The sequence below is a fragment of the Lactuca serriola genome, chromosome 6 (assembly GCF_051521515.1).
Source record: "Lactuca serriola cultivar US96UC23 chromosome 6, Lser_US96UC23_V15, whole genome shotgun sequence".
NCBI classification, from domain to species: Eukaryota; Viridiplantae; Streptophyta; class Magnoliopsida; order Asterales; family Asteraceae; genus Lactuca; species Lactuca serriola.
Genome location: NC_136413.1, coordinates 146,192,007 through 146,336,185, shown reverse-complemented (window position 1 = coordinate 146,336,185; position 144,179 = coordinate 146,192,007). Strand labels below are relative to the sequence as shown.

The window sequence follows — 144,179 nt, the reverse complement described above, 5'->3', positions numbered from 1 at the left end:
AAACGGGTACCCTCGCCGTACACCGAAAGAACTCCCCCACTAGGGTCTCGTATAGTCACCAGCTGACGCTCACAGTCGATGACGGCGCCGAATCGGCTCAACCAGTCCATGCCCACAATGACACAGACATCACCCATCGCAATCGGAATCAGATCAATCGGAAACTTGACCCCGAAAATCTCTAACACACATCCCCAGAGAACTTCCGTGGCACAAATCACTCTCTCGTCAGCTATAGAAACTCTCAGAGGCCGACTCAACGACTCACGACTAATGCGGATATGCTAACTAAAAGCCAAAGATACAAAGGACCGACTCGCACCCGAGTCAAATAATACTAGAGCAGGCACAGAGTTCACAAGGAAAGTACATACGCATATCCTAACATAAGCATAACATCTCGACATCAAAATAAATACATGAAATAAAGCATACCTACCACAACATCGGGCGCAGCGCGGACCTCCTCCGCAGTCAGCTGAAAGGCTCTCCCACGAGCCCTCGGGGCCTCGGCCTTCACCAGTCGAGTCTCAGTAGCCCTGGCAGTAGGTGCAGATCCCTGAAGAAGCTGAGGGCACTCGGCCTTCCGATGGCCTGTCTGGTTGCAATGAAAGCAAACCGTAAACCCCTTGGGGCATTCCCTACCAATGTGACCCTCCTTGCCACACTTGTAGCAAGCACCAGATCGACATGCCCCATCATGACCCTTGCCGCACTTTCCGCAAGTGCGGCCCTTCGGACCTCCCGTCCTCGAATCGGCGGACTTAGTCCGCTTGGCTGCCGGCTGAGACTGAGCCGGCCGTCGGTCCATCCGCTGAGACTCGGCCTCCTCCCTGGCCTGGGTCTCCAACTCAATCTCGCGCTTCCTGGCATTCGCCTGAAGCTCAGCAAAGGTATGATAGGTGGAGTTTGACACAAACTCCCGGATATCCCTCCTCAAAACACCCAAGTACCGGCTCATCCGAGCCTGCTCTGTGGACACCAGCTCGGGGCAGAACATCGACCTCTCATGAAACTTCCGTGTGATCACCGCAACCGAATCAATACCATGCTTGAGGGTCAAGAACTCCTGAACCAATCGTTCCCTCTCCACCGGGGGAACGTACTCGTCTCTGAACATAGAGGTAAACCCCTCCCATGTCACTGCCGAAATCTCTGCCAAAGTGAAGTTCGCCGTCACGAACTTCCACCAATCCTTTGCTCCCAGACGGAGCTGGTTCAAAGCGAACCGTACCCTCAGATGCTCCGAACATGAACAAGTGTAGAAGCACCCCTCAATATCAGCGATCCACCTCATCGCAGCAATCGGATCCTGCGTCCCATCAAACTCAGGTGGCTTCGTGTTGCTGAACTCCCGAAACAGCAACGAGTCACCCCCTTGTGGCCTGGCAGCGGCCACAGCGGCGGTAGCTGCAACGGCTGCAGCCTCAGTCAATGCGGCGTACCGCTCCTCAAAAGTCTCCATCAAGGTGGTCTTAATAGACACAAACATCTCCGGAATCTCAGCCCGGATCGCTGCAGCCACCTCCTCATGAATCATCTGACGAATCTCCTCGTCACTCACACCGCTCGAACTCGCTCCGTGGCGTGGTCTAACCATGATGTCTCTGAAATACAACATAAAACTATCAGAGACTCCATCGAGTATAATCGCACTCGATAACGCAACCCTACTCAGTCTCCGATATCCAGGGATTCTTACTTGGGTTTTCCACTGACCCGATGTCTTCGGTAGTACGGGCCCAATACTACCGACCACACCGCATCAGCATTCATCCCAAATCTTCCTCCCCAAACCCCGGATAGTGAGTACTCTACTTTTGATATGCACTATCTACCTGCACGCTATCAAGCATCTCATATCGGCAAACTTCCCTAGACTAAGTCATCACAAATCAGGCCACTCTAGTCCTATCATGAATACCTAGTCTTCTAGCATGCATAACAGTTCATATCATAACTTATCTCATAACATAACATTGTAAGGTATTTTGGGGATTTTTACCGTTCGGGCGCTGACTGATCGTACACACTGCTTCTTTCTTGTTTACCACAAAATCATTTATAAAAGTTTATGCCTTTATTTTTAAAAGTTTTCCTCAAATCCTCGGTTTGAGTTCAGTTACGCCCGAAGGTGCACCCGAGTCCCTCAAACCAAGGCTCTGATACCAATTTGTAACACCAAAAATTTTCAAACAAATTTTTCATTTCAAATAAGTTATTTTCATTCAAACAAAGCATAAACATTTCAAGTGTCATATCAAAATACAAGTCATCTAAATCCCAAGATCACAAAACATCCTTCAGTGTGTACAGATCACGCCGGTGTCTTCCCACGGTCCTCGCTAATACCTGAAACACATACATAACAACTGTAAGCATAAATGCTTAGTGAGTTCCCCAATATACAACTTACGCACATACGTAACAACTGTAAGCATAAATGCTTAGTGAGTTCCCCAATATACAACTTACGCACATACGCCTTTCCAGGCCCTGACCTTCCGGTCCACGTGTCTCAGGGGACTTCCGTCCCTGCTGGGTAAACCTTCCGGTCCTACCCACGCCGACCTTCCGGTCCACAACACAACGCCTTCCGGCCCATAACATAATTGCCTTCCGGCCCATAACATATTGCCATCCGGCCCACATAACATACATAGCACGCATAACAATTAACTTATTACATATAGCACGTATATCACATATCATATCCGACCTTCCGGTCACACAGTCAAACCCTTTCGGGTACAGTATAGTGAGAAGACTCACCTTGTGAATGTCGAAAGCTAACAAATCCCGAAGTCACTCGTACTCGATCCGCCGAGCTACAATCTCCCTATAACATCATACACCTCTTATTAACACTTCTATCTTCTAAATTAGACTATCCCTAAGAGGTCAAACATAGGTCAACTCTGGTCAACAGTCAACGGTCAACTTGACCTGACTCGGCGAGTGCTAGGGCGACTCGGCGAGTCTAGACGTCCTCACCAATTCTCTAAGATCCCCTTTCTACTCGTCGAGTACCCTCCTTGACTCGACGAGTTTCTCCAGGAAGAATCGCGGGGCCACCCCGACTCAACTCGCCGAGTCTGAAGAACAACTCGAAGAGTCCCAGTTAATCTTCAAGCTACTCGCCGAGTCTGTTCATCGGACTCGGCGAGTCCATGCCATGCAACCGCTCAAACTGCTTTCCAAGGTCAGAACTGCTCCGACCATTCATAGGTCTGGCCTTCCTAGACTGATTCATCACGTAAGGTCCTCATTTCGGTGCTCATAATACACCCCATGACTCGTAATTTACATTTTGACCTAAGGCATAAGGATTCCAATCCAAAACCTCCATTGATTCCCGAAATGCTCAGGCATGGGACATCCTGGACTTCTAAGGATCCCAATACAGGGTTCCAATCGTTTGGGGGACTAAGGTAACACTCAACCTAGCCACAAAAGGGTTTAATAAACCCTAAATCCATATACACATCAACATAGAAGGATGCAACTCGAAATCTTACCTGAATAACGTGCTCTCTGTGTCCCCAATCCTCAGAACGTGGCTCCGCTTGTTGTTCCCTTAACCAAGCCTTCTCTTCCTTGCAAAACAACACTTCCAAAATCAACAATGGTCTTCAACCTTGCTCCAGATGCTCACAATCGAAATAGGGTTTCTCTCAGAGGACTAAGGTGAACAATGACGGCCAAAAAGTCCCTTATATACGTCCCAAACCTGAACGGTTAGGGTTTTCGCTAAACAGCGCAGACTCGCCGAGTCCATATCCGGACTCGTCGAGTCCAGTCGCGAACCCGCGACCAGTTCCGCGATCCTACTCGGCGAGTCTAGGCTCCAACTCGCCGAGTCCCCTCTTAAACACCCAAAATCGTAAATATAACAATACCTGGAATTCCGGGCTGTTACATCCATCTTAGTATCCTCAAAATCTTGTGTAGTAAACACTTTTTTAGTATGAAGTAGTGTTAAAGATGGACCCCAACTATGAACTCTGGTCGAGGTTTCCCCTTGAAACAATTAGGTACAAAGATCGGGGCAAGGTAGGGGTGTATTTCTCAAATTATCTACATACATGTTCAACTGTTTGGAAATTTAATAAAGATTATCAAACAATAAAGAAGTAATCCAATTGAAAAAATGTATATATATATATATATATGTATATATATATATATGTGTGTGTGTGTGTATATATATATATATATACCATGGCCTCCACTACCTATTCTTCATCAGCCATTATGAAAGAGTTCATTAAAGGATTATAAAGATTTTCGGTTTTATTTTTCAGTTTAACCACACAGAATACTTTGCTTTTATGTAGTCCTATCGGTTTTTCATTTGTTTTCTTTCGAAAACAAAATTATGCTCATTTTACAATTTCTCCATGACTACAATCCATAAGCTTCCTTTTAGGCCACTACCCTCCCAGCCATTAGTGATTAGTTCATGTATACATGCTTCCAAAAGAGTTTTGTCCACACTCTCCAACTTCCAACTAATTCTAGTTATTTTATCTGTCATGTCTATTATAGAAGAAAAGATAAATTAACACACATCTACAACATAAATCAAGCATGACTCTAAATTCATCATTTTTTAACATGTAAAATATAAATTTTGATTTCATACGAATAAAATCTGATTTCATACCTAGATCATAAAATATTTCAACAAATTAAAATTTCATACCAATTCTTACAACAAAAATCAAGATCATATAACTTCAGGTTTTAAATTTCATACAACAAAATCAGATTTCAACTAATTTCATATTTCATACAACATAAATCAAGCATAAAATATCATAATAACCAAGGACAACTACCAAACCCGAGTCTGTTATGAACAATACTTCCATAACCAACAATTAAGGGTACCCATACCTAGAAACCAAAATGTACAATGTATAGATTTTGATGATAGGTTGACGCATCCATTGAAATTCAACTGATAAAGCTTGAAATTTTGAAGAACCTCAGCTATTGACAATGAATGAAATGACCAACGATCTAGAATGCATTGACAACTAATCCAATGACCCAATACACTAATGAACAAACCCCATATGAAACTAAACTTACCAAAATCTGAATGTAACATCCCAAAAATCAAGGTAAAATTTTCACTTTTTCCAAAACCATAAACAATTAGAAACCATAGTTTCCAAAATGTCAAATTCACAAATCAGAGTATCCCAGGAGCAAATCTCATAAATCTTAAGGATGTGCATGATCAACCCTTCGCCTTGTCCCGATCATCAGAAGTACCTGAAACATAACACATAAGTATAAGCCAAAGCTGAGTGAGTCTCCCCAAAATACTCCACGTAACATATCAAATACAAACATGCATGTTGGGTCCATAGTCATCAGACTGGATTACCCTCAGGTCCATAGCTATTGAGCTGGATTACTGTAACGTCCCAAAATTTACAACCAATAATTTTGTTTTCATATTAAATAACTCATCAACCAAACATGTTTGAAAAAACCATAAAGTATTTAGAGAGTATCAATAAACATCCCAAAAGTACATCACACTCCATAAAGCGGTAAATCATGATGCGTGTAATGTGATCATCCCGATCGCTTCCCTTTTGAACCAGAAGTACCTAAAACATAAACTAAAAACTTTAAGCACAAAGCTTAGTGAGTTCCCTAAAATATCGCATACCATACGTATATGACAGCTCAAGGCCTTACCGGGTCTATTTCACCCCAATCCAATTTCAACTCATATGTCAGCCCATGACTGTACCGGGTCTATATCACCCCCGGTCTATTTCAACTCATATGTCAGCATAAGGCTGTACCGGGTCTATTTCACCCCCAGTTCTATTTCACCTTATATATATATATATATATATATATATATATATATATATATAATAGAAACACAAGAATACAGCACATACAGCAGGAGTCATAAAGACTACAAGCATATACAATCCCCAGTGTTGTAACGCCCGTGTTTCTGGGCTTGCCGTTTTTAGCAATGTAATAGTCTAGGTTAACGTTTGTAACCCAGTTAAAATAATAAGAATGTATTATTTGAGTATTATGTGTTTTGTGCTTAATTGTGTGTCTTAATTGAATTAAGAATAAAAATAAACGTCAAAATAAAATGTTAGATAAAGTCGATATCAATGGATAATGTTGTAGTAGTTGAAACGAGGTTTCCGAATATATAAAGAATGTTGAAATCTGAGTTATAACAAAGAAGTTATGACCTGTCGAAGTTTCGCGACAAAACCGGTGTGGCACAGCGTGACGTAAATAGTGAATTTATGAAGGAGTGATATTTAGCCTTAGCGATCTAAACGAAAGTTGTAGAGTTCGTTAAACCGAGAGTGTGCATAAAAAGATCGTCCAAATCTGACTTCGTATGAGGAAGTTATGATTTTTCAATTCAGCTTAGTTGTAGACAGCCCAAAAGTTCGAATTGAGATCGAGCGAGTTTTAGCCAAAACAATCTAAACGAGAATCGAAGATCTCGTTGATAGTAGTGCGTTGGTGAAAAGACAGATGAAAACGGACGTCGGACGAAGAAGTTATGAATTTCTAACGAAGTTTTTCTGTCCCGGCCTACTAAAAATAAATAGTAAAAATAAAAGTCAAAATTAGCCGACGGAGTATAAATGAAAGTTGTAGAGTATGTTCTGACCTACGCGTGGATATAAAGAACGTCGAAAATGGAGCTCGTATGCGAAATTTACGCAATTTAGAAGTTTGACGAGTCAAATTACGCCGAGCGTAAATAGAGTACGCCCAGTGTACTCAGAGGAGTGCAAGTTGTCTGACCAATACTCGAGTGCCACCAAATGACGCATACAGTGACGTCGAAGTACACCCAGCGTAACCAAATTACGCCCAGCGTAATTCCAAACCCAGCAGCCTATAAATAGAACTCGAGATCAGCCATTTTCCTTGCGATTTTTCTTCCTCTCTCTCTAGTTTTTGCCTTGATTTGAGTGTCAATTATATCCCGAAGCCCCGGTATCATTCCCGAGTCCTGAAGCAAGTTCCGAAGTCCTGAAGATCCCGAGAAGTGAGATTCCCGAGCTGAAGCCCTGCCCACGAGGAGCCCGGTTTTTGTGAAGATCTTCCAGATCTACCGAAGAATACTACTTCTACAAGTTGTAGTGTTGTCCGATCATCTTCTGATCAAGTGAGTGTGTAGTTACCTTCTTCTAACGCATAATTATGAAGTATTTTATACAAATTACGTGTTATGTGTATATTATGTTGTTATATGTGTGAATGTATATTCACTTTCTTTTATCTCATAGATATGCATTATTATCTATGAAATACGTGTTATGCGTAAGTGTCTCATCTGTTGTTTGGAATATGTATTGAATGAGAATGCTATACAGGTTTTAAACTATGTATAAAAAAATATATTTTTTTATCTACTAATATGTTGGGTAGAACGTGGGTAGATAGATGATGTGTGATAAACAGATGAGAGGCCTCGATGTTGTTGTTGTTGATCTAGTTATTCAGCAGAGTATGGATAACGACCACGGACTCCTTCTTGACAGTCATGTGGAACGCTAGCAGGCTCATAACATGTAGGTGTTGTGAACGATGTGTTCACCGGTGTACTCTATCCCCCACATGGTTGCCTTTAGGACACTTATTGCTAAGGAAGCCCCTCTGCAGTAATGTCCATCCCGATGAAAATCCTAGATTAAGTCCCTTGAGATAGATATTATTTTAGGGATGTAAAGTGAGGATAACGGGAACGGGTAATCGGGTTATTGTTGGTTGGTAAAATTAAATATAATTATTTATTGCAGGTTAAAAACCCTATATGGTCACCAAGCTCCCAAGCCTGACCCACTCAGTTTATTTGTATCACAGGTAGTGGCGCGAGGGCATAAGATGGACGCATCATCAAGTTGTTTTATTTACAAGTCTGTATATGTATATGTTTTTTGAATGGCTTGTAATGTTATCGTTTATGCTTTATGGTCTGTATCGGAACATGACATCCTGAGTTTTGATTATATAATGAAAATGCATCTCTTGATGAAATGTTGTGATAAATATTATTTTATCATATTTTGTTTTTGGGAACAAATTCCGCAACTCTTTTAAATCAAAAGAATTTACTCTGAAAATGTTTAAAAAGCATAAATGAAACCAGTCTTTTCTGGCCGAGATTTTGGGGATGCCATTGTTGGTATCAGAGCATTAGTTTAAGTGAACTAGGAATTTGTAGGAATTCTAGACTTAAACTTAGAATGCTAAGTAAAGATTGTAAGATGTGTGTTTGTGGTATTTTAGACACGAGCACTAGTTTATTTTAGGAAGTTGCCTAAAATGCTTTTATGTGCTAAATGTTATATGTTGCCATATATGATAATATTTGTTCGGATCTATGGTCTGTTGCCGACCGGATCTGGAAACCTTATGTGTGTAGGATTCTAAGCGTATGGTTACGATATTAGAACTAACATGTAAACGTTTCGGAGTGATAAGGATGATTTGAATATCTATCGTGAATGAGGATCTAATTTCGCCTTATTCGATGTATAGATCAAAAATGGTGAGAACGAGGAGTGGAGTGGGAAATGCTGATGAAAACAGGAATCAACCACTAGTGATCGAGCAAGTATCTGTTGTAGTTGCTGCACCTGAGCCGATAACAATGGTCGGTGTACAAATGATGATTCAAACGATGTTGGATCTTCAGATGGAAGAAACAAGACGTCTGCTTAGGCAGAATCATGAAGAACCGTCAATTCAAGTGGAAGAGCCCGAGGAGAATGGAGGGCAGTCTGAAGGAGGAAACTTTAGTGGGATCATTGGTCAAGACGACCCACCGGTGGTTAGAAGCAACAACCAGTATGGAGGAAATGATGGGCGTGGGTGCAAGTACAAGGATTTCATGGCATCCAAACCACCATGTCTATCCGGAAGCCCAACGCCGGCACAAGTTATGGACTGGATCTCCGAAATGGAGACAACGTTTGAAAGTTGCGAGCGCAGCAACAGGCAGAAGACCGCTCTTGCGATCCCTCTGCTAAAATCTGGCGTGTTGAGTTGGTGGAAGTTGTTAGCTAACTCTATGCCCAAGGGAAAAGTGAGCAAAATATCTTAGGAAGACTTTGTGGAACAACTAAAACTGCAATACTGCTCCGAGCAGGACCTTCTGGAAATCAGTAATGAGATTCAGAATTTGAAGAAGGGGAAATTGAGCATTACTGAATACGCTGCTAGTTTCACAGAAAAGATGAATTTTATCCCATATTTGGTACCAACAGAACTCTCTAAGGTCAACAAGTTTGCCCACGGACTACCAGCGGACTATGGTCCAATGCTTAAGCAAGCAACCACATTGAAAGCTGCCATCTGGGCTGCAAGAAATGTTGAGACCCAGATCAGGGAAAAAGGTCTAGAAAGGTCAGAGGTTGGTGAAAAGAGGAAAATCGATGGATCTTCAGGGTCCAGCAAAAAGGGTAAATTCTCGAGGTCTAGTTTGAGAAGAGGTGGAGGAGGTGAAGAGAAATGTGTCACACCCCAAAACCGATAACGGCGGAATACGTTTCGGGGTGGAGGACGTCATGTACAGTATCATCACAATTGCATAATAGTAAAAACAAGAAACATATAACCATTGCATTGCATAGAGTTTAATTACAAGTGTGTTTTGTAATATTCAACAAACATCAAAAGTAAATCAAAAATAAGAGATGGATCTTGTAAGCTCCACCTTTTCCAAAAAGTTGCACCTGCAATTGTCTATCTTTGACCTGAGGATACAAGTTATTTTGAAAACGGATATCAGCATAAAGCTGGTGAGTTCATAAGAGTTTAGTATGAGATTTTTGTATAAAAAGCATTAGAACCGATAGTATGAAAAGCTGCATTGTACATACTTAAGTAGTAGAAAAACCTAGAAAATCCTATATTTTCCAGAAGTACATTGTGAATGAAAAACTTTAAGAAACATGAAACTTTCATCCTTAAAATCCATTTATTGTAAAAGTATAATATTAAATCTCCAATAAGTAATGCAATATGATAGTTTATGCCCGAAGTCAATAATAGTGGTGCAAACTTCCTTTAGTGTTAGATTCTTGATTACTTCGGGATATTAACTTAACTTTTAGTTAGTATTTTAGTGTGGTTATAGTGCATTTCTTGTATGTTACCAGTAGTGTGAGAAGTAGAGGACCCCATGACCTTCCCGGTCATGCACAGTGTAGTGAAGTAGTGACATCCCTGCACCTGTGCGGTTTGGAATGAAGTTAACAGTCGGGATGTAATAGCGTCTGCCCCGTATAGATCTATACATATAGCGTCGTCTTCATGTCAGAAGACTCTGGGCGTAGTGCGTAGCGAATAGAGTATCTCGTAGTGGATTAGTGTGTTATCTCATGATTAGTGTTGTCTCTTATATTATAGTGTAGTAGTCTTTTGTATAACTCGTATTATGTTCTCTTATTAGTGTACAGTACCATAATAGAGAGTATTATAGTGTGTAGAGTAGTAGCTATAGCGAGTAATAGTGGCCTTAACTATACCTATTATAGTTAACTTAGTGCGTATGATTCTTGTCAGTTTAGTAGTTTAAACATCGAATGAAACGAAAATACTCGTATTCAACACTAATATATATGATATATAACTAAGAAATCCACGACAGTCGGACGGATAACAACTACCCTAAGCCCACAATCAAACAAGAACAGGAAATAAGGCGAGCTATCGGTCCTAAGTCCTTCAAGTCTTACCTATATAAATATATTGGTGTGGTTACATTTTATAGAGAATTTATTTAATGAAAATCTTGTCAAAAGGGAACATTTAGAAAATTGTTCTTTTATCCAAAATAGTTTTGAAAATGAAAATCTTTTTTATAAAACATAGTGGTAAATCACATGTGATTTGAACTACGGATAGTGAATCACATGTGATTAATTTCTGTAACATGAATAATATACTTGTATAAATTTCTATACACATGTATAATTGACTTGTATCCCCCCCCCCTAAAACTTGTAAAACATTTGAAAGGTTCATAAAAGGGGTATGAACTCACCTGAAATCGCATAAATCGGGGGAATCGGGTAATTCGGGTAAAAGTGTCGATTGAGCGTTTTGTACCAAATAACGACTTGTGCACCTTTTAGGACCCTAATGTCATATGAAATATGTATTTTATAATAAATTAATCATTTTATGCTTTTCATTAAAGTATTTAGGCATTCTAGCATTGATTCGGGGTTTTAGGGCCTAGAAGGGGTTCCCGGGAGTGGTACAAGGCCAAGAGGGGTTTGCGGGGGAGTCCATGAGTTCACTCCCTTGGAGTTTACTGCCCAAAGGCCACTCCTTGGGAGTTTACAGCCGTAAAGCTCCTAGGCTTGGCCGTAAACTCATGTATTCCTCCAAAATTGCAAGTTAAGGCCTTATTTCACTTCCCTAATTTTCTAGCAAGTGTCTTGGACTAATTTGGAGGGTTAAAACCCTCATTTTGTGACATTTTGGGGAGTTTACGGTCCAAACTTGTGCTTGGGCCGTAAAATCCATTTAGTCCCTCAAAATGGATGTTTAAATGGTCCAAATCATTTCCTTAAGTCTTAGTTAAATTCTAGAAGGCCTTAGGTGGGTTTTTGGGACATTTTGGCATAGAAATTGGGGGTTTTATGGCCCAAGTATAGCCTTGGCCGTAAACTCTTCTTTTGGCTTCAAAATGAGATGCTTAATGGCCTTAAACATTTCCTAGGGTCATAGCTAAATTCCTACATGCCCTAGATGAGTTTTTGGGACTTTTATCAAGGGTTTTTGGGTGTTTACGGCCTAAGCATAAGCTTGGGTCGTAAACTCCTTTTTAGGCTTCAAAATCTTAAGTTTTCATGTCCAAACTCACCTAGGTAAATCCTTTAATTAGTAAACAAGCTTAAAGGAAGGAAAAATGGGGTTTTTGGCAAGGTTTTAGGTGTTTACGGCCTAAGGGGCTTCCTAGGCCGTAAACTCCCTTTAATCCCCTAAATCCTATGATTTTTGGCCTCTAAATGCTATGGACTATGATTAGAACAAGATAGGGAAGAAACCCTTACGTTTGGAAGCCGGAATTCGCGGTTTTGGAGTCGGGTTCGGGTCTAGAGAGAGAAAGTAGTGAGAGAGAGAGTGAATGAGTGGTAAAAGGGCTTAAAAGTGGTGTTCATTTGCTTATATATGTCTCGGGTATTGCACCCGGTACACGGCTACCCGATGCTAAAGTTTAACGGGGTCAAAACTTTTTACCCGGGTGAAGTGGTTGAAAAGTAATATAACTCTATTTAGTTAAACGGGGTTAACACTTACGAGTTATAATTACTTATGATAATATCAGGACATATAAATAACTAGATATTTGTTTATTGACGACTCCAAACATTATAGAAAAATAACATATATCGACGCATTCCGTTAGTGAAGATGGGATTTGTAACGGCAATAGATTTGGGGTTGTCACATCATCCCCCCGTTAGGGGAATTTCGTCCCGAAATTTAGAATTCATACAGATAAGAATTACAATACTACTAAGCGAAGAGATGGGGATATTTGAGTTTCATTTGGTCTTCACGCTCCCAAGTGAATTCCGGTCCCCGCTTGGCATTCCACCGAACTTTCACAATTGGGATGCGGCTTTGTTTCGTTCGTTTTACTTCCCGATCCATAATCTCTGCAGGCTCTTCCACAAAGTTGAGGCTCTGATTGACCTCGATTTCATCAAGGGGGATCACGAGAGTCATGTCAGACAGACATTTCTTCAAGTTTGAGACGTGGAAGGTAGGATGTATGTTACTTAGCTCGTGGGGTAAGTTGAGTTTATAAGCTACGGGGCCGATTCTGGCGAGAATCTCGAAAGGCCCTATGTACCTTGGGTTTAGCTTTCCACTCTTTCCGAAGCGTATCGTGCCCTTCCAGGGCGAGACCTTCAAAAGGACTCGGTCTCCCACCTGGAATTCCAAGGGTTTTCTTCGTTTGTCGGCGTAGCTTTTCTGTCGATCCCTAGCGGCTTTTAGTCGTTCACGTATCTGTACAATCTTCTCGGTCATCTCTTGAATGATCTCCGGACCAGTGAGGGCGCTATCAGGAACTCATCCTTTAGCTAACTGAGTGTCACCCACCTCAGCCCAGCATAGTGGGGATCTACACTTTCGGCCGTAGAGGGCTTCGAATGGAGCTGCCTTGATGCTCGTATGATAACTATTGTTGTATGAAAACTCCACAAGAGGCAAGTGTGTATCCCACGATTTCCCGAAGTCGATCACACAAGCTCGCAGCATATCTTCTAAGGTTTGGATCGTCCTCGCACTTTGTCCGTCGGTCTGCGGATGGTAGGTTGTACTCATGTCCAGCCTCGTCCCTAGTGCCTTTTGCAATGATTGCCAAAACCTAGAGGTGAATCTACTATCTCTGTCTGAGATAATAGATATAGGGACGCCATGCAGTCGTACTATTTCTTTTATGTATTTTCTTGTGAGTTTCTCCATCTTGTCCGTTTCTTTGATGGGTAGGAAGTGTGCGGACTTGGTCAACCTGTCAACGATGACCCAAATGGTATCTAATCCACCTGCTGTCTTGGGCAGTTTGGTTATAAAGACCATTGTGATCCGCTCCCACTTCCATTCCGGTATCTCAGGTTGTTGGAGGAGTCCTGATGGCTTTTGATATTCGACCTTGACCTTCGCACAAGTAAGGCACTTACTCACAAAGGTAGCGATCTCCGCTTTCATGTTCGGCCACCAGTATAGCTTTTTGAGATCCAGATACATCTTATCTGAACCCGGGTGGACGGAGTAGCGAGTGTTGTGTGCTTCCCTCATGACCAAGTCTCTGAAACCTCCATGGCTTGGAATCCAGATTCGGTCCATGAAGTAGTAGGCTCCGTCACCCTTAACCTCCAAATTTTTATCCATTCCGCGCAGGGATTCTCCCGTCACGTTCTCAGGCTTTAAGGCTTCCACCTGGGCCTCTTTGATCTGTGTGGATAGATGTGAATGGATAGTCATTGTCAACGACTTGGTCCTTCAACCAGAATACTCCTTCCTACTCAGGGCGTCTGCTACTACGTTGGCTTTCCCCGAGTGATATCTAATTTCACAGTCGTAATCGTTAAGTACCTCGACCCATCGACGCTGCCTCATGTTGAGTTCTTTTTGGTTCAGTATGTGTTGGAGGCTTTTATGATCAGTGTACACCACGCTCTTCGTCCCATACAAGTAGTGTCTCCAGATTTTTAGTGCGAAGACGACCGCTCCTAACGCGAGGTCGTGAGTAGTGTAGTTCACTTCATGGGTCTTTAGCTGCCTCGAGGCATAGGCGATAACCTTGCCTCGTTGCATCAAGACACAACCGAGCCCCTGATTGGATGCATCACAATACACAACAAAGTCCTCTGTCCCTTCGGGAAGGGATAATACTGGTGCGGTGCATAGGGCTCGCTTCAGGGTCTGGAATGTCTTCTCCTGTTTCTCTTCCCAGTTGAATGATACACCCTCCTGTGTTAGCATAGTGAGAGGCTTCGCAATCCGAGAGAAGTTTTGGATGAATCTGCGGTAGTAGCCAGCGAGGCCTAGAAATTGACGAATTTCTGTAGGCGTCTTCGGTGCTGACCAGTTCTCAATAGCTTTAATTTTGGAGGGATCCACGTGGATTCCTTCTTCACTAACCACGTGACCCAAGAATTCAACTCTTCGGATCCAAAACTCGCACTTAGAGAACTTCGCATATAACTTTTCAGATCGCAACGTTTCCAGGACTCGTCGTAAATGATCCCTGTGTTCTTCCTCGCTCCGAGAGTAGACGAGTATATCGTCAATGAAGACGATGACAAACTGATCCAGGTATGGACGACACACCCTATTCATCAAGTCCATGAATACTGCAGGGGCGTTAGTCAGTCCAAAGGGCATCACTACGAAATCAAAATGCCCGTAGCGGGTTCGGAAGGCTGTCTTCGGAACATCTTCCTCAAGTACCCGTAACTAATGATACCCGGATCTAAGATCAATCTTGAAGAAATAACTTGCTCCTTGTAGTTGGTCGAATAGGTCGTCGATACGAGGGAGAGGGTAGCGATTTTTGACCGTAATTTTATTGAGTTCCCTATAATCGATGCACATCCGAAACGAACCATCCTTCTTCTTTACGAACAAGACCGGTGCTCCCCAAGGTGAGAAGCTCGGTCTTATAAAACCCTTGCTGAGCAGCTCGTTGAGTTGACCGGATAGTTCTTTCATTTCGGCGGGCGTTAGACGATAGGGCGACTTAGATACAGGAGTAGCTCCTAGGTCTAGATCGATTCTGAACTCAACCTGACGTTTGGGAGGTAGGCCTGGAAGATCCTTCGGGAAAACATCAGGAAAATCGCATACTACGAGAATGTCTTTTGGATCTTTCGATTTCTGGCTTGTGTCGACGACGTGAGCAAGAAAGGCGCGACATTCCTTACGTAAGTATTTTTGAGCCTGTATACTGGAGATGACACGAAAACTCGTACTTGGTTTATCTCCATATATCAATAGGGTTTCGTGATTCAGAAGGTGCAGGCAAATGGCTTTGTCGGAGCATAGGAGATCGGCGCGATGAATACTCAACCAGTCCATACCAACAATGACATCGAAATTTTTGATTGAGACTGGTATAAGGTCGATTGGAAATGAATGATCTTCTAACGTAAGAGTACAACCTGGGTAGATTTCATTAGAGCTTTCGGTCTTCCCATTAGCCATTTCTACGACGAATGTTTCTTTTAGTGGTTGAGGGATTTGTTTGAGTAAGTGTTTAATGTTTTGGCTTATGAAGCTTCTTTCTGCACCACTATCGAATAAGACACATGTATAAGAGTTGTTGGGAAGAAACGTACCCGTGACTACTGTGGGATCCGCTACCGCTTCATTGTGACCGATAGCGAGTAACCTTCCAGTTCCCCCAGCATTTGTAGCCTTCGGACAATTCTTCTTGAAATGCCTAGCTTCGCTGCAGCCATAACACGTCGGGGTCACTCCCGAACCCGGAACTTGAGAAATAGGTTTGGGAGGAGCCTTGCAGAATCGCACCGTATGGCCCTTCCGTCCGCAGTTGGAACACTGCAATTCACAGCAGGGGCCGTTCTGGTGGAAAGGGCACTTGGGACACTTGGGGCAGATTCTCGCTATAAGCTTTTGGCGGGGCTGGTGCGGCTGAAGTCGCTGGGGTGGTGGCAGCATGGACCGCCACGATTTGCTGGTCCTTGGAGGAGGTTTGAGTTTTCTTGCCTTTCTTCTTATCCCATCGCTTCCTCTTTCTATCAGATGAATCGGGTGGTGCAGTGGTAGTGGGGGTTGTTGTTGTTGGTGTGGAAAAGACTTCATGGTTGATCAAACTCTGGGCCAATTCCTTGGCGCTGTTAAAAGTCGTAGGGCATGAGGCCAGAACATTTCCTCGATACGGGGGCACTAAACCCCAGATGTATCGTTCAATCTTCTTGCTTTCGGATGGGATCATATTGGGACACATAGTTGCCAACTCGCAAAACCTAGCCGTGTAAGCCGTTATGTCAGTCCCTTTCATCTTGAGGTTCCAGAGTTCTTCCTCAACTTTCTGAACTTCGCCCCTAGGGCAGTACTCCCCTCTCATGAGATCTTTTAGAGTGTCCCAGCCCATGGCATTGGCTGTGACCAAGGAGAGTGCACTGACATGGCCGTTCCACCATGTCAAGGCCCTGTTAGTAAGGGTAGCAGTAGCGAACTTGATTTTGCTCTCTTCGGGGCAAGAGCACATCTCAAATACAGCTTCGGTTCTTTCGAACCATTGGGACAATGCCAGAATTCCTCAGGTACCATCGAAGAAGGTAGGTTTACAGTTCATGAAATCCTTATAAGTGCATCCCTGCACTCGTTGGTGGACTTCACCAAATCTAGAATTTCCACCGCTCGCATCACCCGAGTTCATTTGGGCCATGGCTGCTGTCACAGCCGCGGTCACAGCTGTTTGGAACAACACCGGATCGAACTGCGGAGGAGGAGGTGGTGGAGGAGGTGTTTGAGTTGCTGGTCTTCCTCTGCTTGGACGCTTTCGTGGAGGCATCCTTCACTGGAAGATCATAGAAATGATAGCAATAGTAAGAGCCTATTGCGAATATGAATAGAGTGTCTCATGGATTGAATCACATAATTCAAGATCAGTATGAGAGTCATAGCAATAGAGTAGTTAACTACCAATATACTGATATTAATGATGCAACACAAGTTCATGAAAATTGACCTAACAGTAGGTCTTACATCATACCATAGAGAAAATGTTGACAGTTTAGAGGTTTAACTAGAGTACTTTTAAGCTAGGAATGTTTACAGACAAGAGGTCTATGGAACATAGAGAGAAAAAGGCTAGTCCTTTAAACAAAAGAGTGAGGTAACTAGACGTCTTCTACTGGCGACGGTTACTTGTTGGGCGAATCCTCAGATCCGCTAGCTGACGCATAACTTCTTGAAGGTGTCGATCATGAGTCCTTTGGCATGCTTGGAGTTCCCTAACTTCAGCTCGGGATGCAGCCAGCTGATGCTACAGAGCCTCGTTGGTCCTCCTTGTCCTGTCCATGGCTTCTTTGAGTTGGCGGATGCGAACCGTGTTGAGATTCGAGTTGGCATCCACTTCTACAACTCGTCCTATAGCAGCTTGACCCTGCTCGCCATTCCTGGCGATCCTTCTGATCATGATGGGCAGAACCCGATCCGCCGATCCTCCTTCGCTTATGTTGTAGAAGCTTCGGTCTCCATTGTAAGGCAAGGGCTGACCCTGTTCCTCACTCCATCGGTGCAAGGATATGGCCCACATAGGAGTGGGACCCTGAAATGCCGGACGGGGGTTAGGGTTCGGGGCTTCAGGAGGTTGGTTGTTAACTTCTGGTTCGGAGCTCGAGCTATCCGAGAAGCCTTCAGCATGATGATCATCCAAAGGGATCGGGTGATCATCGTCTGACTCCTCGTCGAGCCATCCTCCATTGCCCTAGTTCGGATAGTACGGATCACCGGGATGGTGGAAGCCAGCCATGTTATCTACGCAAGAAAGGGGAAAGGAAAGGTTAATAGACGTACTATTCTAAGATACTTATAGGATGAATCGTTATAAGTCGACCCAATACTTGCGTAGTGCATACCGATTACATGTAACCGAAACAAGATAGTCCTTCGAATAAGCAACCCTAACTTCAGACCCCCAATCAAACAAGAATAGGGAATGAAGCAAAGGCTTCAGATTCTGAGTCTATAGCGCCCTAGTCACACGTAACTGTGGTGTAACCACTTAGCAACTATTGTCCTACTAGTAACGACCCTTTTTGTTATCACGTATGTATGTTTTAGAGATACAGAATACTCCTATAGTATTCTTATGGTAACGTTATTGTGGTAGTGTTGGTAAGTTTTAGACTTGTTGCAACGCAACAACTAAACTTAGGCACATGCTAGTCACTCTCAGGAAAACGTAGTTGATCATGCTACATCAACCCGAATGTGACTATATGTCTCTAAGCCCAATTGCACTGCCCAACAATCTTAATACTTTTGTTCTATTCTAGTGTGATACTGATTTCTGTGTTTTATAGTGATGTGTGTATATATATACTTAGTTAGATCTCATAGATACTTAACAGTATATATTCTTGTTCAGAGTGTTTTAGTCCCGAAGTGTTTATAGTTCGTATATCTTTTATAGGTTGATATACTTGATTCACTATAAACAATGCTCTGATACCAATCTGTCACACCCCAAAACCGATAACGGCGGAATACGTTTCGGGGTGGAGGATGTCATGTACAGTATCATCACAATTGCATAATAGTAAAAACAAGAAACATACAACCATTGCATTGCATAGAGTTTAATTACAAGTGTGTTTTGTAATATTCAACAAACATCAAAAGTAAATCAAAAATAAGAGATGGATCTTGTAAGCTCCACCTTCTCCAAAAAGCTGCACATGCAATTGTCTATCTTTGACCTGAGGATACAAGTTATTTTGAAAACGGATATTAGCATAAAGCTGGTGATTTCATAAGAGTTTAGTATGAGATTTTTGTATCAAAAGCATTAGAACCGATAGTATGAAAAGTTGCATTGTACATACTTAAGTAGTAGAAAAACCTAGAGAATCCTATATTTTCCAGAAGTACATTGTGAATGAAAACCTTTAAGAAACATGAAACTTTCATCCTAGAAATCCATTTATTGTAAAAGTATAATATTAAATCTCCAATAAGTAATGCAATATGATAGTTTATGCCCGAAGTCAATAATAGTGGTGCAAACTTCCTTTAGTGTTAGATTCTTGATTACTTCGGGATATTAACTTAACTTTTGATAGTATTTTAGTGTGGTTATAGTGCATTTCTTGTATGTTACCAGTAGTGTGAGAAGTAGAGGACCCCATGACCTTCCCGGTCATGCACAGTGTAGTGAAGTAGTGACATCCCTGGACCTGTGCGGTTTGGACTAAAGTTAACAGTCGGGATGTAATAGCGTCTGCCCCATATAGATCTATACATATAGCGTCGTCTTCATGTCAGAAAACTTTGGGCGTAGTGCGTAGCGAATAGAGTATCTCGTAGTGGATTAGTGTGTTATCTCATGATTAGTGCTGTCTCTTGTATTATAGTGTTGTAGTCTTTTGTATAACTCGTATTATGTTCTCTTATTAGTGTACAGTACCATAATAGAGAGTATTATAGTGTGTAGAGTAGTAGCTATAGCGAGTAATAGTGGCCTTAACTATACCTATTATAGTTAACTTAGTGCGTATGATTCTTGTCAGTTTAGTAGTTTAAACATCGAATGAAACGAAAATACTCGTATTCAACACTAATATATATGATATATAACTAAGAAATCCACGACAGTCGGACGGATAACAACTACCCTAAGCCCACAATCAAACAAGAACAGGAAATAAGGCGAGCTATCAGTCCTAAGTCCTTCAAGTCTTACCTATATAAATATATTGGTGTGGTTACATTTTATAGAGAATTTATTTAATGAAAATCTTGTCAAAAGGGAACATTTAGAAAATTGTTCTTTTATCCAAAATAGTTTTGAAAATGAAAATCCTTTTTATAAAACATAGTGGTAAATCACATGTGATTTGAACTACGGATAGTGAATCACATGTGATTAATTTCTGTAACATGAATAATATACTTGTATAAATTTCTATACACATGTATAATTGACTTGTATCCCCCCCCCCCTAAAACTTGTAAAACATTTGAAAGGTTCATAAAAGGGGTATGAACTCACCTGAAATCGCATAAATCGGGGGAATCGGGTAATTCGGGTAAAAGTGTCGATTGAGCGTTTTGTACCAAATAACGACTTGTGCACCTTTTAGGACCCTAATGTCATATGAAATATGTATTTTATAATAAATTAATCATTTTATGCTTTTCATTAAAGTATTTAGGCATTCTAGCATTGATTCGGGGTTTTAGGGCCTAGAAGGGGTTCCCGGGAGTGGTACAAGGCCAAGAGGGGTTTGCGGGGGAGTCCATGAGTTCACTCCCTTGGAGTTTACTGCCCAAAGGCCACTCCTTGGGAGTTTACAGCCGTAAAGCTCCTAGGCTTGGCCGTAAACTCATGTATTCCTCCAAAATTGCAAGTTAAGGCCTTATTTCACTTCCCTAATTTTCTAGCAAGTGTCTTGGACTAATTTGGAGGGTTAAAACCCTCATTTTGTGACATTTTGGGGAGTTTACGGTCCAAACTTGTGCTTGGGCCGTAAAATCCATTTAGTCCCTCAAAATGGATGTTTAAATGGTCCAAATCATTTCCTTAAGTCTTAGTTAAATTCTAGAAGGCCTTAGGTGGGTTTTTGGGACATTTTGGCATAGAAATTGGGGGTTTTATGGCCCAAGTATAGCCTTGGCCGTAAACTCTTCTTTTGGCTTCAAAATGAGATGCTTAATGGCCTTAAACATTTCCTAGGGTCATAGCTAAATTCCTACATGCCCTAGATGAGTCTTTGGGACTTTTATCAAGGGTTTTTGGGTGTTTACGGCCTAAGCATAAGCTTGGGTCATAAACTCCTTTTTAGGCTTCAAAATCTTAAGTTTTCATGTCCAAACTCACCTAGGTAAATCCTTTAATTAGTAAACAAGCTTAAAGGAAGGAAAAATGGGGTTTTTGGCAAGGTTTTAGGTGTTTACGGCCTAAGGGGCTTCCTAGGCCGTAAACTCCCTTTAATCCCCTAAATCCTATGATTTTTGGCCTCTAAATGCTATGGACTATGATTAGAACAAGATAGGGAAGAAACCCTTACGTTTGGAAGCCAGAATTCGCGGTTTTGGAGTCGGGTTCGGGTCTAGAGAGAGAAAGTAGTGAGAGAGAGTGAATGAGTAGTAAAAGGGCTTAAAAGTGGTGTTCATTTGCTTATATATGTCTCGGGTATTGCACCTGGTACACGGCTACCCGATGCTAAAGTTTAACGGGGTCAAAACTTTTTACCCGGGTGAAGTGGTTGAAAAGTAATATAACTCTATTTAGTTAAACGGGGTTAATACTTACGAGTTATAATTACTTATGATAATATCAGGACATATAAATAACTAGATATTTGTTTATTAACGACTCCAAACATTACGGAAAAATAACATATATCGACGCATTCCGTTAGTGAAGATGGGATTTGTAACGGCAATAGATTTGGGGTTGTCACAAAATGGTGCGACAAATGCAAGAAGAAGCATCATGGGAAGTGCGGTGGGGAACCCACATGCTTCAAATGTGGAAAGCCATGGTATTATGCCAACGAATGCACCCTCACCAAGAATGTTTGCTATGGTTGCGGCGAGGAAGGGCACATCTCGAGGGATTGTCCGAAGAAGAAGGAGGCAGCAAAACCCAACATTCTGCCAAAGCCGAAGGCAAAAGCATTCCAGATGACACTGGAAGCTGCTAAAGATGAAGCTGATGTCGCTTCAGGTACCTTTCTCGTTAACAATTTGTCTGCCCAAATTTTATTTGATTCTGGAGCCAACTACTCCTTTATATCGCATGAATTTGGTAGAAAACTAGCTTTGCCTGTCGATAGACTAGATAATGCTTTATTAGTCGAAGTTGCTAGTGGCAAGTTTGTACCTGTTGGCCATCATATGAGAAACATCTTAATTGAATTGAATGGGAATAAGTTCCACGAGGAATTATTGCCTATAGAACTAAATAGTTTCAACATCATGTTGGGAATGGATTGGCTTAGCGCCAACGACGCCGAGATATTGTGCAGAAAGAAGATACTCAAAGTAAACCTGCCAGGGAAAGAGACATTTATGGTGTATGGGACAAATGCAGAGTAAGTTCTGGGATCATTTCTCTAATGAAAGCCAGAAAGTGTTTGACCAAGGGGTGTACATCATATTTAGCATTCGTGATCGATGCTAAGAAGGAAAAGAAGGTGATGCAGAATATTCCTGTCGTATGTGATTATCCGGAAGTATTTCCTGAAGATCTTCCTGGATTACCGTCTGATCAGCAAGTAGAATTTCGTATCGACTTGTTGCCCAGAACGACGCCTATAGCAAAAGCACCGACAGAGATGAAGGAGCTGATGATGCAACTTCAGGAGTTATTGGACAAAGGATTCATAAGACCTATTTCATCACCCTGGGGAGCTCCGATGTTTTTCATGAAGAAGAAAGATGGAAGTATGAGAATGTGCATCGATTACAGAGAGCTGAACAAGGCAACAATAAAGAATAGATATCCGTTGCCGAGGATTGATGACCTGTTCGATCAACTACAAGGTTCAAGTTATTTTTCAAAGATCGACCTGAGGTCAGGATATCATCAGCTAAAGGTGAAAGAGTAGGATATCGAGAAGACTGCATTCAGAACGTGATATGGACACTACGAGTTCTTGGTTATGTCGTTTGGACTAACTAATGCTCCAGCAGCATTCATGGACTTGATGAATAGAGTGTGTAATCCGTTCCTTGATAAATCTGCAATACTGTTCATAGATGACATTCTGATTTACTCGAAAAGCCAAGAGGAGCATGGCAGACACTTGCGAGAAGTGCTAGAAGTCTTGAAGAAGGAGAAGTTGTATGCTAAGTTCTCCAAATGTGATTTTTGGATTCGATAAGTCCAATTCTTGGGTCACGTGGTCAACCAAGAAGGTATAATGGTTGATCCAGCAAAGATTAAAGCTGTAATGAAGTGGGAACAACCAAAAAATCCCACAGAGATCCGAATATTTTTGGGATTAGCCGGATTTTACCGAAAGTTTATCCAAGGCTTTTCTTCGATCGCTAGTCCATTGACAGCTTTGACCCACAAAGGAGCTACTTATGCTTGGAGTGATAAGCATAAAGAAGCATTCGAGAAGCTAAAGAAGAAGTTATGTGAGGCACCGATTCTTTCTCTACCCGATGGAGTTGAAGACTTCGCTGTTTATAGTAATGCATCTGGTGTTGGATTGGGTTGTGTTTTGAACCAAAGAGATAAGGTGATCGCATATGCATCTCGACAGCTAATAGAGCATGAAAAGAATTACCCGACTCATGATTTGGAGTTGGCAGCGGTAGTTTTCGCTCTAAAAATATGGAGGCATTACCTCTATGGCACGAAGTGCAAACTTTTCACTAATCATAAGAGTCTCCAATATCTCTTTAGTCAAAAGGAATTGAATATGAGGCAACGGCGCTGGCTAGAGTTACTTAAGGACTACGACTGTGAGATACTTTACCACCCCGGTAAAGCTAATGTTGTTATCGATGCTCTCATTCGGAAAGTCAATCTTAAAAAGAGAAGGCCAAGAGCGTTGAGAATAGAAGTTGTCTCGACTATTTTGGAAAGTATAAAGAAAGCTCAGGAGGAAGCTTCTGAGAAGAATGACCGAAAGGAAGAACGTTTGGGCAAAACGTTGGTGTTCGGTATAAACGGTCATGGAATAAAGGTATTCCAAGATCGGATTTGAATACCTAAGACAGGAGGATTCAGAGATCTTCTAATGGAAGAAGCCCATAAGACCATGTACTCGATTCATCCCGGTAGCACTAAAATGTATAGGGACCTGAAACCCTACTACTGGTGGCCGACGATGAAGCTTGATGTTGCAAAGTATGTGGTCGAGTGTGTGACTTGTGCGAGAGTCAAGACACAACATTAGAAACCATATGCGAGTTTAGAACCTTTACTTGTACCTATGGGTAAGTGGGAAGACATTGGTATGGATTTTGTCACTAAACTGCCCAGAACAAAAAGTGGTCACGACATGATTTGGGTGGTCGTTGATCGATTCACTAAGAGTGCGCATTGCATAGCAGCCAATGAGAAATGGTCTATGGAAAAGCTTGCAAATTCTTACGTGAAGGAAATTGTGAGGCTTCATGGTGTTCCGTTAATGATTGTGTCAGATCGTGACAGTCGTTTCACCTCACGATTTTGGAAAAGTCTACAAGAGGAATTGGGTACCAAGTTGTGTTTAAGTACAGCTTACCATCCGCAGACTGATGGTCAGAGCGAAGGGACGATACAAACACTTGAAGATATGCTGAGAGCATGTACCCTAGAATTCCAAGGTAATCGGGATGAACATTTACCATTGGTAGAAGTTTCTTATAATAATAGTTTCCACTCGAGCATTAAGATGACACCTTATCAAGCTTTGTACGGGCAGAAGTGTCGTACGCCGTCTTGTTGGCTTGAGGCTGGGGAAAAGCAGTTTATGGGACCGGAGATAGTCCATCAAACTGCTGAAAAGTTGAAAATAATTAGGGAAAGAATGTTAGCCGCTCAGGATCGTCAAAAGAGCTATGCTGACAACAAGCGAAGACCGATGACTTTTGAAGTTGGTGATTCGGTTTTGCTTAAAGTCTCGCCGTGGAAGGGACTTATAAGATTTGGTAAAAGGGGAAAATTAAGTCCAAGGTTTATTAGACCGTTTAAAGTTCTTCAGAGGATTGGGATCCAAGCTTACAAGCTCGAACTACCAGAACAACTGAATGGAATTCATAACATTTTTCATGTGTGTTATTTGAGGAAGTTCACGGGAGAAGTTCCCGACATGATTCCACTTTCGGAGTTAAGAATCGATGAGAACAAAAGGTTGATTGAAGAACCAGAGGCAATCGTTGACTGAAAGACTAAGAAGTTGCGACGTAAGATGGTCGAGTTAGTGCTTGTCCGATGGAAACACACAAATGGGCCAAATCTCACCTTGGAGACGGAGAGTGACATGATAAGTCGCTACCCGCATTTTTTTGTTGATGTGTGATTCCAAGGACGGAATCATTCTAAGGTGGAGAGAATTTTAACGCCCGTGTTTCTGGGCTTGCCAGCTTTAGCAATGTAATAGTCTAGGTTAACCTTTGTAACCCAGTTAAAATAATAAAAATGTATTATTTGAGTATTATGTGTTTTGTGCTTAATTGTGTGTCTTAATTGAATTAAGAATAAAAATAAGCGTCAAAATCAAATGTTAGATAAAGTCGATATCTATGGATAATGTTGTAGTAGTTGAAACGAGATTTTCGAATATATAAAGAATGCTGAAATCCGAGTTATAACGAAGAAGTTATGACCTGTCGAACTTTCACGAAAAAACCGGTGTGGCACAGCGTGACGTAAATAGTGAATTTAAGAAGGAGTGATATTTAGCCTTAGCGACCCAAACGAAACTCGTAGAGTTCGTTAAACCGAGAGCGTGCATAAAAAGATCGTCCAAATCTGACTTCGTATGAGGAAGTTATGATTTTTCAAAGTTTCAGCTTAGCTGTAGAAAGCCCAAAAGTTCGAATTGAGATCGAGCGAGTTTCAGCCAAAACAATCTAAATGAGAATCGAAGATCTCGTTGATAGTAGTGCGTTGGTGAAAAGACAGACGAAAACTGACGTCAGACGAAGAAGTTATGAATTTCTAACGAAGTTTTTCTGTCCCAGCCAACTAAAAATAAATAATAAAAATAAAAGTCAAAATTAGCCAACGGAGTCTAAATGAAAGTTGTAGAGTATGGTCTAACCTACGCGTGGATATAAAGAACGTCAAAAACGGAGCTTGTATGCGAAAGTTATACAATTTAGAAGTTTGACGAGTCAAATTACGCCGAGCGTAATTTGAGTGCGCCCAGCGTACTTAGAGGAGTGCAAGTTGTCTGACCAATACTCACCAAGTGATGCATGCAGTGACGTCGAAGTACGCCCAGCGTAACCAAATTACGCCTAGCGTACTTGGAAATTACGCCCAGCGTAATCCCAGACCCAGCAGCCTATAAATAGAACTCGAGATCAGCCATTTTCCTTGCGATTTTTCTTCCTCTCTCTTTAGTTTTTGCCTTGATTTGAGTGCCAATTATATCCCGAAGCCCCGGTATCATTCCCGAGTCCCGAAGCAAGTTCCGAATTCCTGAAGATCCCGAGAAGTGAGATTCCCGAGCTGAAGCCCTGCCCGCGAGGAGCCCGGTTTTTGTGAAGATCTTCCAGATCTACCGAAGAATACTACTTCTACAAGTTGTAGTGTTGTCTGATCATCTTCTGATCAAGTGAGTGTGTAGTTACCTTCTTCTAACGCATAATTATGAAGTATTTTATATAAATTACGTGTTATGTGTATATTATGTTGTTATATGTGTGAATGTATATTCACTTTCTTTTATCTCATAGATATGCATTATTATCTATGAAATACGTGTTATGTGTAAGTGTCTCATCTGTTGTTTGGAATATGTATTGAATGAGAATGCTATACAGGTTTTAAACTATGTATAAAAAATATATATTTTTATCTACTAATATGTTGGGTAGAATGTGGGTAGATAGATGATGTGTGATAAACAGATGAGAGGCCTCGATGTTGTTGTTGTTGATCTAGTTATTCAGCAGAGTATGGATAACGACCACGGACTCCTTCTTGACAGTCATGTGGAACGCTAGCAGGCTCATAACATGTAGGTGTTGTGAACGATGTGTTCACCGGTGTACTCTATCCCCCACATGGTTGCCTTTAGGACACTTATTGCTAAGGAAGCCCCTCTGCAGTAATGTCCGTCCTAATGAAAATCCTAGATTAAGTCCCTTGAGATAGATATTATTTTAGGGACGTAAAGTGAGGATAACGGGAACGGGTAAATTAAATATAATTATTTATTGCGGGTTGAAAACCCTATATGCTCACCAAGCTCCCAAGCCTGACCCACTCAGTTTATTTGTATCACAGGTAGTGGCGTGAGGGCATAAGATGGACGAATCATCAAGTTGTTTTATTTACAAGTCTGTATATGTATATGTTTTTTGAATGGCTTGTAATGTTATCGTTTATGCTTTATGGTCTGTATCGAAACATGACATCCCGAGTTTTGATTATATAATAAAAATGCGTCTCTTGATGAAATGCTTTGATAAATATTATTTTATCATATTTTGTTTTTGGGAACAAATTTCGCAACTCTTTTAAATCAAAAGAATTTACTCTGAAAATGTTTAAAAAGCATAAATGAAACCGGTCTTTTCTGGCTGAGATTTTGAGGATGTCACAGTGCAAAGTGGGTTAGATCTCATCCCACATCGGTTGGGAAGAAGAACTAAGTATTCCTTATAAGGGGTGTGGATATCTTCCCTTTCACAACGCGTTTTAAAGCCGTGAGGGCAGCAGATCCCATAAGAAATCTGCAGTTAAGCGTGCTCGGGCGGGAGTAGTACCAGGATGGGTGACCCCCTGGGAAATCCTCATGCTGAGTGGCCCAAATCGGACAATATTGTTATACGTGCCAGAGGGGGATGTTACAAGTGTCCTACGGTATAGTGAGAAAACTCACCTCGCAAAGCAGCTCAAAGTCAACACACCCTCAAAATTCCACAACAGGTGCTAAACGCCACCTAGATAATCACACAAAGCAAAACCTTAATCTACCTATTAGGATATTAATAGCTAAACAAAATCCACAAGTTAAAATTCAATCCTCAAGGTCAACGGTCAAAGTCAATAGTCAGTGTTGACTCCAACCGACCGCCACAACGTGGTCTTCCTTGGCCATGTTGTGGTGTGCATACGACCATACGGCCGGGAAAATTCCAGCCGCCATGTCCTGGTAATCTAGGACCACGCTATGGTTGTTGAGGTTCCAATAGCTTAATGCGTTAAGTTGTTTTCTCCAATTCCAAGAGCTCTAAAGTTCGGATCTAGTTCAAAATGTGATCTAGAAGGATAATGTTTCTAAATTTATCCATTAGGACCACCCAAAAGGTCAAAAACCCAAATCTCTAAGTCCCAAAAGGTTTAACAATGCAAGAACTTAACCAGTAAGCACTTATTCCATGAGGTCTGAAATCCATCCTTTCCAAAATTGATTCTAGCACCAAAACTAACCTAAAAGATGGTGCTTTACAGACATGCATCTTTTGAACCCATATTAGGTCAAAATGAGGGTTTATGACCTAAATCACATGCATGGATTGAAGACCCAACTGAAGAGATTTGTAATCGAGTTTAAGATCAATTCAATTAAGAATTCAGAAAGAAGAAAAACGATGAATACGAAAGTAAACATAATATTTGTTCAACTCATATTATGCTTTCAATTTTACAGAGTACAAATGAATTCTCTGTAAAGACTGTGTGAAAAGTACTATTCTCACTTAGTACATACCCCTATTTATAGGAGAACAAAAGCATAATAAAAATACTAAGGACTAGACATTAAGACTATTCATTATAATGCCTTAGTAAATATAACATTACATCCGAAGACCCTTCTTATGAAGACTAAAGATCCTTCGTAACAACATAACTAACACTTTGACATATTACAACATTTATACCCTAACAATCTCCCCCTTTGGAATAAAGGTCGAAGTCTTCATGAAGTTAGTAGTTGAACGGCATACATCAGCACTCTTCGGATCTCCATGTACCAAGAGATAACTTTCTTTATCTCCTTCTTGTGTCCTTCTGAATTCTTCTTGCAATGATTCATACGAACAATTAAGTTCGTATATTGCGAATTTGTGTATCTCTCCACTTCAGAAGTTTGAAACAAGAATCTTTTAGCTCTTCCAGCTTTATCTTTTCCTGCAAAGACAATCCCCAATGGCTTTAAACATATTTCACCGTCTTCATACTTTTTCAACTCAACCTGCTTCTTCGTAGGTGCCATTGGTGCAGTAATGTCGAAGCCTTTAACAGCAGCAAGTTCGACATCAGTTTGAGCTAAGCACTCGAAATAATTCTCCAAGAATATTTTTATGTGCCTACACCCAAGACTGAAAACATCTAGTTCTGTTTCTTGGAGAAAAGAGAATGACTTGTCTTTAAGTATAAGGGCAACATTGATGATATCATAAGTGTTCATCAATGGAAAGTCTGCCACAGTGAACTCTTGTATCTTTCCACTTGCTCTTGTCACAACATATTTCAAATTCTGAAACTTCCCTTCGAAAATGACATCCCTTTTTATGGATATCACCTTCTTAATCTTCTCCAAGAACCAAACTTCTTCTTGAGCCTTTGCTAGCACAGCATGAAATTGTATCTTCATCTTCTTTCCCTCTTCAACATCCATAGACTTTGTCTCAGCTTTGAACTGTAGCATAACGAACATCATCTCGTTGATAGGAAAATCAAGTTAACCATAATCAGTATTTGTCACCACAAAGCACTTCTTTGGAATCTTTTCAAACGAATACATGTGATCGAACATCACCCTGGATTCTATTGTTTCGTAATTGAATATTTTCGAAGGATCACCCTTATCAACATTCGAACCTTCAAGAGCTCTTTGACGCATTATACTTTCAACATGCCTCATTCTTTCAACTTCAGCTGCCACCTCAGCTTTCTTCTCTTTGTTAGACTTCTCAACCAAGACTCCTTTTCCTTTGTCTTTAACATTCGAAGGAGCTGCATTCTTTGACGAAGATACATTTGAAGGAGCTACATTCTCAATTACAATACCTTTTGCAATAGGTCTTGAAATTCGAACAGTTGTAGTCACAGTCGAAATGACTGGAGCAGCTGAAACAATTGTTGGCTTAACAATAACTTTCGAAGGATAAACCTTTCCTACCACCTTCGTATCTTCAGTTGTTTTCTCATGTTCCCCAGCCTTTGCTTGACCAACCTTTTCTCCCCCTTGCACCCCTGTGACAACAAGTGGGGCATCTGATACATTCGGCAGAAGGCTTGAAATACGAAGTAATGGAGCAAGGTGTTTTTGTAGAATGGCTTCGAAATGTATGAATTTTAGAGAAAGAAATTCTTGAGAAATAATTGGAGAAGATGATTTCGAAGATATTTCTTGGAGTTCATTCAGTAGTTTCACCAACTCTTCAAAATGTTGTTCTTCTTTGGCTGAAAGAGAGATCATCTGAGGATTGACTTGTTAGAACATCTTAACACACTGAACAACCGCATCACAAATAATGTGCTATCCAAGGTACAAATTACCCGAAATTACCTAGAGATTCATAAAGTTGCAAACTTTAAGAGATCTAACTATTGGATTAATGTCTAAGTCCATAACTATAATTGGTAAGACTTGACCCGACCCGACATGGTCCAATTGGGTTGCATGGCATTGTGCACTTGGATAGACTATAATGAGAGAAATAAGACACTTATGGTTATTAATATATTATAAGTTCTAGTATATTAATAATAAGAATAATAAGATTATTTAATTAGTATTGATCAAGAATTAATCTAGGATTAATTAAGTGATCAAAAGAAGACTAATTAAATATATGGGTTGATTGTGTAAATCATCCATACTTGTATAGTGGGCTAATGCTCTATGGATAATCAAGTTGGCATAAAACCCATAGGATGGTCCATGGATGCTCCATGGTGTATTTGAACCCATGGATCCAAGGAAATGGAAAGTCATGACAATTAGGGTTTACCCTAATTGTAACACTATATAAAGATCTTATTTTTGACAAAATCGACGACTAGTATCAATCTAGAGAGGGCTAGCCGATTTTCATGAAGTGTAGAATTCTCTCAAGTTATTCCAAGTGTATTTGGTGTTGTGTGAACCATTTGAGGTGTCACACTTGGGGCACTTGGCACTCAAGCTTCATGAAGACTTTCTACATGAAATAGGTATGTATTCTATCTTGTTATATTCATTATTTTATATGCTAGATTAGGATAATACCTTGAATGTTCATATTTGTATGTATAATAGAGAAAACATACATCCAAGGTATTTAGGGTTGCATGTACACTTAGGAGTGTTAGAATGCTCAAAACCCTACAGTGGTATCAGAGCCTAGGCTTGTTTTCTTGTTATACTTGCAAAAGAAGCTGGAAAATCGAGTTTTGATGTTGTTTGCCCAACAGACTCACCGAGTCCAAGGCAAAATACATCCAACTCGTCGAGTTGGTTCGTGCACTCGACGAGTTGGACCCCCAGACAGCATAAATTCGACTTTTTTGGCTGGAATTGGACTAGGAACATTACCCTAACATGTTTTTGAACTTATAAACTTGTTTTTGATGTGGTAATGTTCATGCTAATCCAATTTCAAAGATAATTGTCAATAGATTCATGTTTTGTATTAGGTTAAAGTTTAGACTAATTACATGAAAAAGTTTGATTTGAATTATCTTGTTCTTATGAGTTGCTTAGATTAATAGAAAGTTGAGTGAAATAGTTGTTTTCAATCCAAATTAATCTAAGAGTTGATTCTAAAATGTGTTTTCGTAACTTGTCCTCAAGTTATATGAAAAGTCACATTTAAGTTTCATAAAACTCATAATAGTTGGCAAAGGTTACAAAAAAAATGAAGAGTCTAGTTCTAGTTAAATGGTTTTATGACTCCATAATTTGTCCTCAAGTTATGGAGGACCAAGAGTCTCTTCATTAAATAATAAATAAATAAAAAAAAGTGTAACCTTAATTAATTCCATAAGTTATAAAATAAAGGAAAAAGTTAATTCTTTTATTAGTTTAAAGTCTTCCATAACTTGTCCTCAAGTTATGGAACTTGAAGAGTTTTTGGATTAAAACTACTTTAAACACATAAGTTATGGAATTAATTAGTTTTGAATAGTTTCAAAACTTGCCCTCAAGTTTTGGAATTTGAAAAGTTTTCACTTATGAATACTTTAATTCCAAGTTAGCCCTCAGAATTTTAAAGAGTTAAAATTCAACCCTTATACTTTATAATATTATAAGTTAATAATAAATATATGTATAAGAGTAAAGTCGGTCTTACCGCTAGTACGCCTCATTCACGAAGTCGGTCCATAAGGTGGGTATAAGGTTGTTGCCTATAAAATGGCAACTTAATGGGTGTCCACTCTCACCCACCGCTTGCTTGACTGGTGGAGGGTCGTTAGCCGAACAGGTTTGACAGGACTATAATTCTCCCTTCATTAAAAGTATTAATGATAAATACTAAGTAACTAAACTCTTAATAATACCCAATCTTAGTTACTTAGGAAAATGTGAATAAGGTGCTAATCCATGAAATTACACTTTGCACTTTGTTTAAGTCGGTTAGTGGAGCGTGTGTGGTTAACCGGCACACTAACTCGTATTTAACAAGGTAGGCAAAGGGTAACTTAATGTTTATCATAGTATCGATGGAGCGTGTGTGGTTAACCGGCACATCGATTGAGGGGTAAACACTTAAGGGTACCAAGCAATTTGCATGGTTACTTCACACCTTGTTTTGTGATCCTCGGCATCCCAGTCACATAACTTGAAGGGCACACTCGAGATTGAAACATGTCATTGAACAGTTCAATGAATCTCAAAAGATCTAGGAGTTTCAAAACCAATTAAAACCTAATAATACATTTCGTTTATCTTGGTGTAAATTGGTGAATCGTCATTCACCTACCTTCAAATATTTTATAGCTTGGATTACGGCATACCTCTTCTAAGTTATAAAATAGTTTGTTGGGTCCTAGCCTTAATATTTCATATTGGGTGTCATATTAAGGACTTAAGATCAACTATCTTGAATATCTCCCAAAAGATGTCTGGTTTAGACATTTATGATCTTCCCAAATCTCTTGAAACAGGCTTTCCTAAATGAAGATGATGTCCCATGGAAATCATACTTCTTTCACCTCCTCCAATTATTCTCCCCAACCCACAAGTTATTGAAAAGTTTAAGGTCACTCAAGCCCAATTGGCAAGGCAAGGTCTAGGTGTGGTCACGTCTTGGAGATGTAGTCACATATTGACAAGCCGGGAGAGTTGGGTGTCAAAGTCTTGAGAAAGTTGGTGGTTCAATCACTTTCTAAGTCACATAGTGAGTTTCTTTAGGACACCTATGAAACAGACTATGACAAGACCCTTAAAGATCTTATCTATTTGTTAAGATCAACTTCCTTAAAACTTGATGGACATTGACAATAGTGACACAGGAAATCCCGGAAAGCATTCTCTTCTCAACGGAAAGGGATCGGCCATAGTCAACTCGGTTGACCAAATGGTAAAGAGAAAAGCTAAGTCTGTGATAGTCTCGTGTACCATTATCAAAGGGTCCATATGTTTATATTGCCAAAGAAAGGGGCATTGGTTGCGAAGCTGCCAAATTTACCTAAGGATGTTAAAGTCAATAAGTTTGACTCTACTTCAGGTAAAGTCCACTATCTAACTCTGTTAAGTTCTATTCTGAGATTCCTGATACATGATGTGACTGGGTCACATGGTGATGTTTTAAGAATCAAAGAAAAGTGAAGAAACTTAAAGAAAGAATATGCTGAATCTGATCGCATAGATGGATTTCTATCGCATAGTTTGAAGATCGGATTCTTGAGCTGCTTCTTAGGAGTTATGAGATATTGCTTAGGAATAGATAACAACAAGTTTTCATATGGATTGTAAGGATAAGTTTTTCCGCAAAGTTTTAAAATAAAAGAAAATTTTTGATTTTAATTATTTTAAAATATCCTTACAATGGCATTTGAGGAAAAATTGTTGCTTATATGATTTCATTAATAGCAAGAGTGGAAATATGAAATTGATTCTTTCATTTGTGGTAATGTCTAAATTTACCAAATAAGGAAAGATTCTCATCACCCAAGTTTCAATTGGACCGGAACTTGGAATCATGCAAGTTGTATTGCATGATGAATGAGAACTTTCAAGTATTGGAAAAATTAAGACTAATTACTCGTTCACATGGATGTGTGAGTCAAGTAAAGGACTAAGGGATCGAGTACACATTCTTGTGCACTGCTCAAGTCCACCACAAAAGATCGATAAGATTATTCATCATAATTTACTAAAGCTCAGTAAATATGGTTATACTTAAAAGCTTAAGTGTAATTCTGAGATATTGGAAAAGGTTCCGATGTAAGGCAGAGCGAATAAGAAGAATCAAATTAGGTAGAAGGATAAAAGTTTCTCAAATCTGAAAAGATGGGAGAGTACTTTAGTATCAGTTTTGTGATCATCTTAATGATTAAGAAACCATAACACAATTAGTTCTCTAAGGAAATCTTAGTGCATTCTTATGACTAAGACGAGGAATCTTGAATTGTTGAAATGGTTAAATCAAGAAGATGAGTCATACTCCGTTCCAATACAAGTCTTAGAGTCACACTCCAAGATTGTAATTTGAGAGACATGTCTTAAAGAAGGTTTAAAACACTTGTCAAATGTAAGAGTAAAAGTTTCCTACTCTTGTACATTTGAAATTGGTAAGTTGTGATGTTTTGGATAAAACAAAGACCAACTAAGGCCAATTATGTGAAGTCTTTGTCTTGATTAGAATCCACACTATCTCTTGGATGTTTGACAATGGAGTCTTATAGGTCAAGAGGACAGTGGGAGTCTTAAAGTTCTTGAAAGTCTCAAGAACTAATCAAGAATAAAACCTGAAGTTCTTCACTAGCACACGACTTGAGGTTTATAACCTATCGTATTGACATATTCTGTGCCCATTCCAGTTAAAGTTGGCTTTGCATATGAGTTCTTAGAGTTCTCAATTTGTTGCACAACAACTTGGAAGCAATGGCAGGCCCTTGAGCTGCCAGGTGGCAAGAAATTAAGATTGAGTTCAGTCCATATGAGTTTGGATTTGTCATTATCCTTGCCTTGTGACTATGGTTTTGACAATTCACATGGATAAGAACACATACACCATTAAGTCTAAGTGTCATAAGGTTTCTCTCCGATTCATGAAAATGATGGTGAGGAAACACTTTCACTAAGTAGATTTTAGCTAGATAGCAATTGTGATATTTTCATTCTCAAAGTCGTTAGTGGAGCGTGTGTGGTTAACCGGCACACTAACCTGGACTTGTGAGAAGTGGCAAAAAGTTCTAACCATTATGATTACGGCATCCCTCTTCATAATTGTTTAGATACACAAGTGTGCTATCTAAGGGAAGGTGTATGATTTTGATAAAGTCTTATCAAAACAATCTAGTATCAGAAATCTGAACTTTGGTAAGAAAGTCCATGAAGTATTGATTTCTAGAAGTCCAGCTGATTTCTGAGTACATGTCAAAGCTAGTGGGAGCATAAGTGTTATGCTAATAATCATCATGTTAGTGGGAGCATGATAATTATGATAAGTATTGCAAGCTAGCAATGTTAATTATAGAAAACAAAAGGTTTCAATTGGGAAAAGTTGTTTTGCTATAATTAAGGGAGAGGAAATTATACTTCATCTCAAATCTATAAGCTTAGATCGTGAGGTTTTAATCATTTAGTCAAGGATATATATATATATATATATATATATATATATATATGAATTTCATGTTGGAATGGTTCAACATAAGGAAATTCTTTATATGGGTCCATTATTTGCGTTCTAAAATTCTATTATGATTACGGCATCCCTTTTCATAATCTGAATTATGAGAACTTGGCAAATAGAAATGGAAATGTTATAGCAAAAGACTGGTTTAGTCTTTATGTGAGACATCATGAATCGTGTCCCATATGCTTCAGATATAGGATCGATTACATGTGCTATATTCATCCATTCTAAAATTTTCCTAATGGCTGGGGCATTAAGAAGTGAAAGGGTTTAGAACTGGATGTGACTAAAAAGGATTAATCAATTGTCGAGGACAATCTAAGGTTTACCAAAGATTGGTTGCTCAAGGACAGTTGGAAGTATAGTGATAATTCTGGAAGGACCATATTGACATAATCTGTAAGGAGGCAACTCTTGTTCAGAAGTAATAGTCAAAATGGAATCTGGAAATGTTTCAAAGTTAGAATTTTCAATTTGTTTAAGATTAGGAAACTTAATGCAAGAAGGATGTTTCCAAGGAGTTGATCTCCTTTGGAATACTTTGTAATGATTGTTGTCAAGTCTTTCTGACTTTGTGCATAATCATTACAAGAGGATCAATGCATATAAGTTTAGAATCTAACAGATTTCAGTAAATGACATGAATTTGGAATTCTTGTATTTGCAGTAAGGATTTGGGAGTGTGAAAAGAGAATCATGGAAGTTATGTTCAATGGATCTAGTTCACAAAGTAAAGATCATAGACAAACATAGTATGCATACTTGGTGTATGGAATGACTAGTGTTTAGAAAACATAGTGTACATACTTGGAGCATGGGACAAGTATTGTTTTAAATTCAAGAATAAAGTTGATAGCTGAAACAGTATACAATGAATAACATGTAATCATATGGTGATAAATAAAAGGTGTTTTATTTATGTTCATAGGTTTTGATACCATATTGGATTCAATTATTATTGTGTTTCACTTTGCATGTTTTGACTCCCCGAATAAACTGGGTTATTCTTCCAGAATGACTAAGTTATTCAAACCATCCATAGTCGGTCATATGTTGGAAGTATATATGAATTAAGACTGTCATGGGTTGGCTTGTAGAGGTCTAAGGTATTGGACAAAGGGCTATAACACTCATGAGTGCTCATAAGTTATGAGTATTGGATTCAACCCGCGCTCATTGGAATCACTTCATGGATTTTATCACGAGTGATCATGAGACGATAATATCTTATATTCTTCAAACCTAGAGATATGAGTTGTTACTATGAGTTGGTTGTACATTGATTTCACGAAAACGCATTTGGTAACTCGGTGCTATAAAACATGTCTTTGTGTATGATTTAACAAGTAGTAGAACAAGCCATATGAGTCGAAGTTTATCCATTCCTTTTACCTTTGGGATAAAAGCGATATCTTTGGCCCCTCGATGATTTGACGATGACAAATGGAAGTGCTCGGCCGGGCCAGGACTGATTTGATTTGTTCAATTAGTCAGTCGTCATACATCGGAAATCAGGAAACAACAAATGGACAGAGAGAATGATTATAATCCATGTCTCAGTCCATATGATATCTAGAATGGAGGAATATATGATCCCTTATCTAATGGACAAGTCACTGACAAAGGTTAGAGTTCATCTACAAGGTCAGAGTTCGACAGAAGCTTTTGAGAGCTACGATTGCCAGTCGGTTCCTGAAGTCATACGCAATATTAGTTTTAGACTTATCCAAGTGGGAGACTGTTAGATTAATGTCTAAGTCCATAACTATAATTGGTAAGACTTGACCCGACCCGACATGGTCCATTTGGGTTGCATGGCATCATGCACTTGGATAGACTATAATGAGAGAAATAAGACACTTATGGTTATTAATATATTATAAGTTCTAGTATATTAATAATAAGAATAATAAGATTATTTAATTAGTATTGATCAAGAATTAATCTAGGATTAATTAAGTGATCAAAAGAAGACTTATTAAATATATGGATTGATTGTGTAAATCATCCATACTTGTATAGTGGGCTAATGCTCTATGGATAATCAAGTTGGGCTAAAACCCATAGGATGGTCCATGGATGCTCCATGGTTTATTTGAACCCATGGATCCAAGGAAATGGAAAGTCATGACAATTAGGGTTTACCCTAATTGTAACACTATATAAAGATCTTATTTTTGACAAAATCGGCGACTAGTATCAATCTAGAGAGGGCTAGCCGACTTTCATGAAGTGTAGAATTCTCTCAAGTTATTCCAAGTGTATTTGGTGTTGTGTGAACCATTTGAGGTGTCACACTTGGGGCACTTGGCACTCAAGCTTCATGAAGACTTTCTACATGAAAGAGGTATGTATTCTATCTTGTTATATTCATTATTTTATATGCTAGATTAGGATAATACCTTGGATGTTCATATTTGTATGTATAATAGAGAAAACATAGATCTAAGGTATTTAGGGTTGCATGTACACTTAGGAGTGTTAGAATGCTCAAAACCCAACTCTAACCATCCCAACAAACAAGAACAAGACGTTTATGGGACAAAACTCAAGATCTAGAAACCTATCGTGATAAAAATTGACTCTTGGACACTTATAATGGTCCAGAAGAGTGCTAAGGTGAAGAATGGAGACTTTCTTATTTGATATTTTCTACCTTATTCCCCCTTATTCCTTCTTTAGCTTCAAGGATCACCAAAACTAGCTCAATAATGGAGGAAAGTGATTAGGGTTTGAAGGTTTTCACAGATCGGATACAATTCAAGTAAAATAAACAACAAAAAACTAACTAATCAAAATAAAGAACAAAAAAAGTAAAGAACAGGAAGAATTCAAAAAATTGTTCCTTTCACCAAGAAAAGAGGTTTTCTCTTCACCAAGAAGACGGATTTGTCACAAAGACAATCACTAAGACATTAACAATACCAAGCCGTTCTACATTAGGGTTTCACCCTAATGTAGTATATATACTAAACTAATTTAGTGAATCCCTTAATTAAAGGGATTGTATCTAATCTAAATATAACCGGATCCTTATCACCAAGATATCAGATCTGTTATATACTCTATATATAGAGTTTATAACTACATAATATAAAAAGATATCTTCTAAAATGATATCTTCCTAGTATACAAAGATCACTAAGATCATGGACTTCACACTGACGCTGAACATGATATCTTCCTAGTATACAAAGATCACTAAGATCATGAACTTCACGTTGACGTTGAACACTCTTGAGTTGATGTTGGCGCTGGTGTTGATGCTAGCGCTAGAGTTGTATGGTCAACATGTTATGTTTGACTCATCTGATTATAAGGTATCACCTTACAATCTCCCCCTATATGATGATGTCAAAACTAATCTTCAAATAATTTTTAGCTTTAACGAATGATCCTCCTGAGAAGGTGTATGACTCCCATTTTTGGTTATCAGCAGTAAAAGCAGTAAGAGCAGCATAAACAATCAGCATAGCATGAGTTGCAGCAGAATGATAGATGATAAGGAGATGATGGAATGTTGATATCAGCTCCCCCTTATATTTTGATCCCCCTCAGATAAGCAACATTTGAGTTTTTCTCCCCCTTAGATGTGTAATCTTCTTTCAAGAGTGACTACTATGAATGATCAAGTAACAATGTAGCAGAATTGGACATTTCTCCCCCTTTTTGACATCATCAATAACTACTGGCTCCTTTTTTGAAACAGCAATTAACCTGAAATAAAAAGAAAACATCAACCAAGGTTAGAGGTAAGATAGGTGTATCACACTATTGTGTTGTTGCAATAGTAGATCATTTACACATAATTACAAAGTCTCATCAGCATATGGTTTTTAAACATTGAATCATTAACTTCTTATATTAGAAGAAAAAGGAAGAGAGTGGATAGTTGTGTGTAATATATCACGGTACATGATATACCCATCGGCACAGACTGTCGAAATTTATCAGTGTGTTATTGCATAGTGAATCATCAAATTTTATATTAGAAGACTCATAGGAAAGAAGTAGGATGTCTCAATCATGCTGAGGTGAAATCAGTGTGAATCATTGACAATGATAACCCATTAGCATGAAGTGGTTCAATCCTTGCATCATAGAGTTAGTTGCAGTCTAGAATCAAATATTCACCATCAATTCATAATGGTACCATGTATACCTCAGACTAGGAGGTCAGGGACATAAATAACCCTTTGTCATTTAAGGACCTGACAAGTATCTCTTACGATGATGACTATGAAATCAAGGTAAGCCACTGAGTTATGCTCAATGTTTTAGCATAACATGGGACTTGATGTATACGGCAAGCATGCTTATAGGGACAGAGTCAGGTAAAAGATGATTAATCAAGAAATATAAACACCCAAGCCTTGTAATAATTTTTTGATGTGGACCAGGAAATCTCACTTTGAAAGTTTAGATGATGCTAGACAATCATCTTGAGTGGGTGACTCAATGTCATCTCAGCAGATGTCTCGCAGATGAGATACGTAAAGAGATTTTAGGCACATACAATATCTTGCTTCTAGGGACAAGGATTTTCAATAGTCACATACTTGGCTTATGAAATGACACCATCAATTCATGAAAGGTACAATGATTTTAGAATGAATAACCATACCTAATGGAGCTTATGTAAGAGCCAACTCCAGAAATCAACCAGCTTCAACGATTATTATGACTAGCTTGTAAACTTTCAACTTTGTTGCCTTTGTCAAACTTGATTGCTCCCCCTAAGCTTGTGATTCAATTGTTTGAGACACTTTGTAAGCATGTTGTATGTGACGCCCGCAGATTCTAGCTAGTCAATTTATATACAATAAGCGTTAAAAATGACTTTTTGATAGAATAATATTTAGAATAAATAATCTTAACCAATGTATAGTATATGTCACAAGGATTTCGTACATATAAAGAACGTTGAAATCCGACTTATAATGAAGAAGTTATGACCCGTCGAAGTTTCGCGATTAAACCGACACGACTCGGCGTATCGTAAAAAGTAAATTTTGACAAAATACGTTTTATCCTTAGCAATCTAAAAAAAAAAGTTGTAGCATATGTTAAACCGAGAGTGTGCATATAGAGAACGTCCAAATATGACTTTGTTTGAGTAAATTATGATTTTTCAAAGATTTTGCATAGCAGCATGCAGCCCGAAAATCGAATTTTAGATCGATGGATTTTTAGTCGACACAATCTAAACGAGAATTGAAGATCTCGTGAATAAGAGCTCAACGATATAAGGATAGTTGAAAACAGACGTCAGATGACAAAGTTATGAAATTTTAACGGACTTTAACTATATAAGCCTATTAAAATATAACTTTAAAAATAAGTTCAAAAATTAGCCGACGGAGTCTAAACGAAAGTTGTTGATCACGTCGCTACCTATGCGTGGATATAAAGAACATCAAAATGGAGCTCGTATACGAAAGTTACGGATTTTAGAGATAATTAATTTTTGGACTAAACCAGCGAGTGATAGGTGGCAAGATCTGGGCCACACCATCGTCCCCATGGCTTTGCACGAGATCGTGACAGCTGACATGAGTACGCCCGACATACCCTTGCATACGCCCAACGTACAGCGTTGTTGGCAGCCTATAAATAAGTGACATTTTTCACACTTTTTCTCACATCTTTCTATCCAACTCTCTCCCAAACACCCCCAAAGCCTCTATTCTTTTCCCTAGAACCTCCTAGGTGTTAGTAGTGAGTCCCAAAGCACCAGAAGGCCCAGAAAAAGAAGAGCTTTCAGCTCAGAAGTTATGCCCGCGCAGAGACCGGTTTCTCGCTAAACCCCCTTGTAAGTGAGTTATGATTACCATACTTTAAGTATAACTTATGTTTAAGTTCATTATCGTTATTATGAACCTATAAACAAGATTTATCAGTGATTCCAGGTCGTTATACTAATTGATCTACTTACGGGGATGATGTCTAGGCTGTGAATTAGTGAGGTGTTTAAAGTGGGATTTCCAAACTATATACTTCGTATACCAAAGGGACCCTACCTCCAATATGATCCTACCTGGTTGTTCCTTACTTGATAGATCATGAAAGTAGACTTTAAGTTAATGATCAATATAGACTAATAATTAGTCGCAATAAATGTTAGACTAAAATCTTAGCGATAATAATGCTAGGTTACGTCAAAGGAAACGACAGTTGCTAGAAGCGAAGTGCTGCCCAATTTTCAAGTCATCAATTTAACAAGTGAGTGCATAGTCCCTTTCATGAACATGATTTTAACACAAATATTAATAAAGGTATTAAATATATTTTGAAAGTTTGTATGTGAGTTATATGCTTATTTTTGGAAATATGTGTTATATGTATATTTGATGATATACGCTATGTGAACCAGACATGGATCTATATGTGTTAAGATGTATTTACATGATAATAATAATAATAGAAGTATTATAAATGAGAAGATAAATGTATGTTAATACTTAATACTCTGTATAAAATATTACAATAAATTATGATAGTGTTGCCGAAATGGAGTTAGTATTGAAAGTTGATTATAAGCATTGTAGGCTTGCTTAGTGATCAAATAAGACTTAAAAGAGATTCTTAGTTCAATTACTTTTAGATATTGGGTAGTATCTTATTAAGGGTGTGTGTGTAATTGGAATAGAGAGTAGAAACTCTTTTCGAGGATATTGATGATCGTTGGAGTATGTCCTACGTACAAAAGTACTTTCTATGTACCACGTATTTTTCAAAGCTCTGTGTCTAAGGTGTGGCTTGTGATGGGGTATTATTATGTTTTGGGGTATGATTCCTAAACATACTAGGTACTATAATGTTCCAGAAGTACTATCATGTACAAAGTCCATTTTTTGACACTATTGTGTGTCGGGGTACGGGAGCATACAGGAGTACTTTATTAGTATTTCCCCATACTTTTTCTTTTAATGAGCCTTGTGTGTCAGTGTTTCATTTCACAAAGTAATTATGGGAAATTCGTAGACTGCCTAATAGAGTGTGTCAGTAATAGACCACTACTAGGTATATCTAATGTTATATTGTCGGATAGGGTGAGTCTGGGAGTAAAATACCTCACGGTGGCAGACCACTGCTAGGCACAGTTAACTAGATAACCACCCCTGACTTAATTGTCTTGTTGTTTTTATGAACGGAGCTTCATGGTAAAACTTGTTCCACTCCCCTCATTTGATGTATTTATTGATCCTCGTTTGCTGCCAGGGAATTTCTGAAGCAACGTCGTCAGTTTGTTGTTCATATTGATCCTTTAGGCTAGATCTTGTAAGATCGTGGTATAGGATATATATGTGGGAATGGACGGGATGGGATAAATTCTTTTAGAGATATGATATATATGTGTTAATGATAATAATTGGATCTGCAGGTTTGAGATATACATTGTTATCACATTGTGGGATTGAAATCCCTATGTACTCATCAGGTTTCCCAACCTGACCCACTCAGTTTATCGTATCACATGTGGCTATATGAAAGATATATAATGCTGACAGATTCAATGAGTATTAGGCCACTAGTTTAATTACTGTAAGGCTTGTAATATATCGTTATGCTTATGTTTTTGTATTGACGATGACATCTCAATGTTTTAATATAAATAAAATACATTTCTTCGGAAATGCTTTGATAATATCATTATCATGTTTTCTGGGAACTAATTCCGCAATATTATTCTTCAAAAAAGATACTCTGATTTTTAAAATAAGCATAAACAAATCGGTATTTTATGGCCGTGAAAATGGGGATGTCACAGTGTATGATCATACATAATGACGTTTCTTGTCAGTTTCATTAAAATGGTGCAATGAAATTACAAATATTGAACCAAAATGCGTATTGACACATTAGGTAAACTGTCACCAAGACCAATTTGGAACCATCTAAAAACATCACATAATCAAACATCAATGCTATCTCTCGTTTAACTTCAAATCAGTGCATGAAATGAACAAGCTGTAAGACAACAATAAATGCATAACTGTTAGGAGCTTTAGGGGGTAAATAAGTTCTAATGTTCACAGATAATTTGAACACAAGACATAACGTTAAATTTGTCCCCCATAAAGAATTATTGACCCCATTTGATACATGAGTGCCTTCCCCCCCCCCCCCCTTTATATTTCTATCAAGCTGATAAAAAAATATACACCTGAACCATTTTGCTTGGAATACCTGCACACCCTTGTTTTTTTTAGATTTAAAGAATAATCAAAAAACAAAATAAATATAAAAGTCAAAATTTAAATGACACACAATTACTGACACACTCTTGTGAATATATATATATATATATATATATATATATATATATAATTTTTTAACTTTTTTTTCATTTTGATTTTCCTCTGCTTTACTTTTGAAAAGCCAATAGCTACTTCCTTTGAGTTCCTTGATAAACATGAGAATAGGAAAGTATACTTTTACAGTGTTTCCACATAACCCTCATGAAGAACAGATAAAAGAAGCCACACAAATACCCATAATGCCCCTGCTAGCCTCAGAGATGTATCACCTATATTTAATCACTTTAGCTGTAAACCTCGTAAAAAGGAACCCATGCAAGAGCAACTTTCTTTTTTACAGCATCCAATTGTATTATAAAAAAAACTATAAGAGAAACATGTAGACCATAGTCTTCACTTTTAATGAGTGATGGGAGTGGCCGCATTTAAATCATAATATTTCCTTTGTTGGTCCCATTGATCTGTGTAAATTGACAGATTATCAACCTCCTTTTTAAGAATCGATGAACAATATATGAGGTTGTTAATGAAAGCATATCATGTATGAAGAGTTGACGCTGACAAGAATAAAATTGGTAAAGTTTCATAAGGTGAGAAGAGAGGTTGAGGAATCCAATTAGTGAAGTCGGCGTGAATATTATCAATCAATTTGAGACAAAGTTGAGAGCATCAACATGAACCAAATATCAGTTTGTGTACATGTGAATCCTTCTTCAGAGGGAAACATAAGAAACAACAAGTCTAGTTGTGCATCCTTTGCCTTTTAACAAACATACCCAACGTGATAACCTGAGCTACATTCCTTTTTACTTGTGCTAACAGGACGAAAATACCATTTCTTTACTTACTCACACAAGCAACATCATTGTGACCAAAATGTCCCTACCTAATATCTTCTATAAAGAACGAAAGTGATAGGTCAAAAAAATCCATACTTGACCAAGGAACCCATCTAAAGTTACCAAACAGCCCCTTGATCTTTGAGACTCTTTAAAAAATAATAATAAATAAAAATAAAAATAAAAAAACTTCAAGCAGTATCACAATAGTTACATCATTCATCAGTGACAAGAGAAGCAACATTGATATTCAATGAAAATCAATCAGCGTAGATCATCAGAGAGAACTTTTGATCAGGTTGAAATACAATGTGAGACAAATGGATGAAAATCATGAAGCTAAGTATTTGAGAGAAATAGATGACTAAAAATTGAATTAAGACATTCATGAGGCTGCTAGAAGGAGACACCGAGAGCTATGGCTGAGTAAGCCAGCGTGTGAATCTTATCAGTGAGAACATCAGTGTGAGAGTCATCAAGATGAAAGTCTCATCAGCTTCAACCAAAAGTGTCCATGGAAGTAGGTCATTACAGACCAACAAGCTCCATAGATCTGTTCTACCTTTTTGTTTTTTTTTACTTCAAACTAGCACACAGAGATTTCAAAGATAAAAAAATGTACATAAAACTTAAAAAGAATATCTGATAAAGGACATAAAAAAACTTTACACAAACAATATACAAAAAATCTTACATTTACTTAATGAGAGAGAGAGAGAGACTACCAACCAGAACTTTGAAAGATTCCATTTCTTTCTCACATCCTCGGATTTTAGCAAGAGATTTTTAGAGATCAAAAGAAGATTTGATATAAAAAACTTACCTGGTGGTATCTTTGAGCAGTAGAATGACGAACACAATGTTTCAATGTCTGAACAAACATTGAAATTTCAGATCATATTTAACTATTTCGGATCATATTTAACTATGTTTCAATGTCTGAACAAACATTGAAATTTCCGGATAGCAGTAGCCACCTCAGTGGCAATCAGCTCCCATATCTGATCATCAGTCAATGCCAACCTATCCTGGCCACCCGCTCCAGATCCTCTCGTGAACAGCATACAGAAAATGAACCAAAATTTATCAGAAATGCCACAATCATACTATTACAACCATTACAGAGAGGCTAAACCCTCAGGGCTTGTGACTTTCTTACTACGTGTACAGGTCCTGTGCTTTCAGTAATACGACATATACTACCTTCCACACCTACACGTATCTGTATTAATGGATCATCATAAACTACACAAAAACAAACCTATAACTAGGATACACATACATCCTATACTCACTCTCTCGTGAGTGGCTAATCATTCCTCATCTGACCGACTGCTCACATACTCACTCATGAAACTTCTGTCAACCATGCAGCCGCTCGTGTATGCTAATCATACATAACGATGTATCCCATAGACAGTTGAATACTTGATTCTACCCTAATCCCACAACCGAGCAAGGAGTGGGAAATAAGGATAAACAAAGCATTCTTAGGCTATAGAATCTTAGTTATGTACAACTATGATGCACACGCTAAGCAACTACAGTAATGATGTCAATTTCATATATATATATATATATATATATAATTCCCTTAGGCTATCAGGCATCATACATTAGACAATTTTATCATGTAATTCCTGAAGATCTCTAACCTATCACTAGCATGCAGTTCTATCATAACATCAAAAACAAATAACAATGTAAGTAATTTGGGGTATACTTTTTTGACAACTCTTATAGATCCTTAGTTTGAATCTGGAGTCACACGAATGCTCATCCAATTCTCTCAAACTATGGATCTAATACCAACTTGTAACATTCCAAAAATCAAGGTAAATTTTTCATTTTTTCCATAACCATAAATGTTTACAAAACATAGTTTCCACAATTTCATATTCACAAATCAGAGTATCCCATGAACAAATCTCATAAATCTAAAGGATGTGCACGATCAATCCTTCCTCTTTCCTAGATTATCAGAAGAACATGAAACATAACACATAACTATAAGCCAAAGCTTAGTGAGTCTCCTCAAAATAATCCACATAACAGATCAAATACAAAACATGCATGTTGGGTCCACAATCATCAAAATGGATTACCCTCGGGTTCACAGCCATCGGGTTGGATTACCCTCGGCCCATAACCATCAGACTGGATTTCCTCAACTCAATCAATCATCAGACTGGAATGACCTGGTCTATTGGCTTACGCACATAGCAGTGAAGCCTCAACCCAAACCGCACTATGTCGACATATGCAACAGATAAAACCTATAACAGTAAACAAATAATCATACAGATCACTACAGCGTAGTAACATTCTAAAGCATAATAACAATCTATTGGGTCGGCATTAACGCCTTCGACCCACAAGTAAAGTGAGGAACTCACCTCACATTTTGAAAATATAGCAAAAAAGAATGTTTCTCCAAATTCCAAGTCTACAGGTCACCTAAACAACAAACAATGACCTAACTCAAACTACAATGCAAAATACCAAAAATGCCCCTAATTTAAACTTGGTCAAAGTTAAAGTCAACTCCAGCTAGTAGGCGCGTAATGGCTGCTAGTCAACAAACCATAGGGGTCTCAACCCAATCGTTACGCCATGGAAACCTAGGTCACTATGTAGGGACTGGTCTGGACAGCTTAAACCATTAAGTCACTTTTCCCAACATCAAGAGCTCCAAAGCTAAAATCTGGTCCATCTTAAGGTCCAAGTTGATAAAGTTTCCAACTTTATCCCTTTAGACCTTCCAAGAGATATAGATCTCACTTCTAGGTCTAAATAAGGAAAAAACATAACTTGGGTTAACCCATTAAGCACTTTCTCTTGAAGACTACTAGATCCCTACTTCCAGGCATGTTTCTAGCATCTTATAACCACATAAAAACCCTTACTTTCCATACATGCATGTCCAATGCATGTCTTGGACCCTTATTAGGTCAAAATGAGGGTTTTTGACCCAAAGATCCATGCATGGCATCAAATCTCACTAATACTTCATATCCAAGGCACCACATGCCTTAAATGGCATGGAGATTCATAAAGTTGCAAACTTTATGAGATCTCACCACCCAATAATCAAGAACATGAAGATTAAGGGACAAAATAGCAATATCTAGTCACAAAAAACATAAAGGTTTGATTTTGAGGACTTACAAGAGTCTAGGAGGTTGCTACAACAAGGATTATATCTTTCTTGCAGATTCTAAGCTCACTTATTCTTCTTGCTTTCTTCAATGTCTTTAAAAATCACCAAAACAAGGATCAAATAATGGAGGAAAGGATTAGGGTTTTCAAATCTCAAAGGGGGTTGATGGAGGTTAAGGGTGAGAAAACCCTAGCCCCCTCATTCCTATAAATAGGAAGCAAAACCTAAAAATAGGGTTTGTCATTTGTCAGCCACCACACTGTGTCCATATATTGCCACGTCATGGCAGCCTTAAATGAGCCCACGATTTTTCTTGAAGCGCTATGTCATGGCACCTTCCCCCACTCTATGGTGACCTTAAATTCTTAAATTACTGAATTACCTTAGGATTTGGGTGTTACACTGAAGCTGATTTACCGATCAACAATTGTCCATGCTAGACTATAGATAGCAATCTATACAACGAGATAACAATCCCTCAACAAACGTTACTCAACCTAAGTGAACCAAATGACTTTTGACCTATTCATTGGCATTCCCGAAAGGAACCATTGTCTACAACGAGCTCCTTGCTCACAGCTTCCTGCCATGAAGACAACCCATGCATTCCTAATCACATATATCTTATAAGAACTTGCTTTGTGCCCCCGTCTTGACCAAATCTTAAACCAAAGTCTCGCATACCCAAACCGTAGATCTCTACGACCCATTCTTCTAAAACCATAAACTCGAACAGACCAATTCTCCCCCATATAGGGTTCGAACTTCCACCAACTGACATTTCAAACAAGCAAAAATTCAAATCGGATCAACCAAATACATAATATTCCTAACCCTTGGAAAATGTTTAACACAACGCAAGATGATGTTCCAAATAAAGACCAAGCAAACTCAAAGAGATTTTGAATCTCAAATGGAGACCTCAGAAACTCCCCAATCATAACTGCCTCTAACATCAAGAAGCCCATGCATATACACAAGTAATAATTATGTCCATTCATAACACCAATTCTATATCTAGAAACAAATGGACCACCACACACCTCGTCTACAAATCCCTAATCATCAATTCATAGTTGGGATACATCAGAGACAACAAAAATTTCGTTCCCAATGCACTTCCCTAATCACATGAAACAATCAACTAGCAGCTAACCTAACTATATTCAAAGCAAGCAGACCCTTGATTTCATCTCAAGGCAACCATACCACAAGGATTCACTTATGCATTCCCACACTACCATACTTGCTGCCAAAAACCGAAACTATCTAGCCCTATGCTGGGTCTACATCCTAACTCTTAAAATCACATGTTTTCTCTCGCTTGCCTCCAAACACAGAAAAATTAAAGAACATAACCCCTGCCGTAGATAGTGGTATTCCAATCTATCTGACAATCATTCAACCTTTGGCTACAATCCTCGAGCCGATTATCACAATTTCTTCCTTCTTAAGTCTTGCGACTCAACTAGCACTATGTCAAGCAAGGCCCTCGAGACCTCAAAATCAACTAACTCACCTAGGTCTGAACCATTCAAACCCAATACTGATATGGCCACTAAGGCCCAAACAATCACCAGACTCACCCTCAGCCTGAACAACCATAACCAAAGATCGACTAATACTGAAGCACTGCCACAAATCATGGTATCAAACCTGCAGTTGCTCGTGCATGGTATCAAACATACGCTGCAATACGCACTCATGGAACTTCCACCAACCCTGCAGTTGCTCGTGCATGTTAATCATACATAACATTAGATTTTATAGACAGTCGAATACTTGATTCTACCCTAAGCCCATAACCAAACAATGAACAGGAAATAAGGCTAAATCAAACCTTCTCATGCTATAAATTATAGTTATGTACAACTATGATGCATACACTAAGCAACTACAGTAATGATGGCAATTCCACCTAGCATACAAGAAATCTCATATGTTATCAAGCATCATAATTTAGGAATTATATCATACAATTCGTAAAGATCCTTAGTCTACATACTAGCATGCAATTCTATCATATCAGAAATACATAAACATATATGGATATCTTGGGGAATCACTTTCCTTGGCTCCAACTGATTGTATTATGTATAGATCAGATCCTTTTTGTCGGTTCTTTTAGAGTTAAATTTTGAAAACATTTTACAGATCCTTAGTTTGAGTCTAGAATCACACAAGTGTTCATCCAATTCTCTCAAACCAGGGCTTTGATACCAACTTGTAACATCCCAAAAACCATAGTAAAACATTTTATTTTAAAAACCATTTAATAATCCATAAGTCTTATAAAACATTATTCCAAAAGTCATAACCGTAAATCAGAGTATCCTAGAATCATCGATCAATAAAATATCCAAGGATATTGTGTATGATCATGTCTTCGCCTTGCCATGATCATCTGATGTACCTGAAACCATGAAATTAGACTGTAAGCACGAAACATAGTGAGTTCCCCCAATGTACCACACACAACCAAACAAATATACATATTGCATGTTGGGTCCACAGTCTCCCGACTGGATTACCCTGGCCCATAATCTCCCGATTGGATTGCCACTCTGGCCCACAATCTCTCGATTAGATTATCACTGGCCCATAATCTCCCGATTGGATTTCCACTCTGGACCACAATCTCCCAATTGGATTGCCACTAGCCTACATCTCCCGATTGGATTGCTCGGGTTTGTTGGCTGACAGCACAAAGCAGTACAGCCTAAACCCACCTACATTATGTTCAACTTATGCAATAGATAAATATATAACATCAAGTACAGGTAATCATAAAAATCTACCAATCCAACATATAATCATTGAATACATGTAATCATACAGTTCTATCAGTCTAACATAGCATCATCCTATATACCAGGATACATAATCTAGTGGGTCGGCATTGGTGCCTTCGACCCACGAGTATAGTGAGGAAAACTCACCTGGACAACTTAACAGAAGCTCAACAGCTACCTCAGCAATAAAACAACCAACCCAAGCTTCCTAAAACCAAGTTGAGATAAATCCTTAGCCAAATATTCAATTCTACCCAAGTTTGACCAAAAGTCAAACTGGTCAAAATGTCAACAGTCAAAGCTAAGGTTAAAATTGCTAACAACAGCTCTCCATATTGTGGCCTTCCTTGGCCACTTCATGGGCACTAAATACCAAAATAGTTGATGATTCCCCAGTCGCCCCATCATGTTGGCCTAAAGCTACACCGTAAGGACTGGTCTGAACAGCTCAAACGAGCTTAGTCCAATTTCTTCCGATTTTAAGAGCTCCAAATCTCAGATCTGATCCTTTCCAAGGCCTTAATGGATAAAGTTTCTAACTTTATCCATTAGGAAGGTCCAAACCACCAAGATGTGGACTTTAAGTCTCAAAGGGACCCAAAATGCATCTTTCTTAACTTAATTCATTAAGTCCAAGTTTTCAACCTTCAGAACTGGATCAACATGATGTTTAGATGAATAAAGTTTCCTTATCCAAAATAGTGCCACAATCATTCAAGATCTAAATTTTAATACATCATAATGGCCTAAAGGACCAAGATAGCTTGCATGGCTACAAGGGAATGAAAAAGATCATAACTTTCCTAGTCCAAGAGGTCCAAGAAAACATTCAAAACTGATCAAAAAGTATTGGAGTCCAGATATAAAACATAAAATGTTCTTGGGACCTTGGAGAGTAATAAAGTTGTAAACTTTATTCTCGGCTCTCACTCAAAACTCGTTAAAATGGACCAAAACACCAAATACACTTAGATCCAAAGATGAAATGTAATAAAGCTTCGAACTTTATAAATTACAAAGGTCTAGAAGGTGGATGAAAGTTGAGATCTTCAATTGCCAAGCTTCAATGATTAATCTTGCATGAAAACATTGCTCTAAAACCACCAAAAACTCTAAAAAAAATGGATGTGAGAGGAGAGGGGATGCTCAAATCTTGTAAATAGAGGCTCGGGTTTCTCCCAAGAGGTTCTAGATGTGATGGAGGCAATGAAAATACCTTAAAGCATGAATCCTTACCTTTAAATACCTTGAAAATCCTAAAAATTCCATGGGCTTTAGGCTACATAGTTCTCATGTCGTGAGAATATATTCTCACCTCGTAAGGACTCTCACGTCATGAGAATTACTTCTCACCCCTTGAGAACGGGTTTTCACCCAATTTCACTCCAACTTCAAACAGTCATAATTTCTTCGTTTCAACTCCGTTTTGGGCGTTCTTTATATGAACCGAAATGTATTGACGAGCCCCACAACCTTATCTGATTACTTTTGACTTAATACATATCGAACTAAAACCATAATCCATACAAGAAGCTCGGAATATTACTTTTCCCATTTTATCCTTTTTCTTCCAAGCACAAATCAAAGACTTTAATCACTAATCCAACATTATCATCATCCAATAAGGTCTAAACCCATTCCTTTGAAGCCTAAGGCTTTTGCTTGATCCATTTATTATCCACAATCCCGAAATAATAAACTTCTTAAAAGAGGATGTTACAAAAACATTTGAACAAAATGTCGGTTGTAGCTCAAAACCTTTAAAAACATCTGAATTTGACTACACTACATGAAATGTTCATGTTAGAATCGACCTCAAGGATGATGTTACCGTTCAAATTACACTACCTTTCCACCTAATGGGAAGAGACAAAGAGAAAGGTAAAGCCATATATTAGGATGAGTTAAAAGTGATGTGTGCGGAGATCAAGGGTCTAAATGCAAGATTAGACAATTTTTTAGATTTCCTACAGAAAAGAGCTTATGAAACAAAATGTTGATGACATGAAACTCTTAATGCAAGACACAACGCACACATCTTGGAGAAACGTGAATTAACTTTGGTGATAAAAGTCGAAATTAGGAAAATGTATATAACCTTTAGTTTTTTTCTTTTTTAAGCTTATGTTGTGTTTTTTTAAGTTTTAGGTTTTTTATTTCATGTTATGTTTTTTGTTAACATTTTAGGTTTTAAATTTAATGTCATGTATTTTTAATTTTAATTAATGAAATTTAAGGGTTTTATTTAAATTGAATTAGTTAAAAAAGTTTTACAAAAATTAAAGGAAATTAAATCTGCAAAATAATAATAATAATAATAATAATAATAAATTAAGTTAAATTAAAAAATAAAATTAAAAAAATCTCTATAGTTTAGCTCTATTGACAAAAAAGTCATACCGAATTTTTTTTTTATTATTACTAGTTTATAAACCATAGAAACCATGGTTACAAAATTAATTAAATTTTCATAGTAAAAACTGAAAATTATTATTCAATTATTTTAAATAAATTGTTAATTAAGAGATATTTATCTAGTTATATAAAATTATAATCACCTTATTGTATGTATTAATGTTATTTTAATTTTTATTATAATGTTATTAATTTAGTTTAATTTGAATGAAAATTTTGAAATTTGAAATCTAGAATCAATAGGTTGACAAGTGGCGTAACATTAAATAGAATGGCTAATAGGTGACACTTGGCAAAAGAAGAATAAAACTATTCTTTTATTAGAATAGGAAGATTATTATTATTATTATTATTTTGCAATTTAATTATTGAAACCGATATATATTTGAAAACCAATCCTTGTAACGGGTTAGTGACGATTTTAAGGATTAAATTGCCAAATAATAATAATAATAATAATAAAACATGAATGATTTTTTCATTAATAAGGTTAAAGTTTAAGGACTTTTCTAAAGATTTTTTTTTTATATATATATTGAATTTATTTGAAAAAATCTTATATTTATTTATTAAAATATATAAAATAAAGATATCATCTACATTCCTTTCATTAAAAAAACTCATATTTTTTTTATTAAAAACATAATAATGATAATTTATATATCATTTTAGGGATTTTTAATGATTTTTTTTAATAAATATCATTATTACAATTATAAAAATATCATCTAGATACAATTTCTAAGTAGATCATGTCCAAAACCAAAACATCAAATTGTGGCAAACTCGTTTCACACTCGCTTCAAGTGTGAGCAAGATTTTAATGGTGATTTATAAGATAAATTTTCAAATGGTCATATAAGATGCCACATGCATACTATGGAAGCATGAAACAAGCAAATTGGTTATGAGCAGTTTCAAAGTCACCAAGAATCTTCTAACAAACAGAGAACCTTTTGAGTGTCCTTCAACTGTATCAGAGGACTCTTCAACTGTATCAGAGGACTACAAGTGTCCTTTCCATCTATCCAAGAGGCAATAAAATACTATTTTTTTAGTTTAATGTTTGTTTATACACAGATCATACCAGGCTCATCATCTCCATAATGCGATCAGGTTTGACCTATATCTTCCGCACATACACAACAGCAAATTCCTATACCTTATCATAAACCCTAATTCTTCCTCAAATTCGTTAATTTTGAGTAGCTGCGTCTGTTAGACGATCAATGTCGACCATATCAAGTTCAATGTCGATCAAACACGGGATTTCACTGTGGTGTCCTCAATCTCCGTCGCTCAATCGTCAGCACTCTGGTGTGGTTTATTCGAGAACGAGAAGCCTCCACCGGAGAAACTTCGTCGTTTCTGCATCATCCTCTTTTGCTAATGAGAATCGAGAGTGAGTCTGATTTTACTGTTGCTACTTTGCTCCTTATGTTACACTATCATCGATTGAGATTCAACTGAAGGGTTTATGGTCAGAATTTTGAATTAATTTCAGATTTGTGATAGTTGGAGGTGGAAATGCTGCTGGATATGCAGCAAGGACTTTTGTCGAACATGGAATGGCCGATGGAAAGCTCTGCATCGTTTCCAAAGAGGTCTTCTCTTTCATTTGTTAATTGATTAGGGTTTAGGGATTAACATTGCTATCAATGAATTGCAGGCATATGCTCCATATGAGCGCCCTGCTCTAACAAAAGGTTATCTATTTCCTTTAGACAAAAAGCCAGCTCGTTTGCCTGTAAGCCAGTTTCCTCAATCTGATAAAAATGCAGTAATTTTTGTAGTTTACTTATCATTGTTTCCCACCATTGATACTCCTCTAGGGTTTTCATACTTGTGTGGGTTCAGGAGGTGAGAGGCAAACTCCTGATTGGTATAAGGAGAAAGGGATAGAGGTATTTTATTTGCACTTCTTATCTTTATGCAACTAAATACAAATTCTCATTGCACTTCCATTCCTTTGTGTCTGTTTTGCTTTGATTCATGTAAAAGTATAATATATTTAACTACCAAAGTGAAATGCAGATGATTTATGAAGATCCAGTGACAACAATTGATGCAAAGAATCAAACATTGACAACAAATTCAGGAAAAATTCTCAAATATGGATCACTCATAGTTGCCACAGGGTGCACTGCATCTAGGTAAAATAAAAAAGATTGTTGTTTATGTGTTGTTAGGGGAAAGGAAAATCTTGAAACTTATCCTCCATTGCTTCAGATTTCCAGAGAAAATTGGGGGAAACTTACATGGAGTTCACTATATACGCGATGTTGCTGATGCAGATTCATTAATATCATCACTGGTATCTCTTTTTAAATTTATCTTATATCCAACTTGTATTAAGGGTATCTATAATTATTATTTTTTTTAGGGGAAAGCACAAAAAGTAGTTATCGTTGGTGGTGGCTATATTGGCATGGAAGTTGCAGCTGCTACTGTTGCATGGAATCTTGACACAACTGTAAGAATTTACACCACAATCATTTATTTTATTTTATTTTAAATAACAATATTCAATATAACACATAATTAAAACTCAGTTGTACAACAACAGGTTATATTTCCAGAAAACCATCTTTTACCAAGGCTGTTTACTCCTTCACTAGCCCAAAAATATGAAGAACTCTACCAACAGAGTGGTGTCAAGCTCATGAAGGTTCTCCACACACACACACATACACACAGAAATGGTTAAATCTTTGTTGACATGATGTTTGGTTTTCAGGGTGCATCTATAAAAAGCTTGGAATCAGGTCCTGATGGAAATGTGACAGGTGTGAAACTTGAAAATGGATCTACCATTGAAGCAGACTTGGTAAATAAATTTAGGAATTTACATTTTAGTACAAAGCAAAACTTTTGCTTATTCCATACTTTGCAGGTTGTTATTGGTATTGGAGCAAAACCTGCTGTGGGTCCCTTTGAAAAAGCTGTTACCTTAAATTCAACTGTTGGTGGGATAGAGGTTAGCCTCATTTAATCAATAATTTCACTAAATTATAATTCTAATTGTCAAAAAAAAGCAAAAATTTAATCAATAATTTCACTAAGTTACAGGTTGATGGCCTGTTCAGAAGCAATGTACCAGGAATATTCGCTATTGGTGATGTGGCAGCATTCCCACTCAAAGTAGACTTTTTTTTATTTATAAAAAGTAGCCGATTATTTGATGACATTTGGATTAATATTTGTTTTTTTTTTTTTTTTGGTTTAATAAACAGATGTATGATAGGATATCACGTGTAGAACATGTGGATCATGCGCGTGGTTCAGCACAGCATTGTGTAAAAGCTTTACTAACTGCACAAACTCACAATTATGATTATCTTCCTTATTTCTATTCGAGAGTTTTTGAATATGAAGGAAGTTCAAGAAAAGTATGGTGGCAATTTTTTGGAGATAATGGTAACAATCTTTGTGATAAATTTATTTTGAGTTATGAATTGAAATTTCGGATTAACTTTTGTACCCTTGTTGAACAGTTGGAGAAGCAATTCAAATTGGGAATTTCGATCCAAAAATTGCTACATTTTGGTTGGATTCTGGTAATCTTCTCTCCCCTCTATATATTACCTACAACAATAAGTGAGAAGTGAGTGAGGATTAATATATATGGTTTTGGTGCTTTACAGGTAAATTGAAGGGTGTTCTTCTTGAAAGTGGATCTCCAGAGGTATGTGTTTTTGTTTTTTGTCAAATTAGTGTGAAATACAAAAAAGCACAACATATTTTCATCATTTTATTGATTTAATCGGTGAAATGTTTTTTTTATATGATTGTTATTGTAGGAGTTCCAACTGCTTCCTAAACTTGCAAGGAGTCAACCATCAATTGACAAAGTCAAACTTCAAAATGCAGCTTCTGTTGAGGAAGCCCTTGAGATTGCGGGAGCTTCTTTATAGGTTAGAATTAATCTTTCATCTTTCATTGTTTTATTTCTATTAAGAAAGTATATATATGTTTATTATAGCATCTCACTTTCTACTTATTGTTATTATTAATGTGTAGGGAAAAAGGAAGAGTGTATTACGACAGATTTATCTCGAGAGAGGTCAGGATGTGCAACATGTAATGCACAAGGTACAACATGCAGAGCATCTTCTTGGTTGCATTGTATTTATAAAGCTTATATATGTGAATTTCCCTTTTTGCCCTAAACATGATGGCTGTAATGAATCATTGCAACGGGAATTATACATAAGTTGAGTAAAATAAAAAGTAATAATTTTCTTAGCTTCATGTGTAGAACGGAAATTATACATAAGTTGAGGTGTAATAAAAAGTAATAAGTTTCTTAACTTCATGTGTAGATTTATTGTTTTAACATGTTATTTATTAAAAAAAATGTTATTTCGTTTATGCATATTTGGTGTTTGGATATAAATTTGTCGTACACTTGCATTGTGTTGTAGAGTTTTTAAAGTAAAAGAAAAGAATTACTATTTTACTGTAGTTCTTGAGTTAGAAACAAAATTGAATAACAAAATCTACAGCTCTACATGTTTTTCGGTTGAATGAAAAGAACGCAAAACCGACATGTGTACAAAGAACTAGAATTAGATAATCAGGTTTGATTAAAATACATTGTAGAAGATAACGTTTCTATGTGTTTTTGTTATACGAAATGGTAATACCTATATAGATATATTAGTTGTTTGAGTAATTCAAAAAATCTAATTAAGTAAAAAAAAATTAATAGATAAAATAACATTCCCATTTGTTAAATAATATAAAGACAAAATTGCAAAAATGAATTCTCCGGTTGGCAAAATTATATGTTTTTGGTCTAAAAAAGTTTGATGGTGCATTAGGGAGGAGGGAGTCGTTCACTCCCAACCTACTGCCACATCATTTTTTCTTTTTTATTTTTCTTTATTTTTCCCAACCCACAACACACGGAAACCTATCTTTTTGAACTCACTCAATTAAAAAAAATTACAAAATAATCAAAGGTAAAATCTTAATTAGCAATAGAGTTATCGGCGGTACTACTCCCACTTCAACGGGTTGGTTGATTTGTTTCGCATACCCCCTTCTTCATCTTTCTTTACTTTCTCTTTCTCATTTTTTCTTATACCATGTGTTTTAAAACTTGTACCTTAGTTGTTTTGTATTTTTTTTAATTGAGTGGGTTTAAAAAGATAGGGTTCCCATGTGTTGTGGGTTAAGAAAAATGAATAAAAATTAAAGACAAAAAGTGATGTGGCAGTAGACTCCCTCCTCCCTTAGTGGTACAGTTTTGAATACCTTGTGTGGTTTTGGTCCCTATGTTTGGCATTTTAGTGTGGTTTTGGTCCATATCCCATCTAAAATGACAAATATACCCTTACATAATTTTTTTTAATTTCTTTTAATTGTTCTCTTTATATTTTAATTAAAAATAAATACAAAAAAAAAAAAATCAAACCCACCCCACCCACCCACCTCTTACACCTCCCACCCACTCCACTTCATTTTTCTCTCTCACTTCATTTTTGCTCAACTCCACCACTATCGACCTGACCATCATCGCCGCCGGACCACCACCATCTACATGTCATTAGACAAACACCATAGTTGGATCTATCCGTTTTTAGCAAGAATCCACCACTATTGCCAGTAACTTTGCCTTTTGTCTTCGTTTTCTCTGTAGAAAACTACCACTACCACCGAATTTGCCCATTTTTAACCAAAAACCACCACCATCTCTGATAGTGCTTCCTTTCATCTTCGACTTCGTACAGGTCAAAGTGGGAGAAAGAGTGTCGGAGAAACCCATAGTGTCATGATCCAAATCTTTGATGATAGTTCTCACATCTAACGACAAAAAGGGAGAAGCTTCATGTGATGATGGAGATGAACCTTCTAAAAAGTATATCTCTGATGAGAAGGGAGGCAGATGTTACTTTGTAACACCATCTGATAGACAACGTTGGTGAATGTGGTTTATCTAGGGATGGCTCAGATGATTTTTGGCGGTGGTCCCGATGATGACATTGTTTTTTTCATATCTGAGCATGTTTCTGACAAGGGAGATGCATGAAGGTGACGGGGGTTTTCTAGAGAGAGAGAGAGAGAGACGAGGTGGGTGGGAGACGAATGATGGTGGATAGCGGTGGATGGTGGTGGTTGGCTGTGTACAATGGTAGCAGTTAGTGGTGATGGTGATAGAAGGTGGTGGAAGTCGGTGGTGATGATGGAAGGTCGGGGTGGTATGTTCTTGAGTGTGTTTTTGTGAGTATGTACGTTCATAAGTGTGTGTATGTGTGTGTTCTGGAGAATAAATCCAGTTAGAGAGAGAGGGGGAGGGTTGGTGGGTAATTTTTTTAATTTTTAATTAATTAAAAACATTAACATTAATAAATAAAATAAGAAATTAATCTAAGGGGTATAATAGTCTTTTTAAGTGGATAGGGACCAAAAACAATAAAGAGATCCAAAATTGGACCACCGGTGAACCATCAAACTTTTTTCGACCAAAGTCATATAATTTTGCCAACCATAGGGACCATTTCTGCAATTCTATCTAATATAAATTTATAACATGACAATTAGAGTCATATTAATTCATTAATTAACTTCTAAAAGTTAGCATCTATAATTCCGACAGTTATTTTCATAAAAACGCCAAATATCCTTCTATTTTTCTTTCTAATTATCTTCCTATCCATTTGAAATGATGACAAGTGTCCTAAAATATAATTAATTTTATCAAAATACAACGCTTGTCATAATTTTAGGAAGATAAATAGAAACAAAATGTAGGAGGATATTTAATTTCTCATATATTAAAGCAATGTGAGATTGAGAAAGTGATAAACCCCTCAACTGATTTTTGTCCTATGAGTTTCATAAGATGTCGATACAATGCTGCAACTAAATCCAAAACTGATAATTTGACCCTTAAATAAGATAATCCAAATCAGAATCATATCATCTTAATACTAAAAACTGATTATATGCAACTTGAAATCAGAATCCATTGGTATATATCTTCGTGCACAGAATTAAATTAAATATGCAATTTATAAAAGAAACAGGAAAGCTAGATTCACTACTTTTGTATACATAATAAATTAAAAACCTTTGATTAAATGACACAAAATATGTATATTGGGTTTATTCTTTTCTTACTTCTTCATTAAAAGCACAACAGTATGAGCTGCAATACTTCTATTTTCTCCAAGACTGTCTACCTTCTCATGTGTTTTAGCTTTGAGGTTCACAACAGTAGGGTCCGCACCTAGAAGCAAAGACAAATTGGCTCGAATCGCCTCTTTATGAGGACTTAATTTTGGTCTTTGAAGTATCAAAGTTGCATCTAAGTTTCCTAGCTCATAACCAGCCTCATCCATCAATCTCACCTGATATCATATTTTAAATCAATTCATATTCATATTCTTTTAATGCTAGCTTGATTTCTTAGGTCAGGATTTGGGGTGCAATAGATACATTGTAGCATGTTTAAGTGATAGATGCAATGAGTTAAAAGAGTTGATAATAAAGTTTGAAATTTTGATAGAAACTTACAGCTTCTTTGATGAAAACGGATGAGGCTGCTCCTTTCCATTTAGGATCAGAGTCTGGAAAGATCTGCCCAATGTCAGGTAGACCCAAAGCACCCAAGATTGCATCAACAACGCAATGCAACAGCACATCACCTAAAACACCACAATCAATCAGAAGAAAAAAAATACTCTTTTTCAATAAATGTGAAGAATGATTTGCATAATACGGTTTAATGATCGTTAACACTTGATATAACATTTCAAATTTATCTTTGCACTTTTCATTTCTAAGTTAGGTAACTCAGCTGCAAGTCTATTAGGTTTCATACTTTTTGCCCCACTCAAATGGGTACATTCATCAAATTTCACAGAAATTCGTGACTGTTCCATCAAATTCTATCTCATACAAGTTTCATGTGCTCAGAAAGTAAGGTTTGGAGAGATAATTACAAACAGTTAAGATAATTTGAGAATTGTAATTGTATATTATGCAGTCCATAGAAAATTTCAAATAGAAAACCAAAAGAAAGAACTGAATCAAGTGGCGTAGTTGGGATCAGATAATCGCCATAGATTAAAGTAACAATACAACTTACCATCGGAGTGCGCTTCGCAACCTCTGTCATGAGGAATATCAATGCCTCCGATGATGAGAGGGTATCCAGGTTCCAATCTATGAAGATCGAACCCGTGGCCGACTCGGAACGGGAGAATCTTCGAAGGAGTTGGCGCGACGGCCGGTTTCTCAGCTTCAACGGCGTTTGCGGCTGCCGCAACTACCATCGGCCGTGATATCGACCTAAGAGAGATAGGTGAGCGTCTGGTGGAGCAGGTGAGGAGAGAAGTGGAAGAAGGTAGAATGGATTGTTGTTTCGAGAAGACTCCGGTGTGGAACGGAGACGTGTAACACGATGAAGTCGTCGCCATGGCTACTCTGTGGTTTTGCTTGTGAATTGTTAGAGGTGATATGGTGTGTTTTTGAGCTGTGGAGTGATTTTATTCGAGGTAGGATTAGGTGTGTGCTGGTGCAGGGATCGAGCTTATAAGTTATAGCTCAAGCCATTTATGATTTAACTTCTATTCTAAAAGCATCTATTTATGGTGATGCTCTTTCATGTTGAATTTTTTTAATAAAAGTTCTAAATGGAAGCCATATTTGTCTTAGAAACTTTTGTAAATAATTCACATGTTAATTACGAATTAAAAATTATATTATCGCAATAACAAGCTACACACTTTTTGTGGATTTTAACCCTATTTGACTTATTTGACTGTTTCGTAAGTTTATTCTAGACTTTTTGTTAGGACGATAAGTAAACGAAGATGTATATGTATATATATAGGCAAATAGATATATTAACACAAACATAAGTAATAAGCATTCAAATTCAAACTTCAAAAACATTTATAATCTGAAAATCATCGTTAGAAAAAGAAGATGATTTAAAATGATAACAAAGGATCGTACAAAAACACAATTGAACATTTTATATAAACGTATTACAAAACAAATATAGTTTTTGTACACATATGACCATTAAATTTACATTTTGTTCAAAAAATATCATTGTGTTACGGTTAATAATAAAGACGTGTAGAATGTCATATGGCTGTTAATGTGAATTTTACTATTTATTATGTACGTACTATGTAATTAAACTTTTTTTGTACATATTTTACTATTTTTTTTACGGACGTCGATCACTCGACTCTCAATATTTTAATTGTCATCGTACAGTGAGTGAGATGGCAAATGGGTGCCGCTAAGCCTCTAAGATTTGAATTTGATTGAAACCTCTAAGATTTGAACCTGATACCTCCCCTTTCCCTCCCCTCACCCTATAGGGGTGCCCCGAGTCTTGCCATATATGTCACCAAGATGATTGTTAATATTATAAAATACAAAATTACACATAAATTATTTTTACAAATAAGCTCAAAATAGTTCAATATATAAATACGTATTTTTGAATATATATATATATATATATATATATCCTCCCTAATAAATGAAAATGATTTTGCCACATGTCACTCTTTCATTAACTTGGACACATGTCATTTTTTGATAGTTTTGAATAATTGTTTTTTCCATTTGTCATTTTCTCATTTTTTTTATATTTTCTCAATTAACACATCATATTTACACCTCAATTAATAATTGTCTTAATTGAAAATAGCCAATAAATTACAATATTAGTATTCATATAGTATTTAATATGTTTCTTTATAAATTCAAACTTTAAATTTTATATTTCAAATTTAAAAAAAATTAGTTTAAATTTTCATATTTAATTTTTCATTTTATCTAACCCGTATAACATACGGGTCTCACACCTAGTATATATATATATATATATATATATATATATATATATATATATATATATATATAACAAATATGTGTTTTTTGCATATAAATATATATTTTGACTTTTAAAAACTATAGTCATATAGTATACCTTGTTACATGTAAATGTATGAATACACAAATACTCAATTATCCATTAAGTTAAACTATTAATCTAATCATGTAGAATAAAGCCATGATAGCTTGGATAATTGAGTATTTATGTATTTATACATTTAAATGTAATAATGTATAAAATGTGACGAGACTATGGTTTTCAAATATAAAAATACGTATTTAGACATTGAAATGTCTAATTATAAACAAAAAACACATTTTTTGTAAAAACACTTTATGTATGAAAATATGTATTTATATATTGAAATACTTTGAACTTATTTGTAAAAATACTTTATATGTATGCAGTGCTGTAAAAATCACGACTAGGTTTCGATTAATATCCGATTAGTCCCTAAGTGCTACACGACCGACTAGAAGACGTCTAACGATTAATAATTGCCTACACAGTGAGCGAAACAATAACAAATGATAAAATTTTACACTTTGAAAAAGTTTTATCACAATAGAAACTATTTGAGGAATAATTAGTTTTGTATTAATCATATTAGCCTACTTTGTTATGATATTAATGGTCTTTACAAACTTTGTTATGATATTAGTCATATTTAATTTTTTTTATATTCAACGAATTAGGAATGTATGGTCTTCTATTAATCATCGTTTAACTGATTAATCATTTAATCCCAATCAGTTCCCTGACTAGCTAACGTCAAACGTATTTTACAACCTTGTATGTATGTAATATGTATTTTTTAAAATGGTATTTTTTTTTTAATAAATTATACAAGATTAATGGTGAAATGTATACAATAATGGTAAAATACATAGAAAAAAGCTTAATTGTATGATATGTAGGACCCTATCATGTACATCACAAACATTAAAATCAACGACAACAACCATATGACATGATACGTGGCTGGTGACCTACTATTACCGATAACGTAATTGTATTTTTTTAAAACAAAAAGTAAAGTTTAATATCATATGTACAAAAACTATAGTTGGTTGGTAATATGTGTACACAAAAAAGCTCAATGATACTTTTTGTACAATTCTGAAAATTTGTTATCCTTCTAGTTCATTTTCCCTTTAGAAATCTCCATACTAAACAAGCCCCATGAGAAGATCAAAATAGATAACTCAATGATAAAAAGTGTATGTAACATCGTAGTTACGAAATCTCTTAAAGGTATAAATTTGTAATTTCAAAATCCTATAAGGGTATAACTATAATTCCAAAAATTCCATACGAAACTACAAGTCTACAAGCAGCAAAACTGTGCAACCAAATTAATAATTTTGTGTTCTTTACAAGCACTAAAGATGTGGCAACTATAGACCTATAGTGAAATACCTGAAGTACCCTTAGCAGGTGAGGTCAAGATGGAGGCAGAGTCTAAAACATGTCTAGACCTAACCGAAAAATTAAGCAGATGCAGACGCGAGGGCAATTTTGTCCATATAAGTTGGATGATCATATTTCAGTAAAAGGATTGTGGAGAAAGCATTGAGGTTATAATTGGAAAGTTCCCAATTCCTGTCCATGCCTCTTGAGTAATACCTGCCTACCGCTGGACCATTCTAGCCTGTATGAGAGATCAAGATTATGAAGCAAGTTTTTCAATCTGTCCATTTCGCTCAAGTCCTTTGAATTATCCTGTCAAATGAAAAGGGTAAAAAGGTCACAATCCATATTTACCTATTATCTATCCATGGTATATATATATTACAAAATACCTGTGAAAAGTGCTTCCCGTTACCCATTACACTTGCCATTACACTAGATCTTGTGGAAGTAGGAGAGAAGCCCTCCCATGGAGGAACAAATATCAGTTTAGTGCATTGAACAGGAACAAGATTCCTACTAAGCTTTTCCCACCACATGGATCCCAATGACCACCATCTGATCATTAAACCATGCTCAGAGAAAGCTATCAACCCCTGCCATATATTTTAAAAAAAAAATTATTGGAAAAATTCTAGTATTAAAATAGCATGAATGGTTGTACCTCTCCATCAGGTGAAAAGCTCAACACAGAAATTGCAGTATTTGCAGTTGTTTCAGAGGCTCCTCCAAGCAAGGTTGGAAGCCCTGGAGGTCCACTAGCATCCAATATCTTTATTTTTGTCATACTATACAAAAATTAAAAAAAAAGTATAAAAAAAAATGTTATCAATGCAACAAAATAATCAAATAACAAGCTGTAATAAAACATGATGTGGCACCTTTGCATTTCGTACACACGGATGATAGATTTGTTAATATCTCCAATTGCATCACCAACAGCTAAGCGAGTAGATGAGTCATTGAGGGATACCATGGGAAAAACACGCACAACTTCTTTTAATGTTGCCATTGAATTTTGTAAGCAACTTCTACGCATGGCCATGTTGCCAGGGTCCATTGTCTGTAGAATAAAATTCACCACCTGCAACCTGGCTAATTTGTTAAAGATGATATAAAAAAAGGAAAAACTAATAATTAAGAAAGGAAAAACTTGCAAACCTTATCAAGGTAAGGAGCTAAATTTCTAGGGGACCCACGAGCGACTCTGATGAGGGTCATGAGGGAGACAATATGAACAGGTGAATCAGAAGCAGTAGACCAAATTTGTCTTTCAATCACATGTAAAAAAGATGTGACATCAGCCATTGCTAAACTTGGTAAAAGAATCCCAACCAAAGATTCCCGGATCTCAAGATTTGCAGCTGAACCATGTGTTGTCATTGGCTTAACAGATTGTCCCCTCACATGCTCTATTTGAAGGAAAATCTCCGAAATTAAACGAGGTATTTCTGAACTCATGCAAACACTCCATATCCCCTCCATACCTTCTGCCAAAATCTCAGCTGCTGTAGAACTATATTTTTCATTCATAGCCATAACTAATTTCAACAGTGGATGTATGACCAGATTAGCAAGAGTTGACTTTACAAGACTTGGGTACCAAACAACTAAAGCAGCAGCAACAACAATGTGAGAAGTCATTGCATCTTGACTTGTCCCCCCTACACATGATACCCAGTCTTGACGTTCAAATGATTCCAGCCATGACAACATTTCGGAATCCTCCTTTCCATTATTATCGTTGGAATTGTGATTCCGGAGTGGAAACGGAATCGCCCTTGAAGCTGCACAGTGGAACAATGAACGTGCTGCCATGCGGACATGTTCACTTTTATCTTGCCAAAAGCTAATTAAAAGCTGCACATTAAAAAGAGAAAGAATCAGCAAACAAACACTATAGGGTTTAGGGTTTCTGTTGCATACATGCATATGAATTAATTACCTGGAGTAAAGGTGGCTTAATGTCGGGAAATTTCTCTGCGAATTTTCGTGTGTAAAATGCAGCTAATGCACTGCAAATAAAAAGTTTGTGATTATCTCACTATCTTTTACATATTACTTTAATCTCTATTCTCTAACCATTTTGTATTACTAATTGCAAAATGTTGGTTTACCTGCTTGCAGTGGAGCATGAATGAGACAAACTAATCATGTGTTGAGCAAGGGACACCATAGTTAAAGACCTCATTGCACAGAACTCTGAAGATGATCTCCAAAGCTGAAACATTAACATAAATGTGTTAAGATGTGAACAATGATATTAATGTATAAATGTTAACAAAGAGAAATTGTACCTCTAATGTTGCACTTGGACCAGGAAATGTCAATGTGAGAGACCCTCTGTCCCCAAGCAAACCAGAAGCTACAAAGAAATTTTTAGGTTTCTTGAGTTTCATCTCAGAAACTAAGAGCTTGTCAAGCTCATGATCAACATCCCACAAGTGCAAAACTGATAAGCTGAACCGAAATAAACATCCTTCTATTGAATGAGCCCAATCAGTGTATTCCGTGGGACCCACATGGGTTTCTTGATCTCCATCTGTACTCAGAGAGCTGTTGATTCTTTCCAACCCCTTTTTGGGTGTCTGGATCTTAGGTTCATCATTCTGATTTTCAGAAGATTCAGCCCTAAGTGACATCAATGAAGTCATATCAAAAGTCAATGTTGCAATTCCTGGGAAAGGGCAAGAGCATGTAATCGGATATCCGTTGCTTCCGTGGGTCCCATGTTGAATCATCCTTGTAGTGGCATGAGATAAATCTGTTGTTGAAGCAACGCGTTTCTCTGGAGTATTTGGATGAGATTGTGAAACTTGTGTATCTTCAATCACTGGAAGAAGCAATGAGGAAGCAGAAGTGTTCCTCTCCATGGAACTTAGAGAAAAGTTATTCTTATTCCCACTTGTACAAAAATGATCAAACATTGAATGAGCAGCATTCCCACGAAGAACGCGCTCACGTGCACCTGACTTTATATCCCAAATGTAGAGGACATCAGATGCATCAGATGTTGCTGAATGATTCAGTGAGAAACATGCAAGATAGCCTCGTGTACTATCCCAAACTACTTTTGAAGGGATATACGGGTGTCCTGGAAACATTCTTTCCACCCTTAAAGTCTCAAGTGAAGCTAAAGCAACACATGAATCTTCTCCAATGGATAAAAAACAATCACTCCATGGACGATCAGTGTGGGGAGGAGGTAGGATTATCTGGCGTACAGGTTGTACATGATGATGCATCACTGCAACAAGATTGCTGGAGTTGAGATCCCATATACGTATTGTGCAATCCATACTTCCAGAGATTAAAAAGATAGTGGAGTTGAATCCTCTTGAGGTATTCACCATTTGATGTGCAGCTAAACATAGTATAGCACCTGTGTGTCCTGAAAGATATTGCTTCCATGCACATGAATCCACCTCTTCATGTGGACTTCCTTCCACTTTTTCAGAGAACATATTGAACCGAAGAACTTCTATTTCTCCACTATCATATCCATAAACTATCGCATAAGGGGAGGAGTCATTTTCAGAAATAACCATTGAAGAAGTCACCACAAACTCCCTTTTTAAAAGACCATTTGAATTCTTTGAACCCACAAACCACTCATCAAAATAGCTTCCTTTCCCAACCAATTTGCATTCTTGATTAAAGTTTTCACCTTTTGCCCATATCGTTATATGGGGTTTCCAATGCACTGGTTCTTCGGTGTGGAGACAGATTGATTCAATCCGCACAAGATTTTGATTCATTAGAACAAAAGAGAATGATAACTCAACATTAGGAGGATGTGAAACAACAGGAATTGTGCATAGAGGCACATATTTGAAACCTTTCCCTGAATATGAATATGATATGGTAAACATAATTACATAACCTTTGTTGTTCCACACTGCAAAAGTTTCCACATACATGTTATGGTTTTCCTCCATATCTACCACTGTCTGAACAAAACCGTTTCCAAGAAACAGACACCCTGCAACATCATACTGACAAAGTTGATCATCTAAAAGAGAAATCTCTCCAACCTTAGTACTCCCATCCACCAGCTTAAATATACAATAGGTTGTATACAGAATCGCTAAAACCTGCCCAGAAGCAGCGAATGAAATTGGAAGTTCCCCTTCACTTGACTCTTGAAGCAAATCGGTCATTTCCATGTGAGAAGAATTCTTTTGTGAGTCATCTGAAATATCCTCACTCCGGGTGGTGTCCTTTAGTAGTGATACACATTGCATGTTACCAAATGAATCAGCAATCAGCACTGATTCCTTCTCCATATCACCAATAGGTGTCACTATAGACATAAACTTGAAAGGCCCAATAGATAAAGTACCACGAAACACGGTTTGCACTATTGTTAGAGTATATGAATCGATTATTACAACTGTGCATCTTGAAGGTTTCTTATACTGTGGTTCTATATTTGTTGAAGGTTCACCTAATTCAGTAGAATAATCAAGTGACTGATGGTTGTCTAATGAATTAACAGAGTCAATGAAATGACAGGCAACACATACATATCTCCTATTTTCAGGTAAAGCTTGAACCATGTATGGACTCCCAACCCAAGCTGGCATTTTCCTTCTACGGCTGCAATGTCCACTGTCTCTGCCCCAAACCGATAATACACCATCAGTACACGCACTTATTAGAGAACCATAGTTAACTGAACTAGAGTTTGATGCCACATTACTTGGATCGCTTATCTTTTCATCTCCTAGAGTCGATGCAGGGAAACAGATACCCATGTCAGAAATTGGTGCAGTATGACCACATAAGATAGCAACCGGTTTAATGTCCTGACAATAGAAATACTCATCAACATGACAAGTGGATGCCTGTTACTTATAGGAAATAGAAAACTTTCGGTGATTGAGTGTTGCCAATTGAAAATTGGAGTGTTGAAACTAAGCAATATGGACTCTCACTTAGATGTCCTATAGCTTCTAAGCAGAATGAGAAACACGTACAGAACTTAAACTTAGCAATAGGGACTCTCAAATAGTCATAATTAACTTCCATACATCAATGGATAAAAACTATCGTCAAAATTGTTGATAAAGAATTTGTTTGTAAACATTAGTTCTGATGGAAGCATGGAGCTGGAATAAACTATTCAGATTACAGTAGCAAAACAAGTGGAATATCCAAAACATCAATGTTAAGTTTGCATTACTGAAAGTGTTACATTTGATTTAACAGAATTGAAGAGTGGATTCTAGAACCAGTTATGAAAAGAGTGTAGCATTTAGATGCATTCCTGATCTTTGCCAATTCGGAAAGGAACTCCTAACAGAGAAATGAGGAGTATGCCCTTAGTTGGAACAATAAGCAAAATTCTAACAAGTCCAGATGTAAACAATAGAAATCGAACACAAAATCACTGAAAAATCACTGCACTAAACAAAACCTAATTAAAATTCATGATCAGATTATAAGTTAAGAGGAGTCTGAGTTTCAATTGGTTAAACTTACGTGATCGGAATTAGTTGAAGATAAATTCCACCAGAAGATGGTGCCATCGGATCCGCCGGTGTAGAGAGTCGACGGACGGTCAAGTACGGCGGTGGCGGTAACTTTATGGACCGGTGGCGACTCTGACCATACACAAGCAACAGATCGACACTTCATCGGCGAACAGCTTCTTCAGACCTAGCTGGACGGATCATACAGGAGGTGAAATAGATAACCGAACACCGGAAAGTTGCTTGAATTTTTTTCTCCTTTTACCTTAAAAATATAGTACTAAATTATAGTATAAGAAAAAATGAAAAATAAAAAAATTACCAACCAAGAATAACTTGCACAAAAAAAACGATGTTGATAATGATATTCAGATACTCACTCATTTCATTGTATATCGGATATTTTTTTAACTTTTTTTATTGGACAAATTGCATAAAAAAAATGTTAAGTTTACACAAAATTTAAAATTTATGATTTTGTTTTTTTTTCCAGTTAAGTCACTGAAACACAACTTAAATAATTTTATATTTTAAACTCATTTAAAGTATTTTTAGAATGTGATAAACATCTTTTATGGAAATTCGATCACAATACAAATATCAAAATGGCTTTCAAAATGTCATCAAATCATCTAAGCCTCAGCAACTACTCGCATCTAAGGGGGTGTTTGACTGAGTTTTTTAAAACAACTTATTAAGTTCCATTAAAAAAGTGTTTTGATGAAAATAACTTATTCCGAAGGTGAACATCTATCTAATAAGTCATTTTTCATAAGTTATCTTACACTTGCTTATTAACTTATAAGCTAATAAGCTAATGAGTTATAAGCTAATAAACAATAAGTTTTTTTTGCCAAACACCCCCTAAATACATGTTAAAATAGTATATTAGACATTAAGAATGCCTAGTGACTAATATCAAGACTTCATCATGTTATAGTTAATGATTAGCTCAATCTATAACCTATGATAAATTCCTCAAAAATCATTTGAAAACCTATAAAACATCTTTAACTCCTCTGATAAAATCTTTTTTTCCTTTTTACTCTAAAACTATGTGAAATCCTTTACATCTCGTAAATATCGTTACTCTCTTTTCTCTTTGACACATTTAAAATATATAAACATTTAAACACAACATAAACGGAAAGTATACAATGCAACATGCAACTAACTTAATCTCATTCATCTCTTTATCCCACTTACATGTTCTTATTTCATAATAGCAATGGAAACTATGACATAGTTAGCACAAAGAACATTGCATCATGACTGTTAGGTGCATTTTGTGCACCTATTTTGCATGTCTATTCCTGTTTTTTCATTACATTTTATTTCTTAATTCTTGCATTTAGTTAACTATTTGGGCACTTGCATGTCGTACTCAAAATGTCTGGTACTACACTGTCTTTTGATTTATTTTGCAGGCTTAAGGAGATAGCATGGAGCTTGAATGATGGAGCTTGGAGCATTGGAACTTGAAGAGAAAATGGATTGGCCGTGTTGTGGAAGGAATTGAAGACACAACCCAAGTTGTTGCATGTCATCAAAGCAAAGGACCACGTTTGAAGCATGGTTCATGTCACACCAAAACGGGTCATGTTTAGCATTTTCATCATATATTTGAGCGACGTGACTCAGGGTGAAGCTAGACTGAAGACGAAGCCAAGCTTAAAGACTTAATGAAATTTTAGCAAAAAGCACGGCCATGCTGAAAAGACATGGTCAAAACACATGGTCAAAACGCATGGTCTGATGGCAAGCACTTAGCAATTATTTATGGGGCTAAATAAGAGGAAATCGACATTTTTTAGAGATATAAAGTTTCTAGAGTGATTGGGGGCGATTAGGAGAATTTTTGGAGCTTTTGAAGATCTTTAATCATTGCAAACACTTTTGATTTTCATTTGTAAGCATTAAACAATTCTAATTTCATCTTTTTTTTTGTTTGATTTGTTCTTAGCCATGTGTGGCTAAGAAACCCTAATTTCTAGTTCTTGTTCAAATCATGTTGATTGCTTGACTTGAAGCATATGGCTTGATATTTGATTTATGATTATATTCTAGTGATTATGTTCTTTTTAAAACTAGAATCCTTGAATTGATTTATGTTTGATTGGCCACTTATATGAATTAAATTCTTGTGTAGTTAATTAACTTTTTTGGCACCTAATCGTTCTATAAAGTTAATGATTTGTAACAAACAATAAGTTTTCTTATTATAAAAAATATATCACATGTTTTCACACTTCCGAGCATATGAGAATAAATGAACATTGTTGGGAAGCTTGTACAAAACTTAATGTAGCTTTTCAATGCAATATAAGAGCATGTTTAGGTTGAGTTAGTAAAGCTAAGTCTAGTCAAAGAGCGTGTTTTTGTTAGATAATTTGGCAAGCGAGAGGTATTATTAGAGTGTGTTAATATCTTTCGGTACCAACTTAGAATAACAATCATGAATTACATCAAGTCATAATCAAGTTAAATCACAACATTGTGAACTAGAACTAGAACCATTCCAACAAATTGCTTACAAATCTGTTTAGTTTTCTGCATATTTTCAAAGTAGATTGTTATTTTACATTATTTCAAATTTTGCATACAAACCACCATTTTTTATGTGACTAAAGTACATTGTGCAAAAAGGTATAGACTTTTGTCATGTGTCTTTGAGGATTGATCTGACTTGCCTTGTACTACTTATTAGTGCATTGTAGCAGTGTATTTTTAGTCTATTGTACCTCTACTATTTATTGGGTTTAACACACCTAACAACGACTCCCCTCATTTCTCTTTACTCTTGCATGGGTATGGGTGTGCTATCAATCATCGGTCTCATACTTGAGGTATCTAGCCTCAGGTACAAGTGGGCTTGTATAGAATACCATACTACTCTTTGTTATCTATAGTTCTCATTTGCAATGGACTTTGGAGGGATGCACTAGTATTTTCCAACTCTTACATAAATGCACATATATTAATGCAAATACTCTTAAAATCTCTTTAACTCTTTACTTTTTATGAAAATCTTTTATGAAAACATTTTCATGAATACACATATAGATGATCACATATTGAAACACATAGAAAATGGTTGAAGTAATCTCAAACAACTTCTCATTATAAAACATTTTGTTTCTAAGGAACATGTATTCGATAGTACTCACTTCAATGGAATCCAAGTTATTCTTCTTTTCTTAAGCTTGTATATCCATCAAACACTACCTATTGTCATTAACAAATATTTGTTACAAAATGACTAAAATATCCCTATAGGGTTCTAAACACTTTTGACTTCATTATAAACTTGTTGCTTTTATATTAGCTTATACTAAGAATTTGGGAGCAATCGGAACACTACAAAAAAAAAGCCATTTAGTGGCACACACTTTTAGTGACATTTGGATTTTGTGCCAGTAATTTTAGTTTTTAATGGCATTTTTCATATGCCATAAAAGAAATAAATAGTTTCATATGCCATAAAAAAAGCCATTTAGTGGCACACACTTTTAGTGACATTTGGATTTTGTGACAGTAATTTTTCATATGCCATAAAAGAAATAAATAGTTTTAGTGGCATTTTACGTAGAATGATGCGTAATTTGCACCTGGTGAAGACGAAAACCTCACTCCCTCCATCAAAATATTCAATTCCCTCTTTTCTTTTCCCTCCAGTGAAAAACCTAGCTTCCCTCCCCGTTGAAAATTGAAATCCAGCGCCTTTTCTATTCCCTCAGTTGAAAATTCATTCCCCCTCCTTATAGTTAAAATCATATTTTAATTAAATAATTTTCCTGCTTCCCTCGTCTTCAATCGATTTCAAGCAAACCTAATTTCACCCTAACTGGTCGAAATTCAGGTACGTGTATCACCTTTAGTCGGGTTTTTCGGCATCTAATAACCTTCAGTTGATCTCAGTTCGCCGAATATTAACCTTCAACTGATTTTAGTCTGTGCCTACAGGTTCAATTGACAATATCCATTTAGCTTTTTCATCTTTTACAGGAAAGAAACCATCGATCTTCTTGCCGCGTGTTTCTCTTCTTGCTGCGTTTTTTCTCTCTTGTGATTTTCTCCATCAAGAGTTATCTTCATCATCAGCAGGTATGTAGTACTCCTATTTTTATCCCCTAATGCTCATCTTGAAATTACTAATTTTGAACTCTGATGCACTTCGATTTTTCTTCATTATTGATCTTGTTGCAATACTTGTTGTGAATTTATATACATGTTTAAGAAAAGAAAGGTACTAAAAGTAATTTATTGTTTCACTCATTTGCTCTAATTGTTTGTTCCTTCTCCTGTGCTCTATCATTAAATTAATTACAATTGCTTTACTTCTAATTGATATGATATCTAGTGGTTTGTATATTGGCAATAGTTAAATGGTAATTATGTTTTATAATTGGTGTTTAGTGAAATGCATACCATGTGCTCGATATAATGCCTGATAAAATCAATCCACAAAAATTGAATTCGTTTGAGTTTTGAGTGCTTGAGTTTTAACCATGTAGGTCCCACTAATTTTTTTGTTATAAATAAACCAATTTTCTAGAACTTATGTGGTAAAATATTGATGTTTGTGTTTCATGTTTTGTGTTTGGAATGACAGTATGGGTGGGCACAAGATATTCAGAAACTATTCATCAATTAAAGATTGTTTTTAATGTTATGTTTAACCTAATCCAAGAACATATCTCCAATGAAAAATTGTCTGTTGTTTTTAGCAATATGAACATAAATGTACTTACATCCATGGACTATTGTTTACTTGTTCTTTTGGCAATCGTGTATCTGTGTATTAACAACATTTGTTTTGATTAATATGTTTTAGGTCCCAGGTATTTCTTCTTTTATCATTAACAACTCTTTATCATTTAACCAAATTACTTTTATGTTTCCACTTTTCACATATGTAGTGGGCAATATTTTATTACTTGCATTTTGAATAGTTTCCTAATTGCTGCATACTGAAAGTTCTTTATTTTATTTTTTTTAACAGGTAACCTCTATCATTGCTAAGAAAGAGCTAATACAAGAATCAATTTACTCGCATGAAGAATGTGAAAGAGGTCCATAAGCTTAATGATGTCTCAAATTTTCATTCAAACATTTTTTAGGCTTGATTTTTTTTAGTATTTGATATTTACACTTAATTTGATACTTATTAGATGCTTGTTACCAAACATTTGGGATATCTTTGTAGGTCCATTGAACTTAAATTATTATGATTTCTGCATTTTATATACTTTTATTTTAATTTTATATTGTAAATAATTAGTTTAGTTAAAAAAATTAGTATGATAAATGTGTATAGCGACGTTTGGTTTGATAATGTGATTTTTATGACAAAAATTATGTCATTAAAATGGTTGGATTTTAAAAAAGCAATAGTTTTTATTGATACAAAATCTGTGCCACAAAAGATTTTTTATATATAGTGGCAAATAAAAAGTGCCATTAAAAGTCTATAAGTTTGTAGTGGCAAATCAAAAAGGTGCCACTAAAAGGCTTTAGTGGTAGCACTTCTAATGGCACTTTTTTTTGTGCCACTCATTCTTAAAGAAGTCTTTAGTGGCACTTTTTTGATTTTTTGTGGCACTTTTTTTGTGCCATTAAATGACTTTTTTTGTAGTGGAAGTCGAATACTAGGATTTTCATAAAGTCAAGTACACTTAACAAGGGTTGGCGATGCCACTTGTGGAATTGCACTAGAATTTCACACGCCCTAATGTGCAAAATTTCTCTTTTAAGCTATATGCATTGCACTAGTAACTTCAAATGCTCACCAAACTTCATCAAGGGGTTTTAATGGACCAAATTAGGGTCATTAACATTATATTACTAAATTAAGTCCTATCTTCTTATGACTTTAATCACTAAGACCTTTAGAGGTAATATAAGCTTTAGGAATGCTTATATGAACATCATAATACCAACAGAGACCATGATAATTCCAAATGACCAATTCATCAACAATGATTCATGTAAGCTCTTATTCCATCCGTAATTCCCTCATCAATCATTCAAGAACATCCAATTAAGTCATGGAGCTTAAGACATTGGAATCCATGGAATGGAATTTGAAGATTCCATCCATGAAGTTCCTCCAAGCTTGATCTAATTGATATTACATCAAGTACTTCACTTACTGATCACTCCAATGATTAAACAACAATCTAAATCACATAGGATATGATTTAAATCATTGAAATCATTATTTCAATCCACCTTAATCGTATTACATATGTTCCACAACCGTCTAATCAGATGTGTTCCACCAACGCATCAGATATGTTCCACCATCACTAACTACTCCCCTTTTTGTTCTCCTCTCTGATCTATTCTTCGATGGTAGAGTTCAAAAAGGAAATTTTCGAAAACAAATATGATTTTTCTATTGTAAATGGTAAAATAGATCAACAGAATAAGATGCATATAAGGTGTTTGATGATTTGTCTTGACGAAATAGACAAGATTTAAGTTGTGGTAGCATAATTAATATGTATGCATTTTTTATGTTAAACTATGAGTGATGTATGAGTGTATAAATGATTTATATATTGCAGCTTCTTGAAAACAATTTCAAATTTTTTGATCCATTTGTTCTTTAATTGTATTAGTTTTCCTAATTTTGCATTTTACTATTGTAGCCTTTAATAAAAAAAACATAATCTATTATATTTTTGAATAAATACGGCGAACATATAGCATTTATTTACATGATAAATTATTTGTTTAAAATAACATTTTTAAGATTTACCAATAATATAAACATATATGAGTACTTATTGAATAAAAATATTATTTTTTTGAGACAAAAAAAAACATTAATTATAGTACTAAGTAGAATTTTAAGGAGTTAACTAGTTTCACCTGTTTAACCAGACATAAAATTGTAAATACTTAACGACATGATAAATATAACAATAACAAAAATAATGACATGACTATTAAGAAAGAGACAACCACAAATCAAACCATAACCTATAAAGGAGTTAAAGTAGTTTCACCTAGCAGATCATGTAATGTAACCATATACTACTATATGCCAAATTTTTAAGTACATGAAACACAAATCAAACCACAACCTATTAACCTGTAGTTGCACAGCCAGTACTAGATACAAAAATTGACTGTGCTTTTGCTTTCTATACATCCCCTTCCCACGTGGCACCCTATCTCCACCACCACTATCTAAAACCACCACCACCACCACCATTGGTATTATCATAAAGCAAAGAGTTGTCACCAATCATGTTTCTATTATTTGCAAAGAGAAATTGCAAATGGGGTGGAATTACAGGTCTGGGAGTATTCAGAACTGGTGGTCTTGTAGCTTGGACAGGTTGTGTTGGATGATATACGTACTGATTAAGAGCCTCTGAATAAGCCTGACCCGATAAACTTCCACGCATGCGTCCACTTGGCCTCCAGTTTTGGTCTGTTGCTCAACCATAAATCATAAACAGTTTAACATACAAAAATATCATGCAAGCTGAATGGAAATGAGTAATTACCTCCATGGTCATGCAATGATGGTGTCCAGCTCCTGACGTGGAAACCTTGTTGAGCAGCTGACATGGCATGATGCCGGGCTTGTTGGTTGTTGCTTACATGTCCATTTGTGGCAGTTGACATGGCATAGTGATGGGCCTGGGCCAGTTGGTTGTTTACATGAGCATTTGTGGCAGCTTGTTGTTGAGCTGACATGGACATGGACATGGCATAGTTTTGTTGGTTGCTTAAAATACCATTTGTGGGACCCACACCTACTTGCTGAACTTGAGGAGACTGGTGTTGTTGGTGAGAGTTATATTGATAACCACCATCAAATTCCTAATCATACATAAATCAATAAAACATTATTCCATAAACTGGTAAAAAAAGTGAAACATAATTTTGTAAAAGATTGATTGTCGAAACCTGTGGGCCCATGTGTTGTGAAGGTGGGACCGAGACTGTACGGTTTATCTGATGTGGATTCATATAAAATCCATCTAAGCCACCACTACCCGGGCCCGCAGAGGTCTGAGCTGGAAGTGCCTGAACAGCAATTGGGATTCTTGTTATATGTCTGGAAGAATGTGTAGGGTACCTCACAATCCCATTCACATCCTTTGACTGCATAGTATTGGAAGCAGAAAGTTGACTTTGACCCTGCAAAATTGGATTCATCTGGACAGGTGGCACCATAGGATTGGATGTCTGAATTTTCTGAAACCCGTTAGGTGGAAGTGGAATATTTCTTATGTTTGTAGAGTTGGGATTTTGCAACTGAGAAGGAGAAGGTTTTTTGTCGATGTTTTGATGATGAGGATCAGTAGCAGTGGCATTTATGTAATTATCACCTTCTGTAAGGTCCAAAATACCAGGCCCCATGTTTTGGTGTAAAGGTGGTGTAGATTGTAGTTTATTATTATTATTATTATCTGTGTTATGATCATCTTCTTCTTTAACAGCTTCCCATGATCCATCAGCAGAGATTCTCACATGAGAAACATTCACCCCTACTTCCTTCAGAACCTAAGGAAGGATCAATATTTCATGAATACTGAATATTTTCAAATTGTTGGTGAAGGGGTAAAATGGTCATTTACTTTTTACCTTAACCATGATGCGATCAATTCGGATGTCAGTGAAGCAGACAGATTGACTACAATGGGGACATTTCCACGATGGTCTTCTTGAGTTTATGTCCACATAGTTGTCATAATCAAAACACTGCAAAGGGTAAATACGGAAACACGTAATTGCAATTTCTCGTCTGTGCAAAAAGACATAAACGCCCTTCTCAGCACTCACCTGACGATGTTTACACAATTGTCCTTTGACGGGAGTCTTGATACGTTTGAAGCTGAATAAAAATAAAAATTTGGATTTAAAGACATATTAATTAGTGAAGATAAATGAAGTGCAATTTGTATTAAAATAAAACAAAAATAAAAATAAAAATAATACCTTATGGGGCAATTTAGTGATGTTGTAGATGGGCCTTCAGTTAACTCGTTATCTGGATCAGGAGCAGCAGCAACTGGTGGCACATAGTTGGGAATGGTGGGAGAGATTGGATTTGAGATCATACTCATGAAGGCAACAATTATAATATAATTCCCTAACAAAGATTTATAGTAATTTTTATTTAAGATGGAGGATTCAAGCATATATAAAGTATATGTATATTAAAAAAGGGTTAAAATTATAAACATACCATTAAATTGGCCCACAACTTGAAGAAGATTGGTTCCCAACTTGAGCATATGTGTCACAAGTGTTGGAGTCTGTGGTCCTGGATCCTGATTTAAATCATGACTTTAGTATTTTAATGGTATTCTTGAGAAGTTGACTTTTATTGACTTTTAAATCAAAACATGGATTTAGTATTTGATGGTATTATTCTTAGCTGACTTTTGTTGGCTAAATAATTATAATGCAAACCTTAGAAACACAAGTCCTCCCATTCACTGCTCTTCCATTCAACAAAAAACTACAAATTTAACACAAGGATTTATAGTTTGATTAGTTTAAAAGAATATGTGCTTTTGAGAAAAGTACAAGGGGTTAAAAGAAAATATACTTGACTTGTTGGGGACTTATGATGCATGAAGATGTCTCTGTGTCATCAACTTGAGCAACAAACAAATACTGCAGTGAAGTTAAAAAGAAAAACTAAATAAAATAAAAAGCAAAATTGCATAATATTGTACAAGATTAACAAGAAAAGAAATTGCTTACTATTTTATTGTTAGAAGACATTGCTTTGGTTGTGATATCAAAATCTTTCAAAAAAGCACCGTATCCCGGCTATGACAAAAAGAAAATTATAATTATTACATAGATTTTCAAGATAAAATTAGTTCAAGAAAAATGGAACAATATTACCTTGGCCTCAACAAAAGCAAGTGTTTCACCCATCTTCATACTTGGATAGAACCTGAAGGGAAAGGATAGTGATAGTCCTAATCAAAATTTATTTTCAAAAACTTTCAATGTAATGAAATATAAACTTTCCATTTATGGAAGTTGAAACTAAATGGAAACTTGTGGAGATAATGAGATATCAGAACACCTTAACATAACTGCTGAGATACTGTGATGGACTATGTTCTCTCCAAAGTTCATTTCCTTAACACTGCAGAAACTGCCTGATATCTAGAATCATAAAAGAGTAGATTTTATATAAGAGACTATAAAAAGTGGAAGAGAACTCAACATTGATTAATATAAGTATATATAAAAAATTACCAACCTCATTTGAAAGCTTTTGAAGCTCTTCATTATCCTTCTCACTGAACCATCCATTTCTACATGCACCCTTTTAGAAACAAGGTAACAAGATTTTTAAATCCCTAAAGAAATAAGAAATGTAACCAGAGAAAAAGGGGGAATTTATAATAAATACAATTGAGTACCTTCAAAGAGATCAACAGCACCATAATAGCAGCTTGTAATGGGGCATCATTTTTCCATTGACATATCTAAGCACATAAGACCTTGGGTAAAGTTCATTAACAATAATACATTCATAAAGTATATAAAGGATAAGTAAATCAACAATAGGATGTATGTTATAGATGAAACAGTAAACTTCTTAAACACAGTGTTCCCATTAATATCAGAATAAGGAAGTTACCTGCTTCAACAAACCAGGTAATTCTGAAGCTTTGACTGGAATTTCCTTGTTAGCAACAGCATAGTCGATTACTCTGCAATCGACATGGTATATCTAGTCAGTATATGAAATTTGATTGAGAACAAGGAGCTACCATTAACTAAGAGTTATGTTTGCTAAAGACATTGAACTAGTTTTCTTCATAATGAAATTTCCAACTCGGAAGATTAACAAGTAACATTAATCTTCGAAATAAGTGCTAAAATAGAATATTCACCGAAATATAACCTAGAATGATTTAACCTAGTTTTTTATTCGAAAAACACAATGCCCGAAGTAAAAAAACAAATCATCTATTTTGGAAACATAGAAAGCGTTTCATTTCTTATTGGAAAGTTCAACATCCACAGTAAGTTTATCTAGTGCGTGTGTGTGTGAAATCAAGGCTCAAAAAAACTATCTGAGACGAATTATTAGGGTTTGATAACAAAAACATCAAACAATTTTCAGTTTTCCACCGTAAATGCGTATACAAAAAACGCATAATGCATGAGAAAACGAACTAAATGCGTTTCTGTAACTGATCCATATACAGAAGAAAGTTGAAACGAAAGGAAAACACCTGGAAAGAGAGATGCAGAGTTTGAAGAACTCGTTGCTGTCGTTCCTTGAGCCACCGCGAACGTAAGCAAGTAGTCGATCAACAACTGCTGAAATGCGGACAAAGTTCATGTGCGACACTGATGGCGTCCGGCTGGTTGACATGTCAACTGTTCCAGGCACCTGCAGCGGATTTATCACCGTTCCGGTCATGCTCGCCGGATTTATCCAACTAAGAAGTGCCGAAACGATTGAAGAAGATGAATGATAAAACCGTAAAATCCGGTTGCAGAGGCGGTGTCGACTTTTTGCGATTCGTGATTTGAATAATTGGTTTTTAATATTAAAATAAAATGCATTTTGTCTTTTAGTATAAAAAAAGTTGTAATTAGTAGTTCGTAGGCTTTAGCTGTATTTAAATTAATTGTTAAAAATTATAAATGTAAATTTGTAAAAAAAATATGGATTTGATTTAAAAATATTTCGACTTGCATTGGTTTCAAACTTTATAATAATAATAATAATAATAAAATTGGTCTTTAAATAACTTAAAACGTCTATTATTATTTTTTATATGAATGTAAATACTGATTAAAATATTTCAATATATATCGATTGAAGACAAACGAACAACAAACTGTGACGTTAGCATTTTCTAGATGACATATTTGAATTTTCTTTTTTTATTTGTTGGTTATATTTTTATGATTAGAAAAATAAAAATAGATCCGCCTCATCCCATTGTATGATGTTTATACATTTTTTTTTCCTTTCAAGTGTCTACCTTCTCTTTCTTTCTTTCTTTTTCTTTTCTAATAAACTTAACATGCTAAAAAGGTTTGATGGTAAGATGTGTAAAAAACTTTAATAATTAGATACATACACAAAACAAATTTTGTTACATTGACCTTTTATTTTAACATAATATAGGATTTTTTTTCTTCTCGTTTCATTATGAACTAGATGGAATCAGATGCGCCTTTGGCGCTGGGTTTCTTTTTTTTTTTTTGGTTATTTGAACCAATTCTCTCCTACCTGAAAAAAACAACAATTACACAATTAGCTTTATCTAGTCAACAGGGGTACAATTGGCATTACCTGATGTGGGATGCAATTTGGACTAATATAGATACCAACTTTCATCCAAATCTATCATCAGTTTTATGAAATTTGTTCACATCAATGTTTTTCTACTGCTTGAATGTCATAGAGTACACAAACTTGCTTGACTGATGAAAAAATAAATTCAAATCATTAGAGTCTACCCAAATAATAATAATAATAATAATATAAAAAAAAAAAAGCAAAACTATTTTCATTAAAAAGTAACCAAATTTAAAATTTGTTCAACTCAGTACCTCAAACTTTTTTTTTTTGATCATTTTTGTAATATCATAACAAAACTGAAACTTGGTTACTATTTTAACAATTTTTGTTTTCCATAAACTTTCCACAATCAACAAACAAAAATACAAAATTTCATAACAGTGAAACAAAATTGCAATGATTTTAATCTTGATCATTGTAAATAATAGCATAACAACATAAAACCAAAGTAAAAATCATCCCATTACAAAGAGCTGCCAACCTTTTGCCAAAAGCAGTAGGACGACATATACATTTATGTTGTTGTTGGCTAATAATGACCATTTGATGGCTGGAAATTGATTAAGAAGACAACGAAACATCAACACAATTCTTTTTTATTTGGTAATGGATAGATATGACAATGTTCAGCTAATCCTTTATAAGGAACCCAATTTTTTTTTTTTTGTTTTTTCTGTTTGATAATATATTACAATGCAAACTACTTGTTAATAAGCTTTAATTCACTCCTTTAGACCAACTCCAGCAGCCCTATCATGTGTTTGTAGATCAACCTAACCATAGGCAAACAGAAATCAAAAATTATTTATATTAATATAAAAAATTAAGCCAACTATGTGAAACCAGTAGGATGACTGTTCGCCAAGCATAGCTAGTTTCACCATAGATTCTAATTTCTATCAATTATCTGATTCGATACTTCATTCATTAGAAGTATCAGACCTTTTCAACATATGGCAATCATCTGGTCTTACTTACTGCAACAAAAATGAGATGACAAAGAAAATTTATATTCTTAAGACAAAAATTGTAAAGAATTGCTATGTGATACAGTAATTACCTTATTCAAAGAGATTATCATAAAAGAGAGCACATTAGGTAAATGGTTTCCTCCATACTTCACACCACCTTACAATATTCGATCTCACCATACTTGACAAACGCATTGGTTAGAATCTCAGCGTGCGTAACCTTACCGGTTCTTTGAAGCATTTCATCAAACAGTTGATGTGCATATTCAAATCTGCCAATTATGAACAAAAAAAACCAATCTAATAAGCCCCAAATTAGTTTCTTTTTTCAAAGAGAAGGTTTGTCCAAAATTACATGACTTCATTATGTCAAAATAAAATCACTCTACAAGGTAAGGACTAATGAAACAAAGATGCACTGATGAAACAAAGATGCACTGATTTTGAACTACAAATGTAAGTGACTACAAAATCCAATAATCAAAATCATTTGGTTGAGCTATCATTTGACTAAAAAAATAGATCCAATGTCCATAAATGATTACAAAAATTAGAACACAAAATCAATTGACCAAACTATCAATGAAAAGTCATATTCCATGATATCACGTTTCATTCAGACATTTTATCAAACACCTTTTGTACATAATTTAGTTTACCATGTTTTGTTTACATGTCAATCGCAGAGTTTTCAAAAATCACACAGAAGGGAATTTTAGACTAAAGGACAGGGATGTGAGTGTGTTTACCTGTTTCATATGTCGTAACCAAAGAAACCACCAGAATTTTCAAAATCGAAAATCATAAAAACAGATTTCAGCTTTAGCTGAAAGCCCAAATAAAAAATACGACAGTGATTTTTAGTGAGAGGAAGCTCAAAAAAAGGGAATGAAAGGCGGTATGGCTGCAAACACCGGTTGCATATTCCAATCGGATATGCCTTCCGAGTTACCTTGCCAAAATACGGCCTTCAACTTCACCCATGGTCGACGTTGCAATTTTTTTTCACAAACAAAGCTCATCATCGCCTCAAATCTTTGTACAGAACAATCAAAATCAGAATCCATCAAAGGAATTACAAGTGAATGATGAAGACCAGAAAACGTCAAACGAAACAATCAAAACCGCAAGAAAGGAACACATAATCGCAAGATAGGGAGAAACAGAAATCCAAAAGCGCGAGGTGGAAACTGAAATTAGAAGGCAACATATACCGAGAAGCCAACGTCTATCTACAATTACTTTAAGGCGGTTCTGTAAGGCGGTTCTTTAAGACGGTGAAGACTAAAAAAATATCCGGTGGCAAAAGCAGAAAGCGAAGGAAAAAAAGGGGTACAAATGACAAATGTAAAAGTTTGTTTAAAGCAACCTTCCCGTGGCAAAATCAGTAAGCAAAGAAAATTTAGTGGCAGAAATGAGAAAGCAGAAAGTCTCCTGTTCACCGTCCTTTTAAGGATTAATAATAGTATATACAATTTCAGTTGATAAAATATAAAAATGTAACTTTTAATAATTATATATACCTAATCAAGATTTATCACAAAATTTACTTAATTAGTTATCTAATTTTAATAATTTTGGTCAATAATATTACATCCAAAAATTATCTCATAGAACCTACTTTTATAACGGTTAATTAATTTATGATCATTAATTAAATATACATATATTGAATTGTATAAACATGCTCTAGATCATTACGTGTGAAATAAAGATCATGATATTACGGATAATTTGATCATGCTGTTTCTAGGATCATGAATATTTAGAATTTGTCCAGTTTGATTGTTATCATGTTTTCAATATTATTATTTATCATCTTATTAGTTGTTAATAAACATGTTTAAAAGCTCTATAAATTGTTAAAAATTTTATTTAACATTGTTATTATAGTATTGAGTAGTAACCAAATTTCACGTGTTTTATTTAAATAATTTGAATGTAAGAAAAAAAATCGTATAATTTGATTTGATGGACAAAAACATCACAAAATATTTAAAATCGCATGACAAGTGACAACCAGTATGCAAGCTTTAAATTTGGACAATAGAACTGGAGGGTAGGTTCATTAATTGCTTTAAACATACAATCCTTAATATGTGCCTCAATTGCTTTAAAACCACGTTGTCTTATCTTGCAGTTTTCATCTTTATATCGAATGGAACCTCTTCTGCTCTTCATGTGCATCATTTGTTTTAATAAAACGTAATTCTTAAAGCAAAATGAAACGGGCCAGTATTAAATATCATTACAAGTATTTTCATCATTATGTTTGAAATGAAACCAATATTAAATATCATTGATATTAAATTTATTTTTAATTTTATACTAAAAGCAAGATTTTTATAAAATCTTTCTTTTATTTAAAGAAAAAAGATACTATTATAAAATCTAGTTGTCGTAAGAAAATAAAAATTGTTTTGGTCTTGCTTGATGATTTAATATATAAATGATAATTTGGATATTTAATTAGTGGGTAAAACCTAATTATAGAAATCTATACAAATTTTGACAAATTATAGTAAGTTTAAACTTGTACGATTAACAATTAATAAGATGATAAAACAAAAGAACAGGTTTGAGACTTAGCATTGAAAACTATCAAAATAGTTTTTTTTTTAACTTTTTATTTGTTAGTCAAAACAAAATTGTAATAGACCATTGGTTCGTCGGTACGACAGTGAGCCAAGGCCCGATTCGTCAATCGACGAATCAATTTCACGTAACCTCACAAAGGGGAGAGAGATGATGACAATGCACCCTAAGTATTTGGTTTATTTTCAAAAATGAGTTTCCTCTTTTAGTGGAAACTAAATTTTAATGTACCAATGAGTACTTGATTTATTTATTTTTTTTCCAAAATAAGTTCTCTTTTGAAAACTCTTTTGTTTATTAGTCCAAAACAAAATTTGAATGGACCACTAATTACTTCATTTATTTTTTAAAACTCTTTTATTTATTAGTCAAAACAAAATTTTGATGTACCACTAAGTATCTAATTTATTTTTTCCAAAAAGAGTTTGTGATTGTTTGTTTGGGTCAATTAGGATTGTTCGGACTCAACATTGGTGTAACACTGCTACAGGCAATACGATTTTTGTGTTGGTGTATAGTAAAACATCAAATATGTTCTTATATTATTTATTTACAACAAATTTGGTGTTAACTTTTTTTTTGTATCCTCTGGTACAACTAAATACAAATTTGATTCTGGTGAACAGTACATTATATCAAATATGGTCTTATTGAGAAAAAGACAAATATAGTAATTCTTATTGGTTTTCAAAAAAAAAAAAAAAAAAAAAAAAAAAAAAAAAAAAAAAAGACCTACCGAATAGCCATAAAAATTGCAATTGTTTCCACTATGAGTTCAATTATAGTCCACTCTTCTTCTTAAATTTTTTATAGTCATTTGATTTTTTTAAAAAAACAATCCAAAAGAAGACTTAAAAAAGGAAACAATTGAGAAGAAGAGTGGTTATAATTGAACTCATAGTGGGCTTTAAGTATTGGTCACATTTTGCACATCATTTTTTTTTTTTTTATTTTAGATGTCATGTCATTCTCCACATCACACCATATCTATCACACCCATACCACCACTTTATTGTTTTTTTTTTTAAATTAAATGGCTATAAAAAAAGTTAATGAAATTAAATGAATAAACATGACTGGTTAATTGCCTTGTTTTTTCTTCGCTGTGTTTTGTCTTCTAAACATCTCATAACCAATGGCAAAAAGTGATGTTTTAGAAGCCTTAAGATGCCAAATAGGATCGATCTTCTACACCGAGGACCCATAACTGATAGTCAAAAACCTTATTGCTAAGACAATAGAGTTGTTTTATTATCTTCCCATAACTATTAATTATATTATCTGTATTATCCTTTTATTGCAGCCCGATTTTCTTGGTTATTTTGGTACTCTTTTAAACTTTTATTTATTTTTTGAAAAATTATTAAGGAGTTCGGTTATATTTGGATTTTTCTCTATATTATTTATTTATACAAAAATTAATATTAAACTTTATTAATGTACAATTTTGTATTTTAACTTTTATTTGTATGTCGTTTTTTAAAGATATATTATTCGTATAATGATACTTTATGCAAATTAGGAAAATATATATACAAAAGATACTCATTATATAAAAAATTTCATAACGGATCAGGTAGACCATTATATCTAGAAAAATATATATACATATAAATTTTTTATACATATCTTTTAGCAAATCTTTGTAACATAAAAACAAAGAAATAATGCAATGGAAATACTATAATATGTATCAGAGGTGGTCCCACTTACTGTACATGGTGGATTGGTGGCCGCAGCATATGCATATCTGCACCAAAAGGAGGTGAATTTGACCGGAGAAACATACCTCACACAAACTCATCATCAACAAGATCGTAGGGTACAGAGGAATTCCAGAAAACAGAAAAAGAAACAAGAGTGCGCCTACATTCCACCACCTGCAATTCTGCAAATACTTTTCTGCATCAAAGAGAAAAGAATCAAGGAGGAGTTTAAAAAGAAGATATCGAGAGAGAAAGCTGATTTTTTTACGAAATGATGGAATTGAAATCTGTAGTAAAGGGGGGTCGATTTGGCTATTTGGGTGATGGTTAGGGTTTATGAGGAAAGCTACACGAAATTGTTTTGGGAAACAGGAAGATCCATACTTGTTCTAAAAATTGAATTATGAATGTTTGCCTTTTTCAATAAATTGGCAAAATGAAATAAAATAAGAATACAATGGAATGTTTATTTATGAAAAATATATATAAATGTTAATTGTATTTTATCAAAGCAATTTGATTTTTTTATAAAACCATAATTAAAGTTTCATAATATCAAAACTGAAAAAAAAAATTGAATCAAAAACAACTTGAGTAGTTAAACTTCTTAATAAAATCGGAGTTGATAAATCAAACAAATTTGAAACTTATGTACTGATTTAATGAACATATCGATAAAAATCTATCGATTTAATATTTAAATTTCATGGAAATAGGTTTAATTATAAAAAAATAGAAGAAAGATTAATAATATTAATCAATTTGACTCGATACTAGAATGTGCTCGCTCAAAATCGCATCATGTTGATATTGGAAGGAAACTCAACTGAAATCAGAAAATCAAAAATAATGTTAGGATTGTTTTAATTTTCGAAAATGTAAAATCTAAAACAATGTAATTTTAGGCTTGAAAAAAAAATTTGATTATACATGCCTATAATCGAAGCGAACATAGTGTAATTTGATCTTCTTTGATCATGTATTTTTATTTTAGTAGTTTGGTTGAGCTTTTCTTAAGCTTGGGGGACTGGTGCGGTTTAGAACCGCGATTTTGCCACCTTGGCACATGAACACCGCCTCCCGGGTGCGGTTCAGACCGTAGTGTGGCACCTTTTGGCCGCACAATTTGAATGGTCCATCATCTTTTGACCGATTTAATGGTCTTTTTTTGAATTTTTTTTTATTTATTTATTTTTTAAACTGCCCCTATATATGCATATCATTTTTTTATGAAAGCCTCATTCAAATTTCTTAACTTTTTACCATTTTTTCTCAAATCTTCTCAAAATGTCTTCTTCCAAAAGGCTTACCAATGAAAAAAAATACCCACTAGAAACACCACAATCCCAATGTAGTAACTTGTATCAAAAAAATATATATACCATATATATAATCAGGTTATGTTAATAAAAGATGATTAATTCAAAATTAATGGGTTGATTAGAAGGGAATTATGAGGTATAATGTCTAGAAACCGTCATCCATGATTAAGCCTTAAATTCGAGCAACTGAGGGGATAGTAACTGATGAAACCTTAGGCAATATATAGAGCTCGAAATTTCTAGTGGAAATCCCACTGGAATTGCAAGAAACGATTGAGAATCGAGGAGGAAATCAAAGGAGGAAGTTCGTAAAGCATTTTTGGAGTTGTGCTCGAAATCAAGGTATAAACCTTCAATTTCAGCTCGTTATAATTGTTAGAGTATGTTTACAAGGTCGTTCTGTGTGTTTTGGTTCCACTTAGGGTCTCGATTCGGCTACAATACTAAGAATTGATGAGAATTTTTGAAGTGTTATTTTGAGTGCAATAAAATGTTAATTTAACTTAATTTGGATATGTTTTGGTATTTGATTCTGAAAATAAGTTGGTATGTAGTGGAGATAATGAATGGTAGATTTAATTATTCATTTGGTAGAATTTCAGAGCTTTATTGAATTTAAAAATGGCTGCAAATTGATTTTTTCGGGTAGAGAAGACAAGAAACTGGATCGGAGTTTTTGGGGTTGTACTCGTTTCTTGTGTTTTAAATAAATAATTTTGGGCTTCTAACAAAAGAGTGTTTTGGTCCACTAAGCAGGCGTTACCACTTCGATCCTAGTGTACATGTTGCACCATTATTATTATTATGTTTTCCCTCCTTGAAATGTGACGTCCACCCCACTGGCTTTTCTTTTAACTAAAACGGTTTTTACATAATTAGCACATATATTTTGATAAGTTGACGGATTTGATTTTTTTTAGAAAGACGTTGTACAACTGCTTTTCATATTTCATATGTAAACATAAGTTACGGTAATAGTCCCTGCAATATTAATAATTGGTTAGTATCCTTTAATAGTAGTTTTATTAGTTATTTCAAAACCACAAGTCTTGTTAATTTAAAGGTTTTTTTTATTATTTTGGTTTATTTTATTTATTTATTTTTGTTTGGCTTTTGAGTATTAACTTTAACGGTGAAACTTTAACTTCGAAAGAAGATATAATATTAGTTCTAAAGTTATTACGAATTTTGTAATTAACATAATTGGATTGTTATTGGTTGGCCGAACGAGATACGTGGATAGTGGGACTAAAACGAACACATAGGATGTTTTTCTAGGATTGAAGCCTTAGAAAATATGTTGGTTAAATGTAGGGTGCGGATAGCGTGACAAGCTTGGTTAAGACCTGCGCCAACAAGGTGAGTTTCGTGTGAATTTTGTGGTTGCTTGCATTAAAAGTTGATTCTAAATTATTTGCAATTATATGTTACTGTTGTTATTGCTATGAATATTTGTGTGAAATTTTGTGAATTATTTCATATAAAAGGGTGAAAATGGTGGGTGACATATAGGGAACAGGTGTATTTACACGGTCTTATTATTAGTCGTCGTACAGGGTGTTAGTACACGGCGGAGAGCTTACGCTCTGTTTATCTAGCCGTAAGCATATTTGTTGTGCCCGGCGGAGGGACTCGTTCCCTGGAATTGACAGTAGTTCTCTAATGTGTCATCAAGGGTGGAAATAAATGAAAAGATTTATATTGATAAATTGTTGCATTATTTTTATTTTATTGACGTCAATATGCATGAAAACCACGAACTCACTACGCCCTAGGCTTACCCATTAGAATCTTTAAATGCACGCAACCCAGGAAATAACGTAGCAAGCGGCAGCGGGAATGGAAAGGATAAAGTTCAGACTTGAAGAAGGCGACAAGTTTTGAGGAAGACGTAGCGCACCAAGTGTTTAATTAAATTTCTATTTGCTTCCGCTATTATTATTATTAATAATTACGTTAGTATTTGAATCTTGAATTTTGGAAGTTTTGGGACTATGTTAAGTTATTTTGGTATTTGAAATTTGGGGCTTTACAAGTTGGTATCAGAGAGTGGTTTAAGCAGATTAGTCGTTGTTTAAACGCCTAAGCTTAAACGGGAGGAGCGGTACATCGCCTAATCTGGAATGCGTCTCGTTTGTAGGTACTATGGATCATGGAAAGGCAATCGTCGATGGTGGGGTGTCAGTTGAGGGTACTAGTGGGTTACTTCCCCACGAGAAGTTGAAGGTCGAGTTAGAGCTCTCTGACTCGGAAGGCAATCTGGAACCAACGACCCCACTCAGCCTCTCTGAACGGGATGAAGAAGACGAGGATGTGGAATCCGGGGTGGAGCCCGAAGAAGATCCTGAGGAGGAGCCCGAAGAAGATCCTGAGGAGGAACCCGAAGAAGACCCTGAGGAGGAACCCGAGGGAAATCACGTGGAGTACCATGCGGAGCAAAGATACGAAACGTTCCATATGCCTTATGTGGAGTACACGCCAACTAGTCCTGGTACCTACTGGGAGCGACTTTATAAAGATGAAATGCCACAGGCACAGCTCGAGATTCACAGTTTGAAAAGAAAGATTGAAGAGATAGATGAACATAGGTCAAGGCTCGTACAGGAGAACCAAATAAGGGTTGATGCTGCTGAGAAAAGTAAACGCAAGATACGAAGGTTGGAACAGGAGGTGTCAGAGCTAAGGAAACCGACTATCACTAAGTTGTGGGAAGGGTTTGTGGCTTGGGCAAAACAAGCCAAGGCCACGACTTACGGATTCCTAGATAAGGTGGTTGGAAGAGAACCACCTCAGGCCGAGGTGTTGGTCATTCAAAGTGGTCCCGGAGATCGAAAAGCTAAAAAGATAAGGAAGTACTTGAAGGAGGGAAAGAGAATATTGAAATATGATGACATCATTTTTAAAAATTAGAAAGTAGGAGTGCAATGATTTGTCTTTTTTTTATTATTTCTCTTGGTTGTTGGCTTGAGTGACTTGATGTGAACAAGACGTATGCCTATTTTTGAAGTTTTAATAATTTGGCATAAAATTTATGTTTGTTATACTTATTGTGTTATAAACATAAATATGTAGTTGATATGTCTTCACGAAGGTCTGGGGGGTTCACTAGGGTCACTCCGGAGGAAGAGCGCATCCCAATTGGAGCTTATGTTAGAGCACCAGGAGATGTTCCAGAAACCCCACTGAACCCGAACGCTAGTCGTGGACGGGGCCAAGGAAGAGGTAGGGTTAGAGGAAGAGGCCGAGGTGCTGTTACAGCACCGATACCTGTACAATCGGCCCATGGTAGCTCTGGATCCCACCGCGGTCGAGGTCGAGGTCGTGGAAGGGGTCGTGCGGCAAACACGATCACTAGAGAGGAGTTGGCTGATGAGATTGCTCGAGCAATTCGAGACACCTTACCAGATGTAATTGCTCAGGCACGAGAAGCAATAATGGGTGAGTATGAAGGTAACTTGGGTGGAGGTGAAGAGGACTACGAGTACAGTACACCAAATATGAGTCGTGAACCAAGTATTGCACAACCCACAAGGCATCATGGCAACCACGATCGGCGGGGTTGTAGTTACAAGACGTTCATGAACTGCAAGCCACCCATTTTTAACGGAGAAATTGATCCCGTTTTGTCATCAACATGGATCATGGAGATTGAGGGAACATTCGATACTAGCAAGTGTGCGGATGAGGACAAGGTGATTTATGCTGCGACAATGCTAAAAGGGGAGGCAATACATTGGTGGGGCATGGTGAAGGAGGTTAGGGGGCGTGAGGCGGCCAAGAATATGTCATGGGATGAGTTCCTAAGAATTTTTAAAGAAAAGTTTTGCCCTCGTACAGCGGTCAAACAGTTGGAGGAAGAATTTTTAAGGTTGGAGCAGGGGAATATGACTGTGAGGGAGTACACCACAAAGTTCACGGAGAAGGCTAGGTTTGCCGAATTTTACGTATCTACGGAAGAAAGAAGGGTGGAACGCTATATTTGGGGATTGAGAACAGCTATCCGTGAATTTGTGCAAATTCAGAAACCGGGTACTTTCCAGTCTGCTGTTGATGCTGCAGAAGGTCGCGAACGTGAGAAGAATCGTCAAGGTGAAGACAGGGCTTTGGGGAAAAGAAAATGGGAGGGTACAAATAATGATTCGAAGAAAGGCAAGACTTCAGGGCAAGAACGTAAGGTTGATCAAAGCTCTGGAGTAAAGCAATGTCCGAAATGTAACCGTTATCATAAGGGGGAGTGTAACATGAATCAGAAAGTTTGCTACAAGTGTGGTAAGCCAGGGCACATAGCTACGGAATGTAAGACAGGAAGGGTATGTTACGGGTGTGGTTCCCCTAACCACATTAAGTCGTAATGTCCCCAGGATAAAGGTAACAACAATCAAGGCAGGATAACAGACAATCGGTCGACGGATAAAAAGGCTGACACTGGTATTCTGCTGCGATAGAGATCTGCTAGTCACAATCAGAGAGATGTGTTAGAGCCATTAGCATGGCCTAGACTGATCTAGCACGCCAGCCTATCCTGGCACGCTCCTGCCAGCCCTGCCTGGCGTTCCCTTGCCAGCCTTGTTGTGGACTCCCTTGCCAGCCTTGTTGGGGACTCTCCCGTCGGCCCGGCTTGGCGCTCCCTTTCCAGCCTTGCTGGGTACTCTCCCGCCGGCCTTGCCTGGCGCTCCCTTGACAGCCTTGTTGGGGACTCTCCTGCCAGACCGGCCTAGCGCTCCCTTGACAGTCTTTCCTGGTGCGCGCCCGCCAGCCTTGCCTGGGGCGCACCCGCCAGTCCCGCCCGGCGCCTCCGGGCGGCCTTGCCAAACTCCTTGCTAGTTGGGCCTGAATTGGGCTCGCCCAAGGGCTGACCTAATTCCCCTTGACCTAATTGTCCCCTATATAATGAACAATACCTCCTCCATGGAGGGGGGGCTTCCCCATGGCTCAGCCGCCACTATACTCCGGCCAGGTGGCTCAGCCACCACACACCACCAACACCAAGATGGTTCCCTCCAAATATGGAGGACCATCTTAGATCTATCAGTTGATCTAACTTGATCGTCGGAGTCCGCTCCCGGGGCACAGTCCCTGGGACGGCTCTAACGCATCTCTCCGATTGTGACTAGCAGATCTCTGCCGCAACAGAAGACCAGAAGAGCCGCCGAAGGTCCATGTCGCATCATTTGGCGCCATCCCGGATTCGAGCAAGTAGTAAAAGCCTCAGTGGGTCTCAAAATCGTTTTTGCTCAGATCTGATGTGTTTTCATCTAAGGATTGATCAGGTCTGTTCATTTCTACACTCCTTAGTTTAGATCCGTTTGGATCTTGGCAAAGATCTATCCAGATCTAATTAGCTATGTTTCAAATTTTTTTGATCAGATGCACTTTTTGTTCAAGATCTATAGATGTACTTCATTTTTAGCTCAGATCTAAAAGATCTGGACGTTTTTTGTTCACTTAATCACCTCTCAAGTTCAAAAACACCAACTGATGACGTGCCTAGGGCAACACGGCAGAAGCACGATCCGGGCACGCCAACCGGGCCCAGCCCAGCAGGCTTAGCGTCCGCTGGCGCCCCCGGGAGCGAAATGCACAGGCAAAAGGCTCGCGCACACCAACCGGGCCCAGCCCAGCATGCTTAGCGTCCGCTGGCGCCCCCGGGAGCGGAATGCACAGGCGAAAGGCTCGCGCCCGCCAAGGGACGCTCCCAGCTCCGAGACAAAAGATATGGTCAGGAGACAAGCAGGAGGATCAGGCCATTACCACCAGAGCCAATAAAAGCGCTCTAACTGTTGAAGGCGCATGACTCTCCAATCAGCGCCCCTGATCCTGTCTCCCCAAAAAGTGATCTTGTCTGGTACGGATCAGGCAAGGGAGCTAGGTATAAAAGGATACACTCTCAGACCTACGAGGTAAGCTCTTTGTACTCTCTAAGAGCGCACACCCAAAGATCCTAAACACTCTCTAAGTTGACCGTCAGAGCGTTCTTCCGGGAACTCCTTCTGGAAAGCGGCTGACGGCCTCTTTTTTTTGTGATCTTGCAGAGGCAACCGAGAATCCAAGTGAACAATATCAATCAAGCCAAGCCAAGGTCGCATCATTTGGCGCCATCCGTGGGTGAGATTAAGAACACAAACTAAAAGCACGAAAATGACAAGTGAATGGTGTCCAACGGCAGTCAGGGACAACAGGCTAGTCCTAAACGTCCCATGGCAGCGTTGGACGAAACACCACCGTCTATAGCGGTCAGTTGGGCCACTACAGGCGAAGGAAGCTCAACGGTAACCACTGAAGGTGTCCCACAACCGCCAGTTCACCAGCCAAGAACAACTCTGGTGGGGCCATTTCCAACAACGTCCTTTCAGATGCCACCGTTCTTTATGCTGCCATTGCAACAAACACAACCGGCTCACTCAGCAATGCTTCCACCAGGCCACATTTTCAACATCCCACCGTCGTTTACAGCGACACCGTCGTATCAGGTGACGAGCGGACAGAGTTCAATGCTTTCAATGCCACCGTTGGCGCAAACCATGATAGCTCATATGCCACCTGTCTATTCGTTGGCCGACACATGGACCGGACCAACCATCACCGCCAACAGTAACTTACAGCAAACAACAATGGTTAGCCCTATGACCCCTATACACCCTTTCCCCTCCAGTTACTCCCTCCAACTACCATTTCAGCCGTACCCCTTTTACGGACCAAGCCCTGGCTATCACACGCTGCCACCATATGGCTTAAACACACAATACCAGCAGTCGGGAGCGTCCACCATCCCAGGCCACAATTGCCTTTCTCGTAGTGTGGCGTCTCCGTTTGTCAAAGAATTGTTGGACTACGAAATACCAAACACAGCAAAACTACCGACGCTCAAGACATATAACAGAACCACTGACCCGGATAGCCACATCGACACATATGAATGGACAATGACATCATTAAAGCTTGATGAGAGGTTTTGGTTCACGTATTTCCCAACTACACTTGATGGCATCGTCGGCACATGGTTCAAGACGCTACGACCGGGCAGCATTTCCAATTTTGCCCAGCTTAAATATATTTTTCTCACCAACTTTATGCAATTATGCAAGTACAAGGGAAACTCTCATTCAATCATAAGTTGTAAGCAAAAGGAGGGTGAAACTGTACGGGAATACTTCTCAAGGTTCATAAACGCCACGTTAGACGTACCGGGGCATGATGAGGGGCTCATAGTTGGCGCCTTCACGTGGGGTCTTTTGCCAGGCCCTTTATCGCAAAAACTCATGGGAAAGAAGCCTCTAACACTGGCCGAATTGAAGGAAAGGGTGGAACGATATTTGAGACAGGAGGATGGAGAAGCAGCAAATCAGGCCTACTTGAATGCCATAACTGCCAGGCACCACAACCCGGGTCACATGGATTTCCGAGGGGGAAGTAGGCACTACGGCCAAGCGAGAAGACCACAGGCTTGGTTCCAACCGTTTGCCAAGGATGACAAGCGTGGCCATCACCCGGAGGTGTACACAGTGTCGGAGAAGCAGCAGCCAGCCAAATCGCTAAAGAACCGGTACTGTGAGTACCACAAAAGTAAGACGCATGATACAACTAATTGTTCGGTATTAAAAAAAGAAATGGAAGAGAAGCAGCTTAAAGGGGACCTGGTGGAAATAGCGCAAAGCTTACGTGCCAAATTTGATGCAGAAAACGCTAAAAACACATCTCACGAAGGGGTCCAGCCTAAGGATATATTCATGATACGGAGTAAGAGAAGCAGAGGAGTGCAATAAAGGGGGCAAGGGACCACCAGAACCTCGATACGTACGCTCACATTCTCTGTTCAAGACCCTCATCCGGAGGGATGGAGGGGCGATGACCCGCTAGTAATCCAAGCCTCCATCAGGGATGTAACCATACACAGGGTCTACGTTGAGACGAGAATTTCTACGGATATCATCTATGAGCACTGTTCATAGCTTCTCCCAGACCGCTGGAAAAACAACCTACGGCCCACGACGGGGAGGCTGGTCGAATTCACCGGCCATAGTCTATGGCCGCTAGGCACAATTCACCTTCCCTTGACCATAACCATCCACGATAAGTAGCAAAAGAAAACCTCCCTGATTGACTTTGTGGTCATTCGGCATGCGGCGGAACACAATATCATCCTGGGGAGATCAGCTCTCTTAAAGCTAGGGGCGGTTCCATCAACCATGCATGGAGTCAGGAAGTTCGACACTCCAACGGGCGCAGGCACGGTACTGGCCACTCCACCTAAAGAATTGCAATTCTTTACAATCATGAAACCAGTAGAGATAACTAAATAGGCCAAGATGCTGAGACATGACCCCACAAAAGGAAATGAGGTGATCAACGAGAAACACCCTGACCAGCCAGTCAATATTAGATGCGATCTCCCGAGTCACATAAGAAGAGCGTTGGTCGACTTGGTCAAGCGGTATAAGCAAGTGTTTGCATGGACCCCCACGGACATGGTGGGGGTAGAAAGGAAAGTCATTGAGCACAAACTTGTAATTAAACCAGGAGCAAAGGAGGTTAAGCAAAAGAAGAGGGTCCAGGGTGGGGACCGTAATAAGGCAATCAACGCCGAGGTGGCCAAACTAGCGGAAGCTATAATAGTAAGGGAAGCAATATTCCCGACGTGAATCACCAACCCAGTTATGGTCCGCAAGCAAGATGGATCATGTCGAATGTGCATAGTCTTTTCTGACTTAAACAAAGCATGCCTTAAAGACTGTTACCCCCTCCCGGAAATTGACCAGAAGGTAGAGTCATTGCAAGGATTCAGGATGAAGTGTTTTTTAGATGTATATAAAGGGTATCATCAGATATTGATGAGTAAAGAGGACGAGGAAAAAACGGCTTTTTACACGGACCATGACACTTTCTGTTACACCAAGATGCCTTTCGGTCTAAAGAATGCAGGGGCTACGTACCAGCGCCTGGTCGACTCAATCTTCGCCAAACAAATTGGGAGAAACATTGAGGTGTATGTGGACGATATGGTGATCAAGAGTCCACACGAAGACAAGATGTTACAAGACATCGAGGAGACTTTTCGAACCCTGGAGAGGGTAAAGATGAAGCTAAACCTGGCCAAATGCACGTTTGGGGTAGAAAAGGGGCAGTTCTTGGGGTACTATGTCACCAAGCAGGGAATCCAGCCCAGCCCGACCAAGGTGGACAAGTTTATCGAAACGCCAACCCCAGGCACCCTCAGGGACGCACATGGTCTAAACAAGAAGCTTACAACTCTGAGCAGGTTCATCTTGAAATCCGCTGACAAGGCTATGCCGTTGTTCCACACGTTAAAAGGCTGCATCAAGAAGAGCAACTTCCAGTGGACGAACGAAGCAGAAGTAGCGCTCTAGAAAATCAAGGAGGCATTACACAAGTTACCCACGCTGGCCAGTCCCGTCCCGGGGGAGACGTTGCAAATGTATCTTTCGACCTCAAATGAAGCGATATCCTCAGTATTGACTGTAGAAAGGGAAGGAGAACAGAGACCGGTATACTTTGTAAGCAAGGCACTACAAGGGCCAGAACTCAACTACCCCACCCTGGAAAAGTTAGTCCTGGCACTCATCTATGCGGCATGGCGACTTAGGCGGTATTTTCAAGCACATCAGATCGAGGTGCTAACAAACTGCCCCATCAAACAAATATTGCTTAAGCCAGAGACGTCGGGCCGGCTAGCGAAATTGGCAATCGAATTAGGAGAGCATGACATAATTTACCGCCCGAGGAAAGTGTTAAGGGACAAGCGTTGGCCGACTTCCTGCTAGAAATCTCAGACGAAGGGGGCCCTATTAAGGAGAAAGTGTGGGCAGTTGAAGGAGCTCCGGCCGACAATAGTTCGTGGACACTATATACGGACGGAGCATCCAGCAGGGAAGGCTCGGGGGCGGGGCTAATCTTGACTAGCCCAGAGGGGGAAGAAGTGACTTACGCCCTCCGTTTTGATTTTCACACATCAAACAATGAAGCGGAGTACGACGCTCTGCTCGCAGGATTGCGACTAGCCAAGCAAATGGGCTGTAACGACCCTAACTGACTCAAGGCTAGCAACGAACCAGGTCAATGGAAGTTTCGAGGTAAGAGATCAGAGAATGGGAAGGTATGTGAAGATGGTGAAACAACTAGTCGAATCGTGCAAGCAGTTCACAATTAAGCAGATACCTAGAAGCGAAAATAAGAGTGCGGATGCTTTAAGCAAATTGGCATCTACGTGCTTCGACCACCTATCGAAGAAAGTCTTGGTAGAGGTACTTCGAGAAAAAAGTATAGATGAACGGCTGGTGAATGCCCTAACGACCACTGGACCTACGTGGATGACACCATTCAGGGAATACCTACAAAGGGGGGTGTTGTCGGACGATCACGGCGAGGCCAGGAAGATACGTATAAAAGCGCCCTCATATGCATTAATAAATGGAGAATTATACAGGAAAGGGTTCACAACGCCATGCTGAAGTGTGTAGACCAAGCCAAAGGGAGAGAGATGCTACAGGAAGCACACGCAGTCCAGGTGGGTGCACAAGAGGGGGCACGGGCCTTAACAGGCAAAGTACTGCGAATGGGTGTATATTGGCCCACAATACAGCAAGACGCGCTAGAGATAGCCAGGAGATGTAGGGAATGCCATTCTTATGCTCCAGTCCAATCAAACCCCCCAGCACCATTGCATAACATATCTAGCCCGTGGCCGTTCTACCAATGGGGTATAGATACAGTGGGCCCATTCCCGGAAGCACCAGGGAAGCTGAAATACATGGTGGTGGTTGTAGATTATTTCACAAAATGGATTGAAGCGGAGCCGTTAGCGTGCATCTCACGGAGACACATGATAAAGTTCGTATGGAAGAATATTATACAAGGTTTGGGACGCCCAAAGTACTCATCAGTGACAATAGCGTACAGTTTTCCAAGAACCCATTCAAGGAGTGGTGCGCCACCAAAGGGATAAATCAACGATTCACATCAGTAGCACACCCACAAGAGAACGAACATACGGAGGTGTCCAATCGAACTATCGTGAATGGGATCAAGAAAAGGTTGGGCAAAGAAAAAGGGAACTGGGCGGAGGAGATACCGATAGTGCTATGGTGATACAGGACCACACCGCAAACGAGCATGCAAGAAATCTCATTTAGCTTGACGTACGGGACAGAAGCTATGCTCCCCATGGAGTTAACGGTGAGTACACTAAGGGTGGCTAGCACGGATGAAGAAAGCAATGCACGGGACCTGAGGATAAACCTGGATATCCTAGAAGAAAAACGCAAAAAATCATAAATGCAACAGGCTGCATACAAGCATGCAACGGAAAGGTATTATAACCAAAGGGTAAAGGAGAAAGCGTTCAAAGTGGGTGAGTATGTTCTAAGGAAAAACGAAGCGAGCCGAGCCCAACCCCAAGGCAAACTAGGTCCAACGTGGGAAGGCCCTTACAAAGTCACGGAAGCAAATTGGAATGGTGCATATGTCTTGGAAACGATGGAAGGAAGGCAAATTCCAAGAACGTGGAACGCCAGGAACTTGAAAAAGTTTTTCTTTTGAAAAGAAAGAAGTGTAATCCCAATCGACCAATATGTTGCTTAGTGCGGCACATCCCAAGTACTTAGTGTACACAAGTCCATGCTTAGTGACATGAGTCTCATACTTAGTTTATTTGTAGTCCATGGTTAATGTAATGGGATTATTCAAATGCTAATCTTTAATACTTAGTGTGTTAACTCTTAACGATTGAAAATGTTCATGTAGAGATCCATTCGTTGGTTACTAAGAGCACCCAGTACCGATACTTAGCGTGTCGGCAATGACATAAGCGAAGCAGAACGCCTAGCGCATCAGAGCGCTATGTTTTTTTTTCAAAACAAAAAAGAAAAAGAAAAAGAGAGTAAGCAACAGACAAGTAATGCTTAGAGTGCATGATTACACACATAAAACAGTGAATATTGTTCAAAAGTCCATACGTTATACAAACTAAAGGCATCATATGGCCACCAAAAGAAACATGCAAGATAGAAACTGAAACATGCATATAAATTTTCCATGCCCCAAGAGGGGTAGCACATGATGCCGGAGCATCTTCAACAGCATCATCCTCATCACATGCGACTTCATTTCCCACAAAAGCCACTTCACCTTCACCACGATCTCCATCACCACTCTCATTACCCCCTCCAGCATCAACCTCAGCCACCTGCACAATATCATGACCCATTGCACTCTCCGAACTACCCTCTGAACCACCAAAAGAGCATAATTCCCGGAGACCCCCAACACCCAGTTCACCTAGACCCAACAAGGATGCATGATCCATAATTCCATACTAGTAAAAGACAACAAAGCATCCTTCACACTAACCAATGGATAGACAGAAGCAACATCAACACCGACATCTCCACCACCAGCACCAGCAGAAGTTTTCTGAACATACTCAATCCCGACCATAAAAGCAGGATGTGGGATGAGACTTGTCGTGTTAGTAAAGTCCGAATGCTCAATCAATTTTTCAACAATGTGAACAACACCAATGTGCACCAGCCAATCCAAGTCTCGACGGGAAGCATCCAAATCCGATTGCAACGACGAAATAAGCTTATCACGATCAGTAGCATCGCGCTCAAGACTTTCCACCTGGATCATCAAACCTTCATTCACTTGAGTCAAGGAGTCGACCTTAGCTTCCAAAACGGCTATAGTTTCGTCAAGGACGGTTTTATTAGAGGATAGCAATTCACACTTTTTCTCAGACAAACGGAGGTCCTCGCCAAGCTTGCCAAGGCGACGTTCCAGCCCCGTCACGTGTGACTCACAAGTAGCGTGGACGACCTCCATCTCGCCAAGGGCATGAACAAGTCGGGAACCCGCGACAAGGTAAAACATGGCCTGCGCAGCAGCATAGGCCATGTTATGAGCAAGGGCAGGATTACCCATAGCCTCCATATCGCTAACGACAGCTGAAGGAAAACCATGGCGGGAAAATTCCAAAGCGTTGCCAAAAACAGAGAGACGGGAATCATTGCGAAGATCCCAGGAAGGTACAAAAACAGGAGACTCAGTAGAGTTGTCCCCAGAAACACCACCCAAAGGAACTGAAACTTGCCCAGGGCCGCTAGAACCTTTAACCGGGGAGAACTTCGGGGAAACCAATGGAACACCTGGAACAGGAATAGAGGAGAAGGTAGGAGCAACGGGCTGTTCAGTCGCCATGTTGATCCCTTCGGACTGTTGCGTGTCGTCATCAGGGATCACGACCACACCGGCCGGTGTGGAAGTCATAGAACTCAGCAGACGAGAGAAGTTGCACCGGGTATGAACTCTCTTGGAAGCGGTAGGCGCGCCAGTAACCGGCTCACCCATGGCTAAGACAACTTTTCTCTTCGCTTGCATTCGCTGGGCATCCGTGATAATCCTTTCTTTGCTGTCTTCGCTACCCTCCACGGAGGAGGAGCAAGTGGTGCCAAGGGGCATGACAACAGAGATTGGGCGGGCGTGTAAAGGATCCTCCTCCGATGCTGACGAACCTACAGGAGGGGCGGAAGAGGCAGCAGTTAAGGCAAGCTGATCCATTTGGCGAGGTGGAGGAAGCTGATCAGCTAGATCCACCCCACGATACTCTAACTTGCCCTGATAACGCTTCCGTAACACCTCATCCATGGACAAGGAAGATTCAACACCTAGAGATATCATAACAAAGAATACCAGTCATATAGTAGTAACAAGGGGGAGAAGGGAAAAAGAGGGGCGCAACACTCACCGTCAACGACGGAGAAAAACACCGCCATTTTGCCATGACGCCTCCAAGAAGGGCTCATCCCCACACCAGAAAGCAAAGCCTTAGAATAATCCTCAGGGGACACTTGCACACACTTCAGGTAATCAACGACACTTTGGTTGTGAGGGAAGAGCTTGGGGATGGTATTGGCAAAAGCATTTGCACAATATCGGCCGCTTCCGACAAACTCCTAGTTTACCCATAGCCACTTGTCCTGCCAGTTCTTAGGGGTCCACCCGTCGAGAACTAAGGCGTGCCCCCCTCGTCGGACCGAAAATGTGCACTTATCTCCAGTGACGCAGAATCAGAAGAAAAACTTGAAAATGAAGTAATTCGGAAGATACTCGTTGGCCCTGCAGATCATCTCAAATGCAACCACTTTGTTGACTGCATTGGGGATTAGCAGCAGAAGACTGCAACCGTCTTTCTGGAAGACCTCCTCTTGAAAATCAGTCAAAGGAAAACGGATGCCATCATCTAGGGTTTTCAAGTAAACCCCAATCTTGCCAGGGGGAGGGGATGAGATACTAGAACCAGGTGCAGGAAACTCTACACCTTCCAGAGAAGATAAGCCATATGTGACCTCTAGTTGACGATACTCAGTGGCGGAAGGGAGGATACCGGGAAGGTTTTCCATGAGAAAGGAAGAAAGAAGAAGACAAACCAGAAAAGAGGAAGACGAAGAGAGAAAGAGGAAAAGATAAAGATAAAACGGCTTAAATTTCCTTACAAAGAAAAGGAAGAGGCGGGACATTTAAATGCCTGACACGATGACGTTACTGCCAGTCATCATGCGCAGTCACGTCGCCATTAAAGACGGAACGACGGGTAAAGAAAAACCAACACACGTAAGCTAGCTAAGTCCAGAACGTCGTAAATAGCGCTGCAACGCTACGGCTACTAGACTGGGGGAGCTGATGACGTGGCTAGGGCAACACGGCAGAAGCACGAGTCGGGCATGCCAACCGGGCCCAACCCAGCAGGCTTAGCGTCCGCTGGTGCCCCTGGGAGCGGAATGCATAGGCGAAAGGCTCGCGCACACCAACTGGGCCCAGCCCAGCAGGCTTAGCGTCTGCTAGCACCCCCGGGAGCGGAATGCACAGGCGAAAGGCTCGCGCCCGCCAAGGGACGCTCCCATCTCCAAGACAAAAGATACGGTCAGGAGACAAGTAGGAGGATCAAGCCATTACCATCAGAGCCAATAAGAGCGCCCTAACGGTTGAAGGCGCATGACTCTCTAATCAGCGCCCCTGATCCTGTCTCCCCAAAAAGCAATCTAGTCTGGTACGGATCAGGCAAGGGAGCTAGGTATAAAAGGATACGCTCTCAGACCTACGAGGTAAGCTCTCTGGAATCTCTAAGAACACACACCCAAAGATCCTAAACACTCTCTAACTTGACCGTCGGAGCGTTCTTCCGGGAGCTCCTCCTGGAAAGCGGCTGACGACCTCCTTTCTTTGTGATCTTGCAGAGGCAGCCGAGAATCCAAGTGAACAATATCAATCGAGCCAAGCCAAGGTCGCATCACCAACTCAGACCCGTTTTTACTTGTATTTTCGGGCAGAGAAGAGGTTCTTAGGAGCTCTTCTCCATCTTTGTTCATATTTTGGTGTTTTATCCAAGTAACTTGAGGGTTGAAGAACTTTTTGGTTACTTTATTCTCAGTTTATGTTATGGAGAAATCATCTTCATTTTATGGTTTCTTTGCAAAACTCTTTCAAAACTGTCTATTTTCTTTAAAAGCTTAGAAAATGAGACAAAAAATTTCAGATCTGTTTGTTTCTTACATTTTGATAGCTTGTAGAGCAAGTTGTAGAGAAAAAAGGTTTTATGAGAAGAAAACCTCATCAGATCCGTTTGGCCTTTGCCAAGATCTGTTTAAGATCCATTTGGTTCTTGCCAAGATCTTTTCAGATCTGTCTTAGCATCATTTTCTCTTTCAAACATTCTCCAAGATTGCAAAAACCTTATCAAATGTGTTTTCATCTAAGCTTGGTGGTTTAATCAGCAAAGGAGAAAGAAAATAACTTTTATGAGTTTTTTATTTCATTTCAACACACACATTACCAGAAAATTGTTCTTTAGATTGAACCTTTTTCATCATCTGAAAAGTTGTTTGTAAACAAAGCTTTGATGCTTGTACATTTCATACAAACTTCAAAAAAAACTTGCTAAATCCCGTTTTTTATTTATATCTTGGGGTTTCTTCAGTGAGGTTGAGAAGATCGGCGAACCCTCCGGCTCCAAAGAAGCCACCCCAACAACTACCATCGCTTCCAGCAACGTCGAACGACCGAAATAGCTCCAAAGACCACAAGTGTAGCAGAGGGCTCCATCGCTACTCCACCATTGTCGACCAATATATCAGCAAGGGGGAACCGAGCCTCACGTGACTCTTCTTTTTCGTTAGTCCGACGACAACCGGTGCAACCAGGCACCACCGCTCCTTCACCACAGTTCCCTTATTTGTCGTTGCTCCAGCCACCACCTACAAGTTACGAGTCCCAATGAGGAACCAAACCCACCGGACCTTAAACCGACGACCGAGCAAATCAGTCTTCCCTCCCCTGGTTGACGAGTATCTGACGCAGAACCACCTGACACCGCCGATGACTCCATAACTCCGATATCTCTCTACAGTCGGCTATTCGCTAATCATCGGTCCTTTTTTTCTCCTTTGTGGCACCCTTGGGATGGATCGTTAGAGCAAGAAGGCGAGGCGACTGTAAGATGAAAGCAAAAGGAAGCAGCCCCAGACTTGACACCCACAGGCATCCAACAACGCGTACACAAAAAAAAGAAAGAATTTGAGCTTAAAGCGCCATAAACCCTAACAGACTGCATTCGTATGTGGGCTATAATATATGATTTGGGCTTCCCATATATTTTGGCATTTGGGCTGCCTAAAAAACAATTAAATGGCCCAATTTTGGCAAGAATAAATTGGCTGTCAACACTAAAGTGATATGTTTACGCTCAACAAACTTGTTTCTGGAAAATTCGTTATTCGCCGTGACCCAGGCCTGGACCACTCAACATTTTCAAAAAAAAAAAGAGCAATAAGAAAGAAGGAAGTTTAAAAAAAAAGGATTTTGGGCTAACGAATCGGCATTTGGGCTCATTTAAATGGGTTGCTGCCATTTTATTTTATTTTGGGCTTCTCCCATGTTGGACCATTTGGACTATCTTAACAATTAAATAAGTCGCTCTCGCAAGACAAAAATCAATAATGTAATACTCGCACAACGCAAGCTTCGCTCAACAGAATGTGTTGCGACTCGAACTCTAGCAACAATTTCAAGAGAAAGGGGGGGGGGGGGGGGGAGAAGAGTAGTGCATTATTGCTACTACTACTCGTGAAGCACTTCGAAATAACCTTCAGCATCTGTGTTGCCTGGCTATCAACAATCATCTTGACCAAGCTCCAGGAAGTCTCGCTGCTCAGTCCGAAGCAACCGCGTTGCCCGCATCTCAACAATCACACATCCTGGCCATAAGCAGCCATACGACCCAACTCAGCATCCGCAAAGCCTGGTCACCAGCAGCTACGTTGTCTGCCTCCCAGAAGCTACGCTGTCTGCCTCCCAGCAGTTGCGTCACCCAACTCTCAGCGGTCGCGCTACCCAGCTCTTTTTGGCCCGCTTGAATCACCTAGATCTTTCTAGTAGTTGTTTTGCTTAGTTTTCAACAGCTATGCATCCATCGTTCCCACTCTTCACATCCTCTCAGAAGGGGGGGTAGGGTTGGTACGACACTATGTAGGAGTGATTTTTATTCCCAAGGGGAAGAGCTAAAGTACATGAAGAACATATACTATGCACGCCAGTATATTCCCAAGACGACATTAGTATTCCGGGCTGAAAGAGAGGTATCGTGGTCCAACTCTCGGTAGTCTTGCTGCCCAGCTCTCAATAGTCGTGTTGCTCACTTTTCGCTAGCAGCTCGCTACCCAGCCCTCAACGGCCCTGCTGACCAATTCCTGACAGCAGTTTCGTTGCGCACCTCCTAACAGCAACTACACTATCAAGCTCTAAGTAGCACTGCCACATAGCTCTCCATAAACAGCCAAGACACCGAGGCATCAATTATTAGTACGACTAGCGATGCAGCAAAGCATCAGGTACCATTCCGCTCTAACCCAAACTGATCACACGAGTTAGACACATAGGTTGTAGGGTGTTACGCCTAATCACGCGAGGTTCAGTACCCTCGCCTTGAGTCGCCTGGGCTCCTAGCCCGACTTCATTATAGTGGCAAGCTCCGCATGCGAGGTTCAGTACCCTCGCCTCGAGTCGCCTAGCTTCTCAGCCCGACTCCATTACAGCGGCAAGCTCCGCATGCGAGTTTCAGTACCCTGGCCTTGAGTCGCCTGGACTCCCAGCCCGACTTCATTATAGCGGCAAGCTCCGCATGTGAGGTTCAGTACCCTCGCCTTGAGTCGCCTAGCTTCTCAACCCGACTCCATTACGCGACAAGCTCCGCATGCAAGGTTCAGTAGTCTCGCCTCGAGTCGCCTGGCTTCTCAGCCCGAATCCATTACAGCGGCAAGCTTTGCATGCGAGGTTCAGTACCCTCGCCCCGAGTCACCTGGCTTCTTAGCTCGACTCCATTACAGTGGCAAGCTCCGCATGCAAGGTTGAGCACCCTTACCTTGAGTCGCCTGACTTCTCAGCTCGACTCCATTAAAGGCATGCTCCACCAACGACGCTCAATGGCTCACAACCTTTGGCTATATGAATCAACGCGATGCTTTCCCGCGTGATGTGCTTACGATTACTGGCAGCCAAGCCCGATCCATTCCACGCGATGCTCTCCCGTGTGATGTATCTACGATCGCTGGCAGCCAAGCCCAATCCATTCCGGACGATGCTCTTCCGCGTAACATCTCCATGATCGTCGGCTGCTAATCCCAAGCTATTCTCCTAAGTCGCGCATCATCGCACACCGTAAGTCGCGCATCACAAGCTTATTCCGCGACTAACACCATGATCTCGATGCTTCCTCCCTCACAGTCATCATGGTTCTCTTTTGCTCGGACGATCGATGAAGTGTTATCCACATTACAACTTGCTATAGTGAGGTTACTCTCCAGCTAGAAGGTCATCCCGACAGCGGCCCTGCTACCTACTACCTTTCAGCATCTCTGTTTCCTGGCTCTCGAAAACGGTCTTGCTATGCAACCTTACCTGTAGCCTCGCCGCGTATCCCACAACATCTTTGTTTCCTGGCTCTCGGAAACGGTCTTGCTATGCAACCTTACCTGTAGCCTCACCGCGTACCCCACAGCATCTCTGTTTCCTGGCTCTCGGAAACGGTCTTACTGCATAACCCCACCTGTAGCCTCGATGCGTATCTCTCGGCATCACCGTTGCCTGGGCCTCGGAAACGGTCTTACTGCGCAACCCATACCTCTGGCCTCACCGCTCATCCCTTAGCACCTCTACTGCCTGGCTCTCGGCAACAGTCTTACTACATATTTCCTACCTATAGCCTCACTGCCTGTTCCTCAAGAATTCTGTTGTCTGGCTATCGGCAATAGTCTCACTACGTGACCCTCGCTAGCAACCTAATCGCCCAACTCTCAAAATCTCTGCCACTTATATTATGGTCAGCAACCTTACGGTTTATTGGTTCGACGACATAGTATGACGCGGCTACCTACGCTACCCACATCAGACTGGGGGGAATCCAGCTAAGTGTAGCCCAAGCAAGAAATACTTCCAAGGCGGTTATTAATGCAGACTATGTAGATGGTTATCAATGATATTCCATTTGCGCGTAACTACAACATTTGTGCCGAATAACAGTCTAAGAGACTGCATGGCGAGGTTACGCTTCTTAGCTACCCTGGTCCGACATTTTATCGACGTTAGTGTCGCGTAACACTCTTTAGCAGTCTCGGTCCGCATGATCGCAACAACATTTATGTTGCATCGCACTGATCAGCTCTTACTCCTCTCAATGAAGGAGTATCAAGTCAGCTCAAGCAGTACTTGGCTCATCGCACACCCCACGGCTATCGTGGGCGAGGTTCGGTTGTTCTCTCTATTATTTAATGTATTGGTGCTTTGTCTAGTTCGATCCGATTGTCAGCAACCCAATCGCATCAGACTAGAGGGACTTGACGACGCACAGTTTATATGACTAGTTCCAGTCCGATGTCATTGGCCGCGTACCAATAACACCAGACTGGGGGGACTTGATGATATATGGGGACTTGATGATATATGGTCCACTACCATGGCCCAGACCGCTCTAGCGCGCCAGCCTGGCCTGACGTGCTCCTGCCAGCCCTGCCTGGCATTCCCTTGCCAAGTCTTGTCGGGGACTCCCTTGCTAGCCTCGATGGGGACTCTCCTGCTGGTTTATATGACTAAGTCCAGTCCGATGTCATTGGTCGCGTACCAATAACACTAGAGTGGGGGGGGGGGGGGGGGGCTTGATGATATATGGTCCATTAGCATGGCCTAGACTGATCTAGCGCGCCAGCCTGTCCTGGCGCGCTCCTGCCAGCCCTGCCTGACGTTCCCTTGCCAGCCTTGCTGGGGACTCTCCCGCCGGCCCGGCTTGGCGCTCCCTTGCCAGCCTTGTTGGGTACTCTCCCGCCGGCCTGGCATGGAGCTCCCTTGACAGCCTTGCTGGGGACTCCCCCGCCGGCCCGGCCTGGCGCTCCCTTGACAGTCTTTCCTAGTGTGCGCCCGCCAGTCCGCCCGACACCTCCGTGCGACCTTGCCCAACTCCTTGCTAGTTGGGCCTAAATTGGGCTCGCCCAAGGCCTGACCTAATTCCCTTTGACCTAATTGTCCCCTATATAATGAACAGTACCTCTTCCATGGAGGGGGAGCTTCCCCATGGCTCAGCCGCCACTATACTCCGGCCGGGTGGCTCAGCCACCACCCGCTGCCGTCAGCCACCACACACCACCAACACCAAGATGGTTCTCTCCAGCTATGGAGGACCATCTCAGATCTAACTTGATCGTCGGAGTCCGCTCCCGGGGCACAGTCCCTGGGACGACTCTAACGCATCTCTCTGATTGTGACTAGCAGATCTCTGCCGCAGCAGAAGACCAGAAGAGCCACCGGAGGTCCATATCGCATCAACCGGGGATGAGATTCAAGTTATTTTCGCGATGAAGGAGGATTTCAAAAAACGTTAAGCTGGTCGTTTTTAATTTCTGGATTTTTTTTTCTTTTTAAGTTTTTAATCGTTTGATCTGTGTTTTTTTAAGTTTTAGGTTTAATATTTCTAATTTGTTTTTCTAAATTTTTACGTTTTTTTTAAGTTATGCAATGTAATGGTATTTTTATTTTTAATTAATGAAATATTATCTTAAAAAAATAAAGTTTTTTTCCATTTAAAAAAACCCTTAGTGTGGCACCACTCCTTGGATGTGGCAACAAACAACGTTTTGTGGAAAAAACACTTGTGACACCTACGTAACAGTGTGCTAAAATGAGGGAGTATGACACCACTCCTTCTAACCTTACGCCAAAGAGAGTGGCTATGGTCTCCCCTGCAGTTTGTCATGGTGGCAATGGAGAACACCGCCCTCAGACTACAGTTTAATGTTGTTTTGACGCATAATTCCGTCGCACACTCTCTGTCTTACTTTCCCTTTTCCCATCCTTAGAACGGTCAAATATTTAAAATTTGATTTTATTTTGATTTTTTTTACCTATAAATAAACCTTGCAACCCTTAATTTACCACACATTAATCCAATTCTTTTATATTTTAATATCTTTGTTTCAAAACTTTCAACATGTCTTCTTCCAATAACTCAAACAATCAAAAAAACCCACCAGAAAGGCAGAAACACCCCAAACCAAAACCTTTGTATGATCAACTAATTTATTCGTCCCCAAATTATCACTATAGCGGTATGGTACCGTATTATCCGTAGCAATTCTCATAACAATACTCACAATGTTATGTTTTTTTATTATTTTAAAGTAATGAAATAAAATGTATTTTTATTAAAATTTGAAGCTTTTATTTAAATTAAATTGTTAAAAAAAATGTGGCACCACACCTAATGTGTGGGAAAGAAACCACATTTTCATGGTAAAAATGACATGGTAGCAACGTGGCGGAACAAAAATTATTGTTTTTGGTAGCACCATTTCCTCCAACCATAGATGTTCATATGAGAATGAGTTTTTGTATTCTTGCTGACGGATTAATTAACATGTTAAATTCTAAAAGTTTGTAGTTACCGCTATTTTTGACATCCATTAACACCTAGAACAACTTTTTGCATTCTTTTACTAGGTTAGGCTATATGGAGTACTGTTCGTTTTGCACGTCATCTCTTAATATATCCCCAATAATTTGTTATTTGCTTGATAATGATTGGGATGGATTTGTGGTCTAAAACAAGTGTATCAATCCTCTAATACTCGAATATGAAATAAATTGGCATTTTCATTTTTGACAAGCCTTAATACACCATTCATAGTTTTTATAAAGACATACAGTCTCAAACTTGTTTTTGCATAACTTGGTGATCTTATATTAAAAACCTCTTCAACGCATGTCAATCGCAATCTATCCTTAAACATTTGACGAAATGATACATATGAAGTAGGCTTTATGATAGAATGATGCAAAGAAATATGTGTTTATGCGAGATTGAGGGAAAAATCCAAAGTACCTTTTTATTTTGTCAACAAAGTGGGACAAAAGAAGGTTAGCAACATTTTGTGATTAAAAGGGAAAAAGAAAGCATGAAAACTATTTAGAAACAATACCCAAGTGATGTATAAATTTTGGAATGCTTGGAATAGCAAGAGGATGTTAGTACATTACTTAAAAGTGACTTAAATGAGGGAATATGAAGAAAAAGAAAGTTATAAGTGCCTAATACATGGTTTTCATTGGAGAAGTCCTATAAATAGTTAAATACATCTTGGATGGAAAATTGTAGTGTCAATGTATTACCACAAATAGACGATTATACATTCACGATATGTATGATCATTTTGTTAAAATCCATATAATAACATCTTTGAGGTGATACACCATCGCTTCTTATTTGGTTAATAACTCTTCTATAAATATGCCTAAAAGATGAGTTGTGATTTGAATGAACACGAAATAAAATGTAAATCTCCCTCTTTTTCCTTTTTTTCTTTTTTACTTCTCCTTTGTCCCCATTCCTTATTCCTTTCTTTTCAGCTTTTTTTTTGTTTTCCCATGCTCTCTTTTTTTCCTTCTCCTTTGTCTTTTTTTCCTTTTCTTTTCTCTTTTACTTTTTGCGATCAACTCTCCCGCCTCTTTGTTATTGTTTTTCTTTTAAAAATTTTTTACGAGTGTATAATATTGTTTCATGTTAAAAGAGTAAAAATGAACGAAAACACGATCAAAACAACGTATTTATCATGTTAAGGTAATTATCTCCATATTCACCATCAGTTTATTTGTAAATAGATTGATTCATTATAACGTATTGTTAGTTGATTAACCATTAAAACTATTTTTTTAGGTTAATATTAAATACGTCAACCGGATTAATTGAGTCAAAAGTCGCACAGAATAAAGTCAAAACAAATGAAGCCTCTGAATTATTTTTTAAAAGAATACATATAATCTTGAAATAATTAAATTAAAAAAAAGCGTAGATGACCATTGTATGAAAATAGAAATTTAATCTTAATTAAAATAATAATTATTTATGAAAATTGAAAAATTAACACAAAATGCCTACCTAATAGTCTAATAGGCCCATTTCGGCTTTTACCAAAACATCATCAATTGTCCAACTCACTCATTATAAGATATATGGGCTAACTTTCGTGAGTTTCAAAAAATATATTTTATTAAAATATGGACAAATAGATAGTTAATATTACCAACTATATATTTGTTATTAACCACGAAATAATAATTTTATAACTAAATTAATAAAAAAACATTATGAATGTTTTCAATATGTGATAAAATAGATATACAAATTAAACCACATCATCTCAACGGACTATGCACAAAAAAACATCAGCTTTTTTTTAATTTATTATTATTTTTAAAAATTACTTTATTTAATTACTTTAGTCAAGTTTTTACCCATAATAGCAACATATTTACAATTTTCTAAAAGTTACAATAAATTTTAACCCTAAGATCATGTAATCGGCTACCATTTGAATTTTTAAGAGCTTTTTTTTTTTTTTTTTTTTTTTTTTGCCTATGTTGAATCCAATAGATATACGAAGTTACAATAACTGAGAACATTTCTGAAAAGTTAACACTTAATATAGAAAAACGACTTAACACTTAACACCTAACACCTTTCTCTGGTAACTAAAAAAGAAACACTAACATACAGTTTACCAGATTAAGTCATGTCCCAGTTAAATTCATTAAATAAAAAAGAAACAACATAGAGAAGAGAAGGCATGCCCTTCAACAATAGTTCAAGAATTAGATGTAACTTGTCATTTTACATTTTTTTTTTAAAAAAGGCATCAGATGTAGATGCAAATATAGCAAGTACCCAAAGCTTTGGCAATTGTACCTTTTGTAGTAACAATATCACGCTAGACAACATACGAAGAAACCACACAACACAACATAATCATCTTTTCATAAACATTTCGCAGCTTCTTGTGAAAAATAATCATCTCTTTCCACCCTAAAAACCCAAAACATGAATAAATATTAAAACAAATGGTGGAATGGTTTACTCTTTTTACCAATATGGTAAAATGTACTTTATTTTTTTACCTTATGTGGTGGAGTTCCTGGTCTTAACATATTGTTCCCAAAGTCAAACCTCCCTTTCTTTTCTGATGCCTTGAGAATTTGAAACGAACATGTCAACGTGTCATCCACACTCATCATTGCTCCAGCATTATCAAACTCACCACAGTAATTTGGAGCTGAAAATATAGTCACCAACTGTCTGCTTGCAAAAAACTCATACCCATCTTCAACCACCTTAAATCCATCCATCCAAAAATAAAAATCGTGAGTAGATTCTCCAAAGTATTACTATGTTTGACAAATTGATTAAACTAATTACCTGGTGAGCACGACATATAAGATCGAGATCATGTTTTTCAAGATACTCTGCAACTTTATCAGCTCCAAAAGTATATGACACGCCTCTATCATTCTCTCCCCAGCCTTCGACATCTCTATCGGGATCAGCCCATAGCAAATCACATAAAAGCCCCTGATCAGGGACATCAACAGGGCGTGCTATGTTTCTAATGTTATCAAGGTTTTTTAGGTCAGGGGATAATCCTCCATGCATACAGAGAATCTTTTCATCAATAAGAGCAGAAACAGGTAAGCAGTTGAAACAGTCAGTGAATGTCTTCCATAAACGGACATTGAACCTTCTTTTGCATTCATCATAGAAGCCGTATATGCGATTGATGGAAGCACATTCGTGGTTTCCCCTGAGAAGAAAGAAGTTTTCTTTGTATTTTATCTTGTATGCAAGCAGAAGGCATATTGTTTCTATGCTTTGTTTACCACGATCGACATAGTCTCCTAGGAATAAGTAATTTGACTCTGGAGGGTATCCACCATACTCGAATAACCTCAAGAGGTCTGAATATTGTCCATGGATATCACCTGAAATGTAATACGAATTAGACTATACTACAAAAGATTGAAGATTGAAGATATATAACCATAGTTTCTGTATTTCAATGTAGAACCAAAGTAGACATGTGAATTGAGATCCATAAATCAAGAAATCCACAATGTTTCTTTCTTATGAACAAAAAAAGAAAAGGACTCAACCCTGTTTCTACAGATAGATATTTTCCCAAATCAACATTTTTAACTGGTGGAGATAATATCTAAATCCATGGAAGAGGAGAAACTACTTTGGTTTACTGAAGAAAGGACGATAACACATATAGAAAATATATAATCTGCTAGAAGTAATTACTTACCACAAATCTTGATAGGAGCTTCAAGTTCGAGCAAATTAGGTTGGCTGAGAAAAACCTCCTTCGCAGCGACACAAAGCTGCCGAATCTCCGCCTCCGTGATCTGCACCTGTTTCGGAACACGTCCACCCTTGGCATCTAAAAGCTTCCTGATAATCTCGTCAAGTATCGCATCCTCCATTTTTTTTTCAAAATCTCACAAACAAGCTCTCTGCAATCTCCTTCTGTGTGTATAAACCGACTAATTAATCAAAACCCTGTGAGCTATTTTTCAGTAGGAGTTGCCGACTTGCTTCCGTCCTTTTTGTGACAAATTTCAAAACCCTAGGTCTGTCTCTGCTTATCTGTGTTCGAACAAATACGCCACCAAATGATCGATTAAACAGTCTGCTCATATGACATGATACTTATCGGTTTTCTAACAAGGGGAAAGATATATGTTTCAGTGTATTCCTGTGTTTCTAGATTCTTTCTTTGTATCATGTGCATTTGAGCACACGTACTGAGCGATTTATAGAAATACACGATGGTTTGTATCTAGGAAGGGTAACGGCGGTGATTCGCCGGAGAGCAGCTAAGAGAAGGGGGCTGAAGAGGACGATTATGGTTTATATAGCGCTAAAAGTAGAGGGAAAACCTAATAAAAGCTTACACGAACCCTATCTGGAATCTGGTAACCCATCACTGATATTTATATAATTTCTTACATTTTTTTTTTTTTGATATAATTACCTAACTATTGGTACTTTGCTTTTGCTTGACAAATGATTTGAGAATTGAGATACCGGCTAAAATGACTAAAAAGGGAAGCAAGTGACGATTTATTTTAATTATCTACTAAAAAAAATAATGACCAACTTCGTGAAAAAAATCGTAAAATATCATTTTTTGTTAGAAATGATTTTGAGAAGTTAATTTAATTTGCAAAAATACTAGTAAATAAAATGTTTGTTTAAGGGAATGACTTATAAAAATAATATAGGTTTATTGCAAAATAAATTAGTAGTTTTAATACAAGCAATTTGGCCATAAAAAAAGTAATCATTATAAATTATATGAAACTGAAAGAAATTGTTTAAGGGAATGACTTATAAAAATAATATAGTTTTGTATATATATATATATATATATATATATATATATATATATATATATATATATATATATATATATATATATATATATATATATATATATATATATATATATATATATATATATATATATATACTTATTTCTGTTTTTTGTACACATATAATCATTAAATTTGTTTCAATTGTTTGCAAAATACCATTATGACCGACTATTGTATATTTTTTGCCAAATTATGTTTTGTTTATCTATACATTTAGCCAATTATGTTTTATTTTTGTCTACATTTAGTTACTTATACACATTTAGTCATTTATATTTTTTTTTGTAAACATTTAATCATTTATAGTTTATACACATTTAGTCACACATGTTTATTTAGAGTTCCATCTTTTTTCAAAAATAGCAAAGTTTGTGTTGCTTTTTTGATGAAGTTTACATCATCTTGTTAGGGATTTATTGCATCAAGTACACGATAAAAAGGTAGCGGAATAATAAATTTTTTTGCCTAAGTGCACATGCATCCTAGAATCTAGATTTTACTAGTTTTAGCAACGCACTTTAAAATCAAAGTACAAGAATAAAACACTTACCTCTTGATCCTTAGATCATGTGAATGACAACCTTGCAATGGATGAAGAGCCTAAATGAGAACTCCTCTAAATTAGTCAGACCTAAGACTCCAAAAGCAAAACAAGGAAAACCCTAATTAGGGTTTATTCGGAAAATATCATAACCCTGGAGAGGGGTTATTGTTGGAATAGGTGTCCAATGTCATAACTAAATTGGTCCTGACTAAATTGGTATAATCTTATAAATAAAAGCAAAGTCCTTTTGAGGTTGCACTCATAACCATAAATAGCTATAAATGATAGTATGAGAGTGAGGAAATGATTTATTAATTTATTGTATGATTATAAATTAATTAGAAATCGATTAGTATTAATTAATTATTAATCTGAATTAATCTGAAATTAATTTGTGATTAATTGCAATTAATTAAAATGCATGGGTTGAATTGTAATTGTTCAAAAGTTGAACAAAAGAAGCGGTTCTAGAACCTTGCATGGTATGGATGGTTTTAGGGTTTCTAGAAGCCTCATATAACTGATAAGGATAATTGTCTTGAACAGTGTAGCACCTGAGTCGCCAAATATGAAGTTAATGAGTCATTTTATTTTAATTCAAGTAAAAACGTGGTGGAGGACTCGTGAGTACGTTGGGCGTAAATTTGGTACACGTGACATACTCCTCCTTGCATGTGCATCATCTGGTGATCCTCGATATACATTCGGCGTACCCATGCGTACGATGGGCGTACTCAAGTTAAGGGAAAACCTAATATTTAGGGGTTGCACCCTATTTAAAGAACTTATGTCCCTCAAGTCCGTTATCCTCTCAGCCTCCACTACCCTTTTAGTGTCAATCTCGAACGCTAGCCTTCTTGAGTGCATCCTTGAGCTTACCTTGAGTGTTTTGGTGTTCTTTGGTGGTTTTGAAGAGAAGGGGGTCTTGGAAGAAGCAAAGGAGAAGAAGGATCTTGTAGATCCCGAGTTTGTGCACCATTTATAGCCTATTGAAAGTATAAAGTTTGAACCTTGATCATTACAAGCTTAGATCTAGGTTTAGGGTGGAATATGAGATATTTTGGTCCCATAGCTTGGTTTCTTGGAGTATGAGCAACTCCAGGCCGTTTGAGTTGTCCTTTTGGACTATTTGAAGTGTTTTGAGTCATAAAAATCGGATCTTGGTGGTTAAGACTCAACCATGCAAGCATTAGTAACCATCCAAGTGAGTTAATGAACTTAATTCATGGTTTGAGCCCCATCCATGCATGTAAAATCATAAAGTTTGCAACTTTATGGCTTAAGACGTTATTTTGAGCTTGGATCTAAGTTTTAGACGTAAATGTTGAATGAATTAAGACTTGGGAATGAGAATGGGCTGACTGGCCAGTACATTGGGCGTACTCTAGAGTACATACGCATACTGGGTCAGTGCCCCGACTCTGGATGGTCATCAGTGTACGTTGGGCGTACGAGTCGTGTACGCCGCGCATATACAGTCTGTGGGCTTAGATGATATTTGGGCTCAATTAGTGTTGGGCTTTTGGACTTGTTTAGGTTGGGCCCCAGTCCCATCTGTTGTAACAGGAAATTTTTAGGCCTAAGACCATGTTAGGTGTTCTTGGGCCATATTGGGCCTTAGAGGCCTTATAGTTAGGCGTGAATGCGTTTTTGGACTTTGTATGGATTTGGGCCTTGGAGGGAGGGAGGCTCAATGAGGCAAGGGTAAAGTAGCCCTTTTTACCTTAAGTCAAGTATGGTTTGGTCCTTCGAGTTAGAATGTGGTCTAATTTCTAATTAGGGTTTTATGCTTATGCGTTAGGAAGAAGATTTCATGAGTCATCCGCCGAGTGCGATTTGATATCTTCAGTTTGAGGTGAGTCTTCCTTCGCAATATTCGTGGGTTGAAGGCATCAATGTCAGCCCACTAATTTATGATGTAGTGTGATAATTGTCTCTGTGATAATTATCAGTTATGCCTATATTTGCTTGATGACTTTGTGATTCCTGTTATGATATTATGTGGTAACAGTAGGGGTGAAATAGACCCGGTATCCGGTTAAAATAGACCGAAGGGGATTGTAAGCACCCAAATATGATTGGTAGTATCTAGTTGAAATAGACCGAAGGGGTAGGTAAGCACCAACATATGCTTGATTGTATCCAATTGAAATAGACCGAAGGGGTAGGAAAGCACCCAAATATGCTTGACAGTATGTTTGTTTAGTATGTGGTATTTTGGGGGAACTCAATAAGCTTTATGTTTATAATTTTCAGTTTTTGTTTCAGGTACTTCCAGTTCGAAAGGGAAGGGCTCGGCCTGATCACACCGCATCACTCATGATTTTTGCATTTAGAGATTTTGGGAATTTATACTCTGATAACATGTTACTATGATACTCTCTTGACTATTTTGATATTAGGGCTTTTATGATTGAATGAAATTAAAAGCAAAAATTTTATCCATATTTTTTGGATGTTACAAGTTGGTATCAAAGCCTTGGTTTGAGGGATTCGAGCATACTCTCGGGTGTGCCTGTACTCAAATTGTGGGTTTGGTAGGTTTTTCATAAAAAGAAACGTTTTAATCTAAGGATTTTTAATAAAAGACAAGGGGTGTGATGCGTGCAATCAGCTGAGCTCAAGTAAGTCTTCCCAAAATACCCATACAAGTTATATGTTTTATGTTATGATATGGCAATTGCGTGCTAGATTAGAGGCTAAGGATTTGCTCATAATTGCATGATAGAATGCTAGGAGAGAGGCCTTTATGTGCCTATATGTATGAGCTTTTAGATTTGCATGCTAGTATCAGATTGGTTACTTGTTATAATGACATGTATAGGGTATGTTTTGAGTTGAATTTCCCGATGCTCGAATGTTGCATGCTTTGTGCTTTAGGAAATTTTGTTGGTACTGCTAACTAGTGGACGAATGCGTTGGGTTACATATTATTGTGATTGGATAATTTTAGAAGGATAGTTTTAACTATATTGTGCAACTCGTATTTAAGTCCAAATGTTTTAGTGTGGGACCTGTCATTCGAAGAATTATATAGTACTAGTAGTATGTAATTATGTTTATGCAGTAGTTAGGTAGTATCTGTAGAAGTTCCTTCTACAACTGATAGCAGAGAGGGGTGAGGAACGGAGTCTTAGGGAGTCCCAATGAGATTATTTGGTGCGTAGGATGCTTATAGTTTGAGGAATGTATTAGTTAGGAAAAACGACTTGTAGGAGTCAGGGCAGTCCTTGAAGAGGGTATAAGTAGGTATGGAAGGTAGTATTAGGCTCGTACCACTGAAAACACGTAATTTATACCCAAGATCAGGAAGACCACGATGAATCTAGCGAACTCGAGAGTGTGAACCTTCTCGTGTGTTTTCTAATTGTTTATATGGTTATGTTTTCGTATGGTGGTGACATGTCATGGATCAGGGTGTTCAGGATCTAGATATGGTTCGGGCACGGGCGTCGAACCGATTGATGAGGGATTACACGAGTTTATTGTGTCAGAGATTACTAAAGGCATCATTGATGCGACCTCGGTGATGTTCACGTTGATCAAGGAGGGTATCATGGAGCTGATGGAGGATCGCCTTCGGATCTTAAGAGTCGATTTGGTCGCTAGCTAGTCGGGGCCCCACACACTCTCCTTCAAGGATTTATATATATATATATATATATATATATATATATATATATAAGACAGTGTTTGTTATTGATGGAATGATGGAATGGAATTATTCATTCCATTGGAATCATATAAACATGTTTGTTAATCCCGGGAATGTTGCATTCCTTCCTTCCACTTCATTGATTCTCATTTCTTCCATCATGAAATGGAAGGAAAAAATGCAATGTAACCTATTTTATAATGCAGTTTTCAACGACACATATCCTTAGAATTTATTTTACTATTTTAATTAAATTACTATTTTGTTTATTAAAAATAACTTACTGATATGAAATTTTAGAGTAAATTACAAATTTGGTCCTTATGCTTAATTAAAATTTGCAAGTTCATTCCAAATTTTGAATTGTCTCGATGTCATCCTTAAATTTGGACTAATCTTGCAGTTTTAAGTGTAGTATTGGTACCAAATTTGTAGTTCACACTAATTTTTATTATACCTTATTTGGGTTCAGTAAGCTTCTATTATCTTTAACTTTTAATTTCTTTTTAAACATAAGTTAGTTAATAACAAAATATAGTCAAAAGGATGTCTTGTCTTTACATATAATATATAAAAATATATATATATTAAACAAGTTTCTTCCATTTCTACCAAAGAAACCTTGCTTATTCCATTCCATCCAAGTACACAGACTCTAATTCCATTTCTATTCCGTTATTTTGAATCATGGAGCGTATTCTTCTTTATCCTTTTAAAACTAATTCATTTTCTAATAATAACTTTTAGGATTGACCAAAATTGCATGGGATACTGGTTTTGTCCCCATGGTATGTTGGTGAAGAGTGAAATAGTTTAGGTGGGTATGATTTTTGGTACTCAAAATAAAGGAGTGTATCAATGCATGTGAATATGAATATTGACATTTTCAAGGTGGATGAAAGGTTATATTTGGAAAGTTGAGAAGGTGCATTTTGCATTCTTAGTTAAATAAAAAAAATACTTGCAATCATTATTAATCATATAATATTGATTTCTTTATGTTTTTACCTCTAAGGTGAAAATAGTAAAAAGTTGGCAGGGAACTTAGTACCAGTCATGGAGGTTTGTGTAACACCCGGTTCCTGGTATGTATTTAATTCTCAATTTATTCATTTTTGTATAGAAACTCAACAAGTTGGAGGCCCCAGGCTCGTCAAGTAGAGATGGATTTGGATGCGGGTTGTGAAGTCTACTCGACGAGTCAAGGAGCCTCAACTCGACGAGTAAGACTGGAAAAATGAAACCTTAATTTTCAAGGTTTTGCACCCTATTTAAACACCTTAAATCCCATAAGCTGGCCTCATTTACAGCCTCCATTGTCCCAAATCCTAGCCACGAAACCCTAATCCACTTTTGAGAGTTTAGAGTCATTTTTGTGCATTCTTTGTGATTTTGAGGAAGAGGATACTTTAAGAAGGAGTAAGGGCGTGTAAGATAAGAGTAGATCCAGAAGTTGAGCTTCATTTCTAGTTCATCTGAGATATAAAGCTCCTACCTTGCTTATAGTATGTTTAGACCTAGTTTTAGAAGGTTTTCTCCATATTTTGGTCCAAGAATGTTGGTCGTTGGGACTTGGACATCCCATGGGGGCAAACCTTTCAGATCTAGGGTCTATTGGGGATGTCTTATCTTGAAGTTTTGATGGTTTTTTGAAGTTGGAACTAAGCCATTTTGAGTTAGGGTTAGGGCTTATTTCTTCTAGAATGGGTCTTAATGGGTAAAGTATGAAACTTTACCCTCCTAGATGTGTTTTCGACTTAGATTTGGAATATGGGACTTAGAATCGAAGAATAATGGTTTAACACATTAAGAAAGCTTATCAGATTGAAGAACTCGATGAGTTCATAGAGGAACTCGACGAGTTGAGTCGAAGTGTCCCGATTCTGTGAAAGGAAGGACCCGACGAGTTTAAGGACGGACTCGATGAGCTGAGTGGGAAAGTCCTGATTTTGTTGATAGGAGGAACTCGACGAGTTGTGAAAGAGTTCGACGAGTTGGATTGCGACTTGAAGGTTTTCTGATTTGTGGAACTCGACGAGTAGAGTTAACTTAGAATGTTGACTTTGACTTTGACCAAGTTGACCCTTAAGGGTTTATGAGTATGAAAAGGGAATTAAAGGAAATATTTTATGTGTAGGAGTTTGAGTGGGGTTGATTACAGAGCCGAGGACCCTTCAGCTACTTTACAGCCTTTGAGGTGACTTACCTTCTAGTAGAAGTGGGTCGAAGGCACCAATGTCAGCCCACTAGTAGCTGATTATAGTAGAGATGATTGTCTTTGTGATAATTGTCTGGTATGCCACTATTTGTTATGCTTTATGTGCTAGTATGCTATAATATTATGTGATAATGGTGGGAGGGGTGAAATAGTCCCCGAAATCTGTTAAAATAAACCGGAGGGTAGGTCGGGCACCCAGATATGTCTGACAGTATGTTTATGTTATGCTAGTATGTGGTAGTGGTATGGGGTGAAATAGTCCCCGTAAGCAGTTGAAATATACTGGAGGGTAGGTCAGGCACCTAGATATGTCTGACAAAGGGTAGGTCGGGCACCACGATATGCCTGCTAATAGGTAGGTTGAGCACCTAGGTATGCTAAGCAGGGTAGGTTGGGAACCCAAATATTCCTGACAAGGGGTAGGTCGGGCACCCCGAAATGCCTGGCAGTATGTTATTTGTATGGTATGTGGTATGATGGAGGAAATCACTAAGCTTCGTCCTTACGGTTTATAGTTTTGGTTTCAGGTACTTCCTCTTCGAAGGGAAAGAAGCCGGCTTGACTGCAGCGCATCACATATGATTTTCCGTACTACGAGATTCTTGGGATTTTGTACTCTGACATTATTGTCCTATGACATGTTTTGAGTTATGTACCTTATGGTTTTAGGAGATGATGTAACATTGATAATGTTTTCAGAAATCTGTTTTATAAATTAAAAATGAAATTTTTGGTCTTAAATTTTTGGATATTATAGTTTGTACCAAATTCGTTACTCCATGATCAGAATATGATGGAAAAACTCTAAGTAATTTAGAGTTTTAGTTTTTCATTTGTAATAACATTGTGATGTGGTTTTCAATTTATCAATTGTCTTACATTAACATGAAAACTTCATCTTCAAAAATATGTATTATAAAACACCTCCATTCCATGTGTAGCATGGGTTACATTTCTAGTTGTTGTTGTTGTTATTATATATATATATATATATATATATATATATATATATATATATATATATATATTAAAGATGTTAAAAGTTAGGAATAATAAATTTGGATGGTTTTGTCAACTTTGGCCCTCATTCTTTATCCATTTTGACATTTTTGGTTATTGCAAGCAAAACTTTTACACTTTTTAGGAACATTTTAATATTTAAAGTTTGACTACAAAACTTTAACGGTTTGACAACTTTGGTCACTTTTCTAAAAACTTGCTAATTCCCACCCCTTTAATTCTTTAGCCATTTTGACACTTTTGGTCATTGCAGTCAAAACTTTTACATTTTTTATTATTAAAAACAAAAAAAAAAAAGAACGGTCTGGGGCAAGGCCCAGGTTTTTTACCCTTGCACTTTCTATGTCTGTCATTTTCTTCTTTTGTTATAATTTTCTATATTGGTCATCATATTTAATTTTTTTGGTTTTCCTACCCTCACCAAAGTCAACTAAAACAGTCAACGACAACGTCTATTAACCTATAAACAAAAACGACATTCAAATTAGGCGCACACGACCCATGTAGTGTTTGGCCACAAAACTTTAACGGTTTGACAAATTTGGTCACTTTTCTAAAAACTTGGTAATTCCTACCCCTTTAATTCTTTAGCCATTTTGACACTTTTGGTTATTGAAGTCAAAACTTTTACATTTTTTCATTAAAAAAAACGGTCCGGGGCAAAACCCGAGTTTTTCACCCTTGCACTTTCTATGTCTGTCATTTGCTTCTTTTGCTATAATTTTTCTATATTGGTCATCATATTTAATTTTTTTGGTTTTTCCTACCCTCACCAAAGTCAACTAAAACAGTCAACAACAACGTCTATTAATCTATAAACAAAAACGACATTCAAATCAGACGCACACGACCTATGCGGAGCATGATCAACATATCTAGTTATTATTATTATTTTGTATTATAACAATTATTCATTTAGTCACTATCTCATTGATATTTTATTAAGTGATACTATTATTTTACATTTTAATCAAATTTGTTCATTTATTAGCTTTAAATTTTACCAATATACCTTTGGTTATAGCCTTGTAGGTGTCAAGTTGGATTCGTTATTTAATCAATGGATAATGATTTGATAGGGTAAGTTACTTTTTGAAATGTACACATTTAGTCCTTATTCTTTTTTTTTGTAAATTAAACCCTTATACTTTATTAATATGTACACAATAGGTCCTTTTGACCGGATTCTATAGGTTTTGCCGATGTGGAAGCACACGTGACACTAAAAACAACTGCATAACAATTAATTAGCTTAGTCACTCCTTATAAACGAATGTTAAAATCTAAAATCAGGAGTAATCGCCTTCAAACTCGAACACATAGAAGTGGGGAATTCGTAGAAGAAGAACGAAGATGTTGAGTGGCTCAAGAATCTCCACATGTTCAAGCAATCACAAAGTAGATAAGGAAGTCCTCTGTGATTGTGAACTCCCTTCAAGAATTCGTACCTCCAAGACCAAAGATAACCCTGGAAAGAAATTCCGAGTGTGCCCTAACTCATTGGTAAATACCTAAATTGTTTATATTTTTCAAATCACATCAATTTTCTTCTTCTTACCTTCCATGTTGTTGATTTTATTACTACAGAAACCAGGGAAAAAGTGTAAATTTTGGGAATGGATTGATGAAGAACCTGAGAATATAAAGCCCATTGCAGAAGATACTCTTTCAGATGTTGCAGATTATCTTATATAAGTTTTAGAGGATGTGGCATCTATTAGAGAAGAAGTGAAACAGTTGAAGAATATGATTTGTGTATTGATTCTCCTGGTCATTGTTAAGGTTATGTTTTGGGGTTGAAGATATGCTTCTGGAGGTTTTAAGGGATTTTGATGTAATAGACTTGTTGTGTAATCTTGTTTTTGTAATGGTTGTTGATGTACTTTATGTTTATGTAATGGTAAAGTTTATTGCTATTATGTATGGATGTTGATGTAATTAAGTCAGTCAAATGGAGGTAAAACCAAGACAAATTACAGGAAATATTTTTTTATAGACAATTGAATGTAAAGACAAATAAAAGTGGCTGACAAAAGGCATCAAGCCATTTAATAATTATAAAAGATAAGCCACCAGGAGGGGTAATACAGTAATTTAGTTCAAAATATTCGACAAGTACATCAAAACTAAACAACTAGTAGGGGTAATATAGTAATTAAGTTCAAAAGATTACCCCATAGTACATCAAAATATATATCACATGTATTACACCACTACACCAAAACCTAATTACTCTAAGGTCACAGGTCTGTCTTGGCTGCTGCCAGTTCCATCCTCGAGTTTAACATTTTTCTGAAGACCAATTTCTGTGATTCTTTCTGAAAACTTTCTCACCCTACTAGCATCATTCAAAGGAACCTTCTTCATAGGACTTATCTTCACAAGAGCCTTCTTCATAGGAGCTTTCTTCACAGGAGTTCTCTTGACAGGAGTTGGAGTTGATTGACTTGGACCTGTTGTGCTTCGAGCTGGAGTTGGCTTACTTGGGGATGTGGCTTTGTTGTGGTCAGTTTGGTGGCAAATGGTACATCTTAGAGGAATGCATGCCTTTCACACAGTATGCCTTGTGTGTCCACTTAGCTCTCTTTCTGCCTGATTTATTTTCCTTTTGACACATGACCTGCCAGGTAACCTCCTATTTAATGGAGCAAAATAGTATGAAGTCCTTCAACATGTGGCCACTCAAAACTATCATTGAATGGGTGGATGTTATACTCATAGCTACTAAGGAAAGAGGCTTTAGTATAGGAGTTTGATACAAAAGCCTCCACATCTAGGTTCAATAATGAAATTGCTGATATGGCATGTACACATGGAATGCCTGTGAGTTGCCAGCTTCTGCATCCACATGCCCTCTGATTCAGATCAACAGCATACCTCTCATTTCCTGAGAACACTTCAAATTCTTTGTAGCCACTCACATAAGGTACCCAAAATCTGTCAATATACAAGAAGATAGTTAGTTACCATTATAAACCAATGTATAACTAATGAAATTGTTACTATCCTTTGCAATTTTTTCAAATCCTCTATATCCCTTCTGATACTTGGGCATATCTCCAAATCCTAACTCAAACCATTTTGCTTCTGCATCCATAACCTCTGCATTGCCCAACATCTTATGTCCTCCAACATTATTATCAATGGTTTCCTTCTAGCATCAAGTACAGTAGAATTGAAACTTTCAGAAACTCTATTCTCTACTGCATCACAATCCATACCCTCTCTAAAAAAGCCTTTGACCAACACCTTGGATCCCTGTCTATGAGATAGTCATAAGCCCTGCTTTCCAAGGACTTAATCTCATTCCTTGCTGCTTCAAACTTTGCTACAATTCTTGCATTCACAACCCTCCAAAATGGTTTAAAGTATTGTTCTCCTTTATTTTTTTTTATGGAAATTAGCCAGAATGTGTCTAGCACATAATCTATGCTCCACATCAGGAAGTCTTTCCTTCACAGCTTCAAATAATCCTTGATTCAAACAAATAAACGATTAGTTAATTAAATGATCAAAACAATTAAAGTTAATTGAAAAAAAATAGAATGATTACCTTGTGGCCCTCAGAGAGGATTGTAATGTCATGACATTCCCCCCTCCAATGTCTTCCATCAGGTTGTTCAAAAACCATTTCCATGTCCTTTTGTTCTCAACGTTGACTACTGCCCAAGTTAAGGGATAGATGTTATTATTAGCATCTCTACCCACTGCTGATAGGAGCTAGTTCCCCTCTACAAACACCCTTAAGAAAGCAACCATCAACCCGAATTACCTTTCTGCATCCATCTAACCACCCATCCACAACACCTTTAAAGCTAACATAAAACCTATCAAACACCACGGTATTATTAGGTTGTGGCTCCAAGAACACCTCAACATAGGGATGAGCAAAAGAAGTGAACCGGACCGGAACCGGGAACCGGCTTTGGCCAAAATCCAAAACCGAACCGGCCCGACGGTTCTACCGGTTCCCGGTTCCTACCGGTTTTTGTCGTGTCTTCAAATGTTGGAACCGGTCCTCAAAAAATAGCATCATAAGGTTCCGGTTTTTGCCGGTTCCGATTATATCAGTTCCGGTTCCTACTGGTTCCTGGTTCCAAAAATCCACAAAAATAACATCCCGGTCCCGGCCCGACCGGTTCCATCGGGTTCCGGTTCCGGTGCCGGTTCTGGTTCCGGTACCGGTTCTGGCCGGTTCCCCAGTCCATATGCTCATCCCTACCTCAACATGTGAACCTGGATTATCCCTTCTGATTTCAACTGCATAATCCCACAATCTGGCATAATGTTCTTTCAAACTTCCCTCAACTTCAGACAATGCTAACTTTTTTGCATCCCTACACTGCCCAACACTCACATTAATGTTGTATCTCTTAGATACTAGGGATTTCATTTTCCTCAAACTCAGTTTAGGACTCTCCAAAACATCATTCACAAATTGTTTCCCTATCCACTTATATGTTACAATTGACCCAAGTTTGAATGCCCTAGAGCACTTGTGCTCTATTATAAGAGACTTAATCTGAAAAGTGTGTTGCTCTTTTATCCAGGAAGCATACAATCTAAAAGGGCATGTCGAATTCTTTCCTTTACAACATCTAACTAGCAAACCTAGTCTTGTCATTCTTTTCATACCACAAATCATAACCATTTGCTACAGCATAACAACTAAGAGAGTATTTAAGTTCAGCAGTAGTAGAGTATTTCATACCTAATCGAGGCTTCATCTCATTCCATTCCTGAGTATGATCATGTCTTGGGTAGATAGGTCATATTGTATTATGATCATCTTGAACCAAGTCATCATTCTGTATTGGATAAAGTTTGTTGAGGAAATGATCATTGAAGTTTCTTTTAAGAGATATAACTTCATCGTCCTTTACATGTTCAACTTTCAGAGCATCTTCTAAAATGGAGTCAACATCATCAATAAAAACCAAATCTTCATCTTCAAGGTCTGCTTCTTCCTCCTGAATCCAATCAAACAAAGGTTCATGATAATGATCCACATACACATCCAATCTCTTCTTTTCATTGATATCTTCAAGAAACTCGTTAAAATCGTAATCATTCTGAATATCATGTAATCCCTCCGACAACCTCACTTCATGTGGACAGTAATACACATCTCTGCATCTTTCGTTAGTAATCTTTTCAAGAAAGGGGATGAAATCAGGGAAGTTCATCTTGTTCACAACCGTGTATGGTACAAAGGCTTTTACTCCATTAAAATACATAAATGGGGTAGGTGTAAACACCCTATAATAGTGTACATCAACGATTGTATCTGCATCTTCTGCCATTGTTGATGGTGATTGTGAGTCAAGAAGTTTGAGGGATTATCGACTAAGTGAATGGAGGAATGGGTGATTAAATGAGCCCTAATTGTCGTTTCATGGTGTAATTTAACAATATCCACGTAAGGTGACATGTGGATGCCCCCTGATTATTTCATTTCAAGAAAATAAAATAAAAATCGTATATGACCGGTAAACTGGCTATAGCCGGTCAAAAAGGATTGCATAATTACAAAAAATCGGGTATAAGGGTTTAATTTACAAAAAAAAAAAGAATAAAGACTAAATGTGTACATTTCAGAAAGTAACTTACCCTATAAGTCATTATTCCTTTAATAAAACAAACAGTTAAATCAATTTTGAGTTTCATAAATAATTAACCTATTAAATAAAATTAAAAATATAAATATAATGTTTTTTTATTATTCTCTTAATCCGGATAAAAGAAATATCTACCAAACTCAAACCGAATATGGTTACTTTTATTTGAATAACTGAACTGAATAACACAAACCTTATTCCCTTTAGATGCATTATTCGGTGTAGTTATATTTTCTTAATTTCTTATTTTTCTTAGAAACACAATTTAAAACTCAAAAGAACATATACATACACATGATAAATTTCAATCGAACGACAAATCAAAACCCTAACTATTTTTTTTTTTTAAATAAAAAATCCAAACGTTTATTAGAATTAAAAACCTTTATCAAAATCAAACTAAAAAATCTCATTATTGTTGTGGTGTTTTAGAAATGATGTTGTTTTTGCTAGAAATAAATACAAACGACATATAATCGTTGACACAGTTAAGGATTTTTTGTTTTCTTGGTTTAAAATGTAGGAATCAGAAATTTGTCACTCTTGGGTTAATTGACTGAAAAATCCAGTCATCGCCTTTTCTTTGTAATTTTTTTTTCTAGCGTTTTGATAGAGTTTCGTTTTTAATAATATTCAGTACTCTAAAAAAATAAAAAAACAAAACATAACAAACAAGAAGCTAACGCCCAACGTAAAGTGTAAACCATATAGAACTGAAAATAAAAGAAGCTTCTAACAAGATTCCATAAAGTGGTTGTTGTCTTGTTGATCACATATATTCTACCCTAGTTGCAATCTTATATGATTCATATCTAAAATGTAGACCATATTACACGTCAGCTTAAGCAGTCCATGTCAATTTACATGAATGGATGAACCAGCTCAACTTAGAATCTTTTAGATATATTTATTGGTCTATAATATTTGCAATAAGCATTGTAATCAATATTCTTTCTAAAAAAATTAGACCACGATTCTTTCGTTTTCATCAAGTATTGTCTAAATAACCTGTTTTTTTTGGACGGATCATTTTTAAAAAGTATTTCAGAAAACTATGACTCATGTAACAATAGAAGAAATTAATAAATAAATGAAAGCAAATTTATAAGATGAATAGTAGTACTTAATGGAGAAATTAAATATTGCAACTCTTAACTTTCTGTCTTTCTCTATTTTTTTTCTGTAGTAAATAAAAAAATACATATAATATGTTTACATACCTAAACCGAGAATGTTTCAAGAAGGGTTAAAGCCTTTCTTGGTCTTACTAAGATTGAAAACAACTAGTCAACCAAATCGGTCTTGGGGAACTTGTCGCTTGGGGTTTCCAAAATTTTCCATGGAGTTTCGGTGGTTGGAAAGAAGGAAAGAAATATGGATGGTATTCTTAGGTTGACTATTTTAATGGTGATGCTTTATGTAGGAAGAAGAAAAATGACGAATATTAGGAAGGACAAGTGGGTTTTGAATAAAATATCTTTAATAAATTATAGGGTTATAAACCAAGGTGGCAGGACTTCGGGGCCTGTTTTTCTCAATAGAATGGTCATAATAGAGATTCTTGTTTTGTAGGCCCATATAACTCCAATGCAGTCCATATTGACATACATCTTTGTGTAATGCCATTTGTGTAAAGCCTTGTGGAGTACTCTCATTTGTGTCATGCCATATGCGCAAAGCCTTGTGCAGTACTCTCTCCGAAGGCTCGTGGTTCTCTAGGCGACGACCATCATGAACACCATTCCGATAGTATGTGAAGTCGTGGTCGTTATGATATGTGGTGTAGACATCGAATGAACATACCCAATGAGAATCAACCTTCTCCATTTAATGTGCAAACCACATATTTTTTGAAAAAAAATAATAATAAACTTACCACACCTCTATATATCATACCACTTTCAAACATAAAGATCACTATCTTTTATATTTTTAACACCATAAAGATGAGATTTTTTTATAAATTGTGGTTCAGATGATGATGGGGAGTTCATCGTAACATTCTTTAGTGTTGTGCAAAACATAGCCGATGAAGATCGTACAAATGTTAGTAATACAAGAGCGGTTCATCGAGATCAACAAACCGAAACATAAACTTTTGGTACATAATTACTTTGTCGATAATTGTCTTTATAATGATGCAACATCCAAATGTCGTTTCTGTTTTAATATGACATTATTTTTACGTATTAATAATGTTTTAAAGGCGCGATTTGAATATTTTCAACAAAAAACCATGTGTTAGCGGTAGTATGAGCTTTAGTGTTATACAGAAATGTGTGGCTACACTTAGGTATTTAGGATACGATATAGCCTAAGATACATCAGACGAGGATTTGAAAATATATGAGGTTTGCAATTTAAGTGTATAGATCATTTCTGTGCATGTGTTTATGAGGTTTTTCACAAACAATATTCGGGAAATATTATTGCACATGATATTCAACAATCGTATTCTACACATGAAGATGCATGGATTACCAAGAATGATCGATAGACTTGATTGTACGAACTAAGGGTGGGAATAATGTCAAAATGCGTGGCGTCGTCAATATACCCGAGATAATATAGGTGAGCTGACTATAACACTGAAAGTTGTTGCATCTTAGGATTTGTGGATGTCACATGTATTCTTTGGGGTTGTAGGGTCTAACAATGAACGTAATATTCCTGGCAAATCCCTTATTCTCAACTATATATGGATCAAGAATATAATATGTACTTTTAAAACACCATTATACATTCATAAAAATGGGGTTTACAAAAACTTTCAAATCATTATCAGAGTTTACAACTTCCAGTGTTACAAAACAATATCAACAACTATAGTATAAATGAAAAGGATAACAAAACCTTCTCTGATTCATTGTCATAGTTACTATTAGTCCGCTTTGACTTCTAATTTTATACTTCAATACCTATCACAAACATACGTAAGTCCAAAGACTGATGATCTACATGGGTTTTGACTCATTAACATAATTCAATACAATTTTTAATGTCTTAAAATATTATATCATCTTATAATGACACTAAGTATAGCGTTACACATACAATACTAAAAGAAAGATAGTTTAATGCTTTTAATATATGGCTAGCTTTAATCAAGATCCTAACACATATAGGGAGTCGATACACCTAGCTAACACAAGGCCAACCATATAGCTTCACATACTGTATGTGTAACGCTATACTTAGTGTTACACATACAGTATGTGAAGCTATTGTAACATCCCGAGTCCGGAACAAGAAGTGAAGGGTGCTAAGTGTAAATAATGGAAGGGACTCGACGAGTAGGTACACTTACTCGCCGAGTCGGAGCGGGTTTGGATAGCGAATTAAGTGAACAACTCGCTGAGTTGGTGCTGGAATGAGAAAACCCTAATCTTAGAGCTTGCACCCTATTTAAAGGATGTTATGTCCTTCTCCCAGCCTCTTATTTCCCCAAAGAGTTCCAGAAAACCCTAATTTCGTGTGAGACTTCATTGTGGAGGAGATTGGGGCTTGGAAGAGGAAATTGGTGGAAGGAGCTTGAGAAATTGGAAGCTAGCATCAAGGGGCTTGTTTAGATTTGGGATCTACATCAGTTTTGGGCACATCTCTGAGGTAAGGAGCCCTTATCTTAAGCTATTTCCTTTTTGGTTCATCCTTGGTGGTTGTTTTAGGAGTTCCTTAGCTTGTTTTGAGACCTATCTCGGATTTGGAGTTAGATCTGGGGTTGCTACTCCAGATCTAGACTCATGATGGCCTAGAATGTCATAAAGCTTCAGTATTTGAGTTGTTGGTGAAGCCCCTTTATCTAAAACCCAAGCCCTAGTGTGTTTTGGGCCTATATCTCCTTGGTTTCATGTAAAGTTTGCAACTTTATGTGAGGGTTAGATTGTAGAAGGGTGGATCTGTGGATTGGAGCCCTTGCATGGCTCGAAAAGCTTCTGAATGGGTTGAGAACTGGAGAGACTCGGCGAGTCACATGGGTGTACTCGACGAGTTGTATGAACATGTGCATGGACTCGACGAGTTGGAAGAGCAACTCGGCGAGTCTGTTCTTGGACTCGACGAGTCTGGTCGCAGAACCCAACCTCTTTTGGTTAAAGCTTTGGATTAGTGAGTCGGTTGGCGACTCAGTGAGTTGGATAAGATGTAATTCCAAGATCGTTCAACTCGACGAGTCTTGGGGCGACTTGGCGAGTTGAGTTGGGTTATGAGAGTTTTCTGGGAATGGGAACTCGGCGAGCCGACGGGTTGACTCGGCGAGTAGGATCAACCAGGAAGGTTGAATTTGACTAAGGACTATGACTTTGACCAAGAGTTGACCAATTTGACTTCCAAGGGTATTTTGATAATTTTGGGTATTTATGGAATTGGTTCTTTGGTAGTGTTATGTGGTGAAGATCGTGTCGGTGGTCGGAGCAGCTTGGTCTTATCTTTCCAGTCGGCAATTATAGGTGAGTTATTCTCACTATATCGATAGGGTCTACAGCACCAAGGCCGACCCTTTATCGGATGGGTTGAGGCGGGTCCTGCTTTGTGCTGTAGGCCAACATACTCAGGGCGGACCAGATATTCCGAAGGCCCAACGAGCGGTCCGGATTGGCTGAAGGCCCCAAGAGGGCGGACCAGACGTGCCGAGGCTCGGAGGGTGGACCAGGCCGACTAAAGTCCCGGGGTGGCGGACCAGTCATACTGTAGACTCAAAGAGTAGACCAGGTGGATTGAAGGCCCGGTGCAGGCGGATCAATCACACTGTAGACTCGATGTACATGGCTAGACTCGGAGGGTGGACCAGGTGGACTGAAGGCCCGGTACGGGCGGACCAGTCACATAGTAGACCCGATGTGCATGGCTGTTCTATATTATGGTATGATATGAGTGTGGTTATATGTGGTTGGTATTTTAGGGGTAACTTACTAAGCTTTCGGGCTTACAGTTCAGTGTTTTGTTTCAAGTACTTCAGGAGATCGTGGCAAGGTGAAGGCTTGATTGTACCGATCCTCATGATTTATGATTATTGTGATATGGTTTTGGGGAAATACTCTGATGTTTAAACTATTTTGAAAACAAATGTATGAACTTAATGGTTTTGAATGAATTAAAATGTTTTAAAATGGCTCGAATTTTATGGTCGTTACAGCTATACACCTAGCTAACACATATAGGGAATCTATACACCTAGCTAACATACGTAAGTGTAACATCCGAATTTCCAGGTATTATGTTTGATCATTTATTTTTGAGTAAAAGAGAGGGACTCGACGAGTTGAGGCGTAGACTCGTCGAGTAGGACCATGATTGCTGACTGGATTAATGAACGGACTCGACGAGTCGGAAAAGGTGGACTCGGCGAGTCCGCGCTGTGGATTGAAACCCTAATTCTTGGGTTCTGTGCCCTATTTAAAGGCCTTTATGGCCTCCATTTGCGGCCACTTCACCCTTGAGAAACCATAGAGAGCAAAGAGATCGTTTGTGGTGCAAGAGGAAGACTAATTCACCATTTCTTGTGTGATTTAGCAAGAAGGAAGGAGATAGAAGAAGCTAGGCGGGTTGAGGAGCTTGGATCCACTTTGATTTGATCAGAGGAAGTTGTTGGAGGTAACAATCTGTGCCATTATCGTGTTTATTTTGATTCTAGTGAAATCTAGGGTTTTCTTTATGCCTATTTTAGTTGCATCCAGAGTATGTGAGGTCCCAAGGTGAGTTGGTTCATAGATCTGGACCTTAAGAGGTCCAGAGAGTCCTTACCACTTTGCTTTATGCCATACCTTTTGAGTTATGAGCCTAGGAGGCCATTTTAGAGGTTATTTCACCAAAAGAAGCTTTGGATGTGTTGCATGTGTACCAAGATTCGACATTTACGTGATTATCATGCTTGGGAAGGTCAGATCTGTAGATTAGAGAACCAGATCTGACCTTAGAAGGTCATTTGAGTATGAACATGGAAGCAACTTGCCGAGTTCATAAGTGGACTCGACGAGTCGAGTCGGGGTTGCCCTGCGATTCGTGACAGAAGAAACCCGTCGAGTGGAAGGATGAATCGACGAGCCAAGAAAGGCTAGAAGGATTCAGCGGACCCGCATTGACTCGCCGAGTTTCCCATGTGCACTCGATGAGTTGGGTCAAAGTTTGACCATTGACTTTCGTTGACCTTAGGGTTCTGGTCAAGACTGATTCAAGAGAGTTCAGAGAGGGGTAGATAGGACTTATACCTAATCTTTAGAGATGAGACTATGAGAGAATATTGATCGGGGATGTTATTTGAATGATAGGAGGAGGCTAGGTCGGGAGGTTGAGCACAAGAGTTTATCCGACTTCATTGAGGTGAGTCTTCTCACTATACTGTACCTGGAAGGGTACCTATGTGTGACCGAAAGGTCTTATATGCTATGAGATGTATGAGATGTATGTTGTTATGTGATATGTATGTGTTATATATGTTATGTATGATAAGGACCGGAAGGTCAAGATGATATGGACCGGAAGGTCAAGAGGTTACGGATCGGAAGGTCGATACGGGTAGGACCGGAAAGTCTACCGGGATTCGGGACGGAAGTCCCCTGAGACACTTGGATCGGAAAATCCCACAGAGATATGGCCTGGAAAGGCGTATGTGTTGTATGTGGTATTTTGGGGAACTCACTAAGCATTTATGCTTACAATTGTTGTGTTATGTGTTTCAGGTACTAGCGAGGATCGTGGGAAGGCGCTGGCATGATCTGTACACACTCATAGAGATTATGTTTTGAGATTCTGGGATTTGTTTGTTATGATGACATTGGATACAGTTTGTTTGACATTGTTTTGATAATTGAAAATATGATTTAAAAATGAAAAATTGTTTTGAAAATTTACGTTGTTACAGTAAGTCCAAAGACTCATGATCTACATGGGTTTTGACTCATTAACATAATTCAATACAACTTAACATGTCTTAAAATATTTTTTCATCTTATAATGACACTAAGTATAGCGTTACACATACAGTACTAACACAAATATAGTTTAATGCTTTTAATATATAGCTAGGTTTAATCAAGATCCTAACACATATAGGGAATCGATACACATAGCTAACACAAGGCCAACCATATAGCTTCACATATGGGGAGTTGATTCCCCTAGCCAACATAAAGTCGGTTTCATGGCATCTCGATCCACATGAGATCGATCCATGCCACTACATGAAAAACCGGACCACGTAAACTCATGACAAGTCACAACTGTTCATTAGTTGTCATTACATCCCCTCTAGGGCCTTAACTAACTTCCAAAATTGGAACTTGTGACTGTAACCTATCACGAGGCTTAACAATATCCATAATGTGCTTACTAGTACTCACCTATTATATACTCAATCATACAAAAGGCATTTTATGTCCTTTATCACATATAGCTTCTATAAGGCTTCTGGCACACACACAAATGCACAAATAGGATTTTGAGCCGATTGCTTTCCTGATACATGATAATTACATAGATTAAATATATATCTTGTACTCACCAATGGAGTACTAGATAGCCTCAATCACATAAAAGAAATTTTACGCCTCTTTCACAAATATATTTTATAAAGTTTTTCATCATTCATTTACATATAGGATCATGTCGATAGCTTTTCATAAAGCTTATAATACTTACAAGGCTTAATTAGAACTCTAGTAATCACCCTTTACGCAGACCATATTCTCAATTACATAGAAAGTATTGCATATCTTTTCACGCATTTAACTTTTATAAACTTTTGACATACATAAGCAATAAAAACATTTGTACCACAAAGCTTTCTAGCATTTGTACACATATAAGCTTCTTGCCAACTATACCAAGTAATCAACTACATATCAGTAGAGCTTATCCATAGCTTTGCAGCTTAAGCATTTAACATATTATCTGATAAGCCTAACTATTACACATTTAGCAATGCCCTTTTTTAAAATTATTTAGATATTTAGCATGGTTAATATTTCCATTTAACATCCCTAAATTTAATCCATTTTTTTGGAAAATCATAGTATAAATCTTCGTGAAACATAAAACCTCATTTGCGATATCAAATCCAATTCTTGAAATCAAACATGCCTCATCATATCATCATACCAAACATAATATCAGTAAGTTGCGGAAGCATAAAATACTATTTTGAAAATCATCTCATATAGTCAATAATTACTAGACAAATGTCATGCCCTCGAGAATGTCCATATGTCACAATCATGACAGTTTCCCATCCACCATACTAGATGGTCTTACTATAAAAAATTAATTAGCAACTATAAGCCTAAGGCTTAATGAGAAATCACAATACTCGCCCATTATACATATCATATTCAATACACGTAATAACACATATGATTGCTTTTCTAGGTTACAAGGATAAAATTTACGCAGCTCTCCCCCACTTGAACTAGACTTCGTCCTCGAAGTCTGCGACTGCGAATAGTTCTGGGTAGTGCTCCCGCATCTCCTCCTCTGGCTCCTAAGTCCATTCGGAGCCCCTTCAGTGCTGCCATTGCACCTTTACCAACTTCACATCCTTGTTCCGTAGACCCTTCATCATGGCGACTGGTCTCTTCACGTAATTCAAGCTTCCATCCACCTGAATGTCATCCAAGGATATAACCGCAGACTCATCAGCAACACACTTTCGAAGCTGAGACACATGGAAGGTGTCGTGAATCTGGCCATGCTCCTCCGGCAGCTCTAGACGGTAAGCCACCTTGCTAACTCGGGTCGTGATCCTGAACGGGCCTATAAATCGAGGGCTTAACTTGCCCCGCTTCTGAAATCTGATGACGCCTTTCCAGGGCGACACCTTCAGCAATACGAAGTCCCCCACTTGAAATTCCAGGTTTGATCAACGACGATCAACATAACTTTTTTGACGACTCTGAGTGACTCGTAATCGCTCCCGCACCTGTTGAATCAATCCAGTCGTCTTGAGCACTACTTCCGTGCTCCCCATGAACCAATGTCCTACCTCATCCTAACACACCGGAGTCCTACACCTCCAACCATACAACATTTTGAAAGGGGCCCGATCAATATTGGCATGATAACTATTATTGTATGAAAACTCCGCCAGTGGAAGATACGAATCCCAAATTCTTCCAAAGTCCAACACACAGGCACGAAGCATATCCTCCAGCGTCTGGATTGTCCTCTCACTATGGCCATCGGTCTGAGGATGGTATGTCGTGCTGAAATGTATTCGGGTGCCTAGTTCCTCGTGGAACCTCTTCCAAAACCTAGATGTAAACCGGACATCCCTCTCCGAAACCACTGATACGGGCACCCTGTGCCTAGCCACCACCTCCCGAACATAAATATCTGCCAACTTCTCTGCGGATATGCCCTCAAAAATCGGAATGAAATGGGCACTCTTCGTCAATCTGTCCACGATAACCCAAATAGCATCCATGCCTCTCACCGTCTTTGGAAGCTTTGTAATGAAATCCATGGTAATCTCCTCCCGTTTCCACATATGAACGGGCAGCGGTTGGACCTTCCCATGAGGTCGCTGATGCTCGGCCTTGACCTTCCTGCAGGTCAAGCACTGTTCCACGAACCTGACAAACTCCCGCTTCATGCAGGGCCACCAATAACACAGTCTCAAGTCTATACATCTTTGTAGCCCCTGGGTGTATAGAGAACTTAGACTTGTGCACCTCCTCTAACAATCTCCACCTTACTCCCCCTGACGCGGGTACCCACACCCGACCACACTGCGTCAAAAGGCCACGGCTGTCCTTTACAAACAAAGGATATTGCCCCCGAATTCTCTCTATTTTCCAATTTTCCTTCTTTACCCCATCGACCTGAGCCTCCCTGATCATATCCAACAATGGAGAAGTCACATTCATCCTCAAACAGATGTCCCTGATCGGGGATCCCGTTGCCTTGCGGCTCAAGGCGTCTGCCACCACGTTGGCGTTCCCTGGATGATATAAAATCTCGCAATCATAATCCTTTAGTACATCTAGCCACCTCCCCTGACACATGTTGAGGTTCTGCTGGTCCATCAAATACTTCAGACTCTTGTGATCGGTATAGATAGAGAACCGCACTCCATACAAATAATGCCTCCATAACTTGAGATAAAAAACCACTGCTCCCAACTCCAGGTCATTCGTAGGATAATTTGCCTCATGAGGCTTCAATTGCCTCGAGGCATAGGCAATCACATGCCCCATTTGCATCAGCACCGCCCCCAAACCCGAGATTAACGCGTCACAATATACCATCAAATCACCCAATCCCTCCGGTAGAACTATGACCGGAGCCTCACATAACCTCCACCTCAGGGTCTCAAAGGCTATCTGCTGATCCTCACCCCACTGAAAAGTGACATTTTTCTTGGTTAAGCGGGTCAATGTCACTGCAACCTTGGAAAAGTCCTAGATAAATCTCTGATAATAACCCGCTAGGCCCAAGAAATTACAGATATCTGATGCATTCCTTGGTACTTCCCACCGCATCACTACCTCTACCTTGGCTGGGTCAACCTAAATTCCCTCTTCATTAATGACATGTCCCAAAAACTGAACTTCCCGCAACCAAAACTCACACTTGGAGAACTTCGCATAAAGTTTCTCCACCCTTAGAGTCTCTAATACCTCCCTCAGATGCCTCTCATGCTGCTCCCTGGTCTTAGAATAGACCAGGATCTCATCAATAAAGACGATCACTGACTGATCCAGCATTGGCCTACATACCCGGTTCATGAGATCCATGAACGCTGCGGGGGCATTGGTGAGCCGAAACGGCATCACCACAAACTCATAATGCCCAATATAGGTTCCTAAACCCTGTCTTCGGTATATCCTCATCCTGAATCCTCATCTGGTGATACCCCGATCGAAGATCTATTTTGGAGAACCAATATGCACCTTGAAGCTGGTCAAACAAATCATCAATCCTAGGTAAAGGGTAACGGTTCTTCACCGTTAGCTTGTTCAGCTCTCTATAATTGATGCACATTCTGTGTGATCCGTCATTCTTTTTCACAAACAAAATTGGTGCTCCCCACGGAGAGCTACTCGGACGGATGAACCCTCGGTCTAGCAACTCCTGGAGTTGCGTAGATAACTCCTACATCTCCGGGGGCGCTAATCGGTATGGTGCCTTTGCTATCCGGGCGGCACCCGACACCAAATCGATGCGGAACTCTACTTGCCTCTCCGGAGGCACTCCTAGTAACTCTTCGGGAAAAACGTCCCGATACTCCTGAACTACCGGCATACTATCCACACCTGCCATTGTCTCCACCCTTGTATCCGAGACATAAACTAAAAATCCTACGCAGTCCTGTTGCAAAAACCTCCTAGCCCGTGCCGCCGAACAGAGGATCAGTCCTCGCGAGGCCTTTTCCCCATGTATAACTAGTTATCCCCCACTTGGGGTTCGAACACTGATTGACTGGCGCCCGCAATCTATCATGGCCCCGTGAGCTCCCAACCAATCCGTGCCAATAATCACCTTCGATCCTCGCAACGGTATCGGGACTAAATCGACGCGGAACCTCTCGCCATGCATATTCAGAACACAGTCTCGATACACCCTTGCAGCACTCATGGTGCGGTCGTATGTAATTTCCACCTCAAGCGTGGAATCCAAAGTCCCCGACATATCCCGGAATTTCTTGCTAAGCGCAAGAGACACAAATGATCGGGAAGCTCCCGAGTCGAAATAAGCATAACAAAATGAACATGGAGAGAGAAATAAACACGTACCAGTCACAACATCCGGTGCTACCCGAGCCTCCTCGGTAGTCAGCTGAAAAGCACGGCTCTTAGTCGCTGGGGCGTCCGCCTTGGCAGATCGGCCAACGGTGATCCTCAAAGTAGCGGGCGCAGGCACCGCTACCGCTCCTCCTCCTCCTCCATGCAACCTAGGGCAATCGACCCGCTGATGGCCGATCTGGTTGCAGTGGAAGCATATCAGGCCCTTCCTGGGGCAATCCTTGCTCACGTGGCCCGGCTAACCACAGGTATAACATGTCATGCCTTGTCTCTTATATATCCCTCCATGTGACCTCCCATATTTGGCACACCGGCCCCGACCCTGCTGGCCCCAACTAGACGAATCCGAGGTCTTAGGCATTTTAGCCTGTCCTACTACTGGCTGGGCCTGCTCAGGCTTTCGCTTTGTGCGGATGTCCAACTCCATCTCCCTCTCGCGGGCCTTATCCACCATCTCATTTAGGGTCTTGCACCCCGTGAAACTCACAAACTCCCGAATGTCATCTCTCAGCATGGAATGATACCGGGTCCGCCTCATATCCTCGTCAGTAGCATACAGTGGTATCAGTAGAGCCCGCTACCGAAACTTGGCGGTGATCTCCGCCACCGTCTCGATGGTCTGCTGCAAATCGTGGAACTCCCGTACTAGCCTCTGCACCTCAATGAGTGGTGCAAACTCCTGATCAAAATGTCGTACGAACTCGACCCATGACATCTCGGCCACTCCGGCCGGCCTCAATTGGCTAGTAACCTCGCCCCACCAATCCCGGGCCCTATCTCTCAGCATACATGAAGAAAACCCCACCTTTGCTGCATCCGGGCAAGAACTCGTACGCTAGGCATTCTCAATATCTGCTATCTAGCACCGACTGACAATGGGGTCCTTGGCCCCAAGAAACTTCAGCGCTCCACACGCCTTGAACTCTCGAAATGAGGGAGTTCGGGCCCCAACTTGGCCCGCTGCAACCTCAGCCCTGAATGATCTGAGTATCTCCTCCGTAAGATCCATGATACCCTCCTTGACTGTCCCGAAGATGATCGGGGTCGCGTCAAGTATGCCCTTGCTAACCTCGGCTGCAATAAGCTCTCGCAGCCTCTCATCAATAACATCAATAGTGTCTCCTGATCCCACCCCGGATCCAAATACCGGTCCTGATTCCCCTGCTCCAAATCGAGTAACCACCATCCCGAACTGAAAATCCATAAAACATAATGATCAGGATGCCTATAACAAGAACCCTCCCAACTGGTTGTCCTCCTTAGAGTTCTCAAGTACAACATGAGTTTGGGTACAAGTCCTATGCTTCCAATAGTACGGGCCCAATACCACCTTCCACACCTACCCGTACCTTTCCCCCGATGTCCCACCTGCTGAATCCAACTCGCACCGTCCCTCACACCTCATGGAAAAAAGAATCAAGCCCTAGACTGCCCTAGCAGCTGTTCTACTAATACCAATTCATCATAACAGGTTGCCTTTATGCATGCAAATTGTACACAAAAAGAATCAAATAGACTTCCGAATAAAGATTCTACCCTAAGACCACATCCAAACAAGGAAAAGAAATTAAGGCCAAATCAATCATTCTGAGCATACACATAACAAGTTCCACATATTCACATAACTCTAAAATAGCGTAACATGGCCATCATACAAGGGAATTACTTACTTGGCTCGGCTGATCACGCGCGTTGCACTCTTATCTTTTATTTTCTCAAAATAACTTTTTTTTAAAACAATTTTTTACCATTTCCTTAGTTTGAGCCTCGACACACCCGAGAGTGTGCCCAAATCTCTCAAACCAAGGCTCTGATACCAACTTGTAACAACCCAAATTTTCGACAAATTTTTTTTCATTTTTAATTAATAAACATACTTGCATTAACCATAAATTTCATCACAATTTTTTTCAAATCCACCTTTATTACATTTTGTTTAAAACATCAGAGTGTCCCAAAAGGTAGTAATAAAAGACGTAGTTTCATAGAATGGCTAATACGCAACACATCTCATATAATGGTTCGGCCTTGGTGCCTTAGACCCATGGGTATGGTGAGGAGACTCACCTCCGTTTGCCGAAACCAAAGCTGCTCTCCTAATAATTCGGAATCTCGCGGGCTGTATAATAGTATTAAATAATATTAGATCCTTAAATTAATCAAGAGGGAAAGACCCAAGCCCCAACCATAATCATGCGGCCCAATTAATCTTTCTTTGAAAATGGGCCCTAAGTCCAAGTCCAAAATCACTAATGGGCCTCATGGCCCAATAAGGCCCTCCCAAAGTCCATGTCCCAAATCCAAAGATATAGCCTATATTTCGTAGAATGCAGTCAGCCCAAATACCAAGTTGAGGCCCAAAAGTCGCCAGCCCCAAAATAAGAACGACCCAATCTGTATTGCGTACGCTCAGCGTACCTCTTTGGTACGCACCGCGTACTGGGATCCCAAAGGCTACGCGTAGCGTACACCGAGTACGCCCGACGTTCGCCCGAGTTAAGCACTTTCCCCATTAAGTGCTTAGTATCCCATTCTTTTACGTCCAAAAGCTAGATCTAAGTTCTTTAACACGTCCTAAATGTCTTTGCATGTTCCTTATACCTCCAAAACCATCATCAAGACCTTCCCAAGGTCTTTAAGTCATGCTCAAGGTCAAGACTACCACCAAGATCCTATTTTTATGCTTCTAGAAGGCTTAAGGACCCCAGATCTGACTTTTTAATCAAAAGGGGATGACCAAGACAACAAATTAGGTCCAAGGCTCATAAAAGGGACCAACTACAAAAACCCTAGCAAGATCTAAAGAAATAAGAGGAAAGATGCAAGCTTTTTACCTCCAAAAGATCTGAAAGATGATTATGATGCAAGATCCAGAAGCACCCACTTGATCCAAGCTTTCTTCACCAACTCCTCCTCTTGAAATGGGCACTAAAGACCACACATACACACTTATAAGGCTCAAGGATGCCCTTTCAAGGTTTCCAGAGGTGTAATAACGTTTAAGGGCAGTGGAGGCTCTCTAGGGTTCACTCTAAGGAGCTTAAAGTTGTTTATATAGGCCTCAATTCCGAGAATTAGGGTTTTGCTTCTCCGGCGCGTACGCCCCGCGTAGCTCATGGTACGCCCAACGTACCCCCAAACACCCGCGACCAGAAAGGGACGTAGTACGCTAAGCGTACACTTAAGTATGCCCAGCGTACTAAGGGACCATTTATGCCAAAAATTCTTATTCAAAGGTTCCAAGACATACCTTTATTTTTTATCAGATGTAACACAATTGTAGCTATTCTTGGTTATGAGGGAAACCTAAAAAGGACTTTACTTTTATTCACTAATATTATACCAATTTAGTTAAGACCTTAGACACCTTAATCCAATAGTCTGCCTTGGATAAGTCGTCAACTACAGTTGTAAGTATAGACTTTGAATAACCAGTAAAGAACGCTTTCCAAAGCCACTGCCAAACTCTGATATAATCAAAAGTTGGCCCTTAGATAAGGGATCAACTATTTCTTCATTCTATAAGATATCGTATAGACACGAGACATATATACAAATCAATCTCATAGTCCAAGATTATGTTACCCTGTTTTCGATTTGTGATGACTGGATTTAGACTAATTAATTGATAAATCTAATTTAGTCCGGTCAAGGCATTGCACATGAAAGTCAACATCAAATCACTGAGGGCCCTAAAGATATCACTTTTCCTATTAAGGTAAAAGGAACGA

At 38.2% G+C, this 144,179-nt stretch overlaps 5 protein-coding genes and 1 long non-coding RNA gene across 15 annotated transcripts; 2 read left to right on the top strand and 4 right to left on the bottom strand.

The window, feature by feature from the left end:
• Positions 1–54,071: 54,071 nt before the first annotated feature.
• Positions 54,072–57,489, top strand: MDAR6 (monodehydroascorbate reductase 6). Its single transcript, XM_079004794.1, has 17 exons — positions 54,072–54,295; positions 54,389–54,581; positions 54,684–54,783; positions 54,849–54,926; positions 55,012–55,083; positions 55,214–55,332; positions 55,409–55,493; positions 55,563–55,652; positions 55,746–55,847; positions 55,917–56,006; positions 56,073–56,156; positions 56,249–56,320; positions 56,413–56,596; positions 56,674–56,736; positions 56,824–56,864; positions 56,980–57,093; positions 57,200–57,489. Exons 1-16 carry the CDS (start codon positions 54,286–54,288, stop codon positions 57,091–57,093), a joined length of 1,497 nt encoding a protein of 498 aa, XP_078860920.1. The 5' UTR covers positions 54,072–54,285; the 3' UTR covers positions 57,200–57,489.
• Positions 57,490–60,136: 2,647 nt separating this feature from the next.
• On the bottom strand, positions 60,137–61,718 carry ISPF (isoprenoid F). Its single transcript, XM_079004793.1, has 3 exons — positions 61,275–61,718; positions 60,701–60,831; positions 60,137–60,534 (listed from the first exon to the last, which is right to left on the bottom strand). Exons 1-3 carry the CDS (start codon positions 61,603–61,605, stop codon positions 60,301–60,303), a joined length of 696 nt encoding a protein of 231 aa, XP_078860919.1. The 5' UTR covers positions 61,606–61,718; the 3' UTR covers positions 60,137–60,300.
• Positions 61,719–64,283: 2,565 nt separating this feature from the next.
• LOC145057032 (Transducin/WD40 repeat-like superfamily protein) lies at positions 64,284–70,213 on the bottom strand. 3 transcript variants are annotated; one of them, XM_079004791.1, is made up of 10 exons: positions 69,942–70,077; positions 69,160–69,183; positions 66,755–69,074; positions 66,575–66,678; positions 66,403–66,472; positions 65,619–66,317; positions 65,339–65,541; positions 65,122–65,245; positions 64,850–65,053; positions 64,284–64,769 (listed from the first exon to the last, which is right to left on the bottom strand). In XM_079004791.1, exons 3-10 carry the CDS (start codon positions 69,041–69,043, stop codon positions 64,626–64,628), a joined length of 3,837 nt encoding a protein of 1,278 aa, XP_078860917.1. In that variant the 5' UTR covers positions 69,044–69,074; positions 69,160–69,183; positions 69,942–70,077; the 3' UTR covers positions 64,284–64,625. The 3 variants fall into 3 exon arrangements, with proteins under 3 accessions (XP_078860917.1, XP_078860916.1, XP_078860918.1); XM_079004790.1 differs by having other exon boundaries at positions 66,755–69,265; positions 69,942–70,208; XM_079004792.1 differs by lacking the exons at positions 64,284–64,769; positions 64,850–65,053; positions 65,122–65,245 and having other exon boundaries at positions 65,345–65,548; positions 66,755–69,265; positions 69,942–70,213.
• Positions 70,214–73,536: 3,323 nt separating this feature from the next.
• On the top strand, positions 73,537–75,169 carry LOC145058717 (uncharacterized). Its single transcript, XR_013686482.1, has 3 exons — positions 73,537–73,790; positions 73,937–74,035; positions 74,934–75,169. It is a non-coding gene; the product is annotated as an uncharacterized LOC145058717 (long non-coding RNA).
• A 1,692-nt stretch (positions 75,170–76,861) lies between these two features.
• On the bottom strand, positions 76,862–84,539 carry LOC145057031 (E4 SUMO-protein ligase PIAL2-like). 8 transcript variants are annotated; one of them, XM_079004784.1, is made up of 20 exons: positions 83,971–84,539; positions 83,311–83,493; positions 82,732–83,227; positions 82,242–82,372; positions 81,166–81,326; positions 80,565–80,637; positions 80,344–80,409; positions 80,181–80,246; positions 80,001–80,083; positions 79,814–79,865; positions 79,667–79,735; positions 79,509–79,576; positions 79,370–79,418; positions 79,143–79,227; positions 78,893–79,046; positions 78,737–78,788; positions 78,539–78,655; positions 77,858–78,457; positions 77,452–77,770; positions 76,862–77,375 (listed from the first exon to the last, which is right to left on the bottom strand). In XM_079004784.1, exons 4-20 carry the CDS (start codon positions 82,284–82,286, stop codon positions 77,125–77,127), a joined length of 2,310 nt encoding a protein of 769 aa, XP_078860910.1. In that variant the 5' UTR covers positions 82,287–82,372; positions 82,732–83,227; positions 83,311–83,493; positions 83,971–84,539; the 3' UTR covers positions 76,862–77,124. The 8 variants fall into 8 exon arrangements, with proteins under 8 accessions (XP_078860910.1, XP_078860909.1, XP_078860912.1 ...); XM_079004783.1 differs by having other exon boundaries at positions 82,732–83,023; XM_079004786.1 differs by having other exon boundaries at positions 82,732–83,493; positions 83,971–84,047; positions 84,174–84,539.
• Positions 84,540–112,947: 28,408 nt separating this feature from the next.
• On the bottom strand, positions 112,948–115,197 carry LOC145057030 (serine/threonine-protein phosphatase PP1). Its single transcript, XM_079004781.1, has 4 exons — positions 114,530–115,197; positions 113,644–114,203; positions 113,346–113,558; positions 112,948–113,253 (listed from the first exon to the last, which is right to left on the bottom strand). Exons 1-4 carry the CDS (start codon positions 114,705–114,707, stop codon positions 113,239–113,241), a joined length of 966 nt encoding a protein of 321 aa, XP_078860907.1. The 5' UTR covers positions 114,708–115,197; the 3' UTR covers positions 112,948–113,238.
• Positions 115,198–144,179: the final 28,982 nt, after the last annotated feature.

Bases quoted from the DNA above. Each gene is read 5' to 3' on its own strand.
- MDAR6 (XM_079004794.1), top strand. The intron at 54,582-54,683 runs GTGAGTCTGATT...AATTAATTTCAG, and splicing joins TTTGCTAATGAGAATCGAGA to ATTTGTGATAGTTGGAGGTG. The intron at 56,865-56,979 runs GTATGTGTTTTT...TTGTTATTGTAG, and splicing joins TTGAAAGTGGATCTCCAGAG to GAGTTCCAACTGCTTCCTAA.
- ISPF (XM_079004793.1), bottom strand. From the start codon at position 61,605: ATGGCGACGACTTCATCGTGTTACACGTCTCCGTTCCACACCGGAGTC. The intron at 60,832-61,274 runs GTAAGTTGTATT...GTGGTGTTTTAG, and splicing joins TTGCGAAGCGCACTCCGATG to GTGATGTGCTGTTGCATTGC. The intron at 60,535-60,700 runs GTAAGTTTCTAT...ATATGATATCAG, and splicing joins CCGTTTTCATCAAAGAAGCT to GTGAGATTGATGGATGAGGC.
- LOC145057032 (XM_079004790.1), bottom strand. From the start codon at position 70,097: ATGAAGTGTCGATCTGTTGCTTGTGTATGGTCAGAGTCGCCACCGGTC. The intron at 65,246-65,338 runs GTGCCACATCAT...ATTTTTGTATAG, and splicing joins CGTGTGTACGAAATGCAAAG to TATGACAAAAATAAAGATAT. The intron at 65,054-65,121 runs GTACAACCATTC...AATATATGGCAG, and splicing joins GCTTTTCACCTGATGGAGAG to GGGTTGATAGCTTTCTCTGA.
- LOC145057031 (XM_079004782.1), bottom strand. From the start codon at position 82,286: ATGAAAGTTGGTATCTATATTAGTCCAAATTGCATCCCACATCAG. The intron at 79,047-79,142 runs GTATGTTTATAA...AATCTTTGTTAG, and splicing joins AGTTGTGGGCCAATTTAATG to GGAATTATATTATAATTGTT. The intron at 77,771-77,857 runs GTTTCGACAATC...ATGTATGATTAG, and splicing joins CACAACACATGGGCCCACAG to GAATTTGATGGTGGTTATCA.
- LOC145057030 (XM_079004781.1), bottom strand. From the start codon at position 114,707: ATGGAGGATGCGATACTTGACGAGATTATCAGGAAGCTTTTAGATGCC. The intron at 114,204-114,529 runs GTAAGTAATTAC...ATTACATTTCAG, and splicing joins AGCTCCTATCAAGATTTGTG to GTGATATCCATGGACAATAT. The intron at 113,559-113,643 runs GTAATTAGTTTA...GATGGATTTAAG, and splicing joins TTATATGTCGTGCTCACCAG to GTGGTTGAAGATGGGTATGA.